Source organism: Neolamprologus brichardi, chromosome 14 (assembly GCF_056152115.1).
Source record: "Neolamprologus brichardi isolate AB-2024 chromosome 14, ASM5615211v1, whole genome shotgun sequence".
NCBI classification, from domain to species: Eukaryota; Metazoa; Chordata; class Actinopteri; order Cichliformes; family Cichlidae; genus Neolamprologus; species Neolamprologus brichardi.
This window is the reverse complement of record NC_142117.1, coordinates 33993410-34101951: the sequence shown is the minus strand read 5'-3', so window position 1 is coordinate 34101951 and position 108542 is coordinate 33993410. Positions and strand designations below refer to the sequence as shown.

General features: G+C 39.1%; 11 protein-coding genes and 1 pseudogene across 11 annotated transcripts; 4 read left to right on the top strand and 8 right to left on the bottom strand.

The window, feature by feature from the left end:
• Positions 1 to 426: 426 nt before the first annotated feature.
• Positions 427 to 60314, bottom strand: tyw1 (tRNA-yW synthesizing protein 1 homolog (S. cerevisiae)). Its single transcript, XM_087851185.1, has 16 exons — positions 59593 to 60314; positions 59217 to 59332; positions 58944 to 59081; positions 58232 to 58333; positions 55300 to 55494; positions 54860 to 55138; positions 52626 to 52742; positions 42286 to 42418; positions 39213 to 39265; positions 38976 to 39094; positions 36784 to 36893; positions 31109 to 31286; positions 27135 to 27270; positions 21266 to 21376; positions 9364 to 9531; positions 427 to 1962 (listed from the first exon to the last, which is right to left on the bottom strand). Exons 1-16 carry the CDS (start codon positions 59654 to 59656, stop codon positions 1741 to 1743), a joined length of 2241 nt encoding a protein of 746 aa, XP_087707311.1. The 5' UTR covers positions 59657 to 60314; the 3' UTR covers positions 427 to 1740.
• Positions 60315 to 60787: 473 nt separating this feature from the next.
• On the top strand, positions 60788 to 64303 carry sbds (SBDS ribosome maturation factor). The gene is made up of 5 exons (XM_006805204.3): positions 60788 to 61030; positions 61198 to 61327; positions 61418 to 61618; positions 62592 to 62756; positions 62918 to 64303. Exons 1-5 carry the CDS (start codon positions 60903 to 60905, stop codon positions 63041 to 63043), a joined length of 750 nt encoding a protein of 249 aa, XP_006805267.1. The 5' UTR covers positions 60788 to 60902; the 3' UTR covers positions 63044 to 64303.
• Positions 63686 to 65363, bottom strand: LOC102799935 (claudin-4). The gene has a single exon (XM_035914051.2). The coding sequence runs from the start codon at positions 65338 to 65340 to the stop codon at positions 64654 to 64656; it is 687 nt and encodes a 228-aa protein (XP_035769944.1). The 5' UTR covers positions 65341 to 65363; the 3' UTR covers positions 63686 to 64653.
• Positions 65364 to 67680: 2317 nt separating this feature from the next.
• cldnj (claudin j) lies at positions 67681 to 84997 on the bottom strand. Its single transcript, XM_087851728.1, has 3 exons — positions 84964 to 84997; positions 84662 to 84775; positions 67681 to 68422 (listed from the first exon to the last, which is right to left on the bottom strand). The coding sequence occupies exon 3, from the start codon at positions 68414 to 68416 to the stop codon at positions 67781 to 67783; it is 636 nt and encodes a 211-aa protein (XP_087707854.1). The 5' UTR covers positions 68417 to 68422; positions 84662 to 84775; positions 84964 to 84997; the 3' UTR covers positions 67681 to 67780.
• LOC148098991 (claudin-4-like) lies at positions 70484 to 71127 on the bottom strand (annotated as a pseudogene).
• Positions 74627 to 75757, bottom strand: LOC102791079 (claudin-like protein ZF-A89). Its single transcript, XM_006805205.3, has one exon. It carries the CDS (start codon positions 75670 to 75672, stop codon positions 75040 to 75042), a length of 633 nt encoding a protein of 210 aa, XP_006805268.1. The 5' UTR covers positions 75673 to 75757; the 3' UTR covers positions 74627 to 75039.
• Positions 76518 to 77681, bottom strand: cldnf (claudin f). The gene has a single exon (XM_006805235.3). The coding sequence runs from the start codon at positions 77624 to 77626 to the stop codon at positions 76880 to 76882; it is 747 nt and encodes a 248-aa protein (XP_006805298.2). The 5' UTR covers positions 77627 to 77681; the 3' UTR covers positions 76518 to 76879.
• On the bottom strand, positions 79462 to 80627 carry LOC102791364 (claudin-4-like). The gene has a single exon (XM_006805206.3). It carries the CDS (start codon positions 80558 to 80560, stop codon positions 79925 to 79927), a length of 636 nt encoding a protein of 211 aa, XP_006805269.2. The 5' UTR covers positions 80561 to 80627; the 3' UTR covers positions 79462 to 79924.
• Positions 82723 to 83841, bottom strand: LOC102791642 (claudin-4-like). The gene has a single exon (XM_006805207.3). It carries the CDS (start codon positions 83742 to 83744, stop codon positions 83112 to 83114), a length of 633 nt encoding a protein of 210 aa, XP_006805270.2. The 5' UTR covers positions 83745 to 83841; the 3' UTR covers positions 82723 to 83111.
• A 6048-nt stretch (positions 84998 to 91045) lies between the features above and the next one.
• Positions 91046 to 91973, top strand: LOC102791924 (claudin-4-like). The gene has a single exon (XM_006805208.3). It carries the CDS (start codon positions 91167 to 91169, stop codon positions 91833 to 91835), a length of 669 nt encoding a protein of 222 aa, XP_006805271.1. The 5' UTR covers positions 91046 to 91166; the 3' UTR covers positions 91836 to 91973.
• A 2507-nt stretch (positions 91974 to 94480) lies between these two features.
• LOC102775784 (claudin-4-like) lies at positions 94481 to 95465 on the top strand. The gene is made up of 2 exons (XM_006805236.3): positions 94481 to 94520; positions 94626 to 95465. Exon 2 carries the CDS (start codon positions 94704 to 94706, stop codon positions 95352 to 95354), a length of 651 nt encoding a protein of 216 aa, XP_006805299.2. The 5' UTR covers positions 94481 to 94520; positions 94626 to 94703; the 3' UTR covers positions 95355 to 95465.
• Positions 95466 to 97407: 1942 nt separating this feature from the next.
• LOC102792215 (claudin-3-like) lies at positions 97408 to 98823 on the top strand. Its single transcript, XM_006805209.3, has one exon. The coding sequence runs from the start codon at positions 97539 to 97541 to the stop codon at positions 98184 to 98186; it is 648 nt and encodes a 215-aa protein (XP_006805272.1). The 5' UTR covers positions 97408 to 97538; the 3' UTR covers positions 98187 to 98823.
• The last annotated feature ends 9719 nt before the right edge of the window (positions 98824 to 108542 follow it).

Genomic DNA, 108542 nt, shown 5'->3' with positions numbered 1-108542 from the left:
CATTTTTTCTCTCTATTTATTAATATAAAGGAATTAAGGGTGGCTTAAAACCTTTGCACAATACTGTAGATATAATGCAAGTTTTCTGTAGAGGATAATGTGTTTGTAAAAATGCCTAACTCACCACTACCATCACCTTTAATATTTTTATTTCTGAAGTGTCAAAGTTACATGTAGAAATTTTAAAAAGGGGCTACTGTATGTCTGAATCACTTTTGTTCGGTTAGTGCTCTCCTTGTGGCCTCTAAGTGCAGCCAAGAAAGCTTTTGCCACAATCATTCCTTTGTTAAAATGTCAACTTCTCAGTACTGCTGCAAGTAAAAAGTCAACAAAAATCTGCGAGAAGTACAGTAAGTTATTGTTATTTGCTTTAAGATCACGTTGAACTGTATGAAATTCACGAATGAGAAAGAACTTTATTGCAAAGACATTTATTACAGTGATACATTAACACACCGCCACGTCAGACACCTGAGAAAACAAACCAAATTCATGTGATTCTGTAGATTTTCATCCATGTAAGAAAAAATTATATTGGATTTTTTACATATGGACTGAGTAACAAACTAGTAGAGGTTCTGCATTGTTCTGACATGACAAACATTTGATGGTACATATGAATTTAACCAGCAAAAAGCAACATTTCAGTACCAATCCAATCTAAACTTGAACCTTAATCTGGTTCATCTTTGTACCCAGTGTTGTTTAAATTAAGCTATGACCTGTTATAGACTAACATTGCGAGTTTTTGATGTAAAACAGTGAGAGAACCATGCCTGCTTTATCATATTAAACATTTCAAACATTTCTTAGTTTAGCTCAAATGATCAAACACAAAATGTTGACGTTTTTTTATGACTGCGGTACTGAAATACTTCAAACACACGATTTTGTTTTTAATAAAACAGTCACATATGTTTGAAAAGCTACATATTTTCTATCATCCAGATACGAAGTGCTGAAACCAGTCACAGGTGACACTGTCAGAAAAGAGAGAATGCAAAGCATTGGAAGAAAACTGGAAAAAAAGAGCATCAAGAAGCATGTGCTGTAAAAAGACTCTCCCATGGAGGTGCAGCCTTGATGCTCTTTTCTCACCGCTCAACTCTTTTCCTTCTAAATAAAAACAACCACAGTCCTAATGAGTAGGAGGAAGAGCAAAGGTGCCCGGGAAAGATGCGGCGCTCCCAAGGACAACATAAGGGGAAATATAAGCACTACTCCTTATGTGCTAATCTTGTCCTGTGCTGTGCAGTTGCATCACTAAAACCTGGATTTAAAAGCTTTAGAAATGAAGATGAGGTCGTGAGAAAAACCCGTCAATGGCTTCAACAAAGTAAAATATTGCCACTGCCTTATTACAAGGATCAATGCCATTCATATTTATAATAATAATAATTTCAAAAAGTGGGGTATTTTAAAGATCTAGGCACATCTATGAAGAAAAAGAAGCAATAACCTGATGTTCCGGCAAATTCCTAGAAAATAGGAGTGAGTAAATTTCTTCTGGTCCATGACTGATTTTAGAGGTTATGTCAAAAGAAATGAAATATAAGAGAAATTAAACCAGGGAGTCCACATGACAAGGAAGGCAGCTGTGGACATACAGACACACAAATAACTCTGAAGCTCCAAGAGGATAGCAATAAAAACAACAAACCCCAAATTTTCCGTTTTTTATTTAAGTATTGGCGCTCACTATAGTAACTCTACCTCTGGTTTCTCTCGCTCGCTCATCTATCAGCATCCTGAGATGTCTTTGCTTTTGTTGCGTCGTTGGAAACGTGTCTCAGCAGGGTCGAAACCTTGTTCTTGGGCTCCAAACAGAGCCCAGCTGGGAGTCTTGGCTATGTAGTCCAAGGCAGAGAAAGTCTGCTGTCCTCCACTCTCATCATAAGCTTGGACCAGTTCCTGAAAGCGTTCGTAGTCAATCCATGTCCACCACTCGCCATCCACCTTGAACTAAAACCACAGAAACAAAAAGACAGACAAACAAGGTTGCAGATGAGCAACAAGCAGTAATCCAAGTAGAGTTTAGGGATCTGTGCTTTTGCAAATCTTTTGCTAAGGCTGTTTGCAATGCAACACTAATTTAAGGAGACGGCCACCTGACACCATGTCCACTGATGTCAGCCGTTTCCGTATCAGAAAATAATACCACCCATCCAATTTCATGCATCTGTCATTTCATGAAAGTAAAACAAGAGATGCCCATATTTCATTTCTACAGGATATTTCACTGGAACGGAAGCAAAGCAGAAAGCAAAGGCTCTCAGCAAATTACCACACAAACACAAAAGTGTTGTGTGCTGTAAATTCAACAATAAAGAATTTACAGGTGTGAATTAAAGAGCTTCTTCCTCCACATTCACCACTGGCTAGAAGTTGAGCCTTTCTTTAAATGGTGTGGGACTCATCAACTCCACCACTTCCCTTCCAATCCCATCACTTGTTTTATCAATCACTGCTTCTTTCTTCGCCACCCAATTTGCCATCCATCTCACTAAAGAGAAAAAAAGAGCAGAGATAAATGGGCAGTGGAGCGTGGAGCTAAAAAGAATGTGCATGTGTGTGTGTTTATTGAGTGGGGCACACAAACTACCAGGGAAAGAGAGAACAGCTTGTGTGTTTGACAGTGAGGGAAGAGCCTCCATCATCATTCGCTAAGCCTGCCTGTTTTCCCTGACGAGCACAGTGGGTGAAGAGCGTGACCTCTAATTTCCCAGCATGCACCAGTGCTCTCTAGTTGATACAATATGATGTTTTCCTTGTTATCAGCAAAGGTGGGAAAGACTGAAAAGAAACAGGGGGCAGGCAAAGAAGCAAGCGTGTGTTATATAAACCAAACTTCTCTGAAGTTTGATGCTATTTATAGCAAACTCTACAGCAAAGCTTGAATTTCAAAGTGGTCCCTGAAGACTTGGAAGTTTTCTATAAGCTGTAACTGGATGCAAAATGTCACCATGTTGTCACTGGGGACAAACATTGTGCTTTTAGCATTTAAAATTTGTTTCAGGTTCACTGCTGCTTTAGCCTGACCTCCATGAGTGCACACCACTTTAAATTTTTCACGCACCAAACTGCTCCTACCACTTTATTCATGAACAAGTGGAAAAGAAAGTAACATCACATCACTGGCTTTCTTCTAAAAAGAAAAAAAGATAGCAACTTGATGAATTTCTTTTTTACTCATGAATGCTGATTTGCCCCTTTAAAGACTAATGATGCCTCACTGAGGGAGAATGGCTTTTGAACGTTAGCCTGTCAATGACCCAGTGCCTTCGTAGGTCATTAGAGAAAATCTCTTTGCCACTTCTAATGAAGCCCAAGAAGAGTCCAAATAATGGAACCATCACCTGTTGGGAGTCGATGTTTGTTGTAATGAGGAAGGACTATATTTGTTTAGCTGGCATGTCGGTAAACAATTACTGTCTCTGTGAGAGCAAAGCGGTGCAGTCTTAGAGGAGAACAAGGCACCCAGCGGTTTTAACTAACTAAATGAGCTACTTTCAAGTCAGAACATGTCGCTGAGCTGTAGCTCTCAGCAACTGACCGCTCCAGCTTTTCTCTGTCTATAGATTATAATCAACTGGAGGTACAGTAAACTTGAAATAAGCACAGTGTTCTGAGTAGAGGGGAAAAAAACAACTCTTCCAAGTTATGCTGGATTTACATAGCTCTTTGGCTTTGCAGAGGGAGGTATTCAACTAGGAGAGGCACTTGTGTGCAGTCCTGTGTGTAGCCTGATAGAAGCCATGTAAATGTCAAACGCTAATATGTTAAAAAGTTATCTTGAACAGAAAGGAAACAACAGAAGTTAATCACAGAAAGGATAAAGCTTAAATTTAAATAAAACAATTATACATGAGATGCAGCGATAATAATTGGAGTGAACAATTTTACCACCTAACTACAAAGAAGTGCTTTGTAGAGATTTAAGATTCAACATTGTTGTGGGGCCAAAAGAACAAAAGCACCAGAAACAAACAGCTCTTCATAGCACCTACAGGTTACCAATGCACTACCACGCTGAGTGCTTTACACAGCCCGGTGCAAAAACAACCTTTCATAAAAGCAATCAAACGATAGCTTCAGGGCAGATAGTTAAAATATCTCACTGTGTGAGATGGATCACAGAAATGTCAAAAGACTACAGCACTGTCATTAAACTGGTTGAAAACTTGCAAAACCAAAGATAGAAATATTGAGGAGACATACTCTGCAATGTACCTGGCATAATTTGTATTAAAAGTAGACTCAAGATCTTTGAAAAATCTCTATGCAGGCACATGTAACACATACAGTAGCCCAGAAGGGACAAGGATGTTTTTGTTCCTACATTTATAATAAACGTTCCAACATTTGATGTAAGGTTTGACTTAATTTAGGCTTTGAAACAAAAACTAAACAAGTCTACTGAAAGCACTGATGTGCAAGTTGGCTCGCCTTTCATAAAAACAAGGTTGGGTCTCAACTGTTTTTTTGTTGCACCGTCCTCTTAGAGAAATGAAACCGAGAAGGATGAAAGAAGACTGAAAATAACAGAGAAAAGTCTGAGATAAAAGAGAAAAAAGGGTGGCAGGAAAAGTAAAACGATGGATGAGAGAGGCAGAGATTCAAAGAGAAAGAAATGCCCAGCTATGGGAGGATCCCCGCAGTTGAAAAGTAACTAATGATGATGATGTGTCAGTGCAAGGAGGATCTATTGCTAGTTGCTATAGAGAAATAGACACACTCATATACACACACCCACAAATTGAGACTGATGTGCTTCCCTGTGATGCATATTAAATTCTGCTGTTATGTAAGTTGACATAAAACCTGAAGGAATTCATATTCTGATTTCTCTTCCTGCTGCACAAAGATATTCAAAACCCTGAAGACCTGTAAACAAAACAGTCCCATTCACAAGAGGAACCTCAAAGTGAATTCAATTCCCAAAGTTGCTGGATTATTGATGAATGCCCAAAGACAGCAGTGTGCCAGCATGCACACATTGGTAAATATTTACACAGAAATAACTGGGAGGCATTCAATCAGGGGTTCAGGTTTTCATTCAATTTAGATTTTCCTTTTATTTCTTTACTTTGGTCTATGTAGTTGCTCCAGTCACACTTTGGCATTGGCGCACCAATAGCGATTTCTTTTCTTCTGCCTAAAACTATAAATATTGATGAACTCGTCTATAAAGTACCAACTGAAACGGTGTAAATTTCACTGACCAATAATTTATGTCACAGTCTTTGTCAGGGACCTTTATTTCCTGACCATAACCAGAGCTACGTCCACACGTACCCGGGTATTTTTGAAAACGCAGATTTTACTATGCGTTTGCACCTTTCGTCCACACGTAAACGGCGTTTTCGGTCACTGAAAACGGAGATTTCTAAAAACGCCTGCCAGGGTGGATATTTTCGAAAACTCCGTTTTTGCATTTACATGTGGACGAGAAAAAAGGAGAAAACGCAGCGTTTACTATTTCCCACCGAAGCTTATAGACTTCTGATTGGCCAACATTCCTACACGGTTAGGAATATATCGCCACCTGTTGATTTGGCATGTTCCTAGCAGCGTTTTCCTTCATTTTAGTGTTTACGTGTGGACGGGATTATTTTTTTAAAATGAAAACGGAAAATCTCCGTTTTCAAAAATACCCGTGTACGTGTGGACGTAGCCTAGGATGATAACTAAATAAAAACGAATACACAAGGCCAAAAACTGTGATGAAATGTATTGACAATTTTGTCAAAAAATAAAAATGAGATGAAAATATTCTGGAGCGACCAGATCCAATCAGAACTAATTAACTTGTGTAAAAAGACCAGATGCACACATTGAAAATGGTACCACTAGCTCACATGCTCACCGTTTTTTCATAAAAATGCAGCAAAATGTCAACGTTTGGGTGGAAGAGAAGATTAGACATACACATTTCACATTTGATGCCAGTAAAAGCATCACAAACTTTCAGACTTCACATTTTAGTCAACTAAATCAACTTTATATTTAGCCTACTACAGTCGTATATTTCATCGACTAAAACGGAAAAAATCTCGATGTCTAAGTTACGACTAAAACAAAAGACTATAGTTAAAACTAAATCAAAATTTGCAGTCAAAATTAACACTGCTCTGCGCACGTGTTAACAGCTGGATCACATTTCAACTTACAGTTAACTGTTAAATAGCATAACAAAAACTGCATTATGTTTTCATGAGAAATTACAAAGCTTAAAGTAGCAAAAGGAAACATTTCACTGTGACTTCAGGGCACTTTTGGAGAGCACTGTAGAGATATATGTAAGGCAGGTACTGGCTTTAGACTGGTGCTTTGGTATATTTAGAGATGATGGTGATCATCATCTCCTATGAAGTTGAATTATTATTAATTTTAGATTTCATAGGGTGAATAAATAAAAGGCTTTAGCTTTAGATGACTCTTTTTGGTTAAGAGATTTGAGGGATTACTCCTCTTACTGCGGTGACCTTTCAATTAATGGTCCTTGACAGCTGAGTATTTTAACTTGTCGCTCAAATTTGAACCTTGAATAGTATTTATGCACAATCTGTTTAAAATTAAGTGCTTCCATATTTAATTTTCCTGCCTTTCTTGCTAATCCCACCTGAGATATAATTCAGTTTCTTATTAATGTTGCTCATTAGTTTCATTAAAAATAACAACCTATAATAATCCAATTTACCTCTGGCAGTTTTATAAATTGCAGTATGGTCTTAAATACAGACACAAAAACATATTCACACTCTTTCAGTATGTGTGAGTTCAGGTGGATGACAAACACACAGATGGACTGTGTGATACAGGAAACAACATACTCGCGCAAGTGTGTCCGAAGAAAAACATAAAAAGACAAAAACAGCGAACAGTTATTGTGCACTAGTACCATGTATGGCTTTGCATTCCAGTTTATCTCCATAAAGTCAAAACGCTTGTCTAATTATCAATAAATCTCACACGCAATTTGAGAACAGAACGACAATCTTAACATATTCATATTATTAACATTCAGTGTCATGAGTACGCATTTTAAGATCCATCCAAAATATTCTAATCAGCAAAAAACACCCCAAACTATTTCTGCCTGATATGGCATCATATTATTATTCCCGTTAAAAATAACATGGAAACAGATCCTGAAGAGCAAACATCAAACATGTAAACTGTCTCCTGCAAGTGAATATACAAGTATGGCAGTGTAATTAATGTTTTGCTTTCTACAACATTAGAAACTTAATGATAAAACGATGAACTACAAGGTCCACTAGATTCCCAGACCTAATAATTTGTCGCTAATGTTAAATAAACATTGCACCTCATTGCTATCTCCGACAAGTTAATGATTGGTTACAATATGTGGCATGGCTTCAATAAGCTTATGTAGTGTTACAATATTTATTCCCATCCAGAGTTTTATAAATTTTTTGTCAAGATCTAGCTGTTGGTGGGAGAGCTGGACCACGGCACAATCCCAGAGATTCTCAGTGGGATTAAAGTCTGGACTAATCTGTGTGAAAACGATGTCTCCTACTCCCTGGATCACCATTTCACAGTTTGAGCCTTATGACTCCTGGCATCGTGATGCTCCCACAGGTTAGTACTGTAGGCACTAACAATGACGGCTCCATCACTTCATCCAGCTCTTTCCTTACCCTGATCATCAGTCAGGAACAGAATAAATCTGGACCTATCAGACCAGATGACCATTTTCCATTGCTCTAAAGTCCAGACTTTATGCTATTTAACAACTGAACCTTTTTTATGACTAGCATAATTGATAAGTGGTTTTCTTAAGGCTAAAGTGTTTAGTCCCAATCCCTTGAAATCCCCTCACAACGCGCTGTAGAACTGAGTTCCGAGTTCTACTGTTTTTCTACTGATTTTTCCAAATGTTTAAGTGACGTCCAATCATGATCATTCAGGATGCTTTTCGACCACATTTCTACCACAAAGATGATCATTCACCATTAACTTTCAAGATTGAATAATGTGTTTAACAGTTCTTAACTCAGTTCAGTACTTTCAGCGCATAAATAAACAATTTTAGCATTTAGAAATGCAATGTTTTCCACAACCACCATCATGGTATTTTAAGAAATGAGAAGCTATTCACTGCATCAGTTAAGATTAAATGATCCGTTGCCAGCCAAAACACATTAATCACTGCAGTAATTATTCAGTGGAAGTCTCTGATCTATTTGCTTAGTGCAGTGCACATATTAAAAGTGTGTTTATATATATCAGTAGTGCTACTGATATTCAAGTCTGGAAAAGAATGACCACCATTAGCCAGGCTAACGTTTCCATCCACTCCATCCAATGTTGCCAGCACTTCTAAAACTAAAGCTTATTTAGAATCATATCTCAAATCAACCAAGACTCAAGAGATATGATGTTTACAGTATATGCAGTTTATATATATAGCTTCAAGCAATTGCATTTAAATGAAAAGAAGAAATCGGCAGTAGGAGTCAACAAACACACCGCAGAGAGAAACACTTGGACCATTGCCCCCAACCTGAAAAAAAAATCTAAAATGGAAAAAGGAGGATAAGGAGCACTGGCACTCCCATAAATTGTGACTGTACATCAAACAGAGTTCCTACTATGTGTGTATGTGTTTTTGTGATAGGCAGGTGTGGGTGCCTTGCTTGCTGGCTGCCTTGAATTTCTCCTGTCAGAGAGAGCCAAGATGGCAATTAATCATCATTCATTAACTGCTGATGGACAGTCGCCTTGGCAGAACCCAACACTGACTGGAACTTTGAGGGTTTGCCTCTGTAGAAGTAAATTCCTGCTGATGCTTGGACATTTTCAAAAGACAGCAGACTAAACTATATAAATTATGAAACAAAATAAAAATCAAAAAGCCAATTTGAAAACTAGGAACCTGGAGTGGGTTGCCTGGAAAACAACCTTAGAAGAGAAAACAGATAAAAAGGTGTGTGTCTGGAAAACTACAGAGAATTATGTATCGTCTAATGATAACATTAATTTCAAGTTCATAGTTTTTACAAGGAATCAGAATTTTCCATCAGATGCATAGATGGTACTAACTTCCTGAAAATCAATTTCTTGTGGAATAATGTTTAAAAACGTACGTTTTCTAGATTATCTGTCAAAAAAGTCAAGTTTAAAGTTAAGTTTTAAACCTTGAACTGACACTAATTGCATCAAATGTGTGGAATTACTTGGATCCCTGTGAGATCCAAGTAATTATCAATGATGAGGAGAAACTCTAAATAAATAATAACTGTGTATCAAATATTCTTTAATTGTCAAAAACTCCAGATGTGCTACATTATGTAGTTTTGTACAAACCTTTGGAGGCTTAGTAGGAGTTATTACCTTGGTGTGTGCAATGAGCAGACAGTTTGAGTGCTCGTGTTCGCAGGCAATCTCATATTCAGGCAACATCTCAGCTAGCTGCTGAACGAAGGTGACCACTTCCTGGTGCCAGGGAACATTTGCCATTGTCAGGCTGCTCGCAGAGCTTTCCCCGCAGTATGTCACCCCCTGGAGACACATGAGCAGACAATCAGAAACAGAGTACAGAAAAGAAAGATTTACAGATTTTAACAAACATATTTTTACCCCACAAAATACAGAAGAGAAACGATGCAAGTAAAGGACAAATAATTTCCTACACAAACTTCAGCAAAACAGCTTTTTGTCTCCATACAAAGGCCTTAGTTTGAGTGACAGAGTAATTTTATTTAGTGCCGCAGTGTCTGTCAGCAAGACGGCACGAACTACAAGGCCAACATTCATAAAAGCTTTTTGAGATGTTGAGCAAAGGAACAACTAGTTCGATTTTTAGATCATATCTGAATCGGTGTCTTTAAAATAGCAAAACAGCCATTGTGGAGCATTAAAACACATCCACTTGTAGTTGCTTAGTACTAAATTTGTTTTTTTTTTCTCTTTCATTTAAATAAATAGATTTTCCAAGAAACATATTTTAACAGAAGTGGTTTTTTGATTGAACATCAGCTATTAAAAGCATAAATGCTTCTGTATTCATGCCTTCATCAAAAGATCAATACTGAAAAATGAAACTGAGTGAAATATCTAAGACTGGAAAATGCAGAGTCTTTTCTATTGAGCTTGTACTTTGGATACTATGGACAGGTATGACTTTCAAATATTTACCAGACCAATAACATGTGTGAGATACTGTAAGATCAGATCAAATACTTTCCTCTGAAAACAAAGTATTATTGCTTAAAATTCTTTAGAGTACAGCAATCAAAAGTAGACTATCCTGAGGAGAAACTGAAAGACTAGACTGAAGTCCACAAAAACATTAAAAAGAAACTGGTTAATTTTTAAACCAATATAGATCTAAAGGAACCACAAAGATGTCCAATGTAAAGCATAAAAATATCCAGATTGTAATTGATTGATCAAGTCAATTACAATCTAATTAAGCTGCAATGAGTTCCTTTTGTTGGCTCCATGAGGGCAATGACTGGCTACTGACCATTCACCTTTTATGTAGTGACTTTTATGATTCATTTGACCCTGATGTTTCTCGCTCTAACTAATGCTCATTTTGTGAAATTGATAAGACTTGAAGACCAATAGTGGCTCTTACTCTGCATTTAATCTTTAGTTGTTATTAATCACTGGCTCTGTTCCACAGTTTGTCATCCTCCCCTCATCTCCATCCAGTCAAGGCAGATGCCCACCCCTCCCTGAGCCTGGTTCTACTCGAGGTTTCTTTCTGTTAAAAGGGAGTTTTCTCTTCTGTTGTTGCCAAATTGCTTGCTCGTAAGGTTCAACTGATTGTTGGTGTTTTCTCTGTATTATTGTAGGGTCTTGAACTTGAACTGCTGTGATTTAGCGCTAGATAAAGAGAAACTTTTGCAGAGGAGAAAGCAATGAGGTGAATACACCTTTCACAAACTTTTGCCATTATGGGAAAGAATCTGCTACAGACTAAAACCCCGTGTCAAGACTGTCATTTGCTCTAACTGGAAGAGGCTTTGCATTATACACCAAAAAGATTGTAGAGGTCACAGACAACTGTTTTGTCAGAGCTTGAAGTTTTTGTATTTCTTGGTGAATAATCACTGAGCCAGCCTCTTAATAGTTCACTACAACTCTCAAAGCAGTACAGAGGAAGAAGAAATCAGTGTATGCATCAGGATTTAAGAAATGTTTTCAGTAGTACCTATTCAGATATGAGATTTTCAGAAAAAAAAAGTCCAGTACAACTGGAAAAATGGATGTATTTACACATGATTATTGATATGGCAAAAACTGGAAAGAGTCGGGGACCTTCACAAACAGAGATGTTACCTAAAACCATTTAAGAAAACGATTTTACAGAGTTATAAGCAAGAATCCACAGCACACGACGTAACTGTTTTTTGAAGAAATCTTTACACAAACCCAGTCAGCCATTACTTCTTTTAATTAAAGCTTTACACATGAACCACTGCATCATGTTCCTGTCACGACTAACTGCATAAACTTTAAATAAAAGGTGTGATTCACAATAATCACAATAAGTTTAGTGAAAGGCAGTGAAACCAATAAAGTTAACGCCTAAAGATAAAACTTTCATTAGCCACAAACCTTTGAATGGTTTTGTTAAATATACTGCTGTAGGTCATCTTCACAGCATAAAGCACATCTGAACAGTATTTTATAAGTTCTTATAAGCTTGAAGAAAATGAGCTGAAAGACCCTGTTTTACACAGTTCCTTCAGTATGATACATTGTTGTCAACATTTATTTCACAGCTTTCATTTTTCAGTTGTTGTTCCTTTAGCGGTCTCCTCATCTGCCTCCATCTCAGCCTCTCCCATCATCCTCCTCTATCACACCAATCCTCTGCTTGTCCTCTTTCACTACATTCAAAAATGTTCTCTGTGGTTTTCCTCTTTTCTTCATGACTGGCAGCTTCATATTTAACATCCTTTGCCCACTATATCCACTCTCTCTCCTCTGCCCATTACAATGCTCAATCCGAATCCTGTCCATAATGGTCACTCCCAATGGAAATCTTAACATCTTCAGCTCTGCCACCTCCAGTTTTTTTCATGTCATATGCCTTTCCTGAAACAACACTCCCAGGGATCTATGTCTCCTCTCATTCTCAAACTGAGGATCTTTTGCTTTTAGGCGAATACATTAACCACTGCACCACTAAGCACTGTAACTAAAGCTGTGTAAATCATCTCTTTCACTCTTGGTACAATCCACTATTTAAATACTGTACTGTGACTCTTCTTTTCCGAGTCTGCTTTTGTTATCTTTTAGATTCTTTGTTAAGTAAGACCCAAAGAAAAAGCCCCAAGTACAAATTTGTCTGTTAGAAATAATCTATTTGGCTTCAAACTCTGGAAGTTTGAAGACATGACATGTCCAGGGAAGTAAAAATAGTCGATGCTTCACCATTTCACAGAGCCAGATTTAAAAAAACAAACAAACAAATCTGACGGCTGAGGTAAAATTTCTTAATCCAATAAAAATAATTTTCACCTAAGAAAGAATTGGTTGTCAAATGAAACAAACAGTTTCATTTCTCTGTTGGAGAATTTACTTCACTCCTCAGGGAGAGGCTACCCAAACAGCAGTTTTACAACTGATCTCTTTCTCGCACCGGTCCACCCATTACAAGACTGCCCTTCACATTTATTCTAGTCAATCTACTGAGGAGCTGTAGGGGATCTGTGAATCTAGTTGTGAGCTGCAGCCATTTCTACACTAATCCAACCTCATATGTCTTCTAAGACTGATTGCAAATTCACTGCACCAAAAAAAAGTTAACACAGAGTGTAAAATTTCTTTGGGTTGGGTTTGAAAAGACAGAAATTGGGTGGCTGAGAGCAAACACAGTGGGAGCGCTGTACAAAATTGATGGGAGACCTTGGAGTTATCAGCCTTGCCCGGAGGCCTGCTGAATAAAGATCAACCATTCAGGAATCTGTATAAATCATCAGGAAGGGGCCTGGGCAGGAGGAGTGTGCAGCAGGAAGAGATGGGGAAAGTTCTTTGAGATATATGGTAGAAGATATTGTACTGTGTGGGAGAGATGGAGCAAAATAATAAGAGTCCCTCACCTGTTCAAATAATCTATGTCTCTTACCTTTAATGGAAATCATAAATGTTAGTCACTGAGGCCTCACTCACACTGTGCAACATATCCCTGTGCGCTTTTCACCAGATTTATCTCAACACGCTTACATGCTGGCCTGGCTCTTCTCTTTCTGTGTCTCTTTTGCTCTCAGTAATCCATTTCCTTTCAGACCAAGTGAGAGACTGTGGCAGGTAATTGGTATTGATGCTGGACTAAGATGATAAATTAGGCACTGGGCAATTGGACAGAGGATGGTAAACTGTACAGGCAGAATGTGTTGTGCCACAGAAGATGACGAACTAGTTATTAGTGGGTCGGTAATAAAGGTCTTGTTGCTGGTGATGGTGGACATGCACATAAGCATGCAATTCATCATTCTTAAAGAGCCACAATTCATCTTAATTAATGGATGCTATGCACACACATACACACACACACACACAGACTCAATGAACACTGAAGCTGTTCTGAAGGCTCATTTTTAACAACTGTTGAAAAACATTGTTGTAAAATACCACTGGGAAGGTAATTAAGTTGATTTTTTTCAGGTGTCCAGATGTTTCTGATCTTAACTATGGTAACAATGTCATAAATTTTCCCACTTCTATATGTTCCTAGTCTGCTACCCGTAATTTCTCAAAAAACTCTTAAACCTAGCATTTTGTCCTTATCCTATCTGCAAACCTTTGGACTTTAGGACTTTTAGACTGAAGCATGTTTGTTACGCCATTTATCACTGACCTATGAATTTATTCACGAGGAAAGAATGGCACCTAACTCAAGGGTTAACTAGTATTGTGTCTACAGATAACAGACAACTCGGGAAAGAACCAATTTAAAATACATAAACACCTAAGATAATTTCATTTGATAATAAAATTGTATTTTTTGCTGAAACAAGGTGATTTCCAAAAACCTAAAACTTGGCATATCTTGGCATGCTGTGCAGTGTGTCCTTAAAGATAAAATGAGGAAGCTGGACAAATAAAGGACAAAAGAAAAAGAGTTCAGTCTTGAAGAATAAAGGTGGTCATACCAGATACTATTATTTTAATAGTATTTGGTATAGTACATGCAGACATGTCTGCATGTGTTTCAGTAAATCACTGCAACTCTTTCCCAATTTTCCTACCAAAATATAAAGAAACAAGAGGAGGTTTAAGACTCTTGGAAAGTACTGTAAATCTTAAGTTAAGATTATTATAACTGCTAAAGCCATTCACAGGCCCGAGCAACCCCATCGGTCAGCAGTAAAAGCCCATTTGAGAGCTAGCGATATGATGACAAAGGAATTCGTTCTATCATACTGTCATTAATCCATCCTGGGATGTACTAATTACTGGACCCATGATGCTGAAGTTGATAGCTTGCCCAGAGCTGCCAGTAGCCAGAGAAGTTTATCTGTTCAGTAAGGGACAATATACTCTTCATTGTGGAAACAGGGAAGAGGAGGACAGAGAGATAAGAGGGTGACAGAGAAAGATAATTAAGGAAGAAAAGACACAAAAGCCTTTATAACATGAAGGAGAGTTCATCCTGAGAGTGACCTGTGCAAGAGAGACAGCTTAAATTATTAACTGTCACGATGAGGCAGAGATTTCACTGTGATTTTCAGTGATCTGAAGGTCAGACGTTGAGAGACCAAAATTGTATAAAGACTGAGATATATATAATTACATATGTACAACTGAATATTGGACAAATGCTAGGGCAAATGTAGGCATTGAATAAAGCAATGAAGTACCGCTGTCTCCGCTACCACATAAAATGTGGCTGTATTTGTGAGGAAGTAAGTCGAAATTAGTGCTGTAGAAGTTATGACTTTCCAATATATTATTAAAAATATTGCTTAAATGTGATCAATAACAGAGAATTGTGTAAAATACCCTTAATAATTTGTCAGAGACAAAGTCATCTATGTTTTCAAATTAGTTTTGTCTTTATGTACCTTTGTACTTTTTGGTAATCACTGTGCAGATACACTGATGACAAGGAAACAGCAAGGTGTACCATTTACAGCACAGGTGTGTATGTGATGGTCTGAAGTCCGTCAAGACAAAGCGGTTTACTTGTCATGCATCACATTTTAATTAAAGCCCTAATGCATTTACATACAGTATATCAGTGGTATCACTCCAACTGCTAGTCACTTCAAATGCTAGCTTCCAAGTTGAGATAAGCGCAACCGAGTGTAACTCATCACTACAGTACTGAATTTCATGGACATTTCAAGGTCTCTGGATGCGGCATCGCTGTTAGTCTCCTGTACCAGAGGGTGTGGTCTTTTATTGGCTGATGTTCTTACACACTCCAGAGCACAGGCAAAACTGTTAACGTGGGTTTGTAGTTTGCCTTCATTAAAGAAAGGCATATAAGAAAAGACAAGCCAAAAATATTTCAAGGTCTGACGTCCCATATTTGGTGGTTTCCTCTCCACTACAATGCTCCCCACTGTCTTGTTAGTGTTCTGCCTCTTCAATATAATAAAATGGCACGTAGTGTTGGGTCAATACAGAGTCCTGTGAGAGAACGTCAATAATAAATTGTCTCAGTAGACAACTTGGATTGAAAAAGGAGCACATCATAAACTCGATCATGTAGCAAAGACTTGCTTGAAGCACAGCGCCGATTACTTGAGAGCAATAATACACAGCAAGCAAAGCAAACTTAGTACGATGCACATGAAAGAACTGGGGGAGATACAGATGGGGATCCATTAATTACCACACAGGCGGTTGAATTTTTGCACACATGGCAAATTAAGTCCTTTTTTCTTCTATATATAGCAAGCTATAAAGGTATGTCACTACACAACTTTACATAGTAGAAATAAAGATCAGGTAAAAGGATGAATTGGTAACAAACAACTACAACTCACGATAAAGAATAAATTGGAATACTTCTATGGCTTAACGTGTAAGTATCTAGACAGGTAACTCAGTACATATGCCCAACCCTGCTAATCCCCACCAGCTCTGTAAAACACTACATTTAAAAAAGTCTAAGTACCAAAGTTGCATGTCATACTTGAGACATCAAGTATTCTTTACAAGACTGAAGTCTTCCAATATTATGGTAATAATTTTTCCAAGCTCCCTTGGAAACGCTTGACAAGCCTGACATTAATGCTCTTAACCAATCCTTGCCATGCAGCCAGTTTCTAAAAGAGTCAGATTATAAGATCAGAGCAAGACATGTTTAGAAATGATTTTTAACCTGTTGACCATTTCCATATGGCAACTTACTTCAATAGAATCAAGCTAAAGACACAAAAAGCAAGCTCTAAAAGGTTCAGTTTAGGTGAAAGATAGCTTATCCTACCAAGTTCTGTGCCAGAACCTGAGAGAAGTTTTGTCTTCCCAACCTGTCATCTAACTACAGAAAAAAGTTGATCCATGAAAGGATGTTGTATTTGGAAATGATAAAAGAAACAGTAGAACTACAGTGACTGATTTTGCTATGTTGAAGAATACTTAAAAAAATTTCAAACAATATGTGCTTTAAAGTTACATAAACAATCAAGGCTAAAGACATTTAAACTGAAAATGTAGAACGCACTTGTGCCTTTCATATACTAACATGTTTGAACTAATGACATGACATCCAGACAGTGCTACAGCAAAATGAAAAGACTGCTCAGGTCAACAACAATCTTACTTGTGGCCCTACATAGATTGCTTATAACAAATTCTGTTGTGTGTGTCTGTGTGTCGTTGCACATTCAGCAACATGATGCAACATCAGGAGCAGAACATGAATGGGGAGAGGAGATGATTGCTGCTGAGTTCTGCAAAGCGTCATCTCACTTTCTCTCTGTGGAGTTTGCAGAAGTCAAGACTGTGAACCGAGATAGCTTTTTAAGTGTCAGCAGTCTGCTCAAATATGCTATGGTGGGCTGCAGAACACCTCAGTAAGCAGGAGCAGAACTACAGCAAACTATAGTCTAGAGCAGGGACATATAGTGAACAGGGGAAATCTTTCTGATAGAAGAACTAGTTAATGCAAAGATTGTAAATGTTATTTATCTAAGCTATATCTAACATGCCCCACACTGAAATGTATTGTTAGTGTGTCACTAACAATCACAAAAACTGTTCTGAACCCAAGTGAGTTTGCAAAGTGTGAGCAACAGTGAGCATGGAGTTAATGCAGGTGGGCAGAACAATAAATTTCCGCTTTGTAACTTAGATTAAAATTGCCATTAAATGTGTATAATGCAAAGGGAATGAACTAACAAACAAAACCTAGGGATTTTATTTTCTGAAAACACACAGAAGACAAACCCTCATCTTTAACGATGCTCTTGATTAAGACTTTTAACCCCCAAATGCTCCTGGCTGGCTGACAGATAACATTGTGATTCAGTGTAATTGTGGGCAGCCTAGTACTAAAAAAAACAAAAAACATTCACTTCAGTAAACCTAGCCTGCGTGAACGAAGGTTAAAGAAAGTAATAGCTACAATAACTGTGAGCAGTGAGATCCCAGCGGACACTGTGTCATAGTTGGACTCCTAAACTGTACTCTGGATTATGAATGAGAGGATGTGTGGAAGCATTGCCACGTGAGGCTCCGTGCAGACAGAGGCTCACGGTGAATATTAATTTTGACTTTGGAAACCTTGCACCTCTTCTTCTGCCTTTATATCAGGACACTGAAGATAAGGGACAAGTAATGGTGCACATGTAAGATGTGTCATGATGATGTGTCATTTATGTGTAAATGGATAAGAAAAGAAGTAGAGCAGAACACTTCAGACCAATCAGATTACACCTCCACTCTCAAGTTAGAGTAGAATCAACACAAGTAATACTCAACTTTGGTTTACTTTTTTAAAAATCTCTGTTTGACATTGTGTTTCTGCTGGCTTACTATTATAAGGAATATAAACTACAAGATGACGCAAATGCCAGACAGAAATGTTTTTTTTAATTAAAAGAAAAGAATTGTTTACAGTGTTATATTTCTCTTATGTTTCTCTTTTCTCTCTACATTATTTTTATATAGAAATAATTAATTTAGTTAATTAATTAATCAACTAAAATTGCAGAAGTCACAAAATCCTGTGTTTTGTCACTAAACCTGCCTCATTTGTCTATGTCTACATGTATGTACTTTTATAATTGACAGACCCTAAAGGAAATAATGAAATCACAGTAGAAGTGACAGAAGATGTGAATATTTACATTTATGGTGTCTTTGCATGACAGAATAATCATAAGGCATATAGTGCTTTAATAAGATTTGTGTTTTTTGGGGAATATAGAAGAAAAAGAATTGGGAATTAAATAAACCTGCACTACAAGTGTGTGTTGACAGATCTTAAGAGGCAATCTGTGGGACTAGAACACAATAATTACAATTTAATGATACAACACTGACAATTAAGAACTTTCCAGTGGGACATCCCCTAACTAAAATGTCTGGACACTCCAGTCCGGAGGTTAGCAACCTCCAACCACAGGTTATAATTTGGATTAACCGTAATCCTGCTCTTTTTCTCCCATTGTTTGGTAGGAGGAGCTAAAATAGCTTGTTTGATGTTGAAGGTTGCTGACGCCTACCCCAGTCAAACCAAAAAAATGTATATTATTATAGATAGATTCTATGTTTTATTTGGGAATAGAATGGTGTATATGTGTGAGTTTGGTGATGGAGTTTTTATTATGTAATGAATGAATTATGAATTTTTTATGAATTATGATGTCTTTTTTTTATGTTTTATGGACAACAGATGGAAATTAGTCCTTGGCTATAATCTGGTATGTTTACATTCATGTAATTTTTTAAATTTATGTTCATTAACATGCACTGTCCTAAATAAATTAAATTAAATTAAATTAAATTCAGTGGAACAGTTACAATAGGAGCATAGAGCTGTCAAAAACTCTGATTATCATTTAAAAAAAAATCTAAATTCATAGTTGTAGATTAACAATTGAGACAACGACTTTTTTTCAACATACTTCCACAAAAGCCTTCATGTCAGGCAGGGGGCTTGTTTAATGTTAAGCATTCTCCAAACCTTTTCACCACTACAGGTGAGAAGAGCAATCTAGAAACTTTTTGGAGTCTTTACCAGTGTTGGGTAAGTTACTTTAAATTAGTAACTTAGTTACATTACTAGTTACTTCTATCAAAAGTAACTCAGTTACTTCAAGTTACTCGTTACTTTCAGAGTAACTAGTTACTAGGGAAAGTAACTTTGGTTTTACTCAGAATTCTCTTGTTAATGTGTTGCTTCCGTAACTGGATACCCAGCAAGATTGCCAGTCTTCTACCTTGCTTACTTGCCACAAGTGCACTGTGCCACCTACCAACAGAAAGGAAAAAATAATGTGCACATTTCCACGAGAGAAATCCCACACCTGATTCTATCCTAGCCTGCTTTTTACATCCAACACAAAAACTGCAGTCATGGTGCTTTCGATTGTACTCAGAACTCGGAAATTCTGCCTTCTGAATAGGAAGATGTAGGCAACACCAGACTGCAGATGAGCTGCATACAGGGCTGGACTGGGACAAAAAAAATCGTCCCGGGCATTTTGACTAGAGACCGGCCCACCATTATAGGAAAACTCATAAAGCTTTTGAATGAAAATAATCACTGTTGTGACAGTGATGTACACTGTTCTGATGGTATATATGTATCAATCTATCAATCGTTTGTTGTAAGACTCAGATAATTATTTTTTTAAAAGTGAGACATTTTAAATGAGAATAAGAAAAGTATTTCCTTGTGCCCCCCTTTCCCTTTTAATGCCCTACATGGAACCCTGGCAACACTTTGCTAGACCCGCCCCTGCACAGTTACCAGCTGTCATCTCCTGGTTTCATCTTCATGTTTCCCTCTCACCACATATTCAAACCGATATCATGGCCAGCAGGTTTACAGCTGTGGCTCCAGCAAACATCAGCTGATACTTAATTAATATTAAATAAATTCTAACAACAGCTGATCAAGCTTAAAAGTGCTGCTGTTGTTTACCGTGACATCCGCTGGTTTCCTCTTTCTGGCGCAAAGTGGGCGATAAATAAACAAGAGAGAAAAGCCGATCAGCTGATCATTGATCAGTTTCATGATTGAAGTAGAAACAGGAGAGGGAGGGTGAGAGGATGAGAGAAGAAGAGGCAGCTGTGCAGCGTAAACACAGAATAACTCCAACTTTGTGTCTTTTTCATTGTAGCTGAAGTCCAGGACAAACTGTTTTCCTTTTCAGCTCAATACAAAACGCGTGATATTTTCTCTGAAAACGAATTCCGTTTTTTACAGGACGGTTGGCAACTCTAATAATTAACCTTATGAACAAAATAAAGTTCGACATCAGTAACATAGCACCCACCCAGCTGTATAGAAACTCCGTCATGCTAGCTAGCACGCAGTACGAAAAAGTCAGCATAACGAAAATAAACTCCACCTAAACTTGGTTCATATCTGACCCAGATGGACTGCAGGTTATAACTTCTTACCTGAAGTTCAGTTCACCTGACACTCTCGGACCAGCGGCCGCTTCGGGTCTCTCCTCTTGCCTCCCTTTTCCTTCATCCACCTGCTGGCTTCCACCACTTGCTAATTAGTTATTGAATCTGTGGAAGCTCCGCGATAGCCACCACACGAAGTAACGAATAACGAGCCTATCTAAATCCCAGTAACGAGTAACGCGTTCCTGGTTTTGGCATAATAACTAGTTACCGTGCGCGTTACCACAATAATAACGTAGTTACTGTAACGCGTTACTTAATAACGCGTTAGTCCCAACACTGGTCTTTACTGACAGAAAAGCCCCTTCCGACTACCTGTTAGTGTCTTTCTGACATGAACGGGAAAAAGACACCCAAGATGGGGCTCTATCACCAACACTACTTGATGTGGTGCACTTCAAAATGAGCTCAGACTCTTGCACATTTTTCACCATAGCTCAGATTGCCACCAGGTGTCCCCTCCCACACTATTAATACCATATCCGCCAAATGACCGAGGATAAGGTCAGTGAATCTGGTACACAGCCCACCAGTTCAGTGAATTTATCCAATATATGTAGTAACAGGAACGGCACAAATGTTTTACACACTTCAGGCATTTAGGCAATCATGCTACACCACAATGATATATACATGAATACACATGCTGAGATAATAACGTAATGTTGTTAAATCCTACCTTGACCTCAATGAAGTCTGGCTGGCCCAATGCTATGAGCTCTGAGTAAGCCTGCATCTCCTCCACATTCCAGGATTTGACCAGCGTCAGTCTGTACACCGTCCTCTGTTTCTGTGGATGAATAAACAGATTTTTGGGAGTGAAGTAAGGAGTCATAAGGTGTGGGAATAGCTATGATATCCAATAAAGAGATGCCATATGTATCAATCTTTTAGTTTACATTTCGGCAGTAAGAACTTATAAACTTAAGTTCTTAGTGCTGCTCAAAAGATTCTGAAGTGAGACACTTACATAAAGATTACAGAACACTGAAGGAAAAACTTCATTTTTAATTCTGTTTCTAAGCCACAGCTACCTTTGTGACTTGTGTATTATATAGAATATTTATTCAAATTAGAAAGGACAAGCATGCATTATTTTCCTCTGGCACACATTGGTATACAAAGCTGATGAGTCATTTATAACTTTTGAACTTAACCACTTCGTTTTTTTTTTTTTCAAATCACCTCCAGTGACAGTATGTCATCACCAACATCTGTTCACTGGAGGCAACACAGCTGCTCGCAGATGTCAGCTGCCGTATTGCCTCCTAAATCAGTTAGAAAATAGTTGCTAACCCTCTGTTACAAAAGAGCTGCATGTTATATTATTTAGTGTGTAACACTTTTTCAAATTCAATACTTTGCACTACACATACAACACACAAAAATTTCCACAACACACTGGGACTCCAGCAGCACTGTAAGCCAGTGAATAGTGGAGGGAATTGTGGACTGCATGTAGACTTTTAATGAATAAAAAGCTGCCAGCACCTTCAGTTGTTCGGCTTCAGTAAGCATAAGCTATGTGAGCAGAGGAGATAGAAGTATAAAAAGAAAACAACCGTGGGGCACACTACACAAATGAAATGATGTTTTGGGTAAACATCTTAAAATTTTAGAACTTTTTTTTCCCTTTCAAGGATGAAGGAAGAGAATGACACAGTTCTAGCTGCCACAAAAGACCATGTAGCTCTAGAACTGAGAACCCTAGGCTTTGTACATTCAATAAGCAAGAATGTGGAGAGTGTAGCCCTAAACTGAGCTGTTTGTTATGAAGATATTAACGTGAACAAAGTTAGTTAAATTATTTAAAAATATTAGAATGAAAAGTACAGAAATTTGTGTTTGGCTGACAATTGATTGTTGTAACAATACTTCTTGGAAATATATGCCTGAAAAGCTTGTTTATTTCCCCTTAAATGGGGGCAAATTTGTAAGGAAAATGCATTTGCAGGTTGAGCAGCATTTGTTTATATTGTCATTTGTGTCATGGTTCTGGGTCTTTGATACAGGTTTATGAGTTTGCTTAGTCTTTTGTTCACTTCTTGCAGGTTAATGAGATGCTAATGTTCAGTTTGGAGAGCCTCCGAGTTATGTAATGTTTCTAGTTCTTAATTCTTTTTTTAAAATTTCAGTCCAGTTTGTCTTAGTCTCTCCTTGCTGTCTCCTCCAATGTGTCCCTAGTGTGTAGCCCATCATGTCGATCTATTAATGTCAAGTTCGGTGTCATTCTCTTTCTCTCCTTGCTCTCGCTCTGTTTAGTCAGTCGCATCTCAGCGCTGTTCCCCTATCTCGTTAGTTAGATTATTGTTCAGCCGTGTTCCCCAGGTGTTTCCTCTCCGCCCTGATTCCCTCATGTGTATATATCATCTGTGTCTCTTTGTTTTCCTTGTTGCGATCTCCCTCTTGTTGCGTGTCCCACTTGTTCAGCGCCTCCAGTGTTTGTTTCCATGAGTGGCGGCCAGTTACTTAGTAGGATTTAGTTATTAGTATTTTCCAGAAATAAAGCAGTTCAGTTCAGTCAAGCCTGAGAGTCCTGCATTTGGGTCCCAACCTGCCTGCCACACTCGGGTTTATGACAATTTGTCAAGAGATTCATATAAGGCTTCAGTGATAAGTCAACTCTTAAGCTGATGTTTTGAAAGCAGGAAATATAGACAAGGGTAAGGATCTGGCCACATTATTATGGCCCTGGACAGATTTGTTATGACTGCTCACTGCAATTGTAAAACAGCGGGTCACAAGTCCACCGACACGTATGGAGGACCCATTTTACAGCTACAGCACTTTAGGAAAAGCATCTGCTGTAAAGATGTTGGGGCCTGAAACCGCAGGACACCTTATAAAGTCCATGCCTCTGTGGATTAGACCTCAGCAGTCCAAAGGGTATCTACACAATACTGGGCAGGCTTAAATTTTAAAATTATAAACAGCTTTGAACTGAAATACGGGATAAGAATACCTGATCTGTATCTCATGAGTCGGCCATTTTTTCCAGGTAAGTAAAACAGGAAATATAGAATCACAGTTCAGTGGTGTAGATACAGTAGAAACTGAATTGTTGTCAATATGAAAGAGAGGAAGAGAAGCAAGGAAAGCCAAGAGATTGTACGAACAGATGATATGACAAATGGTTGGTACAAAGACTCAATCGAGAAAAGAAAGCGCACTCTTTCCCTCATTTCCTCTCCCTCTTCCTCTTGCACTCGAAGGTTATCTCTAACACTAGGTCCTTTCAGCCCAATAGGGAAGGGGATAATTGGCCAGTGGAAGCAGGGAGGTGAGGTATTTCAAGCTGTCTCTATTCCAAATCCAACACGAAGGCACAACTCTATCAATCCCAAGTGCACTGGCAGGGAGGCCAAGTGGGGGAGAGGAGGAGAGCTGTCAAACAGAGAGCATAAAGGATACGCGCTCAAGAGGATGGAGAGAGAGCCCACCGTGAAATGAAGACTTACGAACAGGGAGGTGAATGGGATGGGAGGGGGACTGGCAACGGAAAGGTTATTTCTGGACACTGCACACAGACATGCTGTAGTATTACAGTCAGATGTGCATATGCAAACACAGAAGTACAGGTACAACATCCATATTGAACTGAATCACATGACCTCTAATGCTAAATAAACATCTGTGTTCATGTACTTTGTCCTGAACCATCAAGCTTCCAATTAGTAGATGACCTGCTCTACCTCCTGAGCTCCAGCCAACCCTAGGGACACATACACTACAATTCAAACTATTGCTCCTTAAAAACAAACAATATGCAACATTCTCATGGCCCCCAGAATGGCACGGCATACATAATTGCAAGGTCTGCAGATTTGACTTTTGCTGACATTTATGCAAAACAGATTGTGCGCATTAGGTGTCATCGCTAGTATCACTAATATGCAAATGAAAGTGCTTAGCCAAGAAAAAATGACATCAGATATTTCTGACAACTTCAGAAATAATTGTATTGATTGATGCCTCATCCGACTATCAGACAATGGAGCAATATTTAAAATAATGAGATTGCAGGCAGAAATCAGTAAATATGCCACAGGGTAAAATTGTGTGCGCGCATGTGTGTACATCTCATATGTGCAGTTACAGCACATTCATATTTTCCTGCTGTGGTCAGGTTAAACTGGTGATATAGATCCAAATAGAGTGTGATGAACACTTGTAGTTTGCTTCAGGCCAAGCACTGAACAGCGCCTCAAGCTGGGCAGCATTAATGAATAAGTCCCAATATTAAAGGATTAAACATGAGGACACAGGCTCATCACAGATACAGCTGAGAAAGTATTTTTCAAATTTGTATGTTATGTTGCTGCTCCATAATAAATACGTTTTGATTTTTTTTGTAAACGTATTTATAATTCTAACCTGAAACTGAATTTCAAAATTTGTGTTAAGACTGCTTGCTTGGCAACTATATTTTAGTTTAGATGCCTTTTATTTCCTTTGTTGATCTTAGAGATGATCGATAGCGGCACACTACTGTATATAATTTTTATATCAAAGCAAAAAACAAAAGTTTCACAGAAACTGCCTGCAATGCTAAGAGACAGCTCGGTGTTGGGAATAAAAAAAATAGTGGCAGAGAATAAACCATGGTAAGAGAGGTAACCAGCAAGCTGATGACCACTAAGCTTCAGAGATCCAATTTGGAAATGAAAAAGCTCCAGGAGAACAATCATAACCACACCTGTACAGTACATTGATCTGACTTTCATGGTAGAGTGGGCAGACAGAAACCTGTATACAATATATAAGGGGCTATGATGGGCAAATATAAGCATGTTATGGTACCAATGAGATGAGGTAGGGCATCTCATTGAAAAAATAAGAAGTGTGTTGCAAAGCTCACTCCACGCCCTTTCATATGATATATTACTCGATGTGGTTTCTTGAATTTGAAGGTCAAGTTTGACCTTGAATACTAACAATGGAGCGGTCAAGGTCAAATGCTTAACCAGCCTAAGTACTCATGTGCCCCCAAGACCTAGTGTAGTTTTAAGACTCTCCATAAAAACTGTGGGTAATATATTTGGTGTGACCTTGACCATGATGCCATTTTCACCAAAATTAAATCAGCTCGAGCTACTATTGGGATCTACCATCACACAAAATGTGGAAATGATATCATGAAAACTGCTAACAAACAGACAAACAAATTGAACCGATTAAATACTCCCTTCCTTTTGGGGGGAGAAGGAGTGATTGCTCATGTCTTCTATACAGTAATTTAATTATAAGTTAATATAATAAATAAATAAATATAATAAAAAACATAAATAATTCAGTGTTAGCTGAAGGAGGCTTGACATTACCAAAATGCTGCAACATAGAATGTGAAAAAAAAGGTATCTGCATACTTATTGAACAGGTTTTATTTGCAATAGAGACACTGCAGACTTTATCTTTCTCAAGGTCATTTGGTGGTTAATAGACCCATTTATTTATTTATTTATTGGGGGGGGGGGGTGGGGGGGCAAGCAGCCAGGTAGAAAGATGGAGGTTGTGATAATGGATTTTCCCTCTTCTTGGAAGGACAAAAACTTCTAAAAGCCTATTGAAAGCACTTTAAACCTGCTGAAATGAATCTATGAGCACAGATCACAAAGACAAGTCGATAAGGCCACTGTCACCACAATAAGAATGAAAACAAAGGTCTCCGTTTCTCTTAAAGTTGCAAAAAGAACAGGCAGAATAGCAAGGCGACATTTCACACTTGAATAGCTGCTCCCTGTCATTTGTTGGGATCTCAGTGTCAATATATGGAAATGGGTAAACAGAGAGGACCCCTCCTTCTGAGGTTTCTACGAAGGTCGATCAAGCCAAAAATCTTTAATTGCTTCTACGAGTTTATCTCACAATCTGAGACAATGTTGTCGTAGGCTTTATTCTGTATACTAATGTGCTAGTGAATGTTTGTGAATTAGGTCCACACTTACACTAGGATATTAAATTCAAGTAGTATTAGTCAAAGACTGCTGCTGTAAGCTGTTATGACCTGGGAAAAAACATCAGCAACTGTTTTATAGGCACTAAATTAATCATATTTACAGTGACATTCAGGTTAGTGAAACTCTATAGGCTTTAACAGCAGCATAACATCCACTCATTAACACTGTAATTGTGACTGACACAGTATAAAACTGATAATTATCACATCTGCATTGCAGGTTTAAGAACGACTTCATTTTTTTCAATTAAAATATGGTATTAAAATACTACATTGCCACTGCTAATTTTTGCTATATTTTTTATGTAACCCAGGACAGTTATGTGGTTTGGCTCTGGGCCAAGATTTTTAGGACAGGAATAACAATGTGTGAATGTGTGAAAAACATTTTATTTACTTTTAATTTAGCGTCCCAATGGAAAGCAAGCACATTCTTTTTAGGGCTCAATACAATGCTATCGTAAAAGCCTGCAGATAATTTAACAATCCTAGTTTCTATCCAGTTGAATTTTACTGCGGAGTTAGATTCTTTATCAAACTGAACCCCACAGCCCAACCGATCACTTGTCTAAGATCCTGGATGAAAGCTTACTTTTTCTCCCAGGGCCTTGAGGCTATCCAGGAAGCGTGGCCAGAAATCCTTGAAAAGTGGCCGGTCAATCTTCTTCAGACTGTCTTGGGTGCTGGCATCCACACTGACATACAACTGAGTAACTGGCACCAAACTCCTAAAAAGAATTTGGTTGAGAACAAAAGACAAGAATTATGTAGCTGCTGCAAAATTTAAGACGCATTTAAAACAAAAATTACATTCTCCTAAGCAAACACAGTTCTCTGATGCAGCCACTTATATCCTATTCAGATAACGTGATTAATTGCCAACTTGATTCAGTGACACAAGAACATCAAGTCAAATACTCATTGTTGTTAAAGGAAAGGTTTTCTTTCTTTTTCTATAGATAATCAATAAACAAGGAGAATACTGAGCTGGAGCTGAGAAAGAAACTGTAAAAATAAAGAGTACCTATTATAAATATCAAGTAAGAAAAAAAAAAAATTGGGTGAAACTGAACTTTGGTCATATAAGTAATCAGAAAAGAGTAATAGAGCAGAAAGTACCACATGAAGAAAGTTTATAATACTGGTGAAAGAACAAAAAAACAAATAAAGCAAAAAACAAAAACACATTTCCCCTTGTCAAAAGAGCAGTGGGATAGATTCTCCAACCCAAAGTGCAACAGCTCATCTCCTATAAGGTAGCTCTGGCAGACAGGATAAATGGCTGATGCCTCGTGTCCTTGCCTTTAACTTGCTCGATGACTATGTGATAAGTCTGTGACAGGCCAGTTAGCCACAATATTGGATGTGTCAGTGTGTGTCGTGAAAACCGGTAAGTGGTTCTTGATAGAGAGGTCAATATTGTGTTCATTTGAAATGGCTCACGCAGCATTCATCCTTTACAGTCTAGACTGATAGAAAGTGGCAGCAGTGTTCTGTGTACTAAATGGGAACACATACAATATTGTTTTCTTTTTTAAACAAGCAGCAGCATCTTCACTAAGAGTCTGTGTGGCTACAAAACCACTGAAAGATTAAAAGGCAATGATAAATGTAGTTTGTGCAGAAGTGGTAACTTTCCTCTTCGGAGTGAAGAATAACATAAAAATACAATAAAAATTTCTGTCTCCTGATATAATCAAGAATTTAGCAGATTTATTAAACACTTGTAGAATGGGCAATCATGGCTCAAGAGTTGGCAGGTCGTCTTGTAATCGGAAGGTTGCCAGTTCGAGCCCCGGCTCGGACAGTCTCGTCGTTGTGTCCTTGGGCAAGACACTTTACCCGTTGCCTGGTGGTCAGAGGGCCCGGTGGCGCTAGTGTCCGGCAGCCTCACCTCTGTCAGTGCGCCCCAGGGAAGCTGTGGCTACAATGTATCTTGCCATCACCAGTGTGTGAATGTGTGTGCGAATGGGTAGATGACTGAATGTAGTGTAAAGTGCTTTGGGGTCCTTAGGGACTAAGTAAAGCGCTATACAAACAGGGCATTTACCCTTTACCAACACTCAATTGGAAAACTTATTCTTGAATAAAACATGTCTGCAAACAAAGTAACATTTGTGTTAGGTAACATTATTAATAATACAACAGATGTGCACTTCAGCATGCTTTTTTTGTAGCATGACAATGTTGCCCTGACAAAACTTTTGGTACTTCGTCTTACACGTCACATTACATATTGTATACAGTGGCTTGCAAAAGTATTCAGCCCCCTGAACTTTTCCACATTTTGTCACATTACAGCCACAAACATGAATCAATTTTATTGGAATTTCACGTGAAAGACCAACACAAAGTGGTGTACACGTGAGACGTGGAACGAAAATCATACATGATTCCAAACATTTTTTACAAATAAATAACTGAAAAGTGGGGTGTGCGTAATTATTCAGCCCCCTGAGTCAATACTTTGTAGAACCACCTTTTGCTGCAATTACAGCTGCCAGACTTTTATGGTATGTCTCTACCAGCTTTGCACATCTTGAGACTGAAATCCTTGCCCATTCTTCTTTGCAAAACAGCTCCACCTCAGTCAGATTAGATGGACAGCGTTTGTGAACAGCAGTTTTCAGATCTTGCCACAGACTCTCGATTGGATTTAGATCTGGACTTTGACTGGGCCATTCTAACACATGGATATGTTTTGTTTTAAACCATCCCATTGTTGCCCTGGCTTTATGTTTAGGGTCGTTGTCCTGCTGGAAGGTGAACCTCCGCCCCAGTCTCAAGTCTTTTGCAGACTCCAAGAGGTTTTCTTCCAAGATTGCCCTGTATTTGGCTCCATCCATCTTCCCATCAACTCTGACCAGCTTCCCTGTCCCTGCTGAAGAGAAGCACCCCCAGAGCATGATGCTGCCGCCACCATATTTGACAGTGGGGATGGTGTGTTCAGAGTGATGTGCAGTGTTAGTTTTCTGCCACACAGAGTTTTGCGCCACACAGAGTTTTGCATTTTGGCCAAAAGGTTCCATTTTGGTCTCATCTGACCAGAGCACCTTCTTCCACATGTTTGCTGTGTCCCCCACATGGCTTGTGGCAAACTGCAAACGGGACTTATGGTTTTCTGTTAACAATGGCTTTCTTCTTGCCACTCTTCCATAAAGGCCAACTTTGTGCAGTGCACGACTAATAGTTGTCCTATGGACAGATTCCCCCACCTGAGCTGTAGATCTCTGCAGCTCGTCCAGAGTCACCATGGGCCTCTTGGCTGCATTTCTGATCAACGCTCTCCTTGTTCAGCCTGTGAGTTTAGGTGGACGGCCTTGTCTTGGTAGGTTTACAGTTGTGCCATACTCCTTCCATTTCTGAATGATGGCTTGAACAGTGCTCCGTGGGATGTTCAAGGCTTGGGAAATCTTTTTGTAGCCTGAGCCTGCTTTAAATTTCTCAATAACTTTATCTCTGACCTGTCTGGTGTGTTCTTTGGACTTCATGTTGTTGTTGCTCCCAATATTCTCTTAGACAACCTCTGAGGCCGTCACAGAGCAGCTGTATTTGTACTGACATTAGATTACACACAGGTGCACTCTATTTAGTCATTAGCACTCATAAGGCAACGTCTATGGGCAACTGACTGCACTCAGACCAAAGGGGGCTGAATAATTACACACACCCCACTTTTCAGTTATTTATTTGTAAAAAATGTTTGGAATCATGTATGATTTTCGTTCCACTTCTCACGTGTACACCACTTTGTGTTGGTCTTTCACCTGGAATTCCAATAAAATTGATTTATGTTTGTGGCTGTAATGTGACAAAATGTGGGAAAGTTCAAGGGGGCCGAATACTTTTGCAAGAGAAAAAACACACTTAAGGGATGTCAGAAAACTACACAGTTATAGTGCTGTGTTGACAGAGTGCTGAGTAGAACCTGCAGAGCTGTGAATAATGACATTGTGAGGTTACTGAGTGTGACTCACAAAAACTTTTCATGTTGATGCTTACAGTTCTTCCTGAATCTAAGGCACATTTCACTTAGTATCTAACAACTGTGTTTGTGGTGAAGCTGTAGTGAAAGAAACATTAATAAAAACAATCGAGACCTTGATTCTTATCGTGGTTAGGAATTTTTTAGTAGGGGAAAAATGGGTTTGGAATCTACAGTATGTCTTACGGATTAACTACAGAGACCTCACCTTCATAAGGAAAGTCAGAAAATAATATATGTTTACACACTCAGGCAAAGGTACCAACAATCAGCCATTACGGTTTAAATGTTTTTTTTAATAAAATTATAGGAAAGCATTCAAATTATCCCAGTACATGCAAACATTTAAGGTTTTTAAAAATCCATCAATTTAAAGAAGGTTAATTGAAATTATGTGCTGCTCAAAGCACTGAAAAATGGATTATCTTAACCCCCCCTACTGACTCTTTGATCTTCTTGTTAGGGTTAGGTAGGTTATTAAAGTATGAAAACAGACCAAACTTATTTTAAGATTACTTTAATAGTAAGAACAAAAAGATAATTTAAGACACAAAGAAGATATTTTTTCATTTTGCTTGTACCTGATTTCCTGGGGGAACTGCGCATTGGTTACCAAGAAACTGGAGATCTGATGGTGGTGGAGGAGGCGAATGAAGTTGTTGATTTCAGGATACATGATTGGTTCACCAACCAAGGACAGGGCGCAGTGCTTGACTGCTAGGCCCTCCTCATACCTGTCAGGCTTTACTCCAGGGACACCTAGCAGGAGAGACATCAATATCTGAGTAGATCATAGCTGTCAGACACAAAAAACAACTGTGTGAAGCAATAGACTGAGGTGAGGTTTTGAACTGAAGGCTGTTTTAGCGATTACCCATTGTAACAGGGCGGCCCTTAGCGGCTGGAAACACAGTGAGATGGACCAAGGCAAGTGTAGTGGGGAACAAAAAGTATTTATTTGCTATACAGCTCTCCTTACAACAATTAACTCGTCGAGCTTCTTCACAGCACAATCAATCCCTCTAATGACAACCGGCAGCCTTAAATATGTTCAGCTGTCACAGACTAAACCATTATTCCACTCTCAGGTAAATTATTAAATCCCAACCTTCCACCACAATACACAATATATCAATTAGAATAAATCAATACATAAATACATTTCACATTTTCATATTAATAAATAGTTCACACTTTAATTTTACACCAAACCCAATATTATAAAACCCAAGCACAAAAAGATTCACCACACTCTCTTAACCCATGGGGCCTGGACCCCATGGGTAACATTTGCCCAAACACCTTGAAGAGGACACAGGCAAGAAAGATAAGTAATCATTATCTTACAAACACTTATTTGCACCACTTTTATTCCTAGATTTCACACACACACATTTGCATTAGTGTTCCTTACTGGTAAACTTTAATCACAATCTCAATCACCATTCTTCTCTCCTCACAGACAACCACCACATTCCTTGATGAGGAGCAGCTGTGCAGGATCTGAAACAAGGCTACCAACTGATTTTAAAATTCCCAATAAATAGTCAATAAATAATTAAACTTCTTGTGTGCAAATGTTTTACTGTGCAAATCCATGCTTAAAGTGCAATGCTAAATAAAGTGCTTGATAAGGTGCTTTTAATAAAGTGAAAGGTGTGCTCTAAAGTGCTATACAGATAATATAATATAAATAAATGTAGTAAGGGAGTCCTCTTCCTTACACCCATAACCAAAGAGTCACAAGAAAGAGATGTGAAGATGAAAGAAACAGCAGAAGATGAACAAGAGAGATCTAGGGCTTGACACATCTTCATTTCAACTCTTAATCCTAGGCTCTTAAACAGTTAATCCATTTCCTTCAAAGTGCTGCATAACAGAAGATCCATAGAATAAACTGCAAAAAATAACCACAGTAATGGTTTTAAACATTCACCCAATAGACAGTTGCTCATATGGTGTTTTGAGAGCATGGCGGAGAGCATTGTATAATAGATGGATCTAAAAAAATTTCGTTTTCAGCTGTGTTGAGATATCGAAGGACACAAACCATGCTAAAATCTATATCCATCCACCTATTCATCTAAAATTGAAATAAGAATGTTGACGAATGAAATCAAAAACACTGAAAAGAGCAGGAGAGATAATGTGAAGTATGTAGGTATATGAATGATTTAATCAGGCTAAGTTTGCTTTTGGGATTCCAGCCTGGAAATGGAAATGGTATAAAGTATTAAAAGCAGTATGACACTGCAGGAATTTGTAATAAAGGGAATAAACAAACATGAAAATGGTATCAGAGAATATTGAAAGGGTTTAATGTGATATTTCTCAAGCCAGAACAGAAGACATTTTTAGACTAAATTCAGGAAATCTTACAGAAAATTTTGACATATGAATCATGAACATTTTTTTTAAATAACTCGGTAGCTAGTAATGCAGAGAGCAAAGAAAAAAAATCAGTATTTGTTGCTTTTAAACACTAATATGTGTGTCTACACACACTTTTTTTCAAGATCTTTGAAAGACAGAAGATTCTTCAGCAGATTTAGGAACTCTTAGTTGCTTCTGTCTCTTCATGTAGCCCCAGATTGACTTGATGATGCTAACATCAGGTCTAGGGGGGGGCACCATCTGTTCTAGGACCTCTGGTTATTCTTGTTGCTGAGAATAGTTTTTAAGAGTCTGGCTGTATGTCTGGAGTCAATGTTATGACACTGCACAGTATCATTACAATTTAATTTGGTTATCCTTGCAGGCTTCTTTTCTGAGTTCAATTTGCATAAGAGTTGAGTATACTGAAGGCTTTGTCATGATACTGTCCACTCAAATCAGTGCATCTGCAACTTTACATTATGAAAAGGGTACAGGTTAGTTCAGTATGCATGAATGAAGAAAGACATTTCATGTACTGAAAGTGCCATGCTGTTGTAGCAGGGAATGACATTACAAGATATTTAATTAATGTGCTGACTTGTCTGCCAAAGTAAACTTCACCAAGCTTCTGTTGCACAGTGACATAAATAATTGTGTGAATTGTAACAAACTGCCTAGAGTGTAGAATTAAGTGGGACAGTTAGATAAATACTGAATACAGGATAGGTATCACTAATAGTTTGGCGTTCATAATGCTTGGTAATGAAAATGATTGAGATTAGATACTCGTTTGCAACAGTGCCCTCTTTGACTCCTGCAGTTGACACACAGCTTCACACAGAACTTGCAGATAGACAGTCACATAACCACTCCCCTCACAGTTGACATGAATTTTGAGAGGTCATCAAAGCTCCTATTTTAGAAACACTGAAGAATTAAACAGTTGTCACAAATGTTAACTTGCCTGGAGCATACGTAAATGTTAGGCGCTTAATTATCATCAATTACCCAATAGCCATTAACCTAGCCTCAGGGGGGTCATAGGCTAGTAGACTATGCATCCCATAACTGGGATGGTTGCATCAGGAAGTGCATCTGGTATAAAACCTTTGACAAATCAAAGGTACTTTCAGAACAGCCTTTGTCAAACAGCCACATAAGCTTCCTGTTAAGTCATCATTAAGGTAACAACTAGCAGCTATGCTCATCCATAACGTTATAATTAACAGTGTTAATTTAACAGCACAGAACAAATATTCGTGTCATGCAGAGGTTGAAGCTGAGAAGCCTACCAGGAACTAGACAGAAATTGTTGCAGCCTACCTTTCTATTTGATCAGCAATAAAGGTTTGGTGCAACGCAACCAGCAACAGCTCTACCTCAGACAAGCTAAAATGTTGGTGTCTGTTTGGGTTTTTTTTGGCACTATGTAAGGTAATCTTAAAATATCCCATTTACACACCTTATAGATTTTTTGTTTTTGTTTTTTTCCCAAATGGTATTGAGTATTTTCCTGGGTACTGATATCAAGCTTGAGATTGTAGTATCGTTGCAATCCTAATGCGTGAAGAACACAGATTTATTCCTAGATGCAGTCATCAAGACAACATTACAAAGAATACAAACAAACTCAACAAGCAGATCCCAGGGTAATAAGCTAACGTTTATGCTTTTAAACTACAAGTAATAGCTCTCATTATAAATTGTGCCTGACATTAAAGTGCTATTTGATGAGACCTTTTATTCAGTAGCCCATCATGGAGTCAGAGCAGACACCAAGCTGCTTAATCACACTGAAGGTTTTGTAAGCCACTGTCTGGGGACTTCATTGTGCTAGAGAGAGTAAAATGTATCACTGTCAATTGTAAAAGAAGTTGAAGGCTGCATAATGTGGTTTTACAGTGCAACTGGAAAGAAGATTATGGATGATGATGACAATAGAAGCTTGTGCCTTACTTTAGTATGCCTCTAATTAGAATTGCAAAGTTGAAAATATACGTATTCTATCATTTTACTGTAATGTCTTTTGTGAGATATTGGGGGGGTTAACTCTAAGAGAAATATGAAGGCGGCATTCAGGACAACCATTGGTATGCTATTGTTCTTTTGCAACCACATCAAGAAAAAATTATTAGATTTTCTATGATGATGTGCGTTATATATATCCTTAAACTCAGCTCTGAGAATCATATTAACTATAAAATATCCCCTTTGAAGAAGATACGTCTCAGAGGTTTTTTGCATTTGGTATTTATATCATTTCACGAGCACAATGTCTGCAGTGTTTTATAATGGGATCAGCAGCAGCTTTGAGGTTAGAGAGGCAGCTCTCTGACCGTAAAGTTGCAGGATCAGGCCAGGCCTCAAGAATAGTTGGCTGGACCGAGGTCCTACATGCCGGCCTAGCAATCATGTGAATATTTTATTTATTAGCCATACAATATCATATTACATAATGCAGGTAAGTGGATGGTGTCAGTACTGACTTGTACATGAGAATAATAGAAAATAAGATGAAGAGTTTAACTGGAAAGATGCTGGTTTGGGCTTGATGGGAATGGTCTCTGCAAGTGTGTTTATGCTAACTAGAGTCACAACAGACTGTACGGACAGAGTAACATCCAGTGTTGAGCAGAATGCAGTTTGGAATGGAATAATGTAAGACTGTATTTCTGTACCACAGCTGACACTCGAGAGCAAGAGTCTGAAAAACATTTGAAAACACTTTTGTCTTTAACAATATGGTAATAAATTTATCCGCATTTCTGAGCTTGTCACAAAACAACAAAACAGATGCAAACACATTCTTGACTATTAATTATTCACAATTGTTTTATCTAGAAAAATATAAAAACATTCATACATTTAGCTTCTCAAATTGTTATTTTATATCACTGTAAATCAAATGGCCCACACATACATGAAAAACTTAAGACATCTTTTTGCTAGGCCTTTCCACTATATTTTAAATAATATATGACTGTTTAACACAGACAATATAAAATATTCTTACATTTATGTGTAAGAACATTGCAGTATAAGCATTGTTTTATTCTTACAACTAATTAAGGAGTAACTTAGTCTGAACTCTAACATAATTTTGCTGATTACCTTTAAATCCACACGAGGAACAAAATATTTCTGTTTAGAATTAGTTTGCCTTACTTAACGTCTGATAAATTTGTCACCACTATGTTTTGACAACATTTCTGAAAACCTCAAAGAAAATCTGCTTGGGGCATACACACAGGATCAGTAAATTCTGTTTGGACTGAGCTTTGAGAGGCCAGCCAGCCGTTCTCAGCCAAAGCTGGTAGCAGCCAGAGAAAAAGTCCCAAATGCCAGGAATATTAGTACAAGCAGTAGAAGCATAGTCCAGAAAACGGGAGTACAAATAGGTTTAAATCTTTGATTTCCAATTACTAACTTAGATACCTCAAATGTTGATAAGTTTTAAGAAAATAAAGAGTGGAGTTGTTACAAACAGGACTTTGAGGAGGTGAAAATCAAAGATTGCATGCACTGTGTCTCTGTGGATCTACGAATGAAAAGTGATTTATGAGCGAGGAAAGCAACAATGTGATGAAACAGCTCATCAGCCCCACAGATCATCAGCACTTGCATGTGAACTTTACGTCATTAAGTTTAAAAGAATTCATAAGTTCCAAGCTGAAGACCTTAAGGAGAAAAAGTGCAAAACAGGGCTTATTCTTGCACACTTTTTATGTGACTATGTTCATTTTAACAAAGAGAAAGACAACCTATGATGAACACTTTCAATCATAAGCATAAGTAAACAGACAAATAGCCAGACAGACATTCAGAAAAAACATGCATGTTGTTGTTCATGTTTGCATGTGTCACCTGCTCAAAGCCTAACCTCTGAATTGTCGAATCATGTTCTGGTGCTTTTCCAGGGCATCCTCCAAGATTTTCTCTGCAGGATCCATTTTCCAGCGCCATTCAGTGCCGACAGGGTTGGTATGATGTCTGTTAGTGGAGCAAAAACATGAATAAATAGGAACTAACAGCAGTCAAGATGTAACTGCTTCAGCAAGCACCAACCAAATGTAGCAATACAGCAAACTAAATATTAATCAAAGAGCAACCACTGTAGCCTTCGAGATGGTATTACCTTCTTTGGAGACATGCTTCTGGAGCATAAAAGGGAAAATGAACACTGCTTGTGCCTACAAATGGAATAAATGGCCTAAACAATAAACTGTAAATATGGGCTCCAAACCAGCTTCAGTACAAACAAAGGACATTACACCTCATCGGTGGTATTACTCCATGGTAATTCTGATTTAGTCCAAGACTATTAGACCGTTTGTTCAACACAAACATCACTTAAAAAGTTAAAGACATATTTCACTAGAATAAAAGGAGCATTTAACGAGGTGCCAAATGCTAAGACTCAAGTTATTTACTCACAGATTGAAAGTGAATTATGTGGGCGTGTGTATTACCACCCTATAAAAACATATTAAGTGAAAGAATGCATGCTACTGTAAAAAAAGTGCTCTTCCTTTGGGTGTTAATAACACGTTCCAACTATCCAAGTGTGATGTCTACGTGCAACACCAAATCCTGGGGCATCACATTTCTGTCAGATAAGTATGCACACTCTAACGTGACATATTCTGACGGCGTCCATGAAAATCTTGCTCCACCTGTTGCCACAAAGAGGTGGATGGTGGAGGCAGCAGGAACAAAGCAGCTGTGCCCCGAAATTGCTTATTTCCTGTCATCCCACATAGCTGTAGTAAGGGAGACGGGCAGATCTGTGTTGACAGGGCAGCAGTTCACCACAGCACATTCTGACAGCGACCTTTCAGTGCTCAACACAGTCGCCTTTTCAAATGAAACTTGAAGTTAGTAAAAGGCCCAATCTCTCACTAATGCCACGATGAATCAGTGTCCACATTTAGGCCTTGCAGCTATGCAGACCATTATCCATCTGCACATAAAACATGAACATCTATGGAACAGCGAGATCATCAACAGTGACTGGACTAAACTGTAAATGGGTTTGGTTTAAAAAAAAAAACCCCAAACCTACAAGTTAGTAACCAAACAGGCTAAAACTAGTTAATATATAGCAAAATAAAATCACTCCTAAAAACAGGAAAACACATGTTGGAGTTATACCTTATATACAGTTGTGTAGCAATGGACAGTTAAAGTGATGGGAATAGGGCTGTTCGATATAACGATATATATCGGATGAAACGTCTATCGTTTCATTTTACGCTATTGTTTGTTTCGTGGTGTCGCAAAATAAACTGTTTACGGCAATATTTTTTCATCGTTTTGATCGTCACTGTAGTGGCTATATTAATTTCTTAAAGTTCTCTCTTTCTCTTATATTTTATATAACTACACTATGGACGGACAAGCGCCTGTTTTTATGTGTTCTGGTTAGCAACAACGACGGTAACACCTTCGAGTGTCCGCTTGTTTATGTTCCACATAAACCTTTCACAATAAAGCTCAAGATCCTGTTGAGACTTTTCAAAATAAACTGAATCACGTGAAAGAGCAGATTATTTACGGATGAGAATTAAAAAAGAGCCGCCAGGTGCTAAAAAATAAACCTTAGACTCAAATGTTAGAACAGGCTTTTCCCCGCAGCACGCCGTGTAATAATTACTCACAAAGAAAACGGCGGCCGTTACAACTTATGTCTAAAAATGTATCGTTTCATGCATCGGTTAAAACACTCGACTCCAGCTACATGACGCCCAGCTGGAAACACTTCCTGCAAGTCGAGCTGCCCGAGATTCACAGAATTTACAGAAAATGTTACATTTTTGTGATTTATATCGTTATCGGACAATACAATTCTTATATCGGGATATGAGATTTTGGTCATATCGCACAGCCCTAGCTGGGAAGCATAAAGCCTGTACCCAGAAGGACTAGCATCTTAATTAAATCACAGTATAAATAAGACATGTACTCTAGTAGGGTATTAACATTGATAGGCTGAAAGATGAACTTTTATTTGGACCACTTAAGATTCTCCTTAATGATGGCAAACTAAAAGAGAAGAAGTTGAGAAGCACATACCTCCAGCAGAAGACACACTTGTTAGCACATGCGAGGCTGGGGGTAGTCTCCATGCACCGGTGGGACTCGATACCGTAGAAAGTGTGCTTGTAACAACCTCCCCTTCCTCTCAACATAGACTAAAAAAAATAAATGAATTACAATTCATGCATTCAGTTTGTCAAAGCTGCAATAGAAATTTGATATAATTTAAAGGAAGTGGTTTAACGGTTTATTTAAAAGGGTTGATTTCTTTACCTTAGTCCATCGACAAAGCTTCACTCCTGAGTGACTCCCAATCAGTTTATATCCTTCACAAAAAGGTAAAAACGTGTTATAAATACGGCATCAAATCAGTGAAACACTTCACAATGCAGAAATGCACAAGTCAAATTAAGCTGAAAGAAACATGGACAATATACTTTTTATAGCTTTACTTCAGTAAAGCCTTTCAACATTCACAAAGTCAGATTTTTTAATGGCCCCATGCTAACAGCCACTGAACATCTCCAACAAAGTGTCTACTGGCTGCTTGAGGCCATGTCATTGGGAGAAAGGAGAGAATGCTTCAGATTCCCTTTTTGCACAAAAAGGTCTGTGAAGAAAGTGTTTCAAATGCCATTGAGGTGGGCCTCTCTATCCCTTTTAACACCATGGCATCAAACCACTATGAACAGCCGGATGTGGATTTCTCCTCATTCTCCCTCATTAAAAAAATAGAAAAGAAAAAAAAAAAAACCATCCCGCTCTATAATATCTGTCAGATGGAATCCTTTTATCCTCATGACTTGACGCGTTCATGAAATCCCAGGAAAAAACACAAACAAACAAAAAAACATAACATGATAGATTAAAGAAGAAGGGCTGCCTTTCCTTTTCAAAATCATTTAAAATAGCTTTCTAGTAAGTACAGCAGTACAAAGCCACACAAAGAATGTAGGCAGCAAGTTTAAAAAACAAAGCCTCCTCTTTTGGAAGCTTGTGTGTGTTGTAGCTGCTATTAAAACCTTCATGAAATATCTAAAACACAAAAACACAGCAGGACATCTGTACCGGGGTGTGTTTGTGCTCCCACAGATCTCAGGTTTGATGCTAGATTAGTCAAATACAAAATGTTCCTCATTGAGGCTGTTTGTGGGTATATTTGCAGGAAAGGCTGAATGAATGAAATACACTTTTTTGATTTTTACACTTCAATGTAACAGCTTACCACTGAACAAGAGTCATCTTTTCACACAGTAACAAAAAAACTGAGCGCAGGTCTACAAGACTACAACACAGTAGTGAACTGGACCTGCTATTAGTGACTTTAACAAGAACAATGATTAGCTTTGTGTTTGTGTCATCTCCATGTACTGTATATAAAAGATGGCATGTCTTCTGAATATGAAAAATGAAGTGATGCCATGTGTCTCTCAGTTCTTCCAGTGAGAGCCTCTCCTCACCATCATGTCAGGTTTAAAACACAAGATGACGACGATGAATATGCTCAATTCACATTAGACTTCACAAACCAACAGTTGATGTCACAGAGAATGTGTCCGTCTTTTTAATACACTCTATGATAACTGCACCATTTCAGAGAAACAGCATCGGAGAATATGAAAATTATAAACACAGTTTACACTCATGTGATACTCTGTCTTTCACTCTTGACCTGCTTGAGCTGAAAGGAGCAGGGAGACGATGGCCTAACTGCTCTTCCACCAAGTAATGAAAGAGACGACTGCCAATTTACATATTAGAGTGACAATTTAAGCACAAAGATACCACAGATATCACCCCACAACAGGGTCACACTCTTGACTTTGTGCTTTTCTTGTCTGAACCAAACAGGAAAGCTTTACCTGGTGTGTGGCACAAAGAAGAAGCCAAACTCTGTGTTGCACACTACCGGAACTGACTGAAAGTGACATTGGTAAGCCACTTTAATAATTAATAATAATTTACTAATTAACCTGTACCTTTGAGTTATGACTTTCTCTGTCACTATTTTCTTGAAATAGGTTTCTCTTGAACCTCGCTGATGGAAAACTATTTTGCACACTGTGCCGCACTGTGTTAAAACTTTTTTGGACAATGCACAAGAGCAGTGTGTGACACTGGCATCCAATCCATGCCAGGAAAAGACTATACAGGAAACATATCCTTCCAAGGCTGAAAACCATGAAGACAATGCCAAAACTTTCATCCTTCCTTCTAAATAAAACAAACTGCCCTCCAGGACTAATTGTTGCCAACATAAACACCATGAAATAGGTCAACATTTGGTCAAATGAAGTGAAGTCCTGCGTTCAGTGTCCTATTTATAGAGTGTTGTGTAAGCTAACTGTGGGGGGTATTGGCTCAAAATGACTGCTGGCTTGTGTTTTAATAGTGGGATAGTAGAAGAGTAGAATAGTAAAATCCAGACCTAATGAGTAAAAAAAAAAAAATGAGCACATGGTGCACAGTGGAAAAAAATAGCAACAATATAAATAGTGATGGATTCACAGACCTTTCAAACAGAATATTTTGATGTTATTTCTACTAGATAATGTTAAACCTTAATACAACAGTCCAATTTTCAAATAGCCTCAGTTAAAAAGGAAACTAGTTATACATTCATATTATTATTTAGACATTTTAAGTTCATCTTTAGTCCTGAACTTACTATCTTAAACAAGCAAGAACTGAAATGCTCTGCACCCACAATTAAGTTCCATTTTTCCAGCTTTACAGTTTCCATGTTGAACTTTTAAATAACAGCTCATCAGCAAGGTTAAAACGTAATGAAATTTCAGCAACTGATTAACCCAAATATACTCCAATGATTTCAACTAATTTCTTCTTTCTGCATAGTACACCAGAGCAATAAGCACTGAAAGCCATGAAATACTTAATGAATTGCAAAAATACATCTTTAGCCATATGAGTTACATTAAATTGTTATGCAAATACCTTTTAGTACCACATAAATTAAAAAAAAAATGGCATAACTAACAATTCATGTTTAAAGTGAAAAAAACTTTGCTGCCCTCTGTGGAAAGATGAAGGTTGAACATGTGCTGAGAGCAGCTGGTGCACTCTGTCTGTAATGAGATTTCTTTGGTTTACAATGCAAAGCAATGCAGCTACATAACATGCATATATTATTCGCAGTCACAAGTGACACCCACCAGATGTTCCTTTAGAAAGCGATATATAATTTTACAAATACACCTCGAAGAACCATAAAACTACCACTGACTGAGTCAGTAAGCTGGTAACTTGGCATTTTCGGTTTCTAATTTGCTTTTGTGACTTCTCTTTTGCTAATCCTCAAACTTTTTTCTGAATCCTCTTTCCTCACCTTGCTTTGTCAGTGCTTCTCTGAGGGCAGGGGTGATCATCTCCCTTCTTTCCCCTTCGTCTTCAATCTTCTGCACTCCGTTTAATTTGGATAGCTTCACCATCTGGCCGTCTCTTTGACTCTCCTCTTTGCTCTGAGGCAGAAACAAAACTTTCAGTCTATTATGGTCTACAGCCATATAAACATTTATATCTACACTAGGTAACAAAAGGAAACAGCTGGAGGGACATTTTGCAACTAATCAGGTTAACCGGCAACAAGTCCGTAACATCACCGAGTACAAAAAGAGCATCTTAGCGAGATGGGGTTTCTCAGAAGTAAAGATGGGCACAGGTTCTGCAAAAAGGGGATCTAGATCTGCAAAGGATGACAATGTTTATTAATGTTAAATTGTGAAGACTGAATGCAATGCTGTAGATGAGCCATCATCAAAAGATTCAGAGAAAAAGGCATAATTAAATGATGTCTTATTTATAGTATTTGAAAACGTTTTTCTGTTATGTTCTGTTGTGTGTGTAAAGAACAAAGCAACATAAAAAGTAAAGGCCACATAAATTGAGCATTTTGTTGTAAAGATGATCACGTCAATCCAGCTATGTATACATGCATATATATTTGTTTTGGTTTTGACAAGCAGAATAAATACATTAAGGAATCATTTACACACTTGCAAAAAAAAAAAGACATTACATATCCAACATTTCCTCTTCAACTTGCCTATTAATTGCATCTATCATTACAATACATATGTATGTGGTCCATATTTAGAAACTGCGAGCAAAAAATACTTTGGCGTCTTTTCATTTTCCCTGCTTTGCGGAAATTAATAAGTTGGTTGTTTTTGCTTTCAAATGACCATCAGCTGATTGAATCAGTTAAAGCCTAAAGATTTAAGAGAGTATTGAGACTTTATCAGTAAATAGGTCACCAAATGTAATTTTGGTGTAGATGCAATTACCACAGGCTGCTTAAAAAGATGGACACTGCTGCAGACATCAACTGTTGTCTAAGAAAGTTGACATTTGAAAACATGTCCAGGATCCATTTGGAAAGTATTTTCTGAGATCAAAAGTGATGACCAACTTTTATACAGCTCTCTCTGTATCACAACAGCTTTTTTTTTTTCTTTTTGCTGCATCACATTTGTTTTAAAGACCAACATCTTATTTCATGCCAGGATTATAATACTGCAATGCAGAGATTTTGTGTATAATGCTAAATATCTTAGATATATTCTGTGGACAAATACAACAGAAGATTGATTAAATCCGAAAGAAAACTTTGCCTGGGGACAGAGAAACAGGTGTTACTTTTCAGAAAGACGTGATGGATGACCCGCCTTTAACATTAACTATGGTAAATGACAGCTTCACCCAATTACTGCACCTTTGCCACTTCTTCAGTTAGTCTATAGGGATCTATATGTCACCCTGTCAGCACACCAGGGCCCTTTAGGTGCTAATACAGTGTCAGCAAATGCTGATAAATGTTCAACACACTTGTATTCTTCAAGAACGTAGATAGTTCACAGATTCCTTTGTAGCTCACCGTATGGTACTAACCCCCGTAGAACTGTGTGAAAAATACTTGTTTCGAGGAGAGTTAACATTGCACAAACCGTTACTGCAAATCAATGAGATTCTTATAGAGTCCATTTTAATCTTTCCTCTCTTATCTCTGGAGTCAGTAGTCTTGAGAACATTTGTACCCCCTCTTACTTGCAAATTTGCAAAACCTTCGATCCTGCAGTAGCAGATTTCTTTGTTAAATGGCTCCAAATAATTTAAAATATTGCGCTATACCCAGTGGAAATTAAAGTCCAGTACTCACTCCCCTTTTAAACCATATATTTGCTTCTTGCAAGTGTAAAAGGAAAGATTATGCTCTTTAAATGCTAAATGTTTTACTCATTTACACCAGTTTGTCTCTAAACATGTCTGTCTGCTGCTTGGTGCTGAGCAGATAGAATACAGTGGGCTTCCACAGGATATAGCTAATTACTGCAGGCAAGTTTTCACCTCATGGACTCAATAGTAAAACATCATTTGCGTCAGGGCTAGAAATTATTGGTCAACTGCTATTTCCAATGTGGATTGTTACATGTGCTTCAGTGCACCAGCTTTTCTTTCTCAGTCATCCTGAGTAACCTGCTATCCACTTTATCTCCAGTGCTGACTGGCAGCAGAAGGCTCACCTGCACTCATATGAGGCCTGAGAGTGGTTGTCAGGCTGATTCCTTCTCACTCTCCCTCACCTCCATCAGCACTTGCACTATTCCTCACATTTATTACAGGCTGAGTTGGGAATACCGGCATTCCAGATTTCAGGTTTGTTTTTTGTAGTCTAGTTTACTAACAGTCTAGTTTGGGGAGAAGCCTGAATATGACAGTCTATTGTGTCTGATTCATGATCTTCTTTCTCTTTTGTTTGGTGTTGTTGGTGCTCCCATTTCCCTTATTCGGGTCTGTTCATTGGAAGTAATTATATTCCAGTATTAAAAGCTTGTTTTGAGCATCTTTGAGCAATAGATTTAGAAATTGTAACATATTACCATCCAACCCTCTTCAAGGCCTCGGTAGCTCCCAGCATACACGTCCATGCCTTGGTGCTTCCCAGCCAAGTAGCTACCCCAGTATGTAACAGTAACACAGATTAACTGTTAAACTTAGAGTCTGTGAGAATTTTGCTTCTGTTCTTTCTTTTAACGTAGTTGCAATTAATGTCTTTGGGTGTAAGAAGAAAGAAATTACGAGGTCTGTTCTTTGTGAAACTCTTCAGTAAGTTTCTTGTTGCAAGCCTAGAAAATATTTTAATAACTATCAGATCAACTGAAAAAGAAAAAGTCAACTTTTCCACAGTCTGTGAGCAATTGGTTAAATGATAATTGCCTCAATATTAATTCTGAATATAATCTTTGCCAGAATTGAGCAGCTGCTAATCCGCTTTAGTCTCCTAAAGCCTTTGTTAAAAAACAAAGAGCAAGCTTCTCTCTAAACATACTGCCAATTTTATTTGTGAACCTATGCTTCAGGTGTTCACAGTCATCTGTATAAAATGGCACTCTTTCAACTTAAAACTGGAAGAATGCAAGCGCTTGTAGCTATCTAGTAGCACTATTTGCTCTGTGCATTTCCTCAACAATCATAGCCCCAAATACAGAGGAGGTTTCTCACACCTGACAGCAGCAGTGGTCCCCTAGAGCTCGGTTTTGATAGTAGATGCTGTGAACAAGGAAGCCACGCTGTTTTGTCAGAATACTGTCACATTTCTTTCTTAGATGGAAAAAAGATGGTGCTTGATGATATTTTTCCATGTCATTTATATCACTGCAAAATGTGTAGGTTGCATGTTTTACTTGAGTGACTTTAAGCTATGATCTATTCCAGTAATAAAGACAGGAGTACAAAAACAACCATACACTGTAAATCAGGGCGAGCAACAGCCATCCAGTGGTTCAATCATCGTGTGAATGGGCCTCAAGTCATTCTTAAAGTTCACCAAAAATCTAAACTGGGAGTGGAAACATGTACAGCCTACAATTTAACACTCAAGATTGGATAAGACTAGCTTGCCACTCAGCCGGCCCAAATGTCCACCTTCACTTAATGCCTCTGTGACTCGTACAGTTCTGATAGCATACACAGCACGTAGCCAACGGTGAAACAATCTGTCCCTACGGTGTTTTCATGCAGCCTTGAAAATTTATCTGGCCCTAGTCTCTGGATCCCACTGATTGGCTTTCAGCCTTGACACCCAGTCATGCTTGGGCCAATCTGGGCTAACAGAAATGGGACATCTCACAGCATCGTGTTGTGCACGGGAACCATGACACAACATGGTGCTGCTGCAGATGAATGATGCAACAATAATACACTGATTGAGTAGCACATGTGAATAAGGGAAAAACGTAAAAGTATGGGAGACAAAAAAAACCCAAACCATGAACAAGTAGAAAATAAGAAAGACAAAAACTCAAAGCTGGCAAAATGAATTCAATATTTTAAAGCTTAACCTTATTATCCAAATATTTTAATATATGTGAACAAGAGAAGCTATTTGTTACCAGTGTTTGCTCCGGCTCCAAAACAGGATTGCACACCAAGAAAATTAGTCTGTAAGTGCACTACTCTCTATACTGTAAAACAATAAAATAACAGTATTCGCCATTATTTTGTGCTTATAACAAGTGTAGTCATATTGTAACAGATATGTTGATGGAACAGTATAAATTCTAAATTTTGAATATTTCTTTTTTTCTACATTTCTGTTTCTGAAACAGTTAGGACGTTAAAACTTAACAAAAAAATGTGACGATTTGCAAAAAATCAAAAATCAAAATCAAAATAAATAATAATAATAAAAATAAAAAAGGCCTGCCAGTGTATCAAAACTCCCCTGCACCCCTAAGAGCTCAAAATTGTTGTTTTCAGTATGTAATCTGCCTGAGGACTTTTAACTAGGGTGCATTTTGCACACAGGAGGTTTAATAAAGCCAGTCCAGAATCTGAACATGTTAATCTATGCCAATCAATGTTTCTGAAAATATAGAATATACCTTAGTAGTAGTTATACTGGCATCTTATGTGTGCTTCTTTCCTTTGGCTAGTGAGCTGAAAACATAAAAACTGAGCCAAAATTGCTGCGTGCCAGCTCAGGTTAATGATGCGTTTTACACTAACTCCTAACTGGAAACAGTCCCACAACGTAAAATCGACCACTCTGGCAGAAATGGAAGACTCTTATGACAAAGTTTAGATGCCAATACTATAAACAATTGTACAAAATCGATTTAGGACAACAATGCAAAATGAATTTTGCAGGCTTTTGCTAGAATAAAAATGGAACTACAGCCAAAGACTGATATAGATTAAGGCCACAGCAAATCACAGCCTGTCCATCACTGAAGGAAAAAACAAAACATGTATTCATGAACTGTTTAGCAGTGATCAAGTCATCCTGATTCCATCTGGGATACAAGCCACATGGACACCAGCACAGACAAATCCTTCCAGTTTCAGTTTTTATCAGTCAATAACTGCAAACTTATATTTACTCTTACTGAGCACTCAAAGCTCATTTCACACTACAAGCCAAACTTACCAATTCACACAGTGTTTTATTAGTTTCAAGAAATATTTGGTGTCTTTAAACACCTTTTACCATGCACACATTCATAGGTCAGTCGATGCATCTAAGGGGTAATGTGTGGTTTCGTATCTTGCACAGGGGCACCTACATCAACTTAATGGCAAAAAAAGAGAAAGACAGGTTGGCGAGGTAACCTACTCATCCAAGCACGAGGTGATTTGTGAGTGAATTATTCAGCTACTGACACTACACCATAATTGTAAACTAAAAACGAACAAGAGACTGATGTTTATTTCAGTGTAATGGGGTAGAGAGCATTAAACGCCACAAGGAAACTTGTGAAATCAGCGTGAGATATAAAACCTGTAAAAAAATGAATTGAAAAAAAAATCCTCCCTTTCATCCTTGTAATGGTATTTGTAAATTTGGTCCTCTTCCAGTATTACAGATGTCAAATTTAAAGAAAATGTAATGTTTTACTAAAAATCACCATAAACAGCCAGAATTAAGCCTGAAGAGTGTAACAAGCCTCACAGATACAGCATTTTCTCGTCACAGTTTGATTACTCACACAATATTCAGCTTGGCTAAATACCTGCTGTCTCTTGACAATATTAATGCTCAAACTAATTACATCTTACACTGCTCGCTCTGTGTGAACAAATTATGCAAAAGCAACATAAATTTGTTACTACAGGAATCCAAGTCATCTCTGGCATCCACGTGTGATGGCACAAGTCATCCCAGAGCAGTTACAATTAAATCTTACATGACAGGTTAGGAATAAAGATGACTGCCTTGGGTATCATAAACAAATAGTCTATGGGTATATCTTTGGGGAAAAGGACAACAGCAGCTTGATCATAAACATTACATGAAAACACCTCATGAATTAAAAAAGAAAAAAAAAAGAAGTCTGACTCTTCTTACTGTGGAGGGCATAACTGGAGAGTGCTGATCAACCCAGGCTCCTCAAGTCATAAACGAATGTCTCTTTAACTTCCCAGCTGTGCTGTATAAACACATTTGTGCTGTCCTTACAACGTAGCCTGTCCTAACCTCCAAGAGCGTCTACACTGTGATATTACTGTCACACAGGAAGAGATGAGCCTGGGAGAGCATGGACAGCACGAAGCATTTTGCATTCAGTGCATTAAGTCTCCTACGAACCGCAGTCAAATGAAGCATAATATTCAGTAAGCTAAAGGAGCACATACAGCGAAAATAATAATTTCACATCTATCAAAACACAACAGAATAAAATACTTGTGTGCGTCTTCAGGACAGGAGCTGCCTCCACACTAAAAGTTTTCTGGATGTAAAGTCGACCGAGACAGAAGTTTGTGTTTTGACTGTGACAACATTAGTAAATAATTCTGTGAATGTCTTTTTATGATGTAACATTTCTGGTGAAAGAAGCTTAAAGTAGAGTGTGATCACTTCAAAATGTCAAATACTATAAAGTAACAGTAAATGCACAGTAGTGCTGTGGTTAGCACCACATATTAGAGCAGGAATGTTCAAGTTACCAATTAGTCGTCTGCCGCTATACCCAGGATGGAGGACCGATTTGCACATCAGGACTGCTACAGATCTTTACGACACCTTAAACAAACAGCTCTACTGTTAAAGCGATGAATGTATATTGTCTGCAAGTGACAGTCTATGGCTGTCTGTGTTTCTGTGTTAGCCCTGTGACGGATTGCTGATTTGTCCATCGTTTACCTCAATTCTATCCCAGTCCCCCTGTGACCCCTCACTTCAATTAATAAAATGGATGTATAGAAATGATACAGTCACAACAACTATCATTATCAATTTAAAATAACAATAATAATAATGGAAGACTGAGACAGAGTCCAGCCCCTCTCCAGGAGACTGGTTCCAGAGCCCAAGCCGTGCGTAGAGGTGAGCCCGACTATATCTAGCCGGTACCTCTCAACCTCACGCACTAACTCAGGCTCCTTCCCCACCAGCTCCTTCCCCTCCGGCAGAGCTTCAACAGCATTCCGAGGGAGGCGGGGGACATTGAGTCCGAATGGACCATGTTCAGCGCCTCCATTGCCGAAGCTGCTGCATTGAGCTGCGGCCGCAAGGTGGTTGGTGCCTGCCGTGGTGGTAATCCCCGAACCAAATGGTGGACACCAGAGGTGAAGGGAGCCACCAGGCTGAAGAAGGAGTCCTATCGGGCTTGGTTAGCCTGTGGGACTCCGGAGGCAGCCGACAGGTATCGACAGGCCAAGCGGAATGCGGCTCGGGCAGTGGCTGAAGCAAAAACTCGGGTGTGGGAGGAGTTCGGAGAGGCCATGGAAAAAGACTTTCGGACTGCCTCGAAGAGGTTCTGGCAAACCGTCAGGCGTCTCAGGAGGGGAAAGCGGTGCTCTACCTGCACTGTGTATAGTGCTGGCGGAGCGCTGCTGACGTCGACTGAGAAAATTGTCAGGCGGTGGAAGGAATACTTCGAGGACCTCCTTAATCCCACTGACGCGTCTTCCAAGGAGGAAGCAGAGTCTGGGGATGAGGGGAATGACCCGCCAATTTCTGGGGGCGAGGTCACTGAGGCAGTTAAACAACTCCTTGGTGGCAGAGCCCCTGGTGTTGATGAGGTCCGCCCCGAGTTCCTGAAGGCTCTGGACGTTGTAGGGCTGTCCTGGCTGACACGCCTCTGCAATGTTGCGTGGAGATCAGGGGCAGTACCCGTGGATTGGCAGACCGGGGTGGTGGTCCCCATCTTTAAGAAGGGGGACCGGAGGGTGTGTTCCAACTACAGGGGGATCACACTCCTCAGCCTCCCCGGGAAAGTCTATGCCAGGGTGCTGGAAAGGAGAGTTCGTCCGCTAGTCGAACCTCTGATGCAGGAGGAACAATGCGGTTTTCGTCCTGGTCGCGGAACACTGGACCAGCTCTTCATCCTCTCGAGGATACTTGAGGGTGCATGGGAGTTTGCCCAACCAGTCTACATGTGTTTTGTGGACGTGGAGAAGGCATTCGACCGTGTCCCTCGGGGTGTCCTGTGGGAGGTGTTGCGGGAGTATGGGGTGTCTGGCCCATTGCTACGGGCCATTCGATCCCTATACAACCGTTGCAAGAGCTTGGTTCGCATTGCCGGCAATAAGTCGGACTCGTTCCCGGTGGGTGATGGGCTCCGCCAGGGCTGCCCTTTGTCACCGGTTCTGTTCATAATTTTTATGGACAGGATTTCTAGGCGCAGCCAAGTGGCGGAGGGCTTTCGCTTTGGTGGCCTCAGGATCTCATCTCTGATTTTTGCGGATGATGTGGTTTTGTTGGCTTCATCGGGTGAGGGCCTCCAGCTCGCACTGGAGCGGTTCGCAGCCGAGTGTGAAGCAGCGGGAATGAGGATCAGCACCTCCAAATCTGAGGCCATGGTTCTCAGCCGGAAAAGGGTGGAGTGCCCACTCCGGGTCGGGGATGAGGTCCTGCCCCAAGTGGAGGAGTTCAAGTATCTCGGGGTCTTGTTCGCGAGTGATGGGAGAAGGGAGCCGGAGATCGACAGACGGATTGGGGCTGCAGCTGCAGTAATGCAGACGCTGCACCGGTCCGTCGTGGTGAAGAGGGAGCTGAGTGTAAAAGCGAAGCTCTCAATTTACCGGTCGATCTACGTCCCTACCCTCACCTATGGCCACGAGCTGTGGGTAGTGACCGAAAGGACGAGATCGCGGATACAAGCGGCGGAAATGAGCTTCCTCCGAAGGGTGGCTGGCATCTCCCTTAGAGATAGGGTGAGAAGTTCGGCCATCCGGGAGGGGCTCAGAGTAGAGCCGCTGCTTCTCCACATTGAAAGGAGCCAGATGAGGTGGTTTGGGCATCTGGTAAGGATGCCCCCTGGGCGCCTCCTGGGTGAGGTGTTCCAGGCATGTCCCACCGGGAGGAGGCCCCGGGGCAGACCCAGGACACGCTGGAGAGATTATATCTCTCGGCTGGCCTGGGAACGCCTTGGTGTTCCCCCGGATGAGCTGGAGGAGGTGGCTGGGGAGAGGGAGGTCTGGGCCTCTTTGCTTAGGCTGCTGCCCCCGCGACCCGGCCCCGGATAAAGCGGATGAAGATGGATGGAAGATGGAATAATAATAATGATACTTTCAGTTGCTCCCTTTTTGACAAAGAGCTGCCACATCGATTTCTTATTTGGAGTTTTTACACTGGATGCCCTTCCTGATGTAACCCCAAAGGACTTTGGTGTAGTGTGAATGGGCACAAGCGGTGAAACTGAAATTATAGTTAAAAGTTCAAAATCTATGCACTCATTCACATTTTCTAAAGTGGGCCGGACTGGAGTTGGTGTCATGTTGATTCTGGGCCCCGGGCCTTATGTTTGACACCCCTGCACTACACTATGGAAAATTCCTGTACTGATACTAATGTATCTTGCGTCATTGTTGTGTATTATGAATTTCATCTTTATCTGCCAACAAGCACACTGAAGTCCAAAAAGGCTCATTTCTGCAGTGCATCAGTGCTTCCTGAACCGAGTATAGAGGTTTTGAGGTAAAGCATACTAACAAAAATGTCACGATGTACTTAAAAAAAATAAGAGATTTATATCATTTGGCATTATTCATGATTAAAATGAAAATCTGCAGTTGAATGAAGTAATTTCTCTTTTCTTGAATTTCCAATTTATTCCATTTTTTTGAATGAAACTAATGAGCAGCTTACACTAATCTGCTACATTCAAAGAAGCACATTACACTCGTCTGTCCACCTTATATAAGCTGTCATAAGATCTTTATAGGACAGCCTATAACAGCAGAGTGATAATGTCTCTTCTTTTTCAATTTTTTCTTGAGTCACTCATCTCTCGCAAGTCTGTGGAGTGGGCGTCCTAACTATTACGCAAGCCTCCACTCCTCGTCTGTCGGGGTCTGGTGTCTATCAAACCATCTGCCATTTCTCCTTTAATGATACCACTCTTATCTCTTTACTGAACGCACGTACACTGGATGAAGGTGGTGGGAGCTTAATGCCACAGTGATGCCTGCTTGCAGACCTTGAAATGGAAATGCTGAAAATAGAGCTGCTGGATGATGACATTGGAGTGACAGTTTAAAATGACTCAAGAATCACAAAAGTGCAGGTTTATGAGGGGTATTGCTAAGCACTGTATACACAACTCATATTTACAAGTACAAATACTAATCTCTGCTTAGTTCTAAGGGTTTCTGCTGATGTGTGAAATAACACAAGCATATGTATTGCAAAAAGTGGTGCTAACATGTTGGCGGAGGAAGCCTGACCTTTGCTTTCTTAACGCTGTTCATAATATTTCCCAGATCCTCCACGTCGAGCACCGTTTTTTTCTCATCTGGCAGACCGGACTCATCTTCATCACTGCTGGATTCCACTAGATCATCCTGGGGAAAAAACGAAAGAAGAAATAACGAAGCACAAAAAGTGGTTAAAAAACAAGGTCAAAATGGAAAGTCGGGGACACGGTGATAAAGATGAATGGCATGTAGTAAAGAAAGGCTCACATATGGTCCAATCCATAACAAATTAAAAAAAAAGAAGTTGTGATTGAGTGAGTGTGCTGGTGTGGAACACATTTATTGAACATCGTTATGTCCTCCTGGGCTGCCTGATTAAATAAGAAAACTATGTACGCGTTTATGGCATTTCAGCAGATTTATCACGACACATGGCCGACATGTGCAGCAGGAGAATAAAATGCATGAGTGGTACAGCGGGTACATAAATCACCACGATGGTCCCCTCGCCACAGTTCTCAGCTCCTCTCGGTTCCGGCTGAATGTCACCTCTGCTGAGTGTTGCAGACAGAGGGGAGGAAGTCTCAGCTAGAGTTGGCTCTGAGGTCCCCGCTACCATGACAACTGATCATCTGTGTGTGCTGTGATGCATATGAAGGCTGTGTGCGCATGTGTGTACATAAAATGTCTTTTTGTACTTGTGAAATGTGTAATTTTAGAGAGCGGTGGGGGGGAAAAAAGTGCTATTTTCATATTTTCACATGATAGACTGGTGTTAAGTGAAATACAACAATTTTTATCCAGCACATTAAATAACGCCACGCTGCACCTGAAAGTGCACATCGCTGCTACTAAATAAGGACCTAATAAGCCAAGTATAATACTCCTGAGAAATTCAGGCGTCTGATCTGATTTTAATCACATTGTTGAAAGAGTGCAACATGAAGCCATTAACCTGGCCAGTCTGTTTCAGACTCCTGCTTGGAGTTCTAAAGTGCCCGTGTAATGTCATATTACATTATCCTAACCCAAAGGACAATTCTCCAACTAGATGTACGCTGGATGCTTTCTCCATCTTTCTTTCCAGTTCTCTTTACCTGCTTCATTTATATTTAGAGTCGGTGGGACAAGCCTGGAGTCAAATAGTGAGGAAATAATATTACAATGTGTGGTATCGTATCCACAAAGCTGTTCTGATGATAGTTAACATTTTTATGTGGGTGTTTTTACTTTTATTTGTAGGCTGTCTATAAAAGATGACAGAGGCACCCTGATAATTTGTGAACTCTTTTTTTAAAGCATTTTGGTCGTCCATCACAGCCTTTTGGAGAGAGAGAGAGATCAATATCACTGAGACATCGAGGACAGTTGTGCCGCATGTACACCAGTGGCTTCTAAATCACATGCTAGGCCCACCTGAAAGCTTACCCTGGATTTATCCCCATTTCTTACTCTAAATGTAAACAGAATGATTTTCATGAAGTATTCAATAAGATGTGAATCACCTCTTGCTGGCCTTTAGAAACCACTTGGACATTTTTAAAAGCAGAACCCATGGCTATATTTTATATTCTGACTATAGTTTATAATCTCAGTCAGAAGCCAGAGAAATCAGCATTTTTTCACTCAGAAGCTTGCTTTCACTATTACATAAAAATAGAGTCACGCTACCAAAACCTGGACAACTGGTGTGGACCAATAAATATTTTTTCTGTCTGTCACACAGCAGGTAGATGTTTGCTGAAAATTTTAAGAACAGCTGAATGAATGTTCAGAAACTAAATGGCTTATCAGCTAGTCATTTTAAGCACAAGGCCAGCCTTCACCCACAAAAGAACAGATTTGGTGATAATTAACATCGAGTATTCACAGCTTTCGCCATCAGCAGGGGCAAAAGGGGCGTTTAAACTACTGTTATAGATAATAATATTAAGATATACTATCTTAAAACAATCGCTTGGAGAGAATGACAGAAGCAAGAGGATGTCTCCTTTTCTCTGTCTGGGTGCTGCTTCCCTTCAAAAGCACAGGAAGAGACGTCCAATGGCAATTAAACACGGCTCCTAGAAAAGTTACTAAACCTTGATACAAAGTTTCCAAGTTGGCAATAATGAAGTGAACTGATGCGAACTGAGGCTGCCAAGCTGAGACGGTACAGGCTTAAAAGCAAATATCTGGATCCCAAAAATGTGAATAATTGAATATTTTGATGAAGACTTTAATAAAAACCCACCATAAAAAAAAACCAACTTTCCTGCCCTTACCTCAGAGCTGTTATTCTGTGGAGAGGCCTTCTTCTCTTCCTCCTGTCGCTCCTTCCTCTTGTTCTTACAGGAGCCCTCAGTCTTACACTTCCCACTGCAGCTCTTTTTCTCGCCCTTTGCCAGAGTCTGTAAGCGGTTCAGGAACTTGACCTTCCAGGTCAGGAAGTCTGCCTGGATGCTGCCATTAAGACTCTTCACCACATTACAGTCGCCTTCTCCCCTGGTCATGATTCGTCTGCCACTCAGCATCCACAGCCACTTGTCCACATTTTTACACACCTGTAAGAAAAAAGCAGGTTGAATTCTTAGTAATTACTGAAAGCACTGAAGTGATTCAGGCTTAATAAACTGCTGAGCTACAGCCAGCTTTAGACATCCTCTGAATAGCTGACTATTATCAACCAGTGTCATTCTTCTCATTTTGTGAAAACCTTTCATACCGTGTTGTAATGGCCAACGTAGACAGAGTTTCCAAGGCCAAACACTGCATATCTGAGTCCTTTCAAGTAGGTCTTCCCATATCTGAAGTCAGTGGATGCCTCTTCGAGCCACTTGCAGAACCACTCAGCATTTTCTGTGGGCTGTCCATCAGTGTAAGTTGCCACAAGAAACACGCACACCGACTTACTGAAGCACTAACGGGAGAGGTAAACACAGCATATAGGAAAGAGTTAAACAGGAGGGAAAAAGCTTAGTGTTTCTTCATTCAAGACTTTTTTTTGTCCAAATATGGAAACACTTGTCTCTGGGACTCAGTAAGCTAACTAGGGACAAAATGCAGTGAGAGGTTGATACACTAACACTGGACACTAACTGGATGTACTGCTGACACATAATTATGTACCAGGTAGTCCTAATTAATTAAGCAATTACTAACACCCTGCTCTCGCCTGTGGCTACAAACTAAGCAGCAGCAGATGCAATAAAGAAGCCAGTTGAAGTGGTATAGGCATTCCTAGGTGAGGTGTTTTCAGCATGTCCAAATGGAAGCAAACCCCAGGGCAGAACACCGTGAAGATGTTATTTTTCCCGGCTGGCTTGTGAATGTATCTGCATCTGGTGAAAGAGAAGTGCCAGAGAGAGAAGGAAGTCTGAGCAACTCTGGTTAGACTGCTGCTGGAGAAGCAGTGGAAAATGGATGGTGGATGTTTTTTGTTACTGAACCAACAGTAGCTCACATCCACAAATAATGCAGTCATCTATTTTCTTCCGTTTACGTAACTCAGGGTCACAGTTGGGGAGGAATCTATAAACAAGAGGCAGAGTACACACACCAAAAAGGTTCATGGTACTCCAGGCACTCCGGCTTCCTCCCATCTCTCCAGGATGTACCCCGCTTCTCGTCCTATGACAGAAGGGACCGGCACAACCATAATTGTGTTATCTGGTGATGTGGTGCTGATTATACATAAATCATAAGCTAGTAGGGGTGGGGGAAAAAAATCGATACTGTGTAGTATCGTGATATTTTGTTTGCTAATAATGTATCGACACAGGGACAGCGGAAATCGATATTTTGTTACAAATTTGCTCTGACTTCAGAGCACGTTGATCCTTTTTCTGAGCAAGAATCCTGACATTCCTTCACTGTCCAAATGTGTTTAACTGTTTTTTTGGCAGCAATAAACATGACAGTTTACTTATTTTAATATAAGACATGTTTTATTTTAATTAGGTTTAAAACTTTTTTATTTAATGTAAAATTATATTTTGTTTTAATTTACTTTCAAATTCTTCAGTTGCTGAAGGGGCTGCATAGTTTTCATAAATTGCATAGTTCAGAATAGCTATAATTGTACCAGATGGTTGCGTTCAGTTAAGTTGGACTAGACTGTAATACAAACCGTTCAGTTTGTCAACAATAAAACTGAAATGAGAGAAAGACTGAGTGTGAGACTTTGTTATTAGATAAAATGAATATTGATAAAGTTTACCTTTATGTACAGAATTTGAATATTGCAAAATATTTTAAAAAATTGCAATAATATCGTATCGTGAGTTGTATGGTCATTCCCACCTCTATAAGCTAGCATATTTAAACTGAAGTAAAGTGCTTCATATGCAGTTTCGGCATTTTGGGCATTATATTATTACATTATTTTGTAATGATTGTGAAAGCATATGTTTGAAATGTTTGAAATAAAATGAACTGAACTGAAACAGGGTCAAATGTGCCAAACAAAAAGGTTCCTTCTTCTGATGCCTGACGCACTGAAGGAGAGATGTCTGCAGACACATTTCATGTAGAGCTTTTCTGTTACTGAAAACTGTATCACTGTCCCTTTGAATAAACAGTTATTTTCCTTTTTCTGCTGTCAACCAGCCAACCAATCTCCTATTCATCTCGAAATGCAGCACGGAGGGACAGTGCTCACAAAAATAAAAAGACTGATGAAAACAATCCATCTTGCTGCAGATGAGCAGGATTAGTGTAACATGTTTGCTCTCTGCACCGGCCGTTTGAAGGCTCAAGCAGAGATGAAGCTTAAGCTGAGCTGGCAGTAATAGAACTTGAGGCTTATCACGCCAGTGTTTGCTGTCAAGCTTTGAAAATAAGAGTAACGATTTTTATTTTCCTTTGATTAATTCTGTTCTAATCAGGTCTTCCCTGGAAGTACACACAGGCAGGTCTTATGAGCTCACAGTTACATTTTAGAGATTTAATTAGCACCCAACAGCTGCTTCTGAGCATCCTGTAAACAGCATTTAATTGCTAACAGAATGCACATCTGACAGCTGCATTAATCTTTCATTTATTCTCTATCATGCCACAGGTAGGGGTGATAAAGAGAAGTTTGCCAGGTCTCCTTAGAGGATTTGTGGAACCAGCTCCCAGTTAAGTTTGGGGTGTAGACACCATCTTACTTTACAGATTAGTCTTAAACTTTCCTTTTAGATAAACTATTAGACAAGTATTACTAAATACTAAATAGTAGAATTAAATATTTGGGTTGGCCCATATGCCCTTGAACCACCCTCAGTTATGCTGCGAGTGGCTCTGGACCTCTTGTGTTTTGTTGTGCAACTAGCCTCTGGTCACTTTCCCTCCATATGCACTTACATATCAACACCTTCTCCCTCCAGCGGTGTCTATGGTTCCCAAGATGCACAGTCCCTGTCTGGCTTCACTGGTCCATCAACCAGCCAACTATGTCACTCGTGTGTTGTTTGTCATCTCTGTGCTAACCTTCTCTGTCTATACTTCCCCCTTACTCCCCAACAGGACTTGGCAGACACCTAGCATCCCCCTGAGACTGTGAAAGGGTCCACAAAGTGTTTGCTCACAGGGTGAAACAGTGCAGGGTCTCTACCTTACAGTATAAAGCAGTCTAATATGAAACTGAAAAGCATATTCTGCTTTGGTTGGCTTACCTCATCAGCAAGCTGATCATCTGGATCGTAGTCCTTCATGTCAATCACCTCGGCTGGTAAACCCAAAGACTTCACCTCCTCTGACAGCTCGTTCGCAAAGCCCTGAACATATGGAGAGTCTCAGATGGTGCTTTTAAGATGTCAGTAAATACTAAATTACCACGTGCTGAGTACTTTTCAAAATACTATCGATTTAAATTTGAGTTGCGTTTAATGTGCTGGATTACATGTGTGTAAAATTTAGTGCTCAGAGTTTTTGACTCAGGAACTGATTGATGAAATTTAGCTTAGCATTGCTTTATGCAACAAAAAGCTTTACTGCCACTGTGCTTTGTGAGATGAGGAGTGCTACTGATGCATTAAAATGCAGTAACTTTACCACGCTAGAGTAAAAATATGCACAAGGGTAATGAATTGTTATTGCAGACTGTGAAAGTTTCACATGAGCCTTGATACAGAAACTGTTAATCAGTGTAGTGATTCAGGTTGTCAATGATCTGTAGAGTAATTATAATTACTAGTATTACTATTTTGTTTTATTTTTAAAAGGGTAAAGGGGTTTGCATGCTTTGCTTATGTCAGTGGCACGCTGTGACAAAAGAGACAGGCTGGAAAACCAACAGGAGGTTTCTGATCAGTCGATTTCTCTGTGTCTCATATTTTCTCTGCTCTCATCTGGTCACTTTAGATTTGCAGGAAACAACTTTTGTACCTTTGCAGTCCCGGTTTGTGAGCCATAGAAGATTTTGACTCCTGACACATGAACCTTCTTGGTCTCTCTGTCGTTCTTCTTTGCAGCTTTGTCAACTTTGTCGTTCTTCTCTTTGCTGGCATCTTTAGAAACGTTTTTCTGAAAGCAGATCAGTGCAGAGATAAATGGAGGGGTTTCCGGTCAAGACAGCGAGACCTTAAGAAGCACTGCAGAGACCGTTTAGAGACTAAAACACATACACAAATTAGAGTAAGGTATGAGTAAGTGCCTCACCTTCTTCAGTAAGAACCAGAGCCCAAAAACAAGCGCAGCAGCCGAGTACAGGTACAACCTGCTGTGCCATAACCACATGAAATAGCTCTCAGTGGGACTGCGGGCATCCTGAGAGACTGGAGGGAGAAAACACATCAAACTGAGTCCTCAGATCCTGAACTGCTTTGATGAAGAAAACAGCCACATCATATATGTTTCTGCCAAACCACAGCTGACTACATGCAACAACAAAACAGAATTAAATCCCAACCTGAAGCTACCTGCGAAAAATAAAACTGGCGAGCAACGCATGCTAGCTAGTAATGCTACCCTCCTTTAGCCAAAACACAGCTTGAAGAGAGTTTTCAGTTGCTTTAAATATTTAAAATAAACTCACCTTTTGAATCCGAGGCCGACACGCTGGAGGCCAAAAGCAATATAAATACGATAAAAGTTGGCATTGCTGCAAGTAACTACTTTAAAGCACACAGTCTTCAGCACCTGAAGCTCTGCGCAACCATATTCTTTGCCGATATGAATGCTGGGAAGTTGAGTTCGGATCGTCCAACGGCTTGAGTTTGTTTGCTTATGGACATTCAGACTTTTTAAAAAGCAGCTGAAGTTAAATTAAACAATGAAATTCATCTTCTTGGATTTAATCTTGAATATTTTACTCATTCATACCTATACCTATAGGTCTCGGTATGCTTTATTTTGAAAGTCTATAGAGGAGGTGGTTCTATTACACTATGTCTATTTTGATTTTGTTGTTGTTTCCAGAAGGATTTTTAATTTGTCATTTTTATTTTAATTCCTTTTAACATTTTGTAAACTGACGCCAGATAAGGGGATCCGGACATTAAACATAAAATTAATGCAATGTCAATTGATATTGAACAAATAACTGCACGTGAGCATTCTGGTAAACTAGCTCGGTTACAAATACCCCTAGTCGTTTTTGTAGGTCGCCTTCTTGTGGTCATATGGAGGAACTGCAATAGACCCATTAAAATATGCTAACGTTCAAATTAATTACAACACTGAGGCTTGAGAAAAGCTGTGAGCTGTTTTCTGGTAGTTATGTTAACTTCCGTGATAATGTGACAACTATTATTAGGCGAAATCACTAACGTGCAGAGAAAAGTATGATAATGTAGGAAGAAAGAACTGCAGGTGGCTTTAAATTGAAACGGAATATTTTCTGCCCTCCAGTGGTCACAGCGGCAAACTGCACATAGAAATTCGTCAAACTTGCATTAATGCAGGCATGACAGCGGCATTAAGCACGTCCGATTTTAAAATAAGACTTACACGTAGTTCAAAACGTTTTTAATACCTAACGCTGTCAATAACAATAAATAATAACAGATTGTGCTGTCAGACAATTAATTATGATGTTATCTCATAACTCTGCAACCATTAATCTAACAGTGCCCAATTTATGTGGCATTTTATTTCGAAAATAATAACAGTTTGAAAAGTTACATTTCATAAATATGTATTTAATTATGCATATATGTATTTATTTAACTTATTAAACGAATAACAATAACGGAAAAAAAAACTGACTCGGAACTGATGTTCGAAGTCACAGTTTCATACCGAACAGCCATTTAGGATACACTCGGAGAATACGGGTGGTGTTGTGATAACGAACGTTTCTTGTCAGCGGCGCTTGCTTCGCAACTGTTTGTGGTAATCGCAAATATGTCGATATTTACGCCAACGAATCAAATCCGGCTGACCAACGTAGCGGTGGTGAGGATGAAGAAAGGCGGGAAGCGATTTGAAATCGCCTGTTACAAGAACAAAGTTATGAGCTGGAGATCAGGAGCGTGAGTACCAGGAGATGTTAACGCCTCCTGTGCCTGACTGCTGTTTTACTTCGTTGTTGCTAGAGGAAACATTGAAAATTCATTTCTCTTCCACTTTAAATCCTCTCGATGGTCGTTACATGCTAAATCAGCCAAAAATGCTCCAAAACGTCATGTTTTCATTGCAGAGAGAAGGACCTGGACGAGGTTTTGCAGACGCACTCTGTTTTCGTCAATGTTTCCAAAGGCCAGGTGGCGAAGAAGGATGACTTAACCAAAGCTTTTGGGACTGACGACCTAACAGAAATCTGTAAACAGGTATAAAACATCCCCATACGTACACATTGTAAGCATAAGCCATGCCATTTACTGCATGTGGGCTTGTTTGTTTTGTTTTTTCTCCTGGAGATCTTGGCCAAAGGAGAGCTCCAGGTGTCAGACAAAGAGAGGCAGACTCAGCTGGAGACCATGTTCCGGGATATAGCTACTATTGTGGCAGAGAAGTGCGTCAACCCTGAAACCAAGAGGCCGTACACAGTCAGTCTGATTGAGCGGGCCATGAAGGACATCCATTACTCTGTCAAGCCCAACAAGAGCACAAAGCAGCAGGTGAGGAGGATACCATGTGTTTCCCTTTCTTGTGTTGTGTTAATAAATGGGCTGGTTCTTATTTAGCATCTTTCTACTTTACCTGAGCACTCAAAGCCCTTTAAGCAGATATCTGGAGAGCTCAGAGTAGAGGTGCTGCTCATTCATGTCAAAAGAGCCAGTTTAGATGGTTTGGTCATCTCAGGCCTGCTGGGCACCTCTATTTGGAGGTTTTCTGGGTATGGGTCTGGGTATGCATGTATGGAGACCCTGTGGGGGATGCAGAACCTGCTGCAGAGCTTAAGTTTCTTATCTGGCCTGAGAGCACCTCAGGATCTCCCAGGAGGAACTGGAGGCTAACGTGGAGCCAACAGCAACTTCAGATGGAAAATAGTGCACAAATGGGTGTATTTTCCTGTAAAGTCATTAAAATAATGTTAAATATATTTTAAAAAATTCTAATTCATCCATCCATTTTCTTTAAAACTGGTTATATATAAGGGTCTTGAGAGAGGTGGCTGGCGTCTACCCCATAGCATTAGGGCATTAGGGCATCCTGGCTAACACAGAGAGACAACCTCAGGCTCTCATATCCACCTACTGCCAATTTTGAATCACCAGTTCCTCTGATAGTCCAAAGACTATGAGATGAATCTAGAGCACTTGGAGAAAACCCACACAGACACAGGAAGAACAAGCAGACCCCACTAGAAAGCTCAAGCCAGGAACCTTCATATTTTTTCAGTAGTTTGAGTTTTGTGTCTAAAACAAATAAATAGATGAGAGTGAATTCAACGTCTTTTGCCGGTGACAAGAAAACAAAGAGCAACTAAATGTTCGAAGCTCGGTGATCACACATACTCTGCCCCTCTGACTTCAGTTTGTTGGTGTGGAAGTTGTTGCAGTTATAATCTGTGTATTTCAGGCCTTCTCTGCAGTGAACGATGATGCTTTTTTACATCCTTGATAAACAGATGTGTGCTGTTGTTTTCAGGCCCTGGAGGTGATTCGGCAGCTGAAGGAGAGCATGGAGATCCAGAGAGCCCACATGAGGCTGCGGTTGGTGCTGCCAGCCAAAGAGGCCAAGAGGCTGAAGGAGAAGCTGAAGCCGCTCCTGCAGGTCGTGGAGAGTGAGGATTTTGATGAGGAGCTGGAAATGGTGAGCGGCGTTTAATGATATTTGTGGTTGTGACTGAATAATCTCTACTTTCATTCAATAATATGAACAATTCCATGAAGCTCTGCAGATCATATATTATACATATATAATATTATTATCCCTTTATCACTCATTATTTTTCCCGGGTGTGCGTCTGTCAGGTGTGTCTGGTGGATCCCGGCTGCTTCAGGGAGATCGATGAGCTGATCCGCTGTGAGACTAAAGGCCGAGGCTCTCTGGAGGTTCTCAGTCTCAAGGATGTGGAGGAGGGAGATGAGAAACTATAGTAACCCTGCCCGTCAGAACTCTGCACCTTATCCACACTAACACGCTTCATTAGGGCGCACAGACTGCAAACTCATGAAAAAAATCTATGTTTATGGTCTGATTTATCACAATTTCAGCCACTTTCACCCTGTAAGGATTAATTTGACTGAAAGTAGTTATGATTTGCTGAGTGGAATATATTTTGAAAGCAGGTTTGAGAACTTATGCCTGAACTTTAAAGTCGATGATTATTTCTGATGTTTTCTCTTTTATTTATTCACTTTTTTTAAGTCGATTACTAATTTAGCAGAACGTCTACACAAAGTTGTGTGCCATGTAGTCGCGCTCAGTATCCCATCCTATTATCTGTGGATCATTTCTTTAACCTGGTAAATTCTATTTTATTATAATAAGTTTGGTCTGTAATAAACACTATACAAAATATTATCTCTGGGGGATTTTTCTCATATACGCGGCTTTGCAGAGGCAGCGCAGTGGTGCAGTGGTTCGCACTGTCTACTCACAGCAACAGGGTTCCTGTTGCCTTTTACCTAATGACAGCTGGGAGGGGCTCCAGGCCCCCAAGACCCAGAATTGGTAAAGCAATTAAGAGGATGGATAGTAAACCAGCACAGGGTAATGACAAATTCACCTCCGTTTTATTCTTTAAGAAAAAAATAACGTACAGAATTCCATGGAATATCCTGTTTATCTTAAAGGTGTTCAGAAAAGTGACAATACAGCATTTGTAAATATCATTAGTAGAAGAAACTATCAATTTAAAGTGAGATGGAGCCCAAAGAGTGATGCAAGTGTTGCTGTTTTTTTAATCAGAAATCAAACAAAAGAAATACAGCTGACAAATCAGATCCTCGTTCACACATGAATATCAGAGACTGTCAAATTCAGAATGAGGATATTTTCCAGTTTTCCTTTCTCACATGCAGCACACACAGGAAACGGTTCACTTCTGCTTGTTGGATTATAATCTGTGCTTTTGGCACATCGGCTTAATCCGATGTAACGCAGACTTTTTCCTGTCCAGCAGCGTCACACGTTTGAACTCTCGTATGCACTCCTGCTGGGTGATGTTGGGTGAGGTTGTACGCCCTGATGTGGTGCTGGTAAACTTTAATCCGTAAAAAAAAGTTAAAAAAACGTCAAACAACTTTATTAAAACATGTTTCTGAATAATTTGCAGTTATTTTCTGTGTCCAACAGTTCAGTCCATGTAAAGTTGTATTGCTTTATTTACACAGTAAAATGTATTTGTGCTATAAGTTTTGGGATCATTATTATCAGTCAGAATTGGTCATTTCATCAAGTAATGCAGCAGACACCCAAAAGTATGACTTGAAAGTAATTTAAACTGTATAACAGTACTGCATTATGAACAGTTTGCTATCTTCACTGGAGGTGAAAACACTACAAAGCAACATGCAAAGTTAAAGTCCTGCCCACATCCCTATCAGTGAAACTAGCCCCATGATAAATGACTTTCCAGTGCTGTGTTCGTTACTTTTAAGCCAGTGCATCATTACCTAACCTGCAGCCACAAGTTGTCTTCAGCTCTTTGCTGATTTTCCAGTTTAATCCCTCACGCTCGGTTAAATATTGCATCACAGTCCTCTCAGATAGGCTCTGATCTGCGTTCGTACTGGCTGTGTGTGAACGTAGTCCTGTTGATCCTGCTCAGTGGGTGACTGGCCTCCTCCTCTAGATTTGGGTACCTGCTGTCTGAAGTCTGCTCCTCCTGCCTCTGAGCAGTTGGGCATCTGGTGGTAAGAAACACCCCACCGGCAAGCATCAAGCCAAAAGAGATCCATCCAAGGTAGAGAGCAGGTCCCCAGTCCCTTTGTAGACCCACAGCGCCCTCCAGTGGCTGACTGGTGTGGTGGCACGTCCAAGCTATGGGAACCAACAGTATGATCCCTGACAAAACAAAGAGACTACCAGAAAACACTTTGATCTGGCCTCGCTGAGGGAACCACACCATCCCCACTGTTCCGATCACTGAAGCAAAAGCCCCAGCGCCAATGGCTGCCAAAATCAGGGCTCTCCACGTCCGAAAACTTCCAGAAAGAGACATGAGAGACCGGTAAAAGGAGCAATGCAGGCTGCCATCGTGGGCCAGATCCCAATGATCCCATTCCAACCACACCCCGTCCCAGTAGGCAGGCAGAGTAGCTGTGGTGTTGTCCACGGTGCCGCTGACTTTCCACAAGGCTAGGCAGCGTGTCAGAATGGCACATAGCCACCCGACGGCGCCGAGGCCGAGGGCAGCGAGCTCCAGCTTCTGCTCCAGCTTCTGCTTCATGCCGGGTCCTCCTCTTCACTGCAGACCTGCCTGTGTAACCAGAAACAGCTGTCTGCAGGGCACAGTGGGGTGGGGTGTTATTTTAACGTGCATGTGCATGTGTGAGGCAGAGATCATTTGCTTGTGCGCCTGCTTGTTTTGCATACCGTGTTCAGAGAGGGGAAACCAGTTCTTTGGTGTTCTTGAAAAGAAGGCACCGCGTGTCTACAGCTGGGTGGAGGAGGGAAATCCCTGTTTGCCCTACCATGGTTTCAAAACAATCGCTTTCTCATAGTTTCTCAGCAGAGGGGGAAAACAAAGCTTCTACTGTGCGCTCATGTTTTAGCAACTGGCCCGTGTTTCTGGGAAGGAATTTGATCTAAAGAGCCACAAATTCTTGCTGATTCTGAGATTTCTCCCAACAGGTTACTAAATCTCTGTGGCAGTAAGAAAAGTGACAGCAAAATATTGATTCAAATGACGCACGGTTACTCTGCAGTCTTTATTCTGAACGCTAAGAAACAAGTCACAATCACAAAAGCTTTCGGCGTAGAAAACATTCTCTGTTTAAGTTCACAAAAACTTCAGACTAAACGCATGCACGTTAAGCTGAAAACAATTACTTTTACAATTACTTTCAAATACTTTGAACATGTCATGGTTGTTGGTGATGGGGTAAATATTTCAGAAACTTCTAATCTACTGGGATTTTCACACACAGTCATCTTCAGGGTTTACAGAGAGTGATCTGTAAAAGAGAAGATACCCAGTGAGCATTAGTGTGTTGCTCTGTCTTGCGACGTCAGAGGTCAGGGGCAAAGACTCCTTCGAGCTGATAGGAAGGCAACTGTAACTCAAATAACAACTCGTTACAGCCAAGGAATGCAGAAGAGCATCTGGGAAAATATAAAACATGTTGAACTTGAAGCAGATTGGCTACAACAGCAGAGGACCTGGAGAGTGTCATTCCCATCAGCTGAGAACAGGAAAATGAGGTTACAAGTTGCAAAGGCTCACCAGACTTAAGCTTTTCTGAGGAGTATCATTTGGACCAGCTTTGACAGGGTGATCATGAAAACATGGATCCATCTTGCCTGATACTGAATATGCTTCAGTATTCGAGCGGTAGTGTAGTGGCACTTGGCCCCTTCACAACAGCTGATCATTGATTAAAGGCCTCAGCCTGTCTCAGTACTATTGCTGTCAATCTCTGTCCCTGTATGACCACAATATACCCATCTTCTAATAGCTTTCAGCAGAATAACGTCCCCTGTCATAAAGCTTCAAGAAACAAGTTCATTTTCTGATTATTATGGGTACAATAAGTTCACTGTACTCCACAGTCACCAGATCTCAATCCAATAGAGCACCTTTGGGAAACAGTGGAACAGGAAGCTGCTATCGATGATGTGCAGCTGACAAATCTGCAGCAACTGTGTAATGATGTTTTATCAACACATTCAAAATCTCTGAGGGATGTTTCCAGCACCTTGTTGGATCTATGCCATGAATAATTAAGGCAATTCTGAAGGCCAAGGTGGGAGGGGGGGCTGTAACTAGCAGGGCATAATTAACAATGCCAGGTGAGTGCATGATAAACATTTCTGTTCTGATGGGATGGGTCTTTTATAGGACGACAATGATGCTCCCATCCATAGCTCAAGAGAGGTTTTTGAGTGATTTGATGGGTGTGAAATATGTGTTCGTTCTGTGCGATTATGGTCACAATCACTAACTGAATGTGGGGACTGATAGCACTCTCACAATCAGCAGTACTCCAGAACTGGATACAACTACAAATATGTGTGTTTGTCTCACTGAATGGCAACTTTCAAGAGTTTTTCTCTTGATTGTTTTTTTTTTTGTGTGTCTCTAATAAAGTTAAATTTACAACTTATAGACATCAGACTGCTACACAAAACAGACGCATAAGAAATAGGAATGTTCACTATTTCGTAGCCACACAGTACAACGCATGCAGACTGGACAAGCCTGGGACTGAACCACTGACCTTCTGAGCAGTCATTGACCAACTGACACCTAAGCCAGATTCAACAGACACCTTTGAGGTAGAGGTGAGAGTTGGGTAAGGAGTGAGGTGTGAAGCAAATGTACTACCTCTACTGGTGCAACCCTGTGCCGCTTCAAAATATTTAGAAAAAAGAGAAAAGATTAAAAAAGAGTAAATTTTTCATAGTTTTAAAGTTGATTTCCATATGATCAAACATGTATGATTTGACACTAAGACATAAATTATCTAATTATTTGACTTTACTGCCAGAATAGATGGTTATCTTAAAAATTGCTTCCATCTTTGAATTATTAAATGGCTAATAGGTTTTATCCAAAGAGTTCAAGACTGCAAGTTCAAGGTATTTATTCTAAAGTGATAACATGTTGGTAATGTATTTTATTCACTCAGACGCACCCTGACATGTGTGTTCAGTCTTCAATCTCATCTTCACACATAGTTCTTGATGGCGTAACTGCTACGTGTGGGTGTCTTGGCCAGTGTGTACCCACTAGAGGGGAACCTGTCTCTATGGGGTGGAGAGCTTGTGCACAAAATAGCTCCCCCACAGAACAACAGCCCAGATGTCACAAAACCTATGTATATGGCTGCTCCAAGCTCTCTCTTCATCACCTCAGGGACTCGAGGGTTGTGGAAATCCCTGATGATGGAGTTGGCTGTCCAAGAAACAGGAACTATAGAGGTGAGAGCTGCCAGGCAGAAGATGGCCCCAGAGCTCATCACCACCCTAGCTTTGATTTGTGGGTGGCCCAGGCAGTTGGTGCAGCGCGCCCCCAGAAGAAAGATAAGGAACGCCAGACATCCCAAAACCAGGCTGATGCAAATAAGGCCACGGGCTGCTTGGAGGTCTGGAGACAGGTCCAGAAGAGCATCGTAGAGCTTACACTGCATCTGACCTGTGTATTCACTGACACAGGTCATCCACAAACCCTCCCAGAACACCTGCATAACCACCAGATGAGTGCCAATGAATGCTGTCACCTTCCACATGGGCAGAGCACAGATCAGAATGGTCCCAGCGACACCGGTCATTGACAGGCTGATGCCAAGCTCCTGCAGACCCATGGAGAACTGCAGGAAACACAGAAGGTTGACAAGAATGAGAAGCTTCATTTTTATTTGGAATAGATCTTTGCAACATTCTGTCATGTGGATAAGGATCATCATACAGATACAGCTTTTAAATTTAAATGATAACTGCTTGGAAACTGAAGAAATATGAAGTATAGTACACAAAAGTATAGTCGCTGATAGATGGTTATATATACATGTAAGTCAGATATTGCAGTGCAAATTACCATCATAAAATTTAACAACAAAAAAGTTTTATTTAAAACTGAAATTGTAAGCTGAAGAAAAAGGAAATCAAGCCCACTTCTTCTTTAGCGTAAATGTTAGTTTATTGTCTCAAAGTTTCTGCTTATTTTTTGGTTTAAATTTCAAGTTATTTTCTTAAACATTTGAGTTAATAAGTCAAGATTCTGACAGCTGACTCGGAATTTTGAGAGAATTTCTAAATTAAGGCAAAAAAGCTCTTTTGTATAACAAAAAATACATAATTTTTAAGTTATTCACTTTCTACCGGCAAAAACAAGCTTCCACGGTTTCCTGTGTCTTTTATCCGAAAATCATTTTGGGGTTTTCTGGCCTTCTGGCTCACAGTCCACTAGATGGCAGTATTTGACTAAAGACGAACAAACATCTGTTAAGATGATTACAGTCGACAGACTGTTTCTTAAGTAGGCTATGATCTATCATCTTATAAATAGCTGTTTCACAATAAACAGGTTCAGAGTGAGTTGTCACTGCTGAGTTAGTAATAACCTTATTTAAAAAAACAAAATGCGCTACGTCTGCTCTCTTTCTTTCCCCTTGCCCCAAACCAGTCACATCTGATTGATGCCCCACCCTGAGCCTGGTTCTGCTGTTCTCCCTTCCTGTTTCAAGGGAGTTTCTCCTTCACCTAGGGGGTTACCGTGTTTTTGCCCTACAATATACAAACTGCTGTTGTGAGTTTGCGCTATATAAGTAAAATTGAGTTAGTATAAAATTTAATTCGATCGGAATCTTTATGGGATGTTGGAGAAGCTGGTATCACCTTTTTGATCTATCACCTTCTTGACACATTTACAACTGAATTTTCTTTAATGTTAAACAATGAGCTGTTAGCGCCCCACACTGCATTGGGTCTGTTAGTAAACTAATAATAAAGTCTAATAGCTATCTTTATTCCTCCGCTGTATCCATATAACCGGAAAGCGCCATTCGGGGGGTGGGCTGTGACCATAAACAACAGAGACAGATAGGAACAGCAGTGAGAGGTGTTGTTTTGACCATCATTTGCTAATCACACACTTCCTGAACATCTAGTGATTCGGCCCCGCCCACTGTCAGATCAGCAGCCTGATAACATGAGAAAACACTCCTTTTAGACAGGTGCGGCTGAGCACAAACAACATAAGCATTTTAAAGGAAAATCAATTCAAAGTTATTTTTTATTCTGAGAAGAGAAATACACACAGTGGCACCAGTTTCAACACACGGAAACAGGTTTACACCCTGTCAGATAATACCTTTGAATTTTTGCAGTGCTGAGCAAACGCAGCATGACACAGCATGACACAGAGTGATGAATGAAACCACTGAGGGTAAGTCATGGGTTACTAAACTCATCAGCCAACAGCGTTGTTCGTCCCTGAGTCACCATTTTTGTTACTTGAGTAGTCGTTACTGGTAAGTACCGGACAAACAGGTTCTCTCCGTGTTTTTTCACATCACTCCCAGGCCCCTTTTTCAAAAGTATGTAAACAAATATCATTAGAGGAAACAAACACAGAAGCAGAATTATTATTATTATTATTATTATTATTATTATTATTATTAATAAATAATATAAATAATATATATTTATGGTGTTGATGGTGATGGTGTTGGCACATAATAATATATAAAATATTAGAATCAGGTGATATATATATATATATATATATATATATATATATATATATATATATATATATATATATATAACAGAACAAATGCAATGAACAGATTTCCTTCATTGCATGTTGTCTGTGTGCTTTTTCTTTATGTTTCACAACATTTGTTTATTCAATATTCCCATCAGAATATTCAAATGTATGTGTTTGGTGTCAGAGATCTGAATGACTCCTCTGTGTTGTTTCCTACAGACTTGTTTAAGAAGTACTTCACAGATGGAGCGTTATCTTTCTTAGGAGGGCAGTTGACACAACAGAGCCCCCCTCCTGAGATCAGTAGTCCCCCAGCCAATGTAAAGGGAAGCACCAAGCTCTCTTTTCTAGCCATCTACTACCATGGGTTTGTGAAAGTCCCCTATGGTGATGCTGGCAGTCCAGGAAACATCAATAATGCAGAGTAGACCAATGATGATCAGCAGCACACCACCTGTCACTGAGGCCCTCACTTTGGCTCTCTCCTCTGGAATGAAGTTAGTACATTTCCCTCCAGCAGAAGCTGCGAGGAGCCCTGCAATGCCTATAATGATGGAAACTACCACCAGAGCACAGGAACTTTGGAGGTCTGGGCTTAAAGCCAGCATGGAGTCGTAGACATACACGTATGCATGTAGCTCATCCAGATGCCCTCCCACATGACCTGCAAAGTTACAATGTTGCTGTCCATGAACGCTGTGACCCTCCACATGGGACTGGTGCAGACAAAGAGCACCAAATAAACCAATCCAACCAAAAAAGATCAAGGGCACAGCCTGCCATCTCCAACCACATAGAAGCCATTGTCTTCTCACTCTGAATGTCACTAAAGTGTGTATGAAATCTAATAAAAAGAGGTATAAAAGCGAAGCTATTGTGGGCTCAGAAGCCCTGACAGAGACGACTATGCTGGATTCTTTGTGTTTAGGAATATTAAACATTCAGGCTTCTATCATTTTTCAGAAGGACAAGAACTTTGGTAACTGAATGCTTTCCTCATGTTCTGAACATCAAAAACCAAAACAAAATACATTTTTTCAACAAAAACAAAGGATAAAGGTGCGATATGTAAACTCCAAATCTGTAAACTCTGTAAACAGATTTTCAGCCGCAATAGAGCAGATTTCGCTTCGTGAGTCAGTGTGTGTCGATATGTGCTGTCATGGCGAAATGTGGTCATAGTGAGAACTACTGTAAAAGGAACAAAACACAGACATCCAAGTACTGAGTAAAAGCTTCCGGAAACAGGGAGGGGCTCATTGTTTCTGCTTTGCTCTCATGTTCTCAAGCGTGTTTTCATTTTCAGTACATATTATTTGTAACCACCACATGAAAAATTGTCTTTATCTGTTTTATAAATATATATATTTGTCTTCTCCATTATGTCTGGGGTCTGAGAAAACTTCAGCTTTGTTGTGAAGTGATCCTGTATCTAGCTTGATTCACAATGTCACTGATGAAGGTTTGGATAAATTACTTTTAAATAAATCAATATTGGATGTTAATTAGACAGAACTCTATTTTGTTGTTTAAAATGTGTCCTAATGATCCAAAACCTTAGATGAACGGTGCCAAAGCTTGTCTGTTCTCACACACGTTTCTCTATAAAACGAGACACTGCATCAGTATTTCAGTTTGTTTGACATTTTGAAATGTTGATAAGATTTTGTTTTTCTTATTTTTTGTCTTTTTGTCAAAATGTCACATGTGTTAATTGAATTCTCCTGTCACTGTGCCCTTGATCAAGGCAATTGCTCACATCTGGACTCAATATACTGGCCGTTTGCTCTTCTAAATATTTAGGATGGGTTGAATAAATAGAATAAATCAGTGAAATATATCTTAATCCCTCAATCTGAATACTAGTAGTGAGAAATCTATTCAACATAATGCCAAATTGATTTTGTTTTCATAAATATTTCCTTTATATTTACATTTGTTCAAATGTCAACTATCTATTTCAAGACTACTATAAGTATTTTATGTATAATGGAAGTAGAAACAACACGGTGGAGTTTCTGTTAATTGAGTAACCAAAACCTAGTTGTTATTTTTCGTTCGTTCAGAGAAGAAGGCTGTGATGTCAGTGACACGTGAGCTCAGAGTAATCAGCCCCGCTGGTTTCAGCAGATTCACTGTCTAACCACAAAGAGAAACTCTGGAATGTGATACTAGATAACAATGGACAGACAGCATAACAGGTTGTGTGACTGTAGCGAACACACCCTGAACACCAGGGTTAAAAATGGAGTTCAGCAGTTGGGGAACCTTAAAATTGGTTGTAGTTATTCAGCGTGGGTAAAAGATTCACAACACACTACTGTTGTGCGTTCTAGTATACTTTCTTTGTGTACAGGCTTGATCAGCTAACCTGTGCTGCTGCTTTTGCTGCACTGAGGTTTACTGCTCTTTGTGGATGAAGTGAATTCAACAGGCTACCTTGGGTGATTTCCATCCCCTACACTGACAGCATACTGTTGATACTGCACTTATACACGGCAGTATAGAGTTGGTGTGACGTAATCTAAGCATCACAAGCCCATTAAACTTACAATGACCTGAGGCTAGCATACCTCAGTTTGTTTTGCAGGAAATTTCGCTACATGAAAAAAAAACATAAAAAGATGTAACACCTGATTTTTAATGAGCACATTACATGCTTCATGTAAAGACTCCTAACAGTCTTTAATTTTAAACATAACCTCTCTTCTTTTTGTGCTGTCGTGCCTTTCTTACATATTTCTCAATCTCTGGTTATCTCTCATTCTTTTCTCTCCCCGGGAAACTGTTGTACCTTTATCTAGCAGACACGCTATGTGGCAAACAGTTTGCGTTAGCTGATATTCACTAAATACTTGCATTTAAAAGTTGCACAACATGTCACTCCCTTTATGGGTCTTTTAGCTGAAGTACTGTGATCATGAGATCACTTGCCATATGGGCAACGATATAAAGACCGGAAATAAATTTTTGGTGGATTATTGCTTTTTAGCACACACCGTTCCACTTTAACCGTTCCAGAGACGAGTGCCATAAATGATACAAGAATTACATTTCTAAATTGAGCCCTATAGTATCTCATACTGAACTGGAGATTGTTATTCATGCATTCATTTCATCACGATTGGACTACTGTAATTCACTGTTTATATGTCTAAACAAAAACTCCCTGGAGCGTCTGCAGATTGTCCAAAATGCTGCAGCAAGGCTTCTGACAAAAACATCGAAATACTCCCATGTAACACCATTGCTTATACAGCTGCACTGGCTCCCCGTTGAATTCAGAGTCCATTTTAAGATTCTGGTTCTGACATTTAAAGCTCTTCAAGAACAAGCACCAGCGTACATCATTGAACTTTTACAGCCCTATGCCCCTAGTAGGTCCCTGAGGTCTTGTGATCAGGGCCTACTTGTTATTCAGTATACAAGACTGAAAACCAAGGGTGATAGAGCTTTTGCCACTGTAGCCGCCAGACTGTGGAATTCTCTTCCTCAGAACTTAAGATCTGCAGACTCAGTGATTACTTTCAAAAAACAGCTAAAAACACATCTTTTTAAAATTGCTTTTTGTTAACTTTTGACTGTTTTTGTTTTTTACCTTGTAAAGCACTTTGTGATCTTTTATCTAGAAATGTGCTATATAAATAAAATTTTACTTACTTACACGTTGAGCAGTAGTAAAAGCGAGTACTATCAGAAATAATCAAATAACAGATTCTTGAAATTTCTACTTAAGTACAAGTATTTGTACTTTGTTACTTCCCACCTCATTCCTTCCAAAGAGAATCCATTGAATCCATGAATAAACTTTCGCCACTTATTGAGCTTAGTAAAACATAGGTGTCCAAAAACATATCTGTGGGCCACCGCTCTACTTCATTTTTTCACTATATTGACCATAATGCAATAATATCCCTATAGTTTACATTCAAAACAGAACTAAATGCCTTTTAATTGACATTATTTTTAACTTGTAGTGTCTTATGGGTGTTCTATTTACTCACTGACTAACACACAAAACCAGTTTTATGAAAAGGGTATCGCTAGCAGTCATGGTATGAAACTGGCTAAACTTGTTAAAAGGTGCCACGAAGGAACATTTAGCTTTTGTTGCCATGAAGGCGGCAACAAAGGCTAAATGTTTTAACTGCTTAGGCTCTGTCTAACGATAAATAAAAAAAAGAAAAACACCTCATTTAAACCAGTAAACAAATTTCTGAGTGATCTAAAAAGACACCAACGAAATTATATAATTAGGTAAAATGTTTTATTACAAATCAGTGCAGTAAACAAAATCAGTACTTTCATATTGCAGCTGAATAGAGATATTTCTAAATATTGTTTACAATAAATTCATAATATAACTGTAGTACAATACACATTTACTTGCATAGCATTCTTCAAGCACATGTTTGATTTCCCACAAGACTACAGAGGATAGTTAGGTTTGACACAAGCTCAGTATAAATAGTTTCATTCAGTCCAGATTTGGGGCGTGCTGGAAGCTCTGTGATTCACACAACTTTGGACTTTTGATGTCTAAGAAACACAACCCTCATGCGTCTACCAAAGAATTCTGAATTTCACAGAAAGTCAGAATAGTTTGTTACCTTAACACAGAAAGTGACATACAAATTGTGGTATAATTAGACAATCAGAATGAAGGAGAGTTACTGAAGAAAATTAAAATAATTTATAGTCCTTCTCAGTAGAATTTCAGACATAGGCTCGGCTGGTGGCTGTGGACCTGGGGCCGCCATACTTCACTGGATACTCTGGGCTCTCTCTGGGTGGGCAGGAGCTGCAGAGGAGGGCACCACCCAGGATTAGAAGTGCAGCTGTGCCCCAGCCAATGTAGAGTGCAGCCCCAATCTCTCTCCTCTGGGCACTTATCAGGGTAGGGTTGTAGAAATCTTGGACGATGCTGTTGGCAGACCAGCATACAGGGATGAGAACAAGCACGCCAGCACAGATGAAGATAGCTCCAGCAGCAATGGCCACTTTGGCTTTGGATCTTGGTTCCTCCACAAAGTTGGTGCACTTTCCTCCAACAATGCCGACGATAACCCCGATAAAGGAAACCATGATAGCAATGACCACAAGAGCTCTGGCAGCCTGGAGATCCTGAGGAAGAGCCAGCAGAGAATCATAGATTTTGCACTGCATCTGGCCAGTGCTCTGCATGACACAGGTCATCCATAAACCTTCCCAGATAATCTGCGCCGTCACAATGTTGGCTCCAATGAAGGCGCTGACCCTCCACATAGGCAAGGCACAAGTGACGATGATCCCCACGAAGCCAATGATTGCCAGGGCAAAGCCCAGCATCTGTCGTCCCAGTGACACCATGATGAGGCTTGAGTCCCTTGGAGATGAACGAAGCAAAGGATTTAAAGGTTTCACGAGCACGTCCACTTAGGTTGTGAACTCTAACTAAGACCATGGCACATATAAAGGTGCTTCTACTCTCTTGAAGGTGGAGTCAAATGATCCTTCCCTCTGACCTGAAACCACCAGGACTGATTTACCAGCCCAGCCAGATTCTTCACATTATCTGTACGCAGACTAGACTTAGTTTCGATCAGATGCACGTCAGTATGTAAATGAGGGCTGGAAAAAGGACTAGAATTCCTCATTCAAACAATCCTCTGCAATTGGTCAACCATTGGTTGGGCAGGTTACTGGGACATCCGGTTCAGTCACTGGTTTCGGGTTTTACAAACAAATACGGGAGTTAGTTTCAATGGATGTCAAGGCATTCTCTAACAAGATGCCTTCCTACTTTAGGTGTCCTTAGACATAATAGAAATTGATCATAGCTTTGTGTCAATTTATTGTTTTGTATATTTTTATTTTCATTTTTTTAATTTATCAGAAATACTGTACCAATCGAGTTGATTTTTTTCCAATTTATTTTCCACTCTGTTGATATCACTATCAATATTTTACATTACTATCAAAGATTAAACCGCACTCCTTGTGATTTTTATTTTTATTTTGTGTTGTGGAATCAGACACTAATGTCAGTTGTTACCTATCAATTTATTAAAGATTTTAGCAGAAAATTTACGTTGGTGTTTGCATTTCTAGATCTAGGGATCTGAACTTGTAAAGTTTTGGGGTATATTTTTATGTAGATAATCGTTCATGATGTTTTAATAAACAATGACTCCGTAAACAGGCAGGTTACAGGTAAGACAAATGTTTTTATTGAAATTCATATGAAAATGTACAAGATAAAGTGGCAGTTACAGAAAAGAAGCACACTGCTAAATCTGTAGTTCATAACAGGGAAATAAATATATCAGACAGTGACTTCCTTGTGAAAAGCAATGCAATTTTCAGCACACACACAGATTCCTTTTACATCATAGCTTCACAATCTTAAAGGTAAAAGTATGTGTAGAAGTCTAGTTGTTTTACATCAGTGTATCAGAATAATGCAGTATGTACATCTGATATTTTCGTGTGATTGTATTTCCCAGTGGTCATTTGAAAGTCCAGCAGCTGTCAGGGCAAGGTTTTTAGTCTCTGTCCTTGATCTCTTCCTTCATTTTTATAGATATTGTGAAGCAGGATATGAGGCTGGGGCTGCATATGGCTTGCTGGGAGCATAACCACCTGCGACTGTGTATGGTTGGTTGGATGGTGGAGCATACACACGGCCATATGCGGCTGAGTTTGGTCTTGAATAAGCATACACTGGTTGTTGGTAGCTAGGGTATCCATACATTTGTTTTTGGGGAGGACAGGAGGTGGTTAAGATGATCCCACCGATCAGAAGAAGTACAGCTGAGCCCCATCCAATGTAGATAGCAGATCCAATCTCCCTTCTCTGTGTTGCTACAGTCAAGGGGTTCCGAAAGTCTGAGATGGTGAAAGCTGCAGACCAGCAGACGGGGATTAAGATCAGGATAGCAGAGATAATGATGAGACAGCCGCTTATGATCACCACATTTGCCATTGATGCGTCTTTTTTCAGGCAGCTGGTACACTTGGCTCCAACAAACGAGATGATAAAGCCGATAAATCCAAAGAGAAGTGAGATGATGACTAGTGCTCGGCCAGCCTGCAGATCAGTCGTCAGGCTCATGATAGAGTCATTCAGCTTGCACTGCATCTGTCCAGTACTTTGCATCACACAGTTCATCCACAGACCATCCCATACAATCTGGCCTGTAACAATGTTGGCTCCGATGTAAGAGGTAACTCGCCACATGGGGATCCCACAGGTCACTGCCACCCCAACGACGCCTATGAAGCTTATGATCTGACCTGCCGTTTCCTTGCCAATCTTCCCCATTGTCTAGCAGCTTCGTCTACGCCAGGAGAGAAAAGTCTTTCGGTGGACAGGTTCAGTTGCAGAGTGACACAGCTCTGTTTTTTGTGAGAGAATGTGAAGGAGGAGGGCAGTCCTGTTGTCAGATGAGATCTTCTGGCCAAACAAGATTCCTCTGCTTCTAAAGCTGAAGGAGTGCCACAGATTTTTTTAAACAGTGCCTGCCTTTTGTTTTTAAATAGCACAGTTTCCTATGCAGATCTCTTTTCATTGTCATTATTGGCCTGTTGGTTGGTAATAATCCCTTATCAACTTTAATGTGCCTGAAACCAGCTTAAACTGTGATGCCCCCCCCCCCACACACACACACACACGGATAATTAGCCTACAGCTGATTAGATAATCAGGCAATCAGTTAAATATAAAATCTAATATCAAACGAAATGTTTATAGTGCTTCCTTTTAAAACAAAACAAAACACAGTGTCATATGTGGATCTTTTTCTCGCAGTGATAATAAGTGTTTTCGATGAAACAATCACAAGTTTAAAGTACCTGAAACTGGGATAACCCGTCTCCATCCTTCACACACTCACTAAAACTGAGTAACTTGAAGCGAAATAGATTTTTACTGCAAAATTTGTTTTAAATGTTTAGTTCTAAATTCAGACGGATTTGTGAGCTCAAGGTGGTATGGCCATAAGCTAAAATGAAACACATGGTTTAATTTGATTTATTTTCATCTATTTATTTTGTTTAACACACTCGCCAGTATTTCTTCATTTCATTTATTTAGGGAATAACAAAGCTGACATGCTGCTTCTCTCTGTGGTTCAGTAATTAAATTGTTAGCTGTCATTTTTTAAAATTAAAACTAAAATAAAAGCTTTTGAAAAAACAAAGAAATAACTAAAGCGATGAGGTACAAACCAAACACATTTAGACTCACAACGTTTTCTCTGTAGCCTGCCTTTAGTTATTTCTCTCATATACTTTATGCCAATCTGACAGGCGATCAAAGGTACTTACAGAAACTGGATTATTTGTTTTAGTTTTGATAATAACCACATAAAAGGAATGAGATAAAATACAGCTGATGGTGATACTTTAAAGAAAACCCATAATATCCCATGACCGAGATGTCTGTTGGGTAAAAACAAAGTGCTCACGTGTTATACCAGTAACCCGATACTGCTCTGCCAACCACTTTCACACTTTCGCTTGTTAGTAGAACACACCTTTTTCTTATGGAGTGATATATGATTTAGGTTTTTATAAAAATTTGAAACTAAAGCTTGTTAACACAACAGTGGGTGCGTTTAAGTTATAAAAAAAATCCTCACTATGTCATATTACAGCTATTGCTCACGTTGATAGTTTTATTATACTCTATTTCAGTATTGATCTATGGCATACTTTGAGACAAACTGACATGCAAAATAGATTATCAGAGTAATGATGTACTTAATCTGCTCTTTAGTTACAGTAGAGGGTTGTGTACTTGCCTCACCTTTTGCTTTCACCTGTCTCCATAATATACTTTATACACTAAAATTTGACCAAAATAAAAAGCAAGAATGCAGAACAAAGTTAAAACAAAGTTTATTTGCAGTGCTGAAATGTTACAAGTGATCACCAACAGAAAAATGGAGAGAATTCTCTCCATCTGGAAGTTTCAGGAAAATACATCAAAGGCAAGAAAGAGTGTTTTGCAAAAGAAAACAATTTTAAAGACACATTTCTTGAGTAGCAGTTATATATGTGCTGTTGGTTGTTTAGATAATATGTGAGAGAAGATATAAATATTAATCAATACAATTTGTCATTGACAGAAAACTGACTTAAAATTTACACTGATCATAATCACGCTACAAATAACAGAAATTCTGAACACAGCTCCATTCCATTATGAATTAGACATTACAAAAGCCCCTTTCGCAGAATACTTTGGTGTTTAAGGAAAGTATTTTAAACCAGTCCTAATACAATAACAATAATAACATTTCATTTCATCCAGATGTGACAGTGAATCAAATGACTCAGTCTCAAAGCCCTGCTGGTACCTCCAAATGGAATGCAGCCATTGTTTATGATATAAGCTTCACATGTTTGGCCAAACAAAACGTCCGATGTGGAAAAGATCACCCTGACAACCACACAAAGCACGACCAAACCTCATCGTTCAACAAGCAGTAGTTTTAAGCCATATTAACATTATCTCGAATATGTGGATAATTTATATCTTAGTTTTAAAGCAATCTCCAGTTTGCTACCTTTGCTATTTCTGTGACCTTGAGAGTCCATGTGGAAATGCAATACCACCTTAAACATATTCTCTTGATGTGGAGACTGACTTTCCAGGTGCATATTTGGGCACATAGTGGCGGCGCTCAGATTTAGGTGGGCAGTTCCAGCACAGGAGCCCCCCTCCCAATAAGAGCAAACCAGTAGCTGCCCAGCCAATATACAGCGCAGATCCCAGCTCATATTTCTGGAAATTCATCATCATTGGGTTATAGAAATTGGTGATGACGGTGTTGGCAGACCAACAGACTGGAATGAGACAGAGAAATCCCGAGATGATGAACAGAATCCCAGAACAGATGGAGACTTTTGCTTTGGATCGCTCCTTTTCGATGCAGTTAGTACATTTTCCACCAGCAACTGACAAGATCAGTCCAAAGACTCCAACAAGGATCGCGATGATAATCATGGCACGAGCAGCCTGTAGGTCAGATTCCAAAGCCAGCATCGAGTCATACACCTTGCACTGCATCTGGCCTGTACTTTGCACCACACAGTCCATCCACAAGCCCTTCCAGAAGGTTTGAGCTGTGACGATGTTGGCACCAATAAAAGCACTGACCTTCCACATGGGTAAGCCGCATGCTGTGATCTCCAAGAGCCAGCCAACTATAGCCATTGTTATACCAGTGATCTGAATCCCCTGAGAAACCATCTTGTTGTCTTAATTTCTCATACATTAAGGTCAAAAAGAGTGCAGAGGAACTGCTGTAAGCTTGTGCTTAAAGTTTGTTGTGTGAAATAAAAGAGACACAGACATAAGGGAATGCGAAACCACAGTCGTCAACTGCCATTGGCCAGATGAGTTTACACACAAACAGACCTAGTGACCTTCATTATTGCTGACCAGCCAGAAATCCAGAGTTTCAAGGTTGGATAGAAAAATGAAAAAGCAAACAACAATAATTTTTTACTTCTGTGGTTTCTTTTATTTACAGATGTTTTGGGTTGCAATAGGAAGGACATTTGGTGTAAAAATATGCTGAAAATGCAGAATCAAATATGCTAAGCCACGCTAAGCTGTTTAAAACCTATTTATTTTCTCTGACTTTTAAAAGAATATTCTTGGTTTATCATTGTGCAAGCAGAGTCCTATTTATTTCTATTATTGTTTAATTATGTTTCTAATATCATTATTCAGGTACTTGTATGTTAATTGTATGGTAATTGTATGTATATTTTGCTATAAATGTCAGGGTCTTTCTGTCTGGGATCCAGAGTTTTGAGTTTTGGGAATATTTAAGCTTTCTTTAGTTTTAGTCGCTATTGTTGATATTTAGATTTCTGTTATTTCTTAGTGTTAATTTTGATTATTTGATTTGGCCTTGATTTGCTTACAACTGATACAAGTTCCTTTTGGTGCTAATTCATGCCTTTAGTTCTGTGTTCCTGTTCCAAAGTTCTTAAGGTTTATTCTGTGTTTTGGGGGTTTATGACTTTCTTTTGGTTTTGAGATTGAATTTATGTTTGAGCTCCATGTTAGCTTTACTTTCCTTGTGATATTGAAATTCGTGTTTTTACTGCTTGAATTTAGCTATAGGGTTTTAATCCTCTTTTGTGTTCCCATTCTGTTCCTGCTGTCTTGTATTTATCTTCTCTCTCTGGGACAAGTTCATATGTTTGAGTGTGTTAGCAATTTCCTGTTTTATTTGATGGTCTCTTGTCAAAAACTTAAAGAAGTCCAGTCACTTCTTTTTCAAGCTCCTTGGAATATCATGATCTATATGACTGAGAACCTACACAGACATTATGCTAAATGTTTAAATCTTTAATCAGATAAATGACTAACCTTGTTCATTTATACTGTACTGATGTATTGCAGGTTCAGGTTTAACAGATTTTTTAAGGTTAAAATGCTACCGTTTGACTGTTGAGTCAGTTTTTTTTTGTCTCACTCAGCAGTCAGACAAAAAACTGCAAGATGTGATATCTTCTTTGCAGCAAGAGGCAGTGTTGGCCAAATAATTACTCAGATAGGGAGCGCTTCACTAAAGAGTCACTCAGAGGAAGCATTTTTGGAGGGAAAAGGAGTGGCTTATTTTCCTAGAATACAGTGCTGTGAAAAATATTTGCCCCCTTTCTGATTTCTTATTTTTTGCACATTTTTCACACTTAAATTGGGAAAACAGTTTGTGCCTGAAGCACAAGCAAAACTGGGTTATGCAGAAGGCCAATGATAAGAAACTCAGTAAGTCGTCCTATCGACGGCTAAACAGACCCCTGTTTGCTTTTTTCCCCTAATAAGTGAAACCAATTTTGAAAACTACTTTTGTAGTTACTTGAGTTTTTTGACTATTAGTAAAATTTATTTGATGATATGAAACATGATGATCTGAAAGTGTGACAAATATGCAAAAACTAATGAATCAAAAAGGGGCAAATACTTTTTCACGGCACTGTACTGTTCTTTTTAAAGTACATTATGGAAATCTTTAAGCTGCTCATACATCTAATAAAGAATTTTTACATAAAAATTAGTCATGTTTCCTAGTAGTAATTTGATAAAAATGTATCTTATATATCTACTAATCATTTTTTTTAAATGTACTTAAATATATTATATTTAATTATATTGAATTATATTATAATATATTTAATAATTATATTGTTTTCTGATTTGTATAAGTTTTGTCTGCTTGGACTCTTTTTTGGCCAACAAAAAAGAAACACTGGTTTAGTTCTATAAACTCAAATATGGTTATGGGTGGTGTGTTGTAAGACAGAGGTGTTACCTCATATCCTCTTTTATAAGACTTCATTTAATCTTAACATTCAACAGTTTTAATAAATAAAAAAAGGATAAACTCACAAAATATGTTGGTTGAGCAGTGCTTAAAACGCATCTTTATTTACAGTTTAAAAACATCCATGAATAAAAAACACACTGAACACACATGAAATGTTATGCAAAAAGATACAAATGGATAATATCAAAGGAAAATGAATGAATGAAAAATACAACAAATCCAAGTAGCATGATGAACTTTGCAGGATTTTGTGACTCCACCGTTTGGAACATTGTGTGCACCACGCCCAGTTTTGGGTGCGGAGGGCTTTTTTTCTTAGCAATTTTCAAACAAGCACGATAGAAATATTGAAATATTTAAAGTGTCAACATGAATCAATCAATTAGACCACAACACATTTGATTCATGTCTTTTTTTAGTCTCTTGGCTTTCTCAGCTTTTCCCTTTCCTTGTTTCTCCTCAAACATAGCCCTTGTTTGCAGCTGGAGCAGATGAACGGGGAGCTGAGTACTTGGCGGAGTAGTTATCCTTGGGAGGACAGTTGGCACAGAGGAATGCACCACCGATGATGAGGAGGCCTCCTGCTCCCCAGCCAATGAACAGAGAAGCTCCCAGTTCCCTCTTCTGAGAAGCATTGAACATTGGACTGTAGAATTCCTGTATGACGGCGTTTGCTGTCCAGCACACTGGGACAAGGCACAAAACACCTGCAATGATGAAGACCACCCCAGCTGCAATGCCAATTTTGGTTTTTGAGCTCTCATCCTCCACACAGTTGGTGCACTTCCCTCCAGCCATGGCCAGTAGGATGCCAATGACACCAAGCAGGATGGCGATGATAGTAAGGGCTCGAGCAGCCTGGAGGTCTGAAGACAGGGCCAGCATTGAATCATAAACTTTGCACTGCATCTGGCCTGTGCTCTGGACTACACAGCTCATCCAGATGCCTTCCCATGTAGTTTGAGCTGTGACAATGTTCTGGCCGATGAAGGCTGTAACTTTCCACTGAGGTAAAGCACAGATAACAATGACCCCAATCCATCCAATAATGCACAGGGCAGTGCCCAGCATCTGAAAGCCAGCCGAAACCATATTTCCTCAGAAAATTTCTTGCAGTATTTCAAAAAATGTCCAGAAAGTTAGTCTTGCTTGAGAGATCCCCAAGTGTAAATGTTTGAATAGGTCTGGAACGGGCCTTTTTTATACTTAACTGAGGAGGGGCTTGACACATGCAAAGTTACACAGAGCTGTGACGTCCTTACGGTTCTCATCCCTACTCTCAACCCCAAACGTGTATCATCATGTCAGTTTTGGTCTCAGTTGGGTAATCGTTGCAGGTGGAAAAGCTACCTTGTGACTCACGGGTGTGGCAGAAGCATTGCCCATAGAAGATATTGTCCCATGTTTTTTGATGTGTTGCAGTAACAATGACTGAAACTACTTTACTGTTGTGAAGTAACAATCATGCATATTTAAAATGTCAGGTTTTGAGGAACTATGAAAAAAACAGCTTCTCCAACTGGTTCCTAAATATGCAGATCGAATCGTTATACTTTTCTGTAGTATAGTTAACCTTTTTTTGGTAAACTATACAAGTCAGGATAACAGATCCACTGAAAACAAGCTATTTCTGAAATGCAATAATGCCTCAGTCTAGAGAAAAAAAATCCTGACTGTCCAAATAATATAAACTAATATTAATAATACTTAATCTGAATTGAATGGTTGTTTAAATGTACATTAGCTGAACCCAAATGTCTTCCAAAACAGCTTTTTAGAAAAGACTCTCAAAAACTTTACACTGTGCAGGTGCACTCACACCATTCTTACCATTCACTGAAAGCACACATGCCCTGCTTGTCAGCATCAAATGTAAAGAGAATGCTATTTCATGCTGAAATGAATGAAAAAGAATGATAGATTTGTTGTCAACCTCCTTTACAGCCTCAAGAAAATAATTTATATTAGTTAGCATGAAAAGAGTAGTTCAAAAAAAGTTTAAAGCTGACCTTGCAGTGATGTCAGTCCTTAAATACTTGCAGCTCTTACAGGATGTCCTCAGAGAGAATGTATATTTTGCAGTCCAGATCCCACTTGACTTACAGATAGTTTTCCACAGTATTCTGAAGACATCAGGGTTGAGATGTTAGAGAAATAGCAAACACCAGGAACAGTGATTTCAGGTGACAGACTATTACTAAAAGAGGGAATAGTGAGTGGGGGCTAAGGGAGGTAGAGGGAGAATCAGATTGTCCCCGAAATGAATAGAGGCAGTGTTTTAGAGCCAGAACTGCGGTAAGGACCATAATACCTCTATTTTTTCCAAGGTAGGATCATTAAAGGTACTTGAGCCTGGCTATGGAGATTAGGTTCCAGACACAAGGAGGCTGGGAGGAATTTTCACAATTAAGACTCTGAGGAGAGATTCTTCAGGGCCAGATTACTCCTGATAGGCCTCATGCTGCAATCATTTACCTCATGACTCCTCGTGTCAAACTCGTGGGTAATAAGAAAACATTCACATACATGTAACATCATTTTAAGATTCAGATGGTGAACAAAATTTAAATGTAACTGTTAAAAATGTTACTTAAAACATCAAGTAATTAAACTGTGCTTAAAAAGCATAACAACGCGTAAGTATTCGCACTGAGGCATCCCTGCAAAAGCCAACAGTACAAATTCTGATACAACAGGTAAGAGACTTGAATGCTTGAGCTGTGGGAAAATGACAAAGGGAGTTGTCTGGAACAAGCTCAGACTTCACAGTAACGGCTGCCTTTGGTTGTTATTCAGTTGCCCAACCCTTTAGCCAAACTTGAAGGGTTACGATGCAAAGAAATGAACAAAATAAAACTGCAGATGAGGGGTTGTGAGTTATTTTATATGCTGTAAGGCCCATAAGCTTTGTATGTAAAACCTACCTGACCTATTTAATAGTTTTTGCACCTGTTTATAAGTTATAAGTTGTCATATGCTCAAGGTATCTTCTTGTATATGAGACGAATGTTTTGTTACTGGTTCCTATGGAAAAAGTTAGATTTTCTGATGTAAGGGAAATTGTTATACTGTTTAGGATTGTCATCAGATAAAACGGTGGTTTGTTTGTATCTGTATGATATCATCACTGGGGGCTGCGTGCCAGTTGCTCAGGTAGAGTCACAGTTTCAGTGGATGATTTAGGCACAACATGGTGTGTTGCTCAGTGACTCACTCATTTTTGCCGTGTCTCATTATCACATGACACCAACAGGAACCTGAAATCTTTCAGTCTGCCAATTAGGAGCTTCTTTAGACCCCGAAATGATAACACCCTGTTTAAAACACACCTGTTAATATCTACTCTCAGGGGGCAGTGGTTTAAAATCACACTCTGGGAAGATTGTATTCTGTATGAGTGTGTGTTGTTGTTCACAGTGGTCTTTTTCTTGTTTAATCTGTTATTTGGAGCTTACTGAAGTCAGGTCTGTTGACAGTAGCACTCCAAATAGCCCCTTAATACATTCTATTAATATCTCTGTTCAAAGAGATGACAACAGGTTATGTAATTTTTATACAATGATTCATTGAGCAATGCAATCAGATACAAACCACCACATTAAAAAATTAATTAACAGGTGTTAAAAGTACAGGCCACTTGCAACTTGTGTTAGAAAAACAGAAGGTGCTTGCTCTGTTTATGTTGCCAAATAAACAAAAACATCCAGGGCACGAGGATGAACGCAAGTGCTAACCACCCAGTGCTACTAAACCTTAAATTTAAACTGCTTGAGTCGATGTAATGCAATAAATAAAAGTACCGTACAAACTGTTTGTGCCCAGTTTCAGTTTAGAGCGAACCGCATTTGTGGGCATTGTAATGCCAAGAGGATGACATGTTAAGAACTAATCTCAATGAGTACATCAACTTGCCCTTTAATGTTTCGCAACTTCAGAGACTAGTCTGCACGACACAACATAACAACACACCAAATATGGATGTCTTTGTGACTGAACAGGTTTCAAGAAAACTTGAAACGACAGTTGGCCCGTTTTAGACGGACCTACTTTTGGCTTGCTAATTTACAACTTATGACGCTCATATGGTTGAGATGAGAGCTACCCCCCCCTCAAAAAAAAAATACTGTTTGTTCTATGATAAATACAAGCAGGCAGGTGTCGTTTTGAGTTCTATAAGAATTGTTGTCAGGTTGTATTTTGCCCTGGGGACAGACTCGTTAAGTCTGTGTAGACCGTTACAGCTCTATACAGGAACAGCTTTTATTTCCTTTTATTTTACTATTTCCTTACATGATTCATGGTGTTTTCAATCACTGTAACAATGCTGATTGCACTAAGCTACATTAGCTTAAACTGGATTAGTTCACTACAGTATTTTTCAACAACAGACGCTTGTTTTTAAATAACAATTAAAAAGCAATCAAATCAAACAACAAAAGAAATTCTTCAGCTTAATGTTAAGAATAATTGGTATACATTTATACTTAGGATTAGTACACTTTAGTGTACAGTGACAACAACCAGGAGCACCTTCATTGAACAGGTCAGACTGGTTCCCATAACAGGTAAATGTTGAGCAAGGTGTTCTACAAAATGCGAGTTGCTACATGTGTGATACCAAGAAATGGTCAACACAGCTGAGGCACGCAGGAAAGAACATCTTAAACCATAACATATTATCCATGCATGGTACTGTGAAAAAGTCTCCAGCCACTCCCCATTTCTTTTCATGTTTCCTCCATGGAACCGGACTTACCTGTAAATTTTAAAGTGATACTGAGTAGTGCTCCAGGCTTTCTGAGCTCTTTCACAGTGTTTATATGGAAACTTGCTGCTTTTTCACTGTTTTTCAATCCAGTCATTGTATCTGATAATTTCGGAGGATTGTGGTTGCTTGTTTGTTTCTTAAGCTACTAAACAGATATGAATTAGTCGAGCATAAAAGGCTTGTACAGAAGACACCTGAGTTTTATTTTTATACAAACATAAAAAGAGAACTCAAGGAGGAACCAGTGTTGTGTCTACACATAACAGATAACTTAGGTATTTTGTTACTAACATACTATCAACCTGTTGTAACAACACGCAACATTTCCTTACTTGATTCTCCGAAACTGTCACAACTGGGGCAACAATCGTGTGATAAATAAATGAGGACCTAAGATGCAGACGGTGATGGAGATGCAAGTGGAGGTTTATTTACAGTGAAAATAACAGAAGTGAGGGCAGGACTGACATAAACCTAAACTGGGTGAAACTAACAAACAAACCTGGAACATAAGGTCAGCGGGAGAAACTCAGAGATGGCAGATGAGGACGGCAGAACAGGGAGACGTAGAGAAACATAGGGAATGAACACAGACGACGCGACCAGGAACAGAGGCAAACACACTATAAATACACAGAGGGACACTGGGAAATCAACCACAGGTGGGAGACACAGCTGGACCTGATTAACCTGACGAGACAGGGGAATACTAACACCAGGGACCAACAGAGGGAGCACAACCCAGAAACCCAGTATCTAAAATCCAGCCCGTTCTCACTCCCGAGGCGTAACATGCCGACGTTTTGTCACGTCCCGCGGCGTGCCTGAGGAACGCGAAAGGAGACCTTCGGCGTTCTTATGGTACGCGGCGGGTTATGGCCGAAATCCAGTGCATTGACGCTCCCGCCGTAATAGACGTTCCAGCCCTGTATTCCAGCCCTAAACCTAACCTTATCCCTAGCCCTAACCATAACCTTTTTCCTGACCTTAACCATGACTTTAATTATGTTAAATAGCGTGTTTCTAAGCGATTTGAAGGAAAAGAGCGAACATGTGTAGATTGAGTCCATACGGTTCTCATATTTCCTCATTTTTCCGAGGTCGTCATTTAGGAACGTGGTGGGTAGCCGAAAACGTAATATGTTGACGATTTGTCACCTAGCCTAAAATGTGAGGCTTTGGGAGTGAGAACGTGTTGCTAAAATCCCAAAACACAGACCATCCCAAAACAGCTCACACATAATAATGAAAATAATAACAATAAATACACCAAACACAAAATCACTGAGTCACAGACTCAGGATCATGACAGAAATATAATATATGATGCAAAATATAACACAGTTTGACAGCCATAAAATAATATTTTAATATTTTCACACCAAGAAGGTGTTTATCAAATAGCTATTAGCCAAATAGTTACATTACTTAAAATAGTTGTGCATACCTTGGCATTGTGCGCAGGATATTTCTTAAAAGTTGAAGTTGAAGTGTAGAACAAAAGTAGAAGCGAAAAGCCTAAAAAGAAACTACAGCAGATGAACAGTATTTTATAGTCAAGAAATAGGCCCTTTAGTTGAGTCTGTTCATTGAAGTACGATTAGAAATGTAAATGAGAGGGAAAAGGTGTCTGTGAAGAAGACATTCTCAAGGAAGGACAAAAAATGTGTAAAAATTTGAACAAGGTAGGGGGGAAGAGTTGTCAATCTGTACAGAAGAGGTAAGCAGAGGTACAACAGTGAGTCCCTACAGCCGTCTTTAGAGCACAGAGGTGGTTTTATCAAAATTGATGAAATAATAAATGAAGGAAAGTACTGTATGTACAAATTCTTTAGTTATTTCTTTATGTACTGTATTTCCATGTATGTTTGCATGTTTAAGTAAATCACTGCATCACCACTGTGCTACTATTGTTTCTAACCGATAAAGCTTTTGTATTTATTTATTTATATTTTAAGTCACATTATTAATACTTATTTGGCAACAAAGGGATTCAGTATATTTCTGTTGACTAACAACAGACTGCTGGCAGGCATGTGTCATGATGATGAAAGACTGTGTGGTTGCAGAACTATTACTGCTCCCAGCTTACAGTTGTGGCCAGACGTTTTCAGACACTAATGATGCACAAGAATTTCAAGGAGATTTTGGCCTCTTAATGATTTCTTTGAATTGTTCTTTTTCAGCGTGGAATGATTGCATAGCATACATCTTTACTGACTTATACTCCCCTATTAATTTTAGTTAAATTTAGTTAAATTGCACCTCAACCACATGCTTTTAGTAGCCATCAACAAGCTTCTGGGATAATTCTTTCTGGATATTTAAATTTAAATGGGTCCGTTTCCTGGCATAGGCCTGATTTTTAAGTAAAGTACACAAATTTTCAATAAGGTTGAGATCTGACATTCCAGTAGTTTACTGTTCATGGCAGGCCTGAGTCTTGGCAATTACTTTCTTGTTCCTGAGCAACCTAACAAATTTCTTTCATCTGAGGGTAAGAGTTTGAGTCTTTTTCCAGACCTTGGCAAAGTAGTGACACATCTGAATAACTTGTATTCATGTAAAATTATTTAAACCAAAGATTTTCAGATCTGCAGTTATTTAGAAATAGCTCCAAGAGACCCTCCCAACTTGTGTAAACCTATGTTTCTCCTTCTTAAATCTTCAGTGAGTTCTTTGGACTCTTTGTTCTGAGCACTGGTCAATCTAATTAGTGCTGATAAACAAATCCTTTTAATGCTGTTGTAGCCAATCACTGACCCGATGTGACCTCTGTATATTAGTGGATAGCCTTTAATGACACAGAGTTCACTTATTAGCCAAGCCCCTATTCTCAAGAAGATGTGAAGACTTTTCTTAGAAGATATTTCTAACTGTTAGGCGTTTTCCAGTCCTTTGACCAAAGTATTTGCAGGACAGACAGTACCAAAGAAAAAAAGACATAACAGCTGTGAGTGAATAATTTTTGAATGGGAAAATATCCGGGCATTACTACACCTTGATTTGTATTTTTTTATTTTCTGAGGACTCATTAGATGCCTGTTTCTTTTTCTTTTTTTGGCCAGTAGGTATTTTCGGTGCTATAAGGGATTGTGTGACTGGCCACCAAAAAACAAGGCTGGCATTGTTCCTCTTTTTTTCTTCATGGGTCTCATTCAGGGAATGATTCAGCGTTTTTCATCATTCTGTCACATGTCACAGAAATATGCACACATGGACTAAAATACTGTGTATCCAGTTTAAAAAAACAAACAAACTCCAAAACACTTAAAAGTATCTTTACTCGATTTAGTTAAAAAATAAGTAAAATAAAGTAAAAATAGATAAAAACTATTTTTCAGAAAAAAATCGACAGCATTTTACTATAAACTAAGACTCTCTGGGTTCATGTACATTTCAGCATTGGACTATTCTATTAATATGTGGTTGTCTCATATTACAAGACTTTTTGTATCAGATTTTAAAGAAAACTTTGATGTCTCCAGAAACCCAAGTTTAGTTTGGAGGTAAAAATGATGCCACCTTAAGCTGACTCCACCTTCAGTCATCTAAGCTGAATAAAGAAGGTAGAATTTCTTTCTCCCTCTCTCTTCCTCTCTCGCTAAAAGCCTTGCACAGGCCTTTGAGCCACAGAGATCCAATGTCACCTTCATCTCAAGAGGGTTGAGCTCACCGACACAGAAGCCCTCCCATCTCACAGCGCACTGAAACTGAATTTTGTTCAGCTCCTTCCTCATCCAACTATGTATTCTACCGGTTTGGAGATCCTCGGGATCATTCTGGCTGTGGCTGGCTGGCTGGGAGTAATGGTGACCTGTGGCCTGCCTATGTGGAGAGTGACTGCCTACATCGGCCAGAACATTGTCATCTCTCAGGTTATCTGGGAAGGCTTGTGGATGAACTGTTCTGTACAGAGCACAGGGCAGATGCACTGCAAGGTGCATGAATCCATGCTGGGGCTTCCAGTTGACCTGCAAGCAGCTCGTGCCTTGGTCATCATCTCTCTGGTTCTTTGCATTGTGGGCATTATTTTGTCAGTGGCTGGTGCCAAGTGCACCAACTGTAGCCGGGATGTGAGCAGTAAACCTCGCCTCATGGTGGCTGCAGGGGTGACATTTGTGGTGGCTGGACTGCTGCTTCTGCTGGCTGTGTCCTGGACAGCTCACGCCATTGTCCTGGGCTTCTATGACCCCATGCTGGAGGAGACAGGGAAGAGGGAGTTTGGTAATGCTCTGTACTTTGGTTGGGCTGCTTCCTGCCTGCTGATTCTAGGGGGAGCCCTGCTCTGCTGCTCCTGCCCTCGCAGATCAACCACGGCACCAAGCGGTGGTGGTTCTGCACCTTCCCGCATTGACTACTCAGCTGTAAAAACCATATCAGTCAATGGATACACCAGAAGAGACTATGTATGACTGTGTGACATGAGGAAACGATGAACTGCATTTATAAATTTGTGGTTAGTACCGTAGATGCATGTTTGGTGCTAGCTTCAAATGTTTAAATGACTGATCCGTGTTCCATGTTTTAGTTGTGAAATTTTTTTTAAATGATGTGCATTTTTTTGTTTCTTTTGCAAGTATGAACACATTTTTTTTCCTCAAAAAGCTGAAATCAAGATGTTTCTAACCTTTGGAAATCTTCACACAATGTACTTGCAAGTAAATTCTGACAAGAGGAAGTTTCACAACTTCAGTTGAAAAGTAAAACTTTTTTTCAGTAACTGGTTTGTTATCAGCTTTTCTTTATAGTGGATATGCACTTTGTGCTGTGCTTTTTATTCCAAAAGGTTTGTTGGTGTGCAGAGGCAGGGACATATACCGGCTATAGAGTTCAGCCATGTTTGACCAAGAAGTGCAGTTCAGGGGCATTCCAGCTTTAGATATTTTATTTCAATGTAGATGGAAGAAACTAACAATAGATGGCTTGTTTCAGAAAAGCACCTTTCTTTTGTAGCCTGCCCTCCATTTGCAAAGTGAAATTGAGTCGGAGATAACAGTCTCCATCTGCAGGGGATGTAACCTGTGCCGAGTCACAACTGAGCCACAAAGACTCTATTGATCAGCTAGTTTGCAACTAATTGCTGTGCACTTCTGTTTGGCATTGGATTCACAGCCTCAAAATATAGTTTGAATGTTTAAAAGGGTATGTCAATTCTTTTTTTCTTTTTTTTTAAAAGCAAACATTATATAAAAGAAGATTTACTATGAAAGAAATTATGCTCAAATAGTACACTTTAACAATGTAGACAGAAAAATAGTCGACTTGCTTCATTTAAGGTCAACCAACCCATGTGATTTAATCCGTTCGACAAACAAGAAGAGCTAAAAATCCACAAGAAACACAAATTAGAAAACATTTCATGTGTTCTTAACTTAGGCATTAGCTACAAAGTTACATATATTTATTAGTATACAGTAAAGTATATTTACGAGCTTCTAAATATACTAGAAATTCCTTTTCAGTGGCCACAGAGCTGCTTACAAAATGTGTCATTCAGCACAACAGTGCAATCTTGTGCTAGTCAGAAGTGATGGAAAACATATTAGTACAAGCCAGCTCCCATTCCAAAGAAACTGCAGATGCAAGAGAGAAAAAATGATGTTCTTGTTGGTTAAATGAGGTGTGGACAAAATATGAGTGCATCATTTCCCAGCAGAGAGTGACTCAGGATAAAATGTTAAGGCTTTTTATATTTTTACTGTTCTTATTCTGATGGGCCGAGGCTTGCTCAACAACTTCAAGAAAATATAAATTTCTTGAATAATGTTTGATTTAAGCCCAAGCATTCAAGCATCGTTCATTCAGTGTCTGAAGGCCATGCGTTTGACTGCTGTGGTCCAACGATCGAGTCAATAATGTTTATGTTAGTAAAATGGTTTACAAAGGGAAAATGATGCCGTGCAGTTTGTGTTAGTGTGATGAGGAAGCTCTGCTAAATCTTGGAGGCCAAAGTGTAAGTTTTTCTCCACAGCACACTGAAAATGTCCTTTCAGAAAAAGGACACTGATAATCCATTCCACCCACCCACAGGACACCTAAACAGACTATTTATGCATTTTCCAACACAATGGCGTATTATATAGTGTGTTCTTCTATTACGAGCACGTCCATGTACTGAGAGAAATACAGATGTTCCTAAAAGAGTTTCACGAAAGTAATATATTCAGTGCACACTGTATTACGTTAGAGGGGTTTTGTGATGCATTGCAGTTCCACAAGTAGTGTTAGTCAAGAACTTCCCAGAAGGACAGATTAGTCATTTGAACAGATGGAGTGAAGCTGTTTTTAGCAGTACATATCAGCACATTACACACCCTAATATGATGACATAATATCTAATAATTTAAGCTTTCTAAATTGAGGCTGCTTGAGTAACTCAGTGTGTGCTTTACACTAAGAGAAAAATAACTCGAACAGCATTCTTATCAATCACCTGTCTTAAAAAGACATTTTTAAAATGATATTTCTATAAAAAGGAGAGAAAGAAACCTAGGCCTTGTCTTTTTTGTGGCCAGATGAACGCGCTTTTTCCAAAACATTTATATCTCTAAACTTTTAAAGTTGAAACATTTTTAGGTGGAATTGTGAAAGCTTTCCATAGAACTTGGGATGATGTTTTTTTTTTTTTTATCAAATTTATCAGAGGTATGCAGAGGCTTTCACATATATACAAATACAACCTTCACATAATCAGAGAACTCCCACTGGTTTCCAGAGAACTTCCCCCCCCCCCATATGCTTTTCACCACTTCCATCATGTTCGGGGTTCAGTGACTACTGTTTATCCAAATAAGGTGTAATAAAGTACTAATGCCATTCACAACCCATTTATGCAACTTGCATTATTAATAAGCATTTTTAACTCTTTCTGATTCATTTGCCTCACACTACTACAATGATACTATTGCTGAAGTTGTCCTCGACTTTCAAGCATTCATCCTTCGATCTTTACTTTTTCTGTTATTCTTTAACTACTGTAGACTTGAGAGATAAAGCCACTGTTTACTCTCCCCTCACCCAAACAGGTGGGAGAGCTGCTAAGGCTGTGAAAGTTGAATCATTAAGCTGAGTCGGCTGTTTCTGGCAGTACAAATGAGGTGGGGCAGTTAACTATTTGAACTCCTCCAGTCAATATCCATGTGACTCCACCTATTTAAAACAATCTGTTCTCTTATCAGCAATAATCTCAATAAATCACTCAGATCTCTTCAAACTACTCTGAGGACATCTGACACTTGACATTTGACAGTGGACACTTCGTATTTACACACAGTGCAGACATGCCTTCAATGGGATTAGAGATTCTTGGAGTGGCCCTGGCTTTCCTTGGATGGATCTTTGCCATTGCGTCTTGCATTTTGCCCATGTGGAAGGTAACAGCTTTAATTCAAAGTAATATCATCACTACTGAGACGAGCTGGGAGGGCATCTGGATGGAGTGCCGAATCCAGAGCACGGGTTACATGGGGTGTAAAATTCATTACTCCATGTTGGATCTAAGTCCTGAGCTTCAGGCCGCGCGTGCCCTTACTATCCTCTCTATTCTTTTGGGAATATTGGGGCTTTTTGCAGCCTTTGTGGGAGCAAAGTGTACCAACTGTGTGGATGAAAAGGCAACCAAGGCTCAAGTGATGATTGTTGCTGGTGTGAACTTTATCCTGGCATCTCTGAGCCAGATGATACCCGTGTCATGGTTTGCCCATAATATCATGATGGACTTCCACAATTCAACGGGATTGGGGGAGAAGAAAGACTTCGGTGCAGCTTTGTACCTGGGCTGGGCAGCAGCTGCTTTTCTTCTCATAGGAGGGGCCATCCTCTTGTGCAGCCGGCCCCAGAAGCCTCAGAAAAAGCATGGGCCTCCATCAACGGTATATGCTCAACCTAAGTCCGTCATCCCCAGTGACTATAACAGGAAAGACTACGTCTGAAAAAACCATCTGCTCTTTTATCACATCTTTGCCATCATGGTTGAGGAGAAGATCCAATTTCATATCTTAGAAATTGGTATAAGAAATTCCATATTCTGTCTTGGTATATTGTCATGTCCTACATTTTGAGTGCAGACATGTTGCTGCTGGAGATTAACAACTTTAAAGTTCTATTATTTGCAGTCCAAATTTAGAGAGTTTATTCATTTATATGCCTGCAGTTTAAATTGTGTTGATTACGCATTTTTTAATACACATAAATGCTTTGATTAGAATAAGGTGTCATTGTGTTCTATCTGTATCCATCTATATGCTTTTTAAAATCTGTTTCTCTGGAATGTTTTCTTGGTTTACATGTTTTTAACGCCCTTTTTAAACAAACCTCTTGTGATCATTTTGACTGTTGACAATGAGCCCTCACTGTTGAAAATGACTGATTGCTAAGGCTTCAAGATAATCTATTTATCTGTCTATAAAGGATCTTGTATGTAAAAAATAATAATTGCGTGACTATGACTGTTTTAAGTGATTGCAAAAAATTTTAATTAAAAAGTATAAAGGGCAGGGAAAAAATGAGTGTAAGCAACAAATACATGAAATTAAATGTCAATCAAAATAATCGATGTCAGTGTTTGTTTGTTTTTTAAGAAATCCGAGGTGTACGATGATCTTTGGATGAATGTTACTGTCAGATAGGGTGTGTAGTGTAAAATAAAATACATAAAAAATAAGTGAATGTGAATAAGCGAACACCCAAAAGAAGCTTTTTCTTCCTTTTTACTTTTTTGAGAGTGAGCTATCTGGTATATCAACATTTGAGAAAAACCATGCAAAATACACACATTAATAATATTTTATAGCATCAACAAAGTAATGTATGTTTTGACTTTTTCAAAATCTAGTTGCTTCCATCATTGGCTGAGAAGCACTGCTCTATTACACAGCAGTTATATAAACTAATGGTAATGATATAAAATTAACCAAGTCTCTGTTTGATGGTAGATTGGTCAATTATACTCTACTGTTCATACTAAAATGAGAATGTACTAATTTAGAACGACACATTCAAAAGTAGAATCTGTAAAATGTTCAAGCTTGATATTGTAGGGGTGTAAAGAAGAACAATGTCATTAATTTTGCACACTCAGCCATTCATTAGACAACTCAGAGTCTCTGTCACAGCACTTATTCATCTCCCTGTCTCCCATATGTCTGCAGGCTCTGTGATAACAAGAACCGCTACCTTGTCATCTTACACACAGTCAACTATCTGAACTCTCACTCCAAACAATGAACCCATTTTACTCCTGGGTTGCAGAGTGCTGGGGGATGGGGGCATTCTTAGGGAGACAGTCTTGGACGAAAAGAAATTCAAGGACATTCTACAGACAGATGGATTCATTAAGACTCATAAAGGTTAACAGGACTGCCAGGTGAAAGCCAGCCTCATAACTCTACTCTTTGTATGTGTAAGGATTTAACTTCAACTGAGGTAGTCTGTGCTCTCGTAAAGCTGCAGAGAATCTTCACTGCCTCGCTTAGGAGAAGCAAGGGCTTTTGCAGTGATTATCAGGAGAGTAACAGTTTGTTTTGGAAGTAGCGAGACCAGAATTCTTCATTTATCAGGCATTTCAAAAGAAGCAACATGATCTCACAGAGGGAAGGCTGGGCTAAAGGTTTATCAGCATCATGAGCAGCTGCAAAGTGAAGGGAAAGTTTTCACTGACTTCACAAAATGTCATTATATAAACTCATTCTGAGAAGGTAAAATTCCATTTATATTCTTTCTTTTAATAAGTTTGCTTGACAACAAAGATCTCTTTTTCTTCCCATACTCTTGTACATTAAACTTACAACCCTTTTAGCTGTAAAAGACCTCTTTGTGGTCAGGCCCATTGTGAAGTTGGCCATGTAAGCCGATAGCAGAAAGACTTGAGTGTCCAGGTAATTCCTCCCCTTTTAGTGATGTCAGCTTCATCACAGACTCCTCCCCTGCACCTGACCAGCCTTATAAAATCAGCTCTAGTGAAGTCGAGGTGAAAGATCATCACACACCAATGCGAGGCCTGAAATTAACCATACCTGGGTCTCTTCTTGGCTCTTCTCCTCTATTAGATTTCTTTTCTGGGATCTTACCTCAGGTGTGACATACCTTCAGCAGGAAAAGGAAAAAGGACCCTCAGCATGTCTATAGGGCTGGAGTTGATTGGCATTTCCCTCTGCATTTTAGGATGGCTTATTGCCATTGTGTCTTGTGCCCTCCCGATGTGGAGGGTGACAGCCTTCATTGGCAGCAACATTGTGACAGCTCAGATCATCTGGGAGGGCCTGTGGATGACTTGCGTGGTCCAGAGCACTGGACAGATGCAGTGTAAGGTGTATGACTCTATGCTTGCCCTCTCCCAAGATCTTCAAGCTGCCCGGGCTCTCACAGTCATCTCCATCCTGTTAGCAATCCTGGCTTTGCTCATTGCTATTGCTGGGGCCAAGTGCACCAACTGCATTGAAGACGAGGCATCCAAGGCCAAAGTGATGATCATCTCTGGAGTCTTCTTCATTGTATCCGGTGTCATGCAGCTCATTCCTGTCTCCTGGTCTGCGAACACCATAATCAGGGATTTCTACAATCCGTTACTCACTGATGCTCAGCGGAGGGAGCTGGGGGCTGCAATGTATATTGGCTGGGGAGCCGCTGCACTCCTGATTCTGGGCGGTGGACTGCTCTGTTTCTCCTGTCCGCCTCGCGAGACACGATACAACCCTTCACGAATGGCTTATTCTGCTCCACGGTCTGTCGGTGGGCCAGGTTTAGAAAGGAAAGACTATGTATGAACCAAAAAGACAAAGAAAAAAAAAACAGTACTCAATCTTGAACTTGCTCACCCCATCAAAGTGAGATTGTCTTTAGACGAAGAGCTCATAAAAAATGAGAACTGTTCAATGACGGATGCATTTGATTTTGCCTGTAATATTAAGTATTTTTTTGATGGACCTTTTGCTTTTCAAGAGACTGAAAAAGGATGAAAGAGACATGTCTGTGCATATCTTAGTACTCCATCTTTTTCAGATTAATATTGTTCATTTTTTTTGTTACTGTTACATTTTATATGGTACCAACTTCTTTACATGTTTACAAAGAAAGTTTTTTTCCCCACAAGCCACCACTGCCACATTCATACTGAAGCATCCCTCTGTAGAAAATTGAATGATTTGGTGTGTTGAATAGCACACAGAGGTAAATGCTGTAGAAATAATATCAATAATGACCTGTACCAGCCAAGACAAATGTTAACATGCATTAAATGGAGTTTCTTTTACATTGTGGAAAGGGTGAAAGTCTGCTGAGAGACTGGAGGCTGCAGGACACACAGTGTCCACAGTGTGTACTGAGAATAAAAGAACATGGGTTCTGAGGCAACTTGTAACTGAGCTAATCATGCTGTATTACATGATGAATATGTATTTTTCAATGGCTTTTTTTCTAAATAAAAATGACTTTTTAAGATTTTACCCCTTTCTTTAAAAAAAAAAATGTTTTCATCAAGAACATAAAAAATGCTTTTGTTAATCTTTTAACAGCATACAGACTCTTGCATGAGTCAGTAAACCAGTAACAAAAAAGGATGGTGTGTGTTCTGTTCAGGTGTGTTCATGAGAGTAACCCTGATATTCAATCCTGAGATATAAATTACCTCCAGCTGGCAGCTTTACCACATAAGCTCTAAACAATTAGCCACAGGATCAGTTAACTGGCAGAGGTGAGAATGTGAGCACAAAACAGTGGAGTCATTCCAGGCAAGTTGCATTTCTTTTATTTCTTGTTGCTACACCTGTTTGCAGGTAGTACCCATTAACAACACACACCTTTACTATAGGTCACTTAACAGGATGTAAAGAAATATCTTTGGTACAGCAGCTAAGACAAGTTAACTACAGCTGATAGCTTGAATAATTAAATAAAACAACGTCCTTCATGAAGTAAAATCAACTGAAATCAAAATAAATACTACAAAACAAAATAAAAATGCATGTATAACACTAAATCAAAGTAAAATATTTCAAATTTATGAAAGTAAAAATTTAAAAGTGTTCACCAAATGCAGTAAAACTTTAACTTCTCCTCAATCTTCTACTACCTAGTTTTTCATTTTGTCTCTTTATTTAATAAAAAAAACATGCAGCAAAGGAGCACATAGTTATCTTAACTCAAAAGCTTAAAAAAAACTCCTACCAACTAGAATTTCCATGCAATGACAGACATCCTTTTCAGTGTAGTTTCAAAATGCATGCAGACACATCTGAGGAAGGCAGGAATGTTAAACATTTATGAATATCTCACAGTAAATATGGAAGAGGTCCCTTGGTGCTGTATCATGTTACCGACTGCTGTCTCTTAGTCCTATCACGTTCAACAATGGACAAGGAGCTGCTTGACATCTGGTCACGATCCCAGTAACCACAGGTTAGAGCTCATTTAAATTAAAATTTATTTTAAACTAATTGAGATTAACTTTTTGTATAACTGTATTATAATAGATGTGGGCATCCAAACACATCCCTCTCAAATGGCTAAAATATTAAAGTTTCAGACATTTACAAGAAATTGTCTTTAAACTTGAAAGTTTTAAATGAAATAAATATCAAATAAATAAAACAAATGAGCTCTTTTCTCAGACATGTGACAGAGGATCATCATCTAAAGTTGTTTACCACTGAGAACCATTTCCCGTGTGTTGTTCCAGTGACTGGTCTAGGAGCCTCGGGCATGTTTGGCTGCTGTTAATCGGTGATTTACACACAGGTGCACTTTAAACCATTCTAAGATCAGGTACCACACTTGTAGCGAATGGAAAGAAGTTAAATAAAATTAATCATTTTCATTTGAAGGAGAATTATTTTTGACAAGAAGTATAAAAGGAGTCAAGTATCAGCTTAAAATAATACTTATTACAAAATCAATTCTTTATTTGCTCTGCAAAATATAAAGTCCTACCAAGAGCCCTACTCCCAGCTGGTGAATTAAAACACAGAAACTTTATAAAACTAGTGATTAACTCAAAAAACGAATTCAAAATAATACCATAAATAAACAGTGAAAAACCCAGGGAGTTGGAATTGAGAAGCAAACGGGGACCAACCAACCCCAGAGTTCCTGAGGGTATAATAAAACTGTATCTAATCAAATACCTAAACCTGGATGAGTGGAGGAAAAGAAGAAAGGGCAGTCTGTGAGTGTTTCTGGTCATGCTCTGCTGGCTCTAGCCAAACTCTGGTCACATGACCGAAACTGGGGAATGTGAAGGACAGTGAGGTTGCCTGGCACTTGAAGGCAGAAAAGGAAAACAGCCCCCTTCCCTGATAATTACACAGACTCACTGTGTCCACTCACTGTGAACAGAAACTAACCAAGATTCCTACAAGTAACAGCAAGAAATGCAAATCCAAAGCACAACAGATCCACATATAAATGATAAAACAATGAGGATAACAAAGTTAGTGAACCAACAAAAGAAATTCTGTTGATCTTCAAGATGATTTCCTACCTAAATTTAACACTTTTTTATCAGCTAAATTTATTATTACATGTGATTATATTAACAATGTGGCCAGGATGAGAAAGTTGCCAAAATCTTACTTTGCAGAAACAAGAGCAGGAATGGAAAAAAGGAGAGCAAAGCCACTAAATGTTTCCAGTACTGGAAGTAAACTTTACAAGTTTTAAATCAAATGTACTGTGGCTCCACTGGGCATAGCAGAAAGAGGACATTATCAAAGGCAGATCACGTGTGTGTCTGCAAAAGGAAAAACAAACACAGGACCTGGTGTTAGCAATCACTGAAGTTTCAGTTCAATGGATCAATGCTCAGCACAAAAACCTTGGCTGCAGTATTCTCAGGAGCGTCTAAGGCTACGTCCACACATACAAAACTGAGTTTTTCGGGTTTTGTTCTTAAAAAAATCCCGTCTAAACGTGCAGTTTTGAAAAAATAGCGCTAAATAACGCTAAAAACAAAATGTGTGCCAATCAGAAGTCTAGAAGTCTGGGAGGGAAAGACTAAACAGGGTTTTGTACCCTCACAAAACCTTAAGTACTTTTGAAAGGTTTTCCCGGAAAAGCAGTTACTTTTGTGTTACTTTTCAAGTGCCTTCAACATTTCAAATGTTAATGTTAATTAATGTTAATAATTAAAGACTGTATTTTGGTTGGTGTAGACTCACAACTTAGGAATGAACAAAATGCATACAGCATACATAAATTACATTTTTTTTAAAGTAAATTTATTCAAATTTTCTCCAGTACTGGAAACCCAGGAAACAGAGAAAATCCTGGAAGATAACATCATGCCATCAGTGAGCCAGCTGACTCTGGGGTTTTGACAGAACTGCGAACAGGAAAATGACCCCAAATAAATCCCAAAGTTTCACACTTTGTTTAAGTTGAGGGAAATTCTATTGATATAATTTAACAAAGATATTTAAACCACTCTTGTGTAAGTTGAAGTAAAGCTAGCAGAATGCAGAATCGGGTTTGAATAACTTTGTGTCTGCACATTCATGTGGCACTTTTTTGATCCTATCAGATCTATCTAAAGTTCAAGAATAGCATCATAATTGTCTTGCTGTGTTATGATTGCACTGTGTGGAGTTTAGAGTGTTTATTTTGGGACCTATAGCAGAATCCAGGATATCAAAATAAAACCATAAACCAAGCCTTAAATGCTGGTAAGTTCAAGGAGTAAAAAAAAAGTCCAAAAGTAACAAGGAGCAAACGAGGGAATCCAAAATGACAGAAACCACAAGGAACGTAGAGAACACAGAGCTAGAGCACCTACAGCTAGAATAGAATAGAATAGAATAGAATTCAACTTTATTGTCATTGCACATGCACAGGTACAGGGCAACGAAATGCAGTTTGCATCCATCCAGAAGTGCTTTAGTGATATAGATATATTACAATATATATTAGCAATAATATAGATATGTAAGTATGTTACAGAAATGGGTCTATTATGGTATGTTATAATGTACACGGTATGAAGTATGTTATGAATATTCTATAACTATAAGTATGTACAGGCTGTAGTGAGTACAAGCTATGTACAGGCTATGAACAGGATATAAATATGAAATAAAAACTATACAGAAATCTGAGATATACAGTTATACAGAAATGTGAACTATGCAAGTTATAAACAGTTGTAGGATTAAAAATTATCGTATGATTATTTACACAGAACACAGAAGCTATGAGGACAACTCAGCATTTAACAAAAAAAGACAGAGACAATATGTACATTAGAGGTATTGATGGAAGTGGAAATAGGTGGGGAACACAGCTGCAGACAATTAACATAACAAGACAGAGTCGACTCAACACAAGACAAAAGGGATCAAAATTACCAAGGTAAAACCTGTTTCCTCATTCAAACCACTGAATGAGGAAAAAAGCTTAACTTGACACAAAGGGACACTGAAAGACAAAGCACAACACAGAAATGAGACGGGAACCAAAATCAGACAAAGGGGAACTTAATACCTCCAGAAAGTCACAGTAGCTTTACAGAAGACCTTTAAACACAACTGAATAAAAACAATATGTTGATTAAAAGTAAACTAAATACAGACCAATATTCCAAAAGAAACAAACCTCACACATAAATCATTCTCAAACCAAAAAACATACAATACTAAAAATTCCAACCCCTGATCTATGACATGTAATGTGATTACTGTATGTTGTAGCCTTTTTTTCTCAGGATAATTTAACTTTGATGCCTCATAATAACAATCTGCCATTAGTGTGATTGTTTCACTGTCATATAACAAAGGCCTACAGCATGTAGATCCCACAGCAGGACCTACATATTTGTACTCATAATCTCATAAAAGCTGCTGGAAATGAGGGTACCTTATTCAAAATAGGAAAACTCATGATCCACTCTGCAACAAATGGAGGAGGCCACCAAGGTGAGTGACAGGGAGAGCAATTTCACCCATAGTATTATATATTCTGCTAGATTAAAGACTGTTAAGTCAATATTTTTCTGGCTGTGCTGGTCCATGGTGAGTATCAGCAACCTGCTACTAGAAAGTCTCTGTCAGTCCTTGTTTGATGTGTGAAATTAAAATGGTGAACTCTATGATTAGTGTTACATGACATAAGTAATATTTACAAAGAGTATTGCATTTAATAAGATCTATTGCAATGATCAGGGTTTGGTCAATGACCAGAAAACAATAAAATACACAAGTCATGACTGTAAAGTGACATGATGAGTCTATAAGAAAAATAAACTAAACCAAACCCTATAACAAGAATCATCAACAACACAACATATCATCAAAATGAGAATGCAAACACTAAATGATTGTCTTGAGGAAGTGAAAGTTTGGTTGGCTCTTAACGTTTTAAATTTGAATGAAAATAAGATAAAGGTTTATGGACATGAACCCTCTAGCACAGCATGAAAAGCCCACTATCACCAATGTGGGTTTTAAAATAGATATTGATCTTGACAGTCAAGTGAGAGTAGTAGTGAAATCCAGCTTTTATCAGCTGAGGCAACTGGCCAAAATTAAACCTATCTTGTCAAAAGATGATTTCAGAACAGTAATCCATGCTTTTATTACAACTCGGCTGGATTACTGTAACTCGCTATACCTTGGTATTAGCCCGTCATCCTTGTCGGGTCTTCAGCAGGTGCAAAATGCTGCCGCACAGCTTTTAACTGGAGCACAGAGCATATTACTCCCATTTTACCCTCACTACCTGCCTATTCATTTTAGAGTTAATTTTAGTCCTTTTATTTGTTTTTAAAGCCTTAAATGGTCTCGCCTCACTCTACCTATTTGAGCTACTGAACCTGGAAACCCTTTCTTGGTCTCTTAGATCAGCTGACCAGTTGTTGTTGGATGTGCCGAAGACACAAGATTTTTAAATCTGGTTTGAAGGCCCGCTTTTTCAGTTTGGCTTTGAAGCCAGTATAGAAATGTTAATTTTATTTTCATTTTATTGTTTTTCTGGTGTTGGTGTTCTATATGATTTACGGTTGTTGTATTTTTATTTATACTATTTATATTAATATTTTTTCTTATTCTATTTTCAGCACATTGGTCAGTACTAGCTGTTTTTAAGGTTCTTTATAAATATAGATTGCTTGGCTTTTTTTGTTGAACACAAAAAAAGGAGGTTTAGGTCCATATATCTGCACAGGATTTCTGAAGGGATTATAAGTAATACTGAGGTTTATCTTGACCAAGAAAGTTCCAACGAATTTGAGGGTGGATGGTTGTGCGTAAAGGTACAGGGTACAATTCCCTGGAATCTTGGCCTATTAGTTCATTGGTGAAGTTGATTTGAAATGGAGCAGATGATCATTTTCCCAGACAGATAAAAATAAGAGAATTCCTCCCTTTTACATTCCAGGATAACCTCAGGCAGCGCAGAGATAAGCACTGCTCACTCCTCAGTTCTTTAGAAGAATAAAACAGGTTGAAGCCAGTTTGGCGTGGTAGTGGAATAACGACAGAAGAGAACAGTTGCAGTTGCAAAAAAAAATAATGTCAACCACAGCAAGAATGGAGATGATTGGCTGAGAAAATGGGGAGTCTTTTTGATTCATAGACCAAGTAGCAAAGCACTTATGAGTAATATCATGTCAGTAGACAGACTGCTACAAATCTGACACTCTCTCTGTGTGAGTCAGGAGATTGACTTAAGTTCTTCTCAGTTAGATTTGAGGATCCTGGTTTTACAGTTTAAAGGGGACTTTGACTCAACATATTCATTCCTTATATATTGATATTTCACTTTATGGTTCGGGTTAGTTTTGATAATAACTGTCTATACCAAATTTTGAATTATAGTTCTATTTAGAATGTATAAATAGCCTATCTAATATTAAGTAAACATGGCAAGAACATTCGGAAATTTGGGGGATTTGTTATAATAACCATATATAACCATTAGAGCTGATAACAAGGCCCTTACTGCTTTATCATAAAAAATCATAATATCTCTAATTATCAATAACAATCAGTGTTGGGAAGGTTACTTTTAAAATGTATTCCATTACAGATTACAGAATAGATGCCCCAAAATGTATTCTGTAACGTATTCCGTTACGTTACTCAATGAGAGTAACGTATTCTGAATACTTTGGATTACTTAATATATTATCATGCTGTTTACAACTACATGAATGTCCTATTGCTGTGATATTTATTACTGTTACTGAACGTCCGCGGCTCCGAACCGTAGTAAAGGGACCTCTGGCTAATACGGTGGGTTCTGTGTCGGGCTCGTAGCCGAAAACTAGCTTTACTTTGTTGTTTGGGTCAACCTTGCTAGCGAGAGCCAGAGAGAGGCGTTGAACGGCTGCTCCAACGGAACTTATTGTTGTTGGAGGAAAACACGAACACGGTGTACTGTACAGTCGAGTCTTAATAGCTTACTTACAACTGGGCTCGTCAGGCACTCTTCTTGGCTGCAGTGGTTATTATTATATTTACATGCTTCCAGCTCCTGTTTTTTCTCGATGACAGCTCGTACTTTTCCCTTTTCTCCCTCCCTCGCTCACAGACACATAACGTGTATGGCAGTCCATTCTCCCTGCAGCACGGACTACACTGCCTATGATGCTACATTCTTTAGAGCTATACCGGTAGCATTCTGCCTATTAGCTTAGCACAACAACAACAACAGGCGCTCTCTCACCCAGGAAACACGCAGAGAGAGCGTCACCCTGTAACCATGGCAACCGTAATGCTGCCACCTGGAACAACAGAACGTAGCTGTCAAACAAAACCCAAACGGGCCTGACCCGCCACAATATGAAACAGGAAAGTACTGCCGTGTAATCCATTTATTTCAACAAAGTAACTGTATTCTAAATACCACCTTTTTAAACGGTAACTGTAACGGAATACAGTTACTCATGTTTTGTATTTTAAATACGTAACGGCGGTACATGTATTCCGTTGCTCCCCAACAGTGATAACAATTCACACAATTGCAATTAACACTTAAAACGTGCTTGTTTTAAAGTAGTACTTTCAGTCAAATCAGTGGGAATCCTTGCATTTGTGGGACTTGCACATGTTTTCCACATCCTGCAGAATGGCAGTTTAGGTACCATTATAGCAGCAAGACCCCACCCCCCACACCTCTTTTGGTCTCTTTTTTTTACTCTCAGTTATTTTTCAGGTAATTTAATCTCAGTTACCTCAGAGTAAATATTTTTAATTTGCTTGTTTTAGATGATTTAGTTACATTGCACGTGTTTGTACTTACAGGTGTAGCTCTAATCTCTGTGTCAAGGTTTTCTCAGTCAAGACACCGTCTAACATATTTATGACCTCTATTTCTTAGCTGCATGTGCACCACACATGAGTAAATTTTTGGCCTCTTCACAAAGAAAGTGATAAGGGCTACACTGACAGCTAAGTTAAGCAATGTGCTGTGCTCTGTGCCCTCATGGTCCTAAATGCGCAAACTCCTTCTATTGCTTGAGCAAATGTGCTTCATAGAAATTGTGCCCCAGAGCACAGCCTACTTGTTGTGAGTTGCACTTTGCTTGACGCAGTGGCAAGTCATCGGACATAATGGATTTGCTGTTGTAGTTTTGTATGTGAGGGGCCCTTTATGCTGTTGAGATTCCCCCCCTGATCCTTGAAAGACCTGCAGGTGCCTTTCTCTCTGGGCATCTGGGGAAATGCAGTTTCTTCTCAAAACAGTATTTATACTCTATATAAATTTGACCTGAACTGTATGGAAGGGTTACATTTTTGTTCTTCCTCACTGTAAAATTACTGCAAAAAACAAATCTGTCACATTTAAAAGTGTGTCCTGGACAAACACCTAGAGGGGGAAAAAATAGAATTCTGCCCTCTGGTGGTTGAAAATAAAATTAGCAAGATTTGTCTTTATTTAAGAAAAAATTCAAAGTTGGTACACTACTCTCACCACTGGTTTAATTCTGTGCAGTAATTATGAATAGACTGTGTAAGTCAGTCAAAACAATTTAGGCATGCACATAATAAACGTAATAAAGTAAGATAAACAATTCTTATAGTTTAATGTAAAGATATACAAGGCTTAAAAATGGCAGCATATAGACCACTGTTAGCGCTTTTAAAATGTTTTATTTAGTCTATTAAAATATACCAGAATAATATACCAGAATTATAAGTCCCCCAGTAAGACCATACCTTTTCAAAGAAGGACCGAGTTGGATCGCATCCAAGAAAAATGCCGGTTGAACAGAAAATGTTGTGTAATTGTCACGGCTCTGGGTCAGTTTTGACCCAGTATTTTGAGTTTTCATGTTTTGGTTTGATTTTGTATTTTTGGTTATCTAATCTTCTTTGATGATGATGATGATGATGATGATGTTCTATGTTCCAGCTTATTCTGGTTAGGTTTAGTTCTGCCCGTGTAAAGTCCGTGTTTCTTAGTCTGCGTCCTTGTGTATTGTTTCCTGTTTTATTTTGAAGGATTGTATCTTATGTCAGTGTGTCCAGCTTCGCTCCCCCTGTCTCGTTAGCCCTGATCTCTCCCAGCTGTGTCTCCATCTTGTCTTCCATTCCCTGATTACTTTCCTGTGTATATTAGCCCCGTGTTTGCCCTTGCTCAGCGTTGCGTCGTACCCTCAGATTTATGCCTGTGTGTTCCAGTTTGCGGTTTCATGGTTTGGTTTCTGTTTTTGTTTGGTGCCAGCAATAAAGCTGTGGTCTTCAGTTACATTTCCGTCCTGCATTTGGATCCACATCTCCACCTGCCTGCACACAGAGCCCTGACAGTAATGTTTTCTGTTAGAAAGGCTAAATGCAAACTATATATTATACAGTTTTCACCAGCAATGGGGAAACACCTGTGTGAAGTTATGAGACTTTAAGCTTTGTTTGCATAAGATTTTCAATAGTGAATGAACACTGCTTCATGTACAATATACAGCACATAGCTGACATTGCACATATAATCCACCTTCACGGCTGTAGACTTGAAGTCATTTCCTGAAAGCACTATCAGCTCACAGCACCCATTTATTTCATGTTGTTACGATGTTTCTGCGAGAAAATGCTATCACAGTTTAAATGTTTCTTACGTAGTAAACATCAAAGTGATTTATTGTAAAATCAGTCATTTCATTTTTGCTGATCTTTATAACACCACAGGTATTTTGCACA

Bases quoted from the DNA above. Each gene is read 5' to 3' on its own strand.
- tyw1 (XM_087851185.1), bottom strand. From the start codon at position 59,656: ATGCCAACTTTTATCGTATTTATATTGCTTTTGGCCTCCAGCGTGTCG. The intron at 52,743-54,859 runs GTAAGGGCAGGA...TTTTTTCCCCAG, and splicing joins CACAGAATAACAGCTCTGAG to GATGATCTAGTGGAATCCAG. The intron at 31,287-36,783 runs GTTAGGCTTTGA...CTCTCCTGCTAG, and splicing joins CATGATTCGACAATTCAGAG to GTGTCCCTGGAGTAAAGCCT.
- cldnf (XM_006805235.3), bottom strand. From the start codon at position 77,626: ATGGGGAAGATTGGCAAGGAAACGGCAGGTCAGATCATAAGCTTCATA.
- LOC102791642 (XM_006805207.3), bottom strand. From the start codon at position 83,744: ATGGTTTCGGCTGGCTTTCAGATGCTGGGCACTGCCCTGTGCATTATT.
- LOC102792215 (XM_006805209.3), top strand. From the start codon at position 97,539: ATGTCTATAGGGCTGGAGTTGATTGGCATTTCCCTCTGCATTTTAGGA.
- LOC102791364 (XM_006805206.3), bottom strand. From the start codon at position 80,560: ATGGTTTCTCAGGGGATTCAGATCACTGGTATAACAATGGCTATAGTT.
- LOC102791924 (XM_006805208.3), top strand. From the start codon at position 91,167: ATGTATTCTACCGGTTTGGAGATCCTCGGGATCATTCTGGCTGTGGCT.
- LOC102799935 (XM_035914051.2), bottom strand. From the start codon at position 65,340: ATGAAGCAGAAGCTGGAGCAGAAGCTGGAGCTCGCTGCCCTCGGCCTC.
- LOC102791079 (XM_006805205.3), bottom strand. From the start codon at position 75,672: ATGGTGTCACTGGGACGACAGATGCTGGGCTTTGCCCTGGCAATCATT.
- LOC102775784 (XM_006805236.3), top strand. From the start codon at position 94,704: ATGCCTTCAATGGGATTAGAGATTCTTGGAGTGGCCCTGGCTTTCCTT.
- sbds (XM_006805204.3), top strand. From the start codon at position 60,903: ATGTCGATATTTACGCCAACGAATCAAATCCGGCTGACCAACGTAGCG. The intron at 61,328-61,417 runs GTATAAAACATC...TTTCTCCTGGAG, and splicing joins TAACAGAAATCTGTAAACAG to ATCTTGGCCAAAGGAGAGCT. The intron at 61,619-62,591 runs GTGAGGAGGATA...TGTTGTTTTCAG, and splicing joins ACAAGAGCACAAAGCAGCAG to GCCCTGGAGGTGATTCGGCA.
- cldnj (XM_087851728.1), bottom strand. From the start codon at position 68,416: ATGGGTCTGCAGGAGCTTGGCATCAGCCTGTCAATGACCGGTGTCGCT.